At 37.5% G+C, this 144,179-nt stretch overlaps 1 long non-coding RNA gene across 1 annotated transcript; it reads left to right on the top strand.

Annotated features, from left to right (window-relative positions):
- Window positions 1-75,008: 75,008 nt before the first annotated feature.
- LOC118151460 (uncharacterized) lies at window positions 75,009-128,788 on the top strand. The gene is made up of 3 exons (XR_004739789.3): window positions 75,009-75,191; window positions 76,171-76,233; window positions 127,505-128,788. It is a non-coding gene; the product is annotated as an uncharacterized LOC118151460 (long non-coding RNA).
- Window positions 128,789-144,179: the final 15,391 nt, after the last annotated feature.

Below are 144,179 nucleotides of genomic sequence, written 5' to 3'. Positions count from 1 at the left end.
TGGAGTTCTTGCTTGGGACCTCTCATGTGGTGGTGGTCTGATGGTGGCTGGGGCTACGGTAATCTGAAGTTTTGGCTGGGGTGGATATCTAAAATGGCTTCCTGATGCACATCTTTGGCTCCTCTTCTGGAATGACTGGAAGAGCTAGAGGCTGGTATCTTTCTCTGTCCACATGGCCTTTTCACATGACTATCTTAAGATTCCTCACAATGTTACAGTGTAACTGTGGAGTAGAGTTTTTATGAGAGTGGTTTCCTCCAGAGTGAGGGTTGAAGAGACCCTGGCAGAAGCTACAAGACTTTCTATGACCTAGCTTAGAAGGCCATGCATCATCAGTTTTGTTGCATTCTATTTGTCGAAAAGCTAGTCATACACAGGAGCCAACTGGAAGAGCTCCAATGGCTAAAGCTGGAACAATTTCAGCAATGATAAAATAAAGTAGTGTTAGATTATAGCCCAAAGTATACTACAGGAATCTTTGCACAAATAATCAAATAAATGAATAAATAAATGGGTGAGAATAGGGAAACATTCCTTGAAGAATTTAAGTGATTTATGTAGATATTGCACCCTCAAGGAGGGGATGCATAAATACCCATTCTTTAAGTGTGGGTTGCTCATAGTGACTTCCTTCTTAAAAGTACAGTGTGGGCCAGGGCCAGTGGCTCACACCTGTAATCCCAGCACTTTGGGAGGCCGAGGCAGGTGGATCCCGAGGTCAAGAGATCGAGACCATCCTGGTCAACATGGTGAAACCCCGTCTCTACTAAAAATACAAAAAATTAGCTTGGGATGGTGGTGCATGCCTGTAATCCCAGCTACTCAGGAGGCTGAGGCAGAAGAATTACCTGAACCCAGGAGGCGGAGGTTGTGGTGAGCCAAGATCGCGCCATTGCACCCCAGCCTGGGTAACAAGAGCGAAACTCCGTCTCAAAAAAAAAAAAAAGTACAGTGTGGGGGTGGGGGTGGGGGTGGGGGTGGGGGCGGAAAAGAGCACTGTAGCCATGGATCAAGGCCATTATCAAAAGTGATATATCATGTTGACAGCATGTATCCTTGATTAGAGTCATAAAAATGACACTTTATTTCTGTGTCCCTCTTCTCCAAAACTCATAAGCCTAGTCTAATCATGAGAAAAACATTGGAGAAGTTCCGAAAGGGGACATCCAACAAATACTTGACCAGTACTCCTAAAAATTGTTAATGTTATCACAAACAAGGAAGGTCTGTCTGAGAATCTGTCATAGCCAAGAGAAGTCTAAAGAAACATGACAAGTGAATGTAATGTGATAAGATACAGGAACAAAAACAATATTAGGCAAAAAGCTACATAAATCTAAATAAACTTCTATGGTCTTTAGTTAATAATAATATACAAATATGAGTTCACTAATTATAACAAATGTACCACACACATATAAGATGATAGTTATAGGTGAAACTGAGTAAAGGGGCACATAGGATCTCTCTGTACTATGGCCTAATTATTTCTGTAAATCTAAAACTGTTATTTTTTTTTTAAGCCTGTTAAAAAGATAGTCATAGGGCTAGCCCTAATTTGAGGGCAAGGTGTGAATAGTAGAAGTTGTGGTTCACTGGGGAACTATCTACAATAGTACCCATTTTACTGATTTTCTTCTGAGAATATACCTTTCTACTCCTCCTCCCAGTTCATATGGCTGGAGCCTCACCCTCTGCCAGAGGCGAGCCGTGACTCCTCTCTTACCACATGGGGAATTTGCCTCTCCTTTGCCACAGGATAGTTTCGGAGGTGAGCAGTCAATCGAAGTAATTGTAGGTCTTCTAGATAAGTCCTTCTGACCTTGAACTTGAGTTCAAGAGAACTTGGAGGGGCCAGGGCCTACTACATAGAGTCTAAGAAAGAAGCTAACAAAATCAGGTGACTGGGTGGGATAGAGCCAAAAGTTGGGAAAAAGCTGTGGGATATTATAGAGCTTGGACTCCATCCCTGTTCGGCAGAGCTCTACCTCTAGAGATTTTCTGGTTACACAAGCCAATAGTCTTTTTGCGGGAGCTTAAGTTAGTTTGATTTGACATTTTTTCTTGGTCTCTTGCAACAGAAGAAGTTCCCAAATGATAGAACAAACAATGTATTGCCCTCCAGTTTATTTCTGTGTTACAATGATCAGAATATAAATTGATTTTCAGATTGCTACCCTCTGTATTTCAAAATAATTCACTATTTATCTAAAAATAAACTTGCAAAGAATAAATTGGTTGATAAGAGCTCTTCAATGGTTACATAGCAAATAGAAAGTACTCTATAAGTGTTTGATATGATTATTATTTCAGTTTACTTTAAGAAGTTAAACCTTTTTATGGAACCTTCCATTTAGCCTTAAATATGCCTATGATTATCATAGTAAAAAGTTGGAGGAGCTGTACGACAAAGTGGCTAAGAGTATGTGTTTTGTGATCTAATAGGTGTGGACTCAAATTGCAGCTCTGCTTCTCACTTGCTATGAAACCTAGAGTAAGTTACTTAACCTCTCTGAGCCTCAGTTGCATAATCTTAAAAATTAAATAAAACTACCTCCCAGAAGTATAATTAAATAATGCTTGCAGAGGTTCAAGCTCAGTGCCTAACACAGAATAGGTATTTTGTCAAATGTAATTATATTATTTTATACTGTGTGAAGATGAAATACTGAAATATTAGTCTAGAAAAGACTGGTCAAATAAATCAGAAACCCATGGAAGTGGCCATGCTAAGTATCTTGTATCAATTTATATATTGCCAACCCCAAAATTACAATTTAAAAAGTCTAAAAATCTAAAAAATATGTTTATTGTAGAAGACATGACTAATAGTATATCTGAGAATTTTGGCTTGCCGTACTTTTTATAAAATACAAGATTAAAAACACTAACTCAAAATGTATCATGATATCGTTGACTTGGCAGATCATGTGTTCAAAATCAATTATGTTCTGAAATTATGAATAAAAAAATTGCAGAATGCCAGCCATTATGTTGAAAGAAACATCCATTTGTTCGATGGTCTCAGTGTCATAAAATTAACCTCATAGTCAATAAAGGACATCAAATTGAAATTATTTAAAACAAAGTAGAGGGACTGAAAAATAGTCCTTTAAATATAAAATGCCTTTTATCAAACAAATAAATGCCAGTGGTTTCATTATTGTAATGGGATCCTTTTGGTTGTAAGAAAATCCAACTAAAACTATTTTCTCACCTAACAAGTCTTGTGGTACGATGGCTCTTGGCTTAGTATCACGAGAAACTCAAAGTTTTTTCATCTTTTACCTAACTGCCTCCCTGGTTACAAGATGGCTGCAGTAATTCCTGCTATCATGGTCTCCCATTAACGTCTGGAGGTAGGAACAGAGGATTTCTTTCTTGTGTTTCTGTAGAAGAATGAAGAAACCTTTTTCAGAAGCAACTTCACCATAGTCCCATTCTGTATAGACTTCCTTTCAAGTCTCACTGGCCAGAACAGTTTCATAAAAGAAATAAAAGTATCCTGATTGGCTTAGATGACTGAAGAGTCACCTTTGGGGGTTAAGGCTTGAACACTTGACTGTGCGGCTGAATTCAGGTAATTCAGTCAGAATGGGAGAAGAGAGGAATGCATGCAGGGAAGGCAGACAAAAGCACTACTTCACTGACAACCACCATCCAAAAACATTCACAAAAAGAGTTCAATGATGAAAGCCTACTATCAAATGCTATGCAATAGTTGGAAGGAATAAATGTACAGCAACGTATATAGATCTTAGAAACACAGTATTCAGTGAAAACAGTGGGAAAGAACAGAACCCGATACGATATTTATGTTGCTTAAACAAAAACATATATTGGTACTTTCACATGCTGCTGTTAGGAGTGAAAACTGGTGCAAGCACTTGGGAAAATCGTTTACCAGTGCTATGGTTTGAATGTTTGTGTCCCATTCTCTCCCTTAATTCATGTGTTGAAGCCTAACCCTTAAGGGATGGTATTAGAAGGCTGTGACTTTGGAAGGTGATTAGGTCATGAGAGTGAACCCTCATGAATGGTATTAATGTTTTTATAAGAGGTACTCTGGAACGTTGAAAGACTAAAAGTTGCCCCTTCCAACATATGAAGACACAGCTAGAAGTTCTATGAAAAACAGTCCTTCATCAGATACCAGTTCTGCCAGTGTCTGGATCTTGGACTGTCTAGCCTCCAGTACTACGAGAAATAAATTTCTGTTTATAAACCATCCATGGAATGGTGTTTTTGTTATAGAAGCCTGAACAGACTAAGACAAGCAGGATCTAGTAAAGTTCAACAAAAGTATGCGCTACTTCCCTACAATTCATCTTCTAAGTACATATACATGCTTACCTATGTGTTCCAAAGATATGGATGAGAATATTCATAGTGGCACCATTCATAGTAGTTCTAAACTGGGAACTACTCACTCAAGTGTCTATCAACTGCAAAATGGATAAATAAATGGTGATATAGTCACACACTGGAATACTGTACTGGAATACAGTATTTGCTGGAATACTATCCAGCAATGAGAATGAATGAATGACTGTTGTATGCTACACAGATGAACAAGTCAGTTACTAGAGTATATAATATATAAGTACTTATATAAATTTCAAAAATAGATAAAATTCATCTATAATCGTAGAAGTCAAGATAGTGGTTACCTTTGGGAAATGAGTTGGAGTTACTCGGACAGGCCTTCTAGAGCTTTAATAATGTTTTTATTTCTGAATATGGCTAGTGGTTTCATGAGTTGGTCTTTTATGAAAACCCATAGAGCTGGCCAGGCGCAGTGGCTCATGCCCGTAATCCCAGCACTTTGGGAGGCTGAGGTCAGGACTTCGAGACCAGCCTGGCCAACGTGGTGAAACCCTATCTCTACTAAAAAGACAAAAAATTTGCGGGGCATGGTGGCAGATGCCTGTAATCCCAGCTACTTGGGAGGCTGAGTCAGGAGAATTGCGTGAACCCAGGAGGCGGAGGTTGCAGTGAGCTGAGATGGCGCCATTGCACTCCAGCCTGGGCAACAAGTGAAATTTTGTCTCAAGAAAAAAAAAAGAAGAAAGAAAATTTCAGCTGTATAATTTTGACTTAGTGCATTTTTTAATGCATGTTTTACTTAATAAACTTAAAAAAAACATGCATTTGCAAACTAGCATTCACTTAATAAATATTAAGTGCTATTGCTAGGCACTATTCAGCCACTGGTAATACAAAGTAAATTTTGTTCTTGACTTCATGGAGCTTAATTCTAATAATAAAATAAATAAAATAATAACAACAGATAATACTTAAATTTTGTGGATTGCGTGCCAGGTAAAATTGCAACTCTGTGAGATAGATACTGTTATCATTTCCATCTTAGAGTTGAGAAAATGGAGACACAGAATTACCTGCTGAAGGTGACATAGTAAATAGTGGAGTGAAAATTCAAGTCTAGTAAGTCTAACTTTAGGGTTTTTAGGATTTAACCATGATGTCTTATTGCCTCTTATGTCAGTAGGAGGAGATAGACAAAAAAATATAGGTACAAAAAGTTTCTCCAGTGAGGCAGTAACTGCAACTATGAAAAATAAGTCACAATATGGAGACAGAAAGTGACAAAGGAGTGTATTACTTTTTAAAATAAGATAATTAGGGAAGTTTCCTCCCCCATTTTTAACAAAGAGCAATTTAAACAAATACATGGAGTGGGCCATGTGGATATCTGGGCCATGTGGATTTCAGGCAGAAAAAAACAGAGCAACTATAGAGTCCCTGAGGTACATTTTAGTAAGTTCAGGAAGTAGCTAGGAGACCAGTGTGCCTGGAGTAGAATGAGATAGAGGAGAAGGAGAGGATGAAGTAGGAGAGTAACCCAGTGCCAGGTCATGGACAGCAGTATAGGCCAATGTATTTTACAAGGATATACACATATCCAATAATATGTATAATATATATATTAGAGTTAGTAGGGAGGAGAATGGATGAGAATCTTGAATAAAAGAAAGAAATAGAACAAGGGAGAGATCTAGCACCAACCTACTAGGCTAGAGTGCCACGGATTGAGTATTACTAACTCAACCTGGCACCTAAGTTGTGCAGTAGGGATGGGTACAGTTCTGGCTTAGTCTTTAATTAAAATGCATTCCATATTTCATCATCACTTCACCATAAATTATCCAAAAAATGTAAAATAATTATAGCAAATCTTCACTTCGTGGAAGAAAGACATGCCCTATGTGTGTTAAGACTTCCCTATTTCTGATAATTCATTCCCATGTAGGCAGCAGTGTCTACAATGGTTGGTACTGGCTCTGACCTGCAATGTGGCAAGAAACTTCTTTACTTATTGACAAACTATTTTACAGAAGAGTAATAAGACCTGGTGTATTAGTCCGTTTTCATGCTGCTTATAAAAACATACCTGAGACTGAGAAGAAAAAGAGGTTTAATTGGACTTACCATTCCACATGGCTGGGGAGGCCTCAGAATCATGGCTGGAAGTGAAAGGCACTTATATGGCGGCAGCAAGAGAAAAATGAGGAATAAACAAAAGCGGAAACCCCTGATAAAACCATTAGATCTTGTGAGACTTATTCACTATCATGAGAATAGCACAGGAAAGACTGGCCCCCATGATTCAATTACCTCCCCCTGTGTCCCTCCCACAATATGTGGGAATTCTGGGAGATAAAATTCAAGTTGAGATTTGGGTGGGGACACAGCCAAACCATATCACATGGTTCCTAAAGAAGCACATTAGCATAAGACTTTTTAAAAATGTATAACCTTATAGTTTTACTTTTACCTGGGAATGTCAGACATATTGACAAACTACATGTGTTGATGCTTAAAACATTGCAAGTTCTTTAAAACAAACATCTTGCAAGCTGTGCCCCAAGAAGCATCATGTCTTATTATTCATATTTAAAAATTAAATAGGTTTTCATCCAGGGCAGGAGTAAGTATATGTACTTCATTGGCAGTAAGAGAGATTTTGCTTTAGGTTAGAGAAGTTTTGATATTTTGGGGTGAACTATGGCAAAATCTACTGCCCTCTGTTCTTCATTTTTGGGTTCTCAAAACCCAGAAAAGTGTTTGTTTTTAAAAAAGTTTCTGTAAGAACTCAAATGAAATATTAATATTTAAAAGCATTGTATCCTAGAAGCCCAAAAGTTGTACTTTAGACTTCAACAAGGACATTCAGAGAAAAAAGAAGAGCAGAAAGAGAATTGTCTTCTGTAATTTGTCTCTCAAATGAGTTTCTAGGTTTCAGAGCTACATTAAAATTGAATTTTAAAGGAGGTGGGCACTTTGAACATTAGTTTATAATGCATTCATTCATCTATTAACTATTTGTTGAGTGTCTACTGAATGTCAAACACTGTGCTAAGTACCTGGGATATATTGGTGAGGGAAAACAGACACAGTTTCTACTTTCATAGTGCTGCAAGCTAATAGAACAGTGTAGTGGACATCAGCAAAATAATCACATAAGCATGCGTAAAACTGCAAGTGTGACAAGCACTGTGGAGAAGACGCTCGTGATGTAGTGAGGGAAGGCTGCTCTGGAGACGCGATGATTAAAGTCTGATTTGAAGGAAGAAGGTATAGTTAACTTGCTGAAGCAGGAAAGGGAGAAGACATGAAAAAGAAGGAACAGCATGTGCAAAGCCAAGTGATTACAGGGAATATAGAGCTGAAGGGAGGTCAAGATGGCTGGAATTCTCAGTTAGAGAAAGCAGGAGTGTAGATGAAGAGCATATTCTTTCATTTGCTTAATCAATATTTGTTGAGCACCTATTATGCACTAAATATTGTTCTAAGTGCTGGGAATATTTAAGTGTTTAGTTATAAAAGTGAAGATACTGAAGAGTTTTAACCAGGCCAGGATGGGGACAGAGTGGTGATAGGATCATATGATCATAATTGTGTTTTATAACGATAACTAGCTCCACTATGGAGAATGGCTAAAAAAAGGCCAGAGTGAATTCTTTGGACAAGGTCAGAGGTTACTACAGTAATTCAGCTAAGAGACACTGACAGCTTTGATGAGGAGAGATAATTTCAGATGCAAAATAGGACGTTATGATAGATCGAGGAGTCAGAAAGGGAAATGTCAAGGATTTGTTTTTGTTTTCTAACTTGCATGGCTGAATACATTTACCTAAAATAATGGCAATAATAATAATCAACATTACCAGCAGCTTCACCTAAATTTCGGGGTGGTAAGGGGCTGTGGGTAGAAATTACTGAGCTTTAGTCTTCAGTCAAAGTAGAGTCCTTCCTCTAACTCACCATATGATCTAAACTGATTGCCTCAAATCTCTTCCTGATTTTTTTTCTTGGACGGAGTGGACATGTTCCCAAATGTGTCAGAACTTCCTCATTTCTGATGCTCCATGTGAACAGTGAAGCCTTTCATGAGCTTTGGCCATGCAATGCTGCCATGAGTCTTTTTCCCCCTTTAGACAAAGTATCTTCTGAAAAGAGCAGTAAGATGTAGTTCCCAAAGAGCAAATTAGGTATCCAGTGAAAGGAGTGAAGCAAAGGGTGGAGAAGAATATACACCACACTCTCAGCCAGGAGCTATGTAAGATCAAAGCCTGGAGCATGAAGATACAGCCTATGGGGCTGAAGCCAGGGTGGGTGAGAGGGCATGGCCAAGAAAGGCTCAGGAAGCAGGCTGAGCTGACATCCCAGAGGACCCTTTGTGCTCCGCTCAGGTTTGACTTTATCCTTAAAGACAATGGGGAGACTTTGATAAGGTTAGGAAAACATCAGGAGCAAGATTAGATTGGCATTTTAGAAAGATGACTTTATAATAATTTTTAAGCTATTCTTATTTTATGTATCTTTTCTGTATATGCATTATTTTTACAACAAAAGATTTTTTTTAAAAGGAGCTGATTTTGCCTGTAGTATAGATGGGGTTAGACTCAGAATATGAGACAAGCTGCAGTTATTTTCCTTTTTGGGTCTCATTTATTTATCTGCAAAAATGTGGGCCATAATACCTCCTGGCATTATGTATATTTCCAGCATAAAGTACTCAAGTAAATGAAGTTCTTTTATTAATTTTAATGATGAAAAGAGTCTGAATTAAGGCAAATGCAATGGGAATGGAGAAAGGGAAATAGATGGCAGTGATGTTAATGAGGTAAATTACACAAGCGTCAGGGGCTGATTGAAGGCCAAGAGGAGGCAGGGTGAGGGAGCTGCCACACTTCCTAGGGATCCTACTTGGGCAACTAGGCAAATGGTGATGTAATTTACTTAGAAAGAGAAACAGGAAGAGTCCAGGGTTATTGGTGGGAGCTCGGAGATGAGAGGAATTGTGAGCTCAGTGTAGGATTTGTTATACTTCGGATGCACATGGAGATGCCTGAAGACAGTTGGCTCTATGGGTCTTTAGTGCAGGGAAAATTAGGCTCCAGGATGGATACTGGAGAGGTGGTATTTTCTAAGGAAAACGTGCTCAGAGTAATGAACAGAGAATGGAGTTTAGAAGCATGGGGAGCATTTTAAGAGAGAAGCAAAAGAACAGGAGGCCAAAAAAAAAAAAAAAAAGAAGAAGGAGACAAGGAAAAAAAATAGTCCTATATATTAAGAATAGAAGAAGGAATTACAAGAGAGGAGAAAATCGTAAGAGGAAAGGAGTAGTTAATATTGTCAACTGCTACAGAGGGGTCAGCTAAGGTTTGCACTAGGAGGAAAATAGCAGTAGATTTATTAATGATGGGGAGGGAGAATATTAGAGTTTTGCCAGAAACCCTTGAGTCTGTAGTGGTATGGCTGGAGTCCAGATTGCAGTCTGTGGAAGAGTGACAGGAGGTAAGAAGTGGACATAAGGTTGAATTGCCCTCTGTTCTTTCAGGGAGTTTGGCTGTGAGGGGAAAAGAGAGACACAGGGATGGTGAAGTTTTGTTTGTTGGTTTTAAGAAGTGAACCATTTGGATGTGCAGAGAAGTAGCCAAGCTAGAGACAGAAAGAATTCTGAAGTATAGGGTAGGAACGGGTGCAATTTGCTAGCACAGGTGAAGGAATTATCCAGAAACCAGAAAAGGGAGGTCACTTCCTCTGTGATGAGAAGAAAACTGGCACTGATGAGTGAGGATAAAAATAGATAAAAATGTGGGTTGGGATGGGTGTGTATGGGGAGATGTTGAGGAAGTTCATGCTGATCATCTCAATAGTCTGCAAAGAGATCTCTGAGGAGAAAGGCATTGGCCATAGGGCAAAAGCATTAGGAAGAGAAGATGTGGTTTTATTAAGCTATTAGGGGAGCAGCTGCTCAGAAGTGAACTTAGACAGGAGTTGAGTGCTCCAGTCCCCGCTGGGATGGAAGCTGGCCAGTGGCTGGATTTCCTGCACTAGTGCTTCCTGTTGCAGTCTGGGACTGAGGAAGGGGATAGCTGATAGGAGCCAGTTGGAAGACAAGGGAGACCGATGGGCAAGAGCTGAATGTGCGGAGGAGCTGGATTAGAAATGTGGGTCCAGGAGCACTCCTGAACCCCCAGGATTTAGCAACTTTTAAAAACCTAATTAAAAATAAATGATTTACGTAATTTGAGGTCTTTGGACAATGGGAACACAGAATACATCTTAAAATATGGGTGAGACAAAGGCAGTATTTACACAGGCGTTACAAACACTTTGGGCCCTATTCTAATTAACTGTTAAAAAAATCATTGCAAGACTATGTATAGTTATCCTGTTTTTCCTCTTTTCCCAAATTTCCCTAAAGCATTTATGTCTGCTTGGTAAGGGGAAATAAAATGGGTTATAAGTTGTTATTGATGTTTGATTTTTTATTCAGGCTACGTGTGTGTGTGTGTGTGTGTGTGTGTGTGTGTGTGGTGTGTGTATCAAGAAGTCCCTCTACATTTTATGACATTAGATGTCAAGTGTGACTGCTAAACAAGAATATCTCTGGGAGTTAATATCGGTTTAGATCGATAGCTAAAATTCTCTTAGAGGATGATTTTTTTTTCTGATAGTAATAAAGTATTGAAGTCAAACTGCTCAAGAATTTGTCTTTGAAATAAAAATATCTTTAACATTCTGGCAGGAGGTAGGCAAGCTAAGCAGCTAGCTTGGGGGTAACTGCCAGGACAGTTCTGGAAGGAGCCAATTAAGTCAATAAATATTTGCTGCTGGGTGTTGCCTTTTAAAGGAGCGCTTGCCCCTTATAAATTTCCCCTCTAGGGTACTTTGAACTGGCCTGGATGGGCAGAGAAGGGGGAGAGAAATTAAGCCTTTTAGGGGAGACCATTAGTGATTCCTGTAGATGATGAGGTTAGTGTGATGGCAGCCAGATTTCCTGCCAGAAATCGACCACCCTCGTGTTATAAAAATATCAGGAAGGGTTTCATAGTACCACTGTTCTTAGTAGTTTCAAATTGGAAGCAAACTGTCAACTCTAGAAGAATGGTTAAATATATTATTGTTAATTCATTCTGTAATGAATGAAGAAAAACAGATACAATAGCAACCAGTAAATCCTTGTCACAAAAGGATTGAATAAAAATTGAAAATCCCAGAAAACTATTTATAGTACAATATCATTTTTGTAACATTCCTAAACAAGAGAAGGAATAATAGACACAAAATTTAGGATAGTGCTTACTCCTGAGGGGAGGAGGGATAGAGAAGACGGCCCAGGGGAGAGCATGTACGTAGATTAAGTTATTGCTGATATCATTGTTTGAGGTAGTACATTCGTGGGTGTTTATGTATTATTTAAAATATTAAATAAAGAGGGCCATGCATTGATTGATGGAGATAGTGCATTAGAAAGCAAAGAATTATGCTTTTCAAGCAGCATGACATTGTGGCCACTAAATGTGACCATCTCATGGGCCCCTTTGGCAAGCCCAGTTCTTACTTGGTGGGCCAGATTGGTCAGATTCTTCCTACAGGTTTCTCTTCTAGTGTTGAAGATTGACTAGAAACAACTGAAGAGTTGTGAAAGTAATGAGTACAAGACACAACCAAAACCCAATCTTTTTGAGTAAATATGTAGGTATATCTCTGGCTAGATGCCCAGGAATAGATTAGTTGGATGAAAGAATATGTACATTTAGATTTTTTTATAGATGCTGCCAAATTACTCTCCAAAAAGGTTGTACTAATTTGTAAAACCTTGTTTCCTTCCCTGCATCTCTGCCAACACTGGTGATTATCAGTCTTTTAAGTCTTTGCCTACTGGCAAAAAAATGTTATCTCATTGTTGCTTCAAATGGCCAATTTGTAGATGAGCTTTTGGTCTGGAAATAATTAGTGAATAGAGACTTTTGGTGTACATATTTCTGTTCCATTACTGATGAAAGAATGGCTGTAGTTGTACATGCCTAAATACTTTGGGAACAAGTGTGCCCTGTTATTAGATCTATTTATTATTCTCTGATCCTTTTGGTCAGGAAGTAGCTCTTGCTTAAAACAGGTGGGAGAATGGGAGAGGAGGAGAGGAATATTTCTCTGGTGCTTTTGTGTGCCCTGCAGACAGTGGGTTAGGTGCTTTTATTCTTTACAGCAGCCCTCTGAAGTGATATGGAGACTCAGAGAATTGAAGATCTTGCTCTAGTCCTGTAGTTAGAAGGTGATTCACTAGCATTCTGACTCCTGAAGCCCATATTCTCATTTCAGATGTTTATTTTTCCCTAAGCCTAGCAGAAGACAGCACCAGCTTTAAGGATTTGGTCTTTTAATTAATCTACTTCAGTTGTTCTCAGTCTTTGACATACATTGGAAACTCCTGAGGAGCCTGAAAAAATATGAATGCCTGTGTCCTACTCCCAGTGATTCTGATGTAATTAATCTGGGGTACACCCTGGACACTAGGATTTTGAAAACTCCCGGGGGATTCTAATGTTCAGTCATGGTTGAGAGCCACTAGTTTAATTCAGTGACCTCTAGATTTCTTTTTAGATTTTCATTACTTATAATTTGATTTTGTGACACTCTTTTGGCACCTTATCTCCTAAAAGTTTTGTGAGTTTTTTCCTTGGTTTATTTTGAGACTTTTGGAAAATTTCCATGATGGACTTTGGAATAATTACAGATATCCTGGTGCAAGATGAATAGAAAGACTGCATTACTAAATTCAGGCTGGGAATTGCTGAGCTAATTATTTATCAGATCTTTATTTTGCAGTTTTAAAAATCAGTAAACCGACTGCAGCATGACATAAGCAATCTTCTTGTAGGAGAGTATTAGCAAAATATCAGTATCACGACTTTTAACAAATACATTTCATCCGTTACTAAACATTAACTAGGGCAGGACAGAGAGCTCAAAAAAGAAAATACATCAGCTGTAGTAAATAACATTTATTCAAATATTACTCAGTTTTTCCGGGAATCGTTTACCTACTGTCCTATAAAAGTAAAATATTTTCTGGTTGTTGACCACATACATATGATGAGCTTAGTTGGTAAAAACATTTCTCCCACCTATGACATCAACATGCCTCCCGGATCTCCATTCCAGCTTTAGAAAAACTAGACAGTTGTTTTGGCAGCTCAAAGGGCATCATAATGTCTCTTACCTATGCAGTTGTTGTGGTTTATTCTCAATATGTATTGACCTCTGATATTCTATTTCTTGGTGGTGTGGGTGAGCTGTGTGGTAATTCTAACATACACCGTGTTGTTTCCTTTCCAAAGCACTTATTATTATTGTTTTATTATTGCTGTTACTATTTTTACTTGCAGTTTTTTTCCAAACCAGTTTAATATAGCTCTGATTATGAAGGCCTATTCCATTTCTGTGTGTCTTGGGAGCTTTTTGATTTTTAAAAAAGTTATTTATTATAAAGACATGTTTTTCTGTGTTACCCAGACTAAAGTGCAGTGGCTATTCACAGGCATGATCATAGCACACTGTAGCCTTGAACTCTTGAATTCAAGCAGTTCTCTAGCCTCAGCCTCAGCTTATAGTTGGGACTACAGGAGCAAACCACCATGCTTGGCTTGTCCTGGATGTTTTTCCCTTCTCCTTCTAGTTGTGTTTTTCTTAAGTCTTATTCATCACGGCCTAGCCCAGAGATCAGCTTTGCATGAACTGGGAAGGGACAGGAAAAACCACACTTGCTTGGTAGGTTTCACTTTTAATTCTATGTCCGTGATTTCCTGTGGAAATTCGGTTTATCCTGTGTCATAATTTTTTTATCTATAAAAATGGAGATAATAGTTCCCAATCTCCCCAATTAAAATGAGGAACATACAGTATTGCTGTATGTAAAAACACTTTGAAATATATAAAGTGTTGTATAGTTCAATACTATTTATTTTAAGTGAGTTCATTTTCCTTTCAATATCTACACAGTTGGTAAAGGAAACCCGAACAGTCATGGAAATGCACTGTGGTGTGTGAAGGGCATGTGAGACTGGAAGGCCTGTTGTGAATCAGGGCAAATCATCTCATCCCAGCCTTAGTTTTCATTTTAAAAATGAGGATGATAGAAAACATCTCAGAGGGTGGATGGATTAAATGCATATTTCATGAATATGAAAATACTTTGTAAACAGCAAAGTACCTCACAAATATTAGCTAGTCTTCATTCAAATTTGGGTGCATGACTCCCATCCTTGAAGCCATACAGATTTGCTCTTCAAGCCAGGCATCTTTCTCTTCAGCCCCTAAACCCAGAATCTTGGTATTATTGCCAGAATCCCCCTTTTTGCCCATTTTACTACTCTTTACCAGGTCCTCCCACATGGACATCGCCACCTCAGACCTTTCTCTCTCCTCTTCTTTACTCCCCCCACACCCCCCCACCCCCCGTAATCATATTGACATTTTCCTTCCCTGGGCTTTAATATCTAAATTATATAATTACAGTTCTATTAACAGAAATTAAGATGACATTGGCTTTTTAGCAGCTGATTAACAGCTACTGTGGCTAGCATTTTAGATGACCAATTTGTTGAATGAATCCAAAATAAATGTTACTAGATGCTATTGTTTCTTCAGAGAGTATGTTGTATTTTAGCAGTGACCCAGAGTACTAGAACCCAAAGGAATGACGAATGCAAATATTGTATTTCGGGTCTGTGTTCAATTTGAGGTGAATGTTTGAGGACAGGTGTGCCTTTTGTTACCATTCAAAGTATACCTTCTATTCAGCTCCTCACTCCGCTAAGCTATTATGCTGCTCTTAGATGACAAGGAAACAAATGAACCAAAACCGCATTTTTTTTCTTTTGTGAATTTAGATGAAAATTTATTTAGTAAGGCTTTGATAATATGTTCAGCAATTTAAATCATATTATATCATATAATATATACTTTAACTTTTGTGGACACAGGAAAAGCCTAGTAGGCTTTGCTTTTAATTCTTTATTGGTGATTTCCTATGGGAATTTGGATTATTCCATGTCATAATTTCCTTATCTTATCTATAAAAATGGAGATAATAGTTTGAACTTTGTTGAACTTTGATTCAAATGCAAGATGATGAACTTAAAATATCACACAAATCATCTGACACGTATATGTAACATGACATTCATGTCGTTACCAAAAAAAAGACCCAACCAGTTCTGTTCCTATTTTAATAGTGTTCTATGTTTTCTACCCCCAAAATACCATGGTATCCCCAGTATCCTGTTTTTGTTTCTTTTTGAAAACATCCTTTTAAAGGGATGTTCTTTTAAGCATAGTTTCTAAAATCAGCTTACCTTACCTCCCGCTAGTTATGTGAACCTAACATTGAGCAGTTAGTTTTTGAAATTTTTCTTTAAACTCACAGGGAAAAACGCTAAACAAATATCTCTGATTATCCTAGATATTCTTCTTCCTCGGAGTTAGGTTTTTCTTTCTTGCAGGTGTCTTACTAGGTCATAAATTTAAACAACAAATGTATCTTCCATAGCTACTTTGTACAACCACAAAAAAAAGATTGCTTCTTTTGGATAACTAACGTCTTTTAAGGCATTCTTAAAAACAATGCCTCCTTCCTTTGGGCTATAAGAATGTTTAGGCTGAAGAAACTCAAGGACTATTTAGCCCCAACTCCTGTATTTATTCCCAGATGCAGGAACTGGCTCCACGGAGCTGAGCTGACTTTGACTTAAATTCACCCAGATGGGTTGTTTTATTGGGGAGTTTTTGAGAAAGTATGAATTGGCATATCAAGATATAAGAGTAGAAACATATTAGTTGTATTGTTTTGTTAATGAGTATTGGTTTGTCATGTCATTGCATCTTTCAGATTTGTCCATGCATCTGTTTTCCTGGCAAGATGGAATGACAGTAGCAGAATTTCTGTCCTAATGCTGAGATGGGGAAAGTTTTATGTGTGTCATAGATATTCAAGAGAGAGAGAAAGGTAAAGCCAGCCTCTGTTTTGAAATTTAGTTCTTTTCTGGCCTGAGATGGTCTTAATTCTTCACTCTTAGCCTTACAAAAATAAGATTTTAAAGCATATGTGTGGGGAGACTCAGTATAATCTCTACCTAGTGAGGGATCCCCCTGCCATCCCCAAGGCTTAGATGCTATTGCAAAAAATTTTTAGACAAATTAAATTTAGCAGTGATTTAGCAAAGTATACTTCCCAGATTGAGCAGCCTCCAGAACGAGAATAGGTTCAGAGTGACTCTGGGGATGCCACATGGTTAGATATCTTTTACAGAGAGAAAAAGGAAAGTGATGTATGGAAGACGGAAGTGAGCTATAGCTGCATTGGTTTCAACTCAGCATTTGCCTTATTTGAACATGATTGAACATTTGGCTACCTGTGGTTGGCTGAAACTCTGTGATTGTTTTAAGAATAGGTTACAGTTTACAAAGTATGGAGAAACCTTTAGGCAAAACTTAAAATATGTGAGGAGGCAGCTTTAGGGTAAACTTAATTTAACACTTTTAGGCAGAGCCTTCTCTGCTGGCTTCATTGTTGACAGCTCTATTTGTTTGAAAATTTTTGACTATTTTGAGTTGAAATTTGTTCCCTGTAATTTTTGCCTACAATTTTAGTCCTTTCTGGAGGAACCCAGACCCAATATATTATCGATTGACTCCTTTCTTTCTCATGAAGTCCTTTCCTTTCTGGAGTAATCACTTCCATGCCCTTCAGCTTTTCTTCATAAGGCATTATTTTCAGATTTCTGATTGCTCTTCTTAGGACTCAGTCTTGTTTTTAAATTGTGTCTTTTAACATGTGAGGCTCGAAACTGAATACCTTTCCAGATGTGGTTGCCCATTATGGGATCTATGGCAAAACCATAATATCTACTACTGACACTCTATTTCTGTTAATGGAGAATAAAAATACATCTACTTCCTTGATAGTTGCCTTATACTCTTGACAAGTACTAAACTTGGAAACAACTAACCCTTCTGGATATTTTCTGCATGAAATGTTGTCACATCAGATCCCCTCTAGTCTGTGCAATTAAAATTTGAACCTACATTTATCTATGTTAGATGTTATATTTTTGACTTCATTGTGGCAAGAGCATTTAAATTCTTGACTCTGCCCTTGATTGAAATCATTTGCCTACTTTTCTTATGGTAGAAGAACAATCTTCAGATTTTGAGCAGTGGAGTGCCTTATTTGTCTTAGAAATATTGAGCAAAAGATCTATTGTTTCTTGGCCTTATTCAGGGTCTACTATTTAAAATGTGTGTGTGTATGTGTGTGTGTGGTAGGGGTATATGTGTGTAATGTGTATTTGTAGTCATTGCTGTGGTGCATTACCCAGATCTTCCCTTCAGAACCAAGTCACTAATTCTCTTTACTGATGGGGAAATTGGAGACTGAGGCTCCTACACTGAGTACCTCTCTGGGAATTGCCTTCAACCAAAGAGTTGTCTCACACAGGATCACAACATCTTCCCAGGGACCTCATTCATACAATGACTGACTGAGGCAAAGGAATGAAGGCCCAATCCCATTGCTTTGAGGAAGGGTCATCCCAGCCCTAGAGATTCCCAGTGTTACAGCTGAATCTTTTGTGTGTGTGGCTGCATCGAAATTTAATTTTTCTCTCTGGCCACACTTACTTCCTTCATTTCCCCACAGGTATGGAACCCAAAGGGCCTCCTCAATCAACTTAATGTATTAAAATCTCCTTCAGATTCACTTTTCCAGGGAACTTGACCTAAGAAATTTACCAGCAGTGCTCTAAGATGGCTGATTTTAAAGTGGGAGTTTGGAGCTTGGTCACTGCGGTTGGCTGGCAGTCTTGGATAATCTTTATCATGAAGTACCCATCCAGTGGTTAACACTTTCACTGGTGAACTGGGATGGGATACCCAAGAGGGGAATGACTTGGGTGGTGCAACATTTCAGATTTTTGAGAGGTATAAGTATTAATTGTAAGGGCAGTGGAATTGGATGGCTGTTGCTGAGTGCCATTAATGCATAGGAGAAAGACAAAAAAGCTAAAGTGTGAAAGTCTGGCAGACCTCCTCAACAGACATTAAAGTGACTGTTATTTCATATAGCCTGAAGGCAGAAATGCTGAAAACCACACCCAGGATTTAATTTTAAGAGTATCTCCAGACAAGCTTAAATTATCAGCCCCCACAAATTTGCTATGCCAAGGCCCAGGCTGAAAAGAAAAGAATGACTAAAATGTTAGCTGGAAACACGGGGCAATGTACCCAGCTCTCCCTAAGCCTCCTGAGTTTAGAGACATAGCCTCTTTTTTTTTTTTCTGCTAGAGATAAGAACCCCACCCCTTACCTGAAGGCAATGTAGAGACTTCTGCTTTGTAAAACGATACCGATCCCCCCTGGGGGATCTGCTTTCACCTCCTGACTGCCTAGCATCAAGAAAAATATAACCAGGATAGGGAAGTGTGAGCTTGCTAAGGAAGGAAAGGGACTAAGCCATGGAGCCGCAAAACCCAGTAGGATAGATTATCAGGAGGCTGAGAGCAACCACCCTAGTGAAAAACTACAATTCTCTGCCAAAGTTTTGGACCTGAGCCAGTTTTCAGACTTAGAAGTCATTAATTCAAAGTAAGTCTGGGTCTTCAGGAAGAAGTCTTCTGCAATAATAGCATGGCAGATGATACGGCAGTGTTTCTTCAAGTTATCCTCTAAAAGACCTAAGGCTATTTACTCAGGTAACTGTGTACTGGGAAAGAATACTCAGAATTTTGATGGCTGTTGAATACAGGGTCCAAATTGACCTCCATACCTTAAGACCTGTGGCTGCCTGTTAAGGAAGTGGTGGAATCCTGGCTCTGATCTGGCTCGTAATATGTCCAATGGGTCCAAAGTTTCACTCTGTGGTCACTGCACAGGGCTCTGAATGTATAATGGAATGGGCATATAGGTAGTCACTATGACCTCCGCATTGGGTCTTGGCCTGTGGGGTAAGAGGAATCATAGTAAGTAGGCCAAGTGGAAGCCTCTGAAAATACCCCTAACCCTACTCAAGAGAGTACATCAACAATAATATTATATTCTTGAGGCAATAGGTAGAGACTTGTGCTACCCTTAAAGACCTAAAGGACGCAGGTACTCCTTATCCCCATTTAATTTATCAGCCTACTCTGATAAAAAAACAAACAAACAAACAAAAAAACCATACAGATCCTGAAGGATTGGAGTAGAATACTGCAAAGTCCACCAAGTAATAGCGCAATTGTAGCAGCTGTGTCAGATGTGGTGACTTTTCTTTCTTTTCTTTTTCTTTTTATGGATCACAGTCATCAAGAAGCACAAACGCTCTGGCAGGGAAGAGGACAGGCACAGATGGAAATCAATAAACCCTGTTCCAACACTTCAGCCCCTTCTTTGGGTCAAAGAGTCTTGGCAACATCCAGTAACTCTACTCCACAGGCCTCCACCCTCTCCTGGTCCCTTCTGATCTGGGCTTTTCTATCCCTCCTGCATTGTGCCGGATGGGTGAGACAGAGCCAAGGGCTTTGACACATATTATTATTATTATTATTATTATTTTATTGCCCAGGCTAGAATGCAGTCTAAAAATGGGTATTGAACACCTCTTTTATGCCAATAATTGTGCTTAATAATGGAGACAGGAAAAAAAAGAGGGAAGAAAAAAACAAGTAGCCAACCAATATTTCATTTAAACCTGTGAGTAGGTGTGATGTGGTACTGATACGAGTGTATATTTTGTGTATTTAAAGTGGAGAGTTCTATAAATGTTTATTAAGTTTACTTGTTCCAGATCTGAATTCAAGTCCTGGATATCCTTGTTAATTTTCTGTCTCGTTGATCTATCTAATATTGATGTTGAAGTCTCCCACTATTATTGTGTGGGAGTCTAAGTGTCTTAATAAGTCTTATGTATCTGGGTGCTTCTGTATTGGGTGTGTATATATTTAGGATAGTTAGCTCTTCTTGTTGCATTGATCCTTTTACCATTATGTAATGACCTTCTTTGCCTCTTTTGATCTTTGTTGCTTTAAAATTTATTGTATTAGAGGAGAGAACTGCAACTCCTGCTTTTTATTTATTTATTTATTTTTGTTTTTCATTTGGTTGGTAAATCTTTCTCCATACCTTTGTTTTGAGTCTTCGTGTATCCTTGCATGTGAGATGGGTCTGGATGCAGCATACTTATGAGTTTTGGCTGTGTCTTTTGATTGGGGGATTTAGTCAATTTAAATTTAGGATTAATAATAATATATGTGAGTTTATTACATATATTAATATATAATACAGATGTGATATCTTTGCTAGAACAGATTAACACAGCTTCAGGTACATAGTATGTGAGCATTAATTTGGTGTCTGTGTTCTTTTCCATCTCTAACAGGAAGGAAGATCAGGAACAGTTTGCATTCACTAGAATGATAATAGTTCTAAAATTATGTTTACTCTTACACCCTCTAACATTAAATAGTCCAAAAGGACACATGCACCATCTGGATTTTCTGTAGTATGTTATGTTTGTCCTCTGTATTCATGACACCATGTTAATTGGACTGGATGAACAAGAAATGGCAAGAATGTTGGAAGCAGTGGTAAAGACCCACATGCTACAGATGATGGGAGATAAATCCTATGAAAATTCAGGTGCTTGTCAAAATGGTAGAGTTTTCTGGGGTCTATTGGTTTGGGGCATGCTGGAATTTGCCTCCAAAATAAAGAACAACTTATTGCATTTCAAGCCTCCTATCATCAAGAAAAGGTAAAATATCCACTAGGCCTCTTCAAGTTCTGGAAGCAGTATATTCCACACTTGGGAACATTTCTTCTACCTGTTTACTGAATGATATAAAAGGCACTCATTTATGAGTAGGGCCCATAGCAGGAAAGGGCACTGTAGTTGTTCTAGGCTGTGCTGCAGGTGGCTTTGCTTCTCAGGCCATATGACTAAGCTGCATATGATATGAGAGGTGTTGGTAGTAGAAAAAGATACCATGTGGAATTTGCGGAAAGCCCCCTGTGTTAATCTGCTGGGGATGTTACAACAAAATGCCATGGACTGGGTGGCTTAAACAAACAATAGAAAGTTTTTCTCTCTGTTTGGGTGGCTGAAAGTCCCAGGTCAAGGTCTAGCAGGGTAGGTTTCTGGTGAATGTGCTCTTCTTGGCTTGCAGATGGCAGCCTTCTCACTGTTTCCTCATACAGCCTTTTGTATGATATGTTTGTGGACAGAAAGAGAGTTGGAGCTCTCTGGTATCTTTTCTTATAAGGACACTAATCTTATCGGATTAAGGCCCAACCTTTAGGACTTTATTCAACTTTAATTACTTCCTTAGATGCCCCATCTCTGAATACAGCGACATGGAAGGTTAGGGCTTCAGCAATTTTTGGAGGGGACAAAAAATTTAGCTCCTAACACCCCTAAAAAAGAATCACAATGCAGATTCATAGGACATGCTTTCTGTAGCAGAGAATTATACACAATTCAATAAACAGCTCCTGGGCTGCTGCTGAGCACTGGATAGTGGGATACCAAATGACCCTGCAGCCAGAATTGCCTATCATGAACCAGATTGGGTCATACCACAAGTTAAAGTTTAGTGATACCAGCAGCAATCAAATGTGAATAAAAGTGGTCCATTCACAAAGCCCATGCCATCTATCATTGTTTCAAGGCAGTTCTCTCTCAGCTTACATATAGGACTGTAGGGACCCAGGGGTCCTTGTGACTAGGTAACAGAGAAGCAAAAAGCCCGAACTTGACTCACAGATGAATTGCTCTGGGTACAAGCCAAAAATAGACTTGGATGTACTATAGTCTTTTAGAGGCATTCCCTGAAAAACAGTGGTGTGGGAATATCCTCCCAGTATGTGGAGTTGTGGGTGTGTGCTTGTTATTTTGTGTGTGTGTGTGTGTGTGTAAAGAGAAGTAGCCAGAAGTAAGACTATTTATGAAGTTGTAGACTATGGAAAATGGCTTGTCTGGTTGGTTAGGGACATAGAAGGAGAATATGGAAAATAGAGGATAAGGAGGTCTGGAGAAAAGTATACAGAGGGACACATGGGAGTAAGCCCATAGGGTGGAGATATTTGTATTACATGTTAATCTCCACCAGAGAGCATCCGTTATGGAAGAGGCATCATGAGTGTCTAACTGAGTGTCTAACTTAGCTGATATCAGCTAATCTCTGTTCCCATTATTCAGTCTACTATATGTCTCTTATATGGCGCCATCCCTCAAGAAAACTGAACAGTGACAGCTTGATTACATTGGGCCCTTTTCACTTTGAATTCAGCATGTATTCTGGGTGTGGGTTTTCCTTACCTTCCCATCGGGAAGTTAGCACCACTATCCAGCAACTTAGAGAGTGCCTAATCCACCAGCTCAGGATTGGCATAACATTGTATCAGACCAAGGAGCCCTTTACAGCAAAAGAGGAGTGAAAGTAGACACATGACCATCAGACCCACCAGCCTTCTCAAAAGCCATACCACCTAGAAACTGCTTGTCTAGTAGAGTGATAGAATTACCTTGTGAAGACACAAATGAAGTATCAGCTTGGAGATGATAACTTGTGAGGATGGGTGTAAGTACAGCATATTCCTTAAATCAACCATTATTGTATAGTGCTATGTGTCCAAGAGACAGAATGAATGGATCCAGGGACCAAGGCTTGAAAGTTGGAGTAGTGCCATTTTTCATTTGACCCATTTGAAGAATTTTGACTTCTAGTCCCCACAACTTTGGAATCTATGGGTTTTGAGATCCTACTTCCCAGAAGAGGAACACTTCTATCAGGGGACAGTTTAACCATCCTATTAAACTTTAAGCTATTGCCACCCCAAAACTTCAGGTGTCTCAGGCCAAGAGACCAGCAGTGAAAAAGGAGTCACCATCCTGGCAGGGATAATTGGCCCTGAAAGAAAACAGTAAGGCTGCTACTACCCAATGTGGGTGTGGAAAAATCTGATTGGCACTTAGGTGGCCCACTAGGGAGTTTCTTAGTACTCTTTTGTCCAATTCTGAGAGTAAATGGAAAAGTACCGTAGTCATGGCCTAAGAACATTTCCATCAGTGATGAGGTCTGTGTCACCCCCCAAGTTAAGCTGCCTTGACCCGCAGAGACACTAGCTAGGGTTGCAGAGGGTCAAGAATGAGTGATACAGGAGGGAGTCAATGAGTATCAGTTGTGGTCTTGTCACCAGCTACCCCAATAACACCTCTCTGTCTCACCTGAACTGTTTCAGGAAGAGATGACCAATCAGAATCTTGGTAGATTTCCCCACAGAGGAAGCACACCAGATCAAGTACAGCCAAACCCACATGCCACTTGTATTTCTGTACAAGTGGACATAAATTTGGTGTGTGGTCCAGATCCTCCCTTTAGGACTGAGGGACTCATTCCCATAGCAGCCAGACTGCTGATGGCTGCTGGTTCTCAGCTGAATCCCTCCCTGGGCATTAGCTGACGGGAGCCATTCACCCAAGGTCATGACCCCTACTTGAGGGCAGCTCACAGCAAATGACTGGTTAATGTGGATTTATAAAGTCTCCATCCTTTGAGACTTGGGTGGTCCAAGTCAGAAGGACCAACCCAGTTCCCTGTGGGATTGGCTGAGTCTTTTGTTGCTGTTGTAATACAGTTCAACTCCTCCCAGTGCAATTCTTATATCTTGAGCTCCTCCATACTTGTTGATCCCAAGGACACTTTTCAAGAACTTTCCCTCATGGAAATATTCATCTCAGAATCTGTTTTCCAAGGAATGTATCTGAAGTCATACTGTTTCTTAGTCTGGTAAATCAGCAAAGAGCAGAGACCCCATTCAAGCTCTTTACACACAGACACCCAACGGTACTTCAGTATACGATTCTGGTATATAGTCCTATTTAGGAGAGGCTGTTGTAAGAACTTTACATGTCTCACTTTATTTAATCCTTTCAACAATTCTCAGAGGTTGCTACATGCCATTCCCAATTTATAGATGAGGAAACTGAGGCAGAGAAGTTAGGTGCCTTTCTGAATTAATAGAAGTAGTTACTGTCAAAGGTAGGATTTGGTGTTTATCATTCTGCCCCTACTATACTATGCTGTTGTAAAGCTTTTGGAATGCAGGAAGGCATGTGTGTGCTGGAGGCTCCTAAGCCATCCTTGGTGTGAGTATGTGAGACTGTGGGGTAAGAGCTTCCCAAGCATATGTGATCCATTCCTCAGTTTACCTGTGGGAAAGCTAATCTGGTAGTCATTGTGGTTTATCCTCAGGTGGAGACAGGGGAATAATTTAACTTAGTTACTTGTTAAAGATGCATTTAACTATTAGAAGATTTTAAGTAACCTATATTTGTGTGTTTTATTGGCCATGAGAACAAAGAGGTAAATGGTAGCAAAGAGGCAGTAGGTTTTTTTCTGCTTTGACTCCAGTATTTCTTGATGCTATTGACCAGGTGGGAGTTGAAAACCATGCTTGGTTCTCTTACCTCTTCTTACCATCTATAAGAGTGAAGGTTGAATAGAGATTATTTTAGCAAGTGAAAAAGTTAGAGACTCTCATAAACTACACTTTTAAGGCTTAATCTAAATTGTTTTTGCACAAAGCTAACTTTGATTATATAGTATTCTGTTGCAAATAAAGTTGGCATTAGAGTACTGCAGACAGCTGTTGAATGATGGGCAAAAGTATGTAATTGCAGTGCTCATAATAATTTCGTTTTTGTACTTTCACTTAAATTGATAATTAAATTTAAAGACATCAACCTTTATTAATTACAGAGTGTGCCCAAACCCTGACCGTGAGGTAGTTATTGTGGTAAAGTCTCTTGGTGCTGTCTGTCCATTTATGAAACTTTTCTTCATTCGCTGTGCCTGATTTTCACAAGTGATATTTATTGTCTGTAGTTTTTGCATGTGGCCTACAGGGGAGCAAAGCCACCTGTTTAACTATTTAAATAGTTATAAGTCCATAGTTTCCTGAAATAACCCAGTCTTTCACAGAAAGATATGAAATTCCCTTTTCTGGGAATTGTTTTTTGTTCCTGATTCTTGCCCTCGGTGACATTTATGCCTACATATTATTTCCACATTATGTGAGATAGCTAAAGAAGCATAAAAATTAACTGAAGACTTTATAAAAAATAGCCAGGCCAGCTGTCCCTTGCTTAACTCCTTTTATCCTCTTTCCACTGACCTCACATGTTGGTAATGGATATGTATTTGGGTATATTTCTGGATTAAACATTTTAAAAGCTAATTGTTGACTTCTGGTACTTGTTATTCCTGCTACCAATATTTCTTAGTATTGTTAAAAAGTCCCTGATGAGTCAATTCAGAAGGTTAGGGTTTAGTGAGAGGGATAGTACATTTCTTTTTGGTGTTAACCATGAACATAGATACATTTTTGGCTTTTTTTCTTCATCACTGTTTCTTAAACTTTGAAAGTATATTAATGAGTCAGATCAGCTTCCTTAAATATCAGTGGAATGTTGGATTAACAATTTTTAAATATTTATTTTAAAAAGCTTTAATGTGAAGAAAAGAATTACTGCGGGGAAGTACTCAAGAGAGCCTTTTGGAGTGCTGGAAATTCTTTATATCCTGTGGTGGTTAATGGTGTGTGTGTGTGTATTTTTATTTATATATGTAGAAATTAATTGAGCTATATGTTTAAAACTTATTCTCTATACTGTGTACACAGTAAGACAAATTAATATTTTCTAGTTTTGAAGGATCTTTTATTCTAAAGCATTTAGAACATTAGATAAGGTAAGTGAAAAGTTGCCTAGGCTGGAGTACAGTAGCGTGATCTTGGCTCACTGCAACCTCTGCCTCCTAGGTTTAAGCGATTCTCCCACCTCAGCCTCCCAAGTAGCTGGGATTACAAGCACACACCACTACACCTGGCTAATTTTTTTGTATTTTTATTAGAAATGGGGTTTCACCATGTTAGCCAGGCTGGTCTTGAACTCCTGACCTCAGGTGATACACCTGCCTAGGCCTTCCAAAGTGCTGGGATTATGGGCATGAGCCACTGCACCTGGCCCACGGAAGTATTTTTTTTATAAAACTGTAAAGCACTGTGCAACGAAAAGATACCACAATCTAGAAACACAAATAGCATATTTGGTATACAATGTGAGTTGTCCTTCACCCTCTAGACATGGATCTTTTAAACCCTGGTTTAGCCCCTCAGCCTGGTTCCACAGAGTCAATTATCTTTGTGCTATGATGACTCTTAGCTCTGCCCCTGCTGTGTGCCTTAAAGGTTTAATTCTAGGGCAGTTAACCTGCAGATCCTTTTCAAAGCCTGTCACCTTACTATGACTGTGAAAGAGCACATATTGTCCCTGGTATGATCATGAACAAAGTTTCCAACAATTGAAGGGAATTCAGTGGAGTCAGGGGCTGTATTAAGGAAATATGTTATGGGGACAGAAAGAGCACCTCTTAAGAGTGTAATGAGGAAGAGAACAGACTAGAACACTCTCATTCCTGTTAAAGCTTTGTTAAGCACTTTATGACAGAAAACTGCTAGTGCTGGCAGGTTCACGAAGAGAGATGAAAAACTGTTCTGTGAGTTTCAAACTAGGTCTATCATTAAAAGAGGTTTAAGTGTCACTTGCAAGCCAGTACTTTGGACACTGAAAAGTTGTAGTATATCCTTTTAGTGTGAATCTTGCTGACAGGGTCAGCCTGAACAATAGGGCTCTGATAGACAGCCTGCATCCCTTTTGCTATGTTAGAGTTTGATCTCTTATTTCTTATGATTTCTGATTCTCTTTCCCCCATTGACTCTGTACTGTTCCATTCATTCCCACTGCTTGCTATTTGATGATGGTTTCTCTAACAACTTCTGTTTTCTTTCTTTCTTTTTTTTTAATACCTCTGCACTTTCTGCCTTTTTCTTCCCATTTTAAGTCCTTTCTCTAGCTTGTTTTAAGCCAGTTTGGGTGCAAATTCTTGCCTGTCTTCCTCTCATCTGTTTCTCAGCTAGATCAGGTTTCATGTCTCTCACTACTTCAGCCCATATAGGTTTTCCCTTTCCTGTTGTAGTTACTCTCTGACTTTCAATTGTGGCACTTAATCATATAATTTCTGATCTTATTTCTTTTTTAAAATTTTTAAAAATTTAAAATTTTTTTAGAGACAAGATCTCACTGCGTTGCCTAGGTTGGAGTATGGTGGTGTGATCATACCTCACTGCAGTCTTGATTCCTGGGCTCAAGCAATCCTTCCTGCTCAGCCTTCCTAGTAGATAGGACTACAGGCATGCACTGCCATGCCTGACTAGTTAATAATTTTTCTTTTTCTTTTCTTTTTTTTTGTAGAGATGGGGGTCTTACTATGCTGACCAGGCTGGTTCCAAACTCCTGGCCTCACTTGATCCTCCAGCCTCAGCCTCCCAAAGTGCTGGAATTATAGGTGTGAAGTCACTTCACCCAGTCCTATTATTTCTTAAGTGATTCATATTTATGCTTTATTTCTCCAATTTAATTGGAGGGTAAGCATCACCTTCATTTTGTATCTACTTTAGGGGACAACACAATGCTTTAACTATAGTAAGCAATAAAACTACATCTGTGGAATAAACAAATTTATATTCAAGTTTTTATAATGTCAGATATTCAATCTTTTGTTTAAAGTTAATGCCATATAAAAATGGGCAATAGCAGTATTATATTTGAATTTTAAGCAATCTTGTTCTTAAGATTATATTCTTTATATTCTTTTTATTTTCCTTTTACAATTTAATCTGACAGTGGGTCCAATTTTATATGTGTAGGAAATCCTTTGCCCAATATAGTCTTCCAGTAAATACAGGTTTTAAATAATGCAGTGTGGATATGGCTCATTATAGTCTCTAAATAATTACCAGGGCCCTTCAGTAAGGGAAATACTTTTCTGATGGATCATTAGGAACACATTTGTGGCAGTCTTTGAAACCATTACTAATCATAGAGATGGTCTTAATTGGCTTCAAAGTGAAGAATTCTTTGAAATGTGAAGAATCACTTGCTAAACTATCTGACTTGCTAGACTACACTTTCCTAAATTGGCTTAGTTTAAAATGGGCATACCTGTGCTTAAAAAGATCCAGAGACCTTCCACTTATCTGCAAATACAAAATTAGCAGTAATAACTGACAGTGAGCCTCCTTTCTCCCTGTCAGTTATAGGGACTATTTAAGGCTATATCTTTTTCATGCTCTTGAAGTAATGTGAGGTTTTGATTTGACTCCCTTTAATCTGAAACACTGACTTAGCTCCAAACCACTTAACTGCCTGCCATTTTGCACTGGGAGGGGAAAAACAGCAATGTAATTTACTGTCCACATTTTGTAGTTTTCCCTTAAAAAAAATCTTGCTTACACAGTTCCTGTATTTGCACAGACTAGAGAATGAAATGGCTTTTAAATGCAGCCCTGGCTGGGCAATGCCAGGAACCCACAGCAGCTGACAGGCCACTCTAGCTGGGGAAAGGCAATCAGAGATAAGGAGCCTCTCTGGGAATAAAGGTGTCAGGAAGGGTGTGAGGGAAGATGTAGGCAGCACAGGTGGGAAGGGCAGAGGGTCATGGCTGGCCTACACTGCATAACTTATGTGCACATCTAGTCACATCTCAATAATGATTCTGTCATCAGTTTAGTCAGGCAGCAGCATTTCCTGGGCACTGACTCACTGCTTTAGAGTTTCTTCACCATTACCTTGTCTGAACCCTGGCTTCTTCGAGATCTAGCCAAAAGAACCTCTGGCCTTATGTATTATCTCTATTACTGAATGAACAAACAGTGTCTGTCTCGGGGCTTGTCTATGAAAACTGAGTAAGAGGTGGGATTCCTGGGATCTCACCTTCAGAATCATGCTCCATCCCCCAAGAATCTTCCCCCAACTCCTGGTTCCTGTGCCCCACTGCCTCACGTTTTGTCAGCATTTTTCAACTTCTTCTATCAATATTCTCTTCCAGCTCCATCCATTCATGGAGCAGTTACTGAGCATCTGCCAGGGGAACCCACACATTGGACCCACACTCTTTATTAGTCAGGGTTCTTCAGAGAAACAAAACCAACAGGATTGTGTGTGTGTGTGTGTGTGTGTGTGTGTGTAAAATATGCGTATATATGCACCACACCTGGCTAATCTTTTATTATGTGCGTGTATATAATCAAACATATATGTATATTTACATGTTTACATACATGTGTGTATATGAATATGCATATAAATACACATGTGCATATATTTAACTTAAATATATTCATATATACATATGTATGTATATGTATTATATATACATATTTTATATATACACACATTATATATGTGTATATATACACATACCTGTCTTCCTGTGTGTATATATACATATATACATGGGCCAATGTATACATATATACATACGGCTCTTGGCTTACATGTATACATACATGAAGACAGAATCAATAGGATATGGGTTTGTATGTATATATGCACACATACACATAGATACATCTGTATATACACATAGATACATCTGTATATACACATACACACAGCCTCTCTATCTTGATTTATTTTAAGAATTTGGCTCATATAGATGTGGAGATTGGCAAATCCTAATTATGCAAACCAGGCATGATGGTTCATACCTGCAATCTCAGCACTTTGGGCAGGCAATGTGAGAGGATTGCCAGGAGTTTTGAGACTAGCTTGGGCAACAAAGCAAAACCCTGTTTCTACAAAAAATAAAATATGAGAAAAAAATCTTGCAGATTAAAGAACCAAAGAAGTGTTGAGGTGGAAGCTTGTATCTGAAGAAAGTCTGGAGACATAATTCTCTCTTCCTTAGGGAAGGTCAGCCTTTATTCTATTAAAGCCCTCAAATCATTGGACGAGGCCCACCAACATTATAAAGAGTAATATGCTTCACTTAAAGTCTAGGTGATTTAAATGTTAATCTCACTATCCCTAGTCAAGTAATAATTCCTTCCTCTGGATTTCCAAAGCTCTTTGTTTATAGCTGCTATGGAACACACCACAAGGCTCATAAATTGATTTATAGTTATTTACTTATGCAAGCATCTTCCTATCTAGACATTTATTTGTTGCAGACAAGGGCCTATATTATTTTCCTTTGTAAGATTCACTACCTATGATGACTGATTTTTCTGCATTAATTTGGGTAGGCTATAGTATCCACATATTAGACAGAATTCACAGTATGAGAAATTCTTTAAACATAGAATGCACATCCGCAAGATGCTGGGTGGCCACAAACATGCCTATGTTAGTGAGTGAAGGAGAGGGAGGAATCAAAACTGATACCAAGTTTTCTCATTTAGCAACTGGGTGATTGGTGATGTTGTGACCAAGGCAAAAAAAAAGGAGGACTAGATCTGTGGGACGAAAAAAAAAAATAAAGTTTTTGTTTTTGAATACGTTGAATTTAAGACATCTGCAGCACATCAGTGTGGAGACAGTTGTACAATAGACAGAAATTTGTGTTCTAGGCTCAAAATAGCAAGTAGGACTAGAGATATAAATTTGGTAACCACTCTATAAATGTGGCAATAGACAGGCTAAACTGGAGATATGTAACCCTAGGAACATCTTCGCCTGAAGGGCAGATGGAAGAGGAAGAAGACTCGCCCAAGAACTAAGGAGAACAAGTTGGGGAGGTAGAAGGAGAATCCGAAGACTGTGAAATCTGCAGTGTCATGGAAATCAAAAGTGCAAAGGAAGGAGGTGGTGAGCAAGAAAGTGAAATGCTACAGAGAGATGAGTAGAGTGAGGACTAAGGAGCACTGGATTCCCCAGGCAGGAGGTCACTGGTGGTATGCACAGGTGCTTTTGCTTTAGGTCAAGATCACGACCCATTTAGGGTAGACAGTCACATGCTGTGGACCTCTCTTTAGCCCTGCCCAATATATAGCATTCATCCTTTTGTACCCACCCAGTCCCTTCTCTCCATCCTTTCAGTGTTCCTTCTCAAGCCCACCTAAACCTATATTTCCTAACGATAAACCTTCCCCAAACCAGCACCCCGTTTTCATTTCAGGCCCCAACTCTGTGCTTGCCCAGAGACACCATTCCCTCAGCTACCACCACTATCTGTATCCAGTCCCTTTCTGTTCTTTTTGGTATTTTTCTGATTGCCGAATCACTTGTCTAGCACTCCCATATCAGTCCCCAGGCCTGAACCAGTTCCTCTACTTCCCTCTTTTCCTTCCCTGTTCCTAGACATACTTCCCACCCACCAGTGGCACTGCCATTTCCCCCAAAGTCCTGCCAGCTCTCACCTGTACCCAGTTTTCCTGGCACCAGGCCTATTGTTCTCAATCTTTGGAGACTTTACTGGCCACCTACTTTTCTTTGCCTGTCTCTCACCTTTCTGGTTTCTCCTCTCACTTTGGAGGCTATTTTACTCTCTGGATTATGATCCTTTCTTAATTTTGTATCTATCCTTTTTCTTTATATACTAGTTTTTTTAAAAAAGAATGTTTTAAAAAGCCATTATCTTTCAGATATACATAATGCAATATTTATTGATGCAATGCTATGACTGAGACTTGATTCAAAATATTTGGAAGTGGGGACAAGTGAGTGGATATAAATGAAGAAACGATTGGTCATAAATTGAAGCTGGTCATGGGTCATTGTTGAAGCTGATTGGCACATGGGTACATAATTTATATTATTCTCTCTACTTTTATATATGTTTAAAAATTTCCAATACAAGGTTCTAATGCAGATTAAATTGATATAAAGCAAACTAATATATATATTAGAAAAGAAAACTTAAATTGATATAAAAATACTACAGATATGGCAAAAGTCATGAAGGTAATATTTGAATGCCTGGTGTTGGGAAGACACTAAAGCAATAGAGAAGGAGCTCAGAATGGGTGGAGGATGGAGCATTACAGCTTGAGAGGAAAGAAAGAAGCCTTGGTAATTATGCTGTTTAGGCCTAACCCTTGCGGTGAGGAGTTTGTAGACTCTTCAGGGAGTAAGGGGTTGAAGAACAGGTGGGACTTAAAAGAACACTTTTGAAACAGCCATTGTTGGGAAGAGGAAGGAAGCCAGAGGTTAGCAGCAGCTGCAGTTGGAGAACATGAATCTGCAGGAGAGTGACACACCAGTGTCTTCGCAAATTAAATGGTCTTCTAAGTGACTCTAGGAGGAGCCCTTACAGGTGCTTCAGCCTTTCTGCAAAAAATTAAGAAGCATTTTCCTTATATCAGCTGAGATGTAAACTGCCCATGGAACCCATTTGTCCCTTTAAAATCTGTTTTACATATTGAGTTTCAGGGAGGATTTCCATAGGAAAAAGTTCCACTGTTAAAATAATTAGACTAGATCAGCAATATCCCTGATATAGCTCTGTACTTTCTGTGTGTTATGCACTTGCTGCTACTTTTGTTGTGGGCGTTAAGTAGGACACACTGTAGGATGATGGATATTGAGTCAATCTCAAAGGAAAGAGAATGTTGAGAATGGCTCTTGCTCTTTGGAGTAGTTTATAGAGCTTTATCTGCTCTGTTTAGCTAAGGCAGTGGTTTTCAACGTGTGTGTGTGTGTGTGTGTGCCTGCACATATAATTTCAAGAGGTTCAAAGACGAGATTCTAGTCAAAATCCCAAATCCAAGCCCTGTGGCAGGAGGGCTTCATGGAAACATGTCCACTTGTCGTTAGCAAACAGAGGGCTTATTTGTGGCTCTCAGAAATGATGAGCAGTACTGTCATTGAGATTGTTTCTTTCACAGGCCTCTGATGTTCAAACTTGACTTTCCTATCTTAGTCCAGGAGCACTTACCAAAAGTTTTTCATTTAAGTCTGACTCAAAGTCTGTTATCTCTTTGATGCCAGATACTTGCTTTACATGCACTATACTTGTAACAGTATGATATGTCCACATAATACAAGTTGTGTTTTACTTTATATTTATAAAGATAATTCTGTGTGCACAGACATATGGTGGTTCAGTAGTCACTGTGTTATGTTTAAGAAGGAGAAGAGAGGTGACTGACATGTATTGAACACTTAGGATACAGTAGGTGCTCTGGAGCTTATTTAGTCAGCATAGAATTGCTATTAGATAGATAATCACTTTTTTATTTGAAAATGAAACAACCTTTGCAAATAGAAAATAATCGGAAATAGCCAGGCACAGTGGCGTGCACCTGTAGTCCCAGCTACTCAGGAGGCTGAGATAGGAGAATTGTTTGAACCCGGGAGGTGGAGGTTGCAGTGAGCCAAGATTGTGCCACTGCACTCCAGCCTGACGACAGAGTGCAACTCCATCTCAAAAATCAAAGCAAAACAAAAAACAACAACAAAAAGAAAATAATCCAAAAGTCTAATATGTTTGCCCAGGAGACCAGCTAATGAGTGGCAGAGTTGGCATTGAAAGCCAGGTAGATCAATCTAAAGCAGCAGTCCCCAACCTTTTTGGCACCAAGGACCAGTTTCCTGGAAGACAATTTTCTCATAGATGGATGGCAGTGGGGTGGGGATGGTTTCCACATGAAACTGTTCCACCTCATCTCATCAGGCATTAGTTAGATTCTCATAAGGAGCCCGCAACCTAGATCCCTCGCATGCACAGTTCACGAAAGGGTTTCTTCTCCTGTGAGAATATCATGCCACCACTGATCTGACAGGAGGTGGGGCTCAGGCGGTGATAATGCTCATTTGCCTACTGCTCACCTCGTGCTGTGTGGCCCGGTTCCTAACAGGCCATGGACTACTATGGGTCCTTGGCTGAGGGGACCCCTGTTCTAAAGTTTTGGCTTGATAGAGAACACTGGGCATTTACTGGGTTTTGGCCACCTTGTATCCATGTCTCTGTTCTTTAGAGAAGTATTATTTCATTATCCTCCCATCCCTGCCCCCATTCTGTGGTGTGCCCCGAAACTATTCATCAAGGTTCTTGGCTGCATTACACAAGCTAGGCTAATTACATTCTCTGTGAGTTGTTTGAATTTTCCATTGAGAGACTCACAGACGGAAGATTTTCTGGAACTCATTCTTTCTAGTGAACACCATGGAAGAGCTAAATGTTGGCATCTGCTACCTTGACTCCCTGAACTACCCTATTGCTTCTCTAGACTTCTCTTTGTTTCTGTAAGTGATTCAATATCCTTTAACAAGCCCATTTCTTTTGTAGGTTAGGTGATGTTATGGACTGGATAATGTTCCTTCAAAATACATATGTTGAAGCTCTAACCCCCCAGTTTAGTGGTATTTAGAGTTAGGGACCTTGGGAGGTAATTAGGTTTAGATGAGGTCACAAGGTTGGACCTTCATGATGGAATTAGTGCCTTTATAAGAAGAGACACCTGAGAAACTGTTGCTATCTCTGCCATGCAAGGACACAGTGAGACGGTGGCCACTACAACCTGAAGAGAGCCCTCACCAGAAACCAATTACTCTGGTATGCTTATCTTAGACTTCCAGCCTCCAGAACAATGATAAAATAAACTGCTGTTGTTTAAGACACCCAGTCTTTGGTATTTTGTGATGGGAACCTGAGCTGATTAGTATAGATAGGTAGTTTCCATTGCTTCCCACGAAAGAATCTAACTACTATACAAAATGACAAATGAGAAGGCATATTTTACCTTGTAGTACTTTGGCTCTGAGATGGGGAAGAAAGAAGGACAATGGTTAAACCAGCAAATTTAGTGACTGGCTATCATTTCTAGATAGAAAAAGTTTGGTGAATTAGGAAGAGGTTGAAACTATTTCATAGTGTGTGATTTTGGAATTATTTCTGGGTTATACTTATTCTTACTCTCATGTATCTTGCCTGCATAATCCTCATTCCTAACTTAATCATAATTTAGCTGTTACATGGTAGAGACTTAGAATATTAATTGGCCCAGGATACCTTTTTCTTTAGGCTGCAGAACTGGTGAAATGAAAGCGTAAACCTAGGAAGTGGTCTGCTAGGAAGGAAAGCTGTACTGAAATGGGCATCTAAAGTTTTTCTTTCTACTTGTTTGCTTTGGTCTTAAAGAATGTTAGAAATTCCTACTGCAGGAATTTCTTCATTGGCTCACAGTCACCTCTTCTAATATAGGTTCGTCTTTTATCTTTCAAGCTTTGTTTTAATCTAGATGTCTCTTAGTTATTATAGAAATGCATTCCCATGAAATGATTCAGTTCTGAGAAATCAAGCCAGGTAAAGATGAAATATAAGGTTTCATCAACTCTAATATTTTTCATCTGCTTTTAAAGATATACACCCTCCTATCAGGATTTCTTGGAATCATCTACTTGTTTTCCTATTAGTTACAGACATTATGAGCTTTCATGGTATCCTAGCAATCATGTAGTTCACCGCTCTTGTCTTACAGATGATGAAATAGATGCCTACAGAGGTAACTGGCTCGTCAATAATTATGTAGTTAATTTGTGGCTAAGTAGGAACTTGAAACCAGTTTTTCAGATTTCCAGTTCAGCTTTCATTCTACTTCTACAAACTGCCAACTAATTGACCAAGCCAAAAGAATAAAAGCAATTCTCATTCAACCCAAACTAAAGAAAAATATGGAAAAGAAGAAACAGAGTTTTCAAAGTATTGAGTTTCATTGAGCAAAAGGGGAAGATTTGGAGCCATGTGGAAGAAAGAGGCAGAGAGGTAATGCTTTTTGGAAGGATTGTTTTTAAGCTTACTGCCTGATTGCTTTATTTTCCAGGCATGTGCCTGCATGTTTATTTCATGGGTTAAATGATCCCTTTAAGGTGAATGAAACAGTGTCTCTCATTTCCTTGCAAACCAAAATTTAAATAATTTTTTTCCCTTGGGAGTTTGTCACATTAAATCTGCTCGGTTTAAGCATCTATGTTGAAAACAGGCTAAGGGGAACTGGAACTTCATCATTTCTCTAATTGGTGTCTGTGCCTTCGTGCCTTTGGAGAAGTGAATGTTGTGTGGGCATCCTGCTCGTGTTCCAGCTCGAGTGACTATCCAGGGTCTGCTTGATAATTATTTTATTCCTGGACAACCACGCCCTAGGTCAGGATAGTCTGTTTTCACTATGGGCCAGCTGTTCCAGGATTATTTTTTCAGGGTTGGAAACCACAATTTTGGACTCTGAGGCAATAGCCTGAGAATAAAAGTGTAAAGGAAAAGGTCAAATAACATTCTGTGGGATTATTTGCTTTCTATTTGAAAACTAAGGAAGTCTGTCTTCAGTGTTTTTTAGTAGCCCTACTCTAAACATATTGCTCTAAACAACATATGATGAAAAGTCATAAATATTAAGTGAAAACACACATTTCTCTTCTTTCCTCTAGGCAACAAAAGCAAATATCAAAAAGGAGTAAAACAGTTGGAATTTATAATCTTCCTTCTGAACTAAGAGGTACTTTTTCATAACACTAAGGGGCTTGGGTTCTGGGCCTGGGCTTCCAAATCCCTCTGTGTGTAAATAAAGAACAAAGCTTAAAGCAAATATTTTAGTGAGGAAAACAACTTTGGAGCAATCCTTACCATAATGGGCTGCTGGAGTTGAGTAATTAGTAGCTATAGCATTTAGGGCAGGGTTTTAGGAAGTCAGTCTCTGTAGTTGAAAGCATTTGCCATGTCATAAGGATTTGTGTCATAAGAAAATTTAGTGAAGTTTTTGAAACAAACAAAAGGAAAGTAATAACCATCAAGTTCAATGATTGAAATTGGCTGTATTTTGTCAGGTTGTTCATTTTTTCTTCTTATATTTATATTTACAAAGCTTTGAGTCCTAAATTCCCATGATTTTTAATAAAGATCAACAATAATAAAAGCAAACATTTAAAAATTAGTAATTGTATCTCCCCAATATGATACATATTTTATCTTAATAGTTTCTAATTCTTTTCATGCATATAGAGTTTATAATATTTACAATCCGGATATTTTATATTATGCTTTTTTATGTAACATTCTATCTTGACATTAAAATTATCCATGTTTTTAGTCTTATAAACAATTGCCTCTTTAAATGACTGATTAATATTTCATAGTATCTATCCCAATTTGCTGACTACTGTTAGTAACTTAGCCTTCAACTTATTAAAATATATTATAGAAATGTAAATGATGTAATAAAGAACATTGTATTGACCTCTTAACATATGTACCTTTTTATTTTATTATTCAGTTGAATTTTTATGAATAAATTCTCAGAAATGTTATAATAGTTAAGATTGTGAACATCTTTATGGTTCTTGCTATTTATGGACATGTGCTTTCTAAAGTGTTTATATAGTATGACTGTATAACATTCTCTGCAATTTTATGTATATTTGTTATTATCATTTATTTGCTTTAATTTGCATTTCCTTGATCATTAGGGGGATACGCATTTTCTTTGTGGATTTTGTTATTGTTTTTGCTGTTATATTTATTTGTATGTGAATTCTGTGCTATCATTTGGGTATTTGATTCACCCAAACTTCATGTTGAAATTGTGGGGGTGTTTGGGCCTTGAGGGGAGATCCCTCATGAATAGATTAATGTCCTTCCTGATGTGGGGAGGCAGTTTGTGAGTTCTTCCTCTATTACTTCCTGAGAGAACTGGTTGTTGAAGAGTCTGACGCCTTCCTTCTACCTTTCTTGCTTCCTTCTTGCCATGCAATCTGCACACACTGGCTCCCCTTCTCCTTCCACCATGAGTGGAAGCAGCCTGATGCCCTCACCAGAAGCAGATGCTGGTGTCATGCTTCCTGAACAGTCTACAGAACCATGAGCCAAATAACTTTTTTTCTTTATAAATTAGCCAGCCTCAACATAAGCTGAGCTAACTTACTTAATCTGTTTTATCATTTCTCTAAGGAACAGTACACTTTGACTACTGGATACTTGACTACCTATGCTATAGTAATCTTCAGACCAGGAGCATTAGAACATTTTTTTCTTAGGTGAGATTTATCTGAAACCATATCACTGCATTTTACATTTAGCTGATGTAACTATTAAATTTGTGTAATAAAGAAATTATCTTGTTTCTTGCTGTGTCCTCACATGGCAGAAGGAGAGAGAGCACAAGCTCTCTTGCTCTTCTTATTATAAAGATACTAATTCTGTCATGACAGCCCAACCCTCATGCCCTTATCTAAACCTAACTACCTTCCAGAGGCCCCGTCTCTAGACACCATGACACTGGGGCATCAACATATGAATTTTGGGAGGGACACAAACATTTAGTCCTTAACACTCCTCTTCTTTCTCAGGCCACTCCAGTCTACCTAAATACACAGCATCCTAATTTATTTATTCTTTATTATTATTATTTTTTGAGATGGAGTCTTGCTCTGTTGCCCAGGCTGGAGTACAGTGGTGCAGTCTTGGCTCACCACAACCTCTGCCTCCCAGGTTCAAGCAATTCTACTCTCTCAGTTTCCCGAGTAAATGGGACTATAGGCACGTGCCACCATGCCCAGCTAATATTTGTATTTTTAGTAAAGGCATGTTTTAACTATGTTTGCCAGGTTGGTCTTAAACCCTTGACATTGTGATACACCTGCCTTGGCCTCCCAAAGTGCTGGGATTACAGGTGTGAGCCATCGCGCCCAGCCTACAGCTTCCTAATTAATTAAAGGGAGCTTGTTGACTCTTAAAGACGGGTAAATTCTCATGAATATCTGATTAAGTTTTTTTTTTTTTTTTTTTGAGACCAAGTCTTGCTCTTATTGCCCAGGCTAGAGTGCAGTGATACAATCTCGGCTCACTGCAGCCTCCGTCTCTCAGGTTCAAGTGATTCTCCTGCCTCAGCCTCCCAAGTAGCTGGGATTACAGGCATATGCCACCATGCCTGGTTTTTTCATACTTTTAGTAGTGACAGGGTTTCACCGTGTTGACTAAACTTTAAAAATTGAATTAATAGTTATAGAACACAATGAAACAAACCAAGAAAGAACAAGTGGAAAGAAAGTAGCTAGAGCACTTAATGTCAAGTTAATTCAGTCACTTAGCATAATTTGTCTTGTGGGTATTGAGGATGGCTTGTGGTGTGTGGAGATTTAAGAATGTATTTCATAGTGACATGGATGGAAATGGAAACCAGTATCCTTAGCAAACTAACACAGGAACCGAAAACCAATTATCACTTGTTCTCACTTATAAGTGGGAGCTAAATGATGAGAACATATGGACACATAGAGGGGAATAACACATACCGGGGCCTTTTGGAGGGTGCTGGGTGGGAGGTGGGAGAGGATCAGGAAAAATAACTAATGGGTTCTAGATTTAATACCTGAGTGAGAAAATAATCTGTACAACAAAACCCCCTTACACAAGTTTACCTATATAACAAACCTGTATATGTACCCCTGCACTTAAAGTTTAAAAAAAAAACAAATCCTATTTCAGTGATAGGACGGCTGTTTTTTACATCTTACAACTCATATATTCTGAATTTTGAGCCCCCATCTTGAACAACAGGGATGGAGCTTCCTACCAAAGAGGTAGGTCCCAGAACTGCAGGGAACTTAGCAGTACTCGGACCTACCTCTTTGGTACTTTGCCCTGGGCCCCTTCATTTCACTTCCCACCCACACTCCTTGTCCTGAGCTCCCACTTATCAAATGGCATCAGGCTTGTTACTAATTTGACTATTTCTTTTTTTCTCTTGTGAGTCAGAAATGATTCAATATCCTGGCAAGGGTTAGGAAGGCCAGTATTTTTAAAGAGCTATCTTATAGGTAAATACAAACATAATAATTTGTGTGTTTGAAAATGCTTTTAAGTATGTTCTTTACTAATTCTTAAGCTTGAAGAGATACATAGGATAAAAAACTATATTAGTTGATAAAAAATGTAGTTTGTAGAGTCTGGATAACTCTTATTTGTACATGGTAAAAAGTGTAAATTACAATAAAGGAAAAATGAATTTCCTTCTCATTTCACATCCCTAGTTCTCTCTGTCTCCCTTCAGAGGCAACCGCTACTAAGCACTTGCTAGTACCCTTCCAGAAACACTCTCTACATAATCAAACTTAAATATTGTTACATAGCAACCTTTAAGAAAACTCAGTTAGAAGCATACTGTATACATCTTGGTTATTATTATTTTTAACTTAACCATGTTTTGTTTCTTAGAAATTGTTCTCCATCAACACAAGTAGCTTTATCCTGTTCTTTTGTGGCCCTATGAAGAGGATATGCCTTAATTTATTAAAGTAGTCCTCTAATAATAGGTATTTAGGTTATTCCAGTCTTTTTTTTTTTTTTCTTTTGAGACAGAGTGTTGTTCTGTCACTCAGGCTGGAGTACAATGGTACAATCTCAGCTCACTGCAACCTCTGCCTCCCAAGTTCAAGCAGTTCTCCTGCCTCAGACTCCCAAGTAGCTGGGATTACAGGTGGCTGCCACGACACCTGGATGAATTTTTTTTTGTATTTTTAGTAGAGAGGGGGTTTCACCATGTTGGCCAGGCTGGTCTCAATCTCCTGACCTCAGGTGATCCACCCAGTTTGGCCTCCCAAAGGGCTGGGATTACAGGTGTGAGCCACTGTGCCCGGCCTATTCCTAGTCTTTTAAAAAGCAAACCCTACTGCATGAAGAGCCTTATATGTACACATTTGTGCATTTGTGTGGTTCTGTAAGTGTATTTGTAGTATATCTATAGGTTGAATAACAGCATGAAGAGAAATATGATGTTGTGGTGGTTAAAAGCATGATTATTAATAGGTTTGACTACCTACTACCAGCCTACCACGTATTAGCTATATAACCTAGGACAGGTTACTTAACTTTCTGTGCCTCAGTTTTCTCATCTGTAAAATGGGTATAAATAGTAGTATATACCTTGAAGAGATGTTATGGGCATTAAAAGAGCTAATACAAGTACAGCATTCTGATATCCATATATAATATATTCTGCATAAATTATCTTACTCGTATACTTTCCTGGAAAACAGAAGCTTCTCTTTTACAAACATTAATGCAATTATTGGACAATAACTGTTTTTATTCTTGAACCTTGACAAAGATCTCACTACTAAGCTTATTACAAGTATTGATATAATTCATGCTCATTATGGCTCAAAGGAGATGGTTTGGCAGGGCAAATTGAGAGTAAAGCTCCTGACCATAGATATAAGAGTCTGAATTTAGTCTTCCTTTTTTTGAATATTAGATTAAAGGTCATCATTTTGGACCTCAATGTCCTTATCTGTTACATGCAGGGATTAGATTAGATGATCCCAAAGTACCTTCCAGATCCAACAATTATGTCTGTGCTTCTTCCATTCTCAAAATGAGATATGATTTATGTGGCTTAGACAATTGTGGGAGATAAGTTTAAATCCTGACTCATCTAACTGTGACTTTGCACATGTTGTTCCCTCAGTGTGGAGTGACCTCCCCCAGTTTTCCGATTGTTGACTTGAGCTCTAATTCACCCTAGGAGACTCAGCTCTGGCTGGGCCCTCTCTTTAAAGCCTTGCCCAAGTCCCCCAGCTGAGCTAGGCACAATTTCCCCTTGAACTATCTTAGCCCCTGTGTTTTGTGGTAGGATAAGAGCTGAAGACTTAACTGATAACTTTTATATGTTATCAGCTTTGGTATTGTATTTTCGATGGACAAAGAAGAGATGACACTTTCTCTTTTTGGATTGTAAGTTTCAAAAATCTGTGTCCTGTAGGGAAGCAAAAGGCCCACGTGCTCAGATAAAATGATGACTGGGATAAATCATGCCCAGTAAAGGTTACACGCTCCAGAGGACAGAATGTTCTCTGGACAGAGTAAGCAAAGGTTGAGTTGACACCGTGGGTCTCTGACAAAGGAGTGAGATTCTCTGCCTTTTCCTTTCCCCAAGCTCAGCCCAGGGAGAAGGAGAGTAACAGAGCTTGCCAAGAGGTATATGGAATCTGAGTACAGAGGGAAATCCAGGTTTTCTTTCTTGTGTAGGGCCAAGGGAGGTAAGAACAACTAAGAGTAGAAATGGCTGCACATGGTGTCCAGGTGCACAGGCCTGAGGGAGCTTGTGAAGTCTCATAGGGCCCAGCATGGCATGGGATCAGAGAACAATATTCTTGTGGTCAGGTGGAGCACAGAAGTGGGAAAAAGAAGAGGATAATCTTGTTGAGTTTCCTGAGGCTTATGTGGTGTGAGAGAACAGAATGATCCCATGTACCTTAAAGGGGCAAGGGAGTCTGTTTGTAGAGAGTTGGGCTCCAGTGTACTTTTGATAGGGAACATAAACAGAATCAGCAGTGACCTGCATAGACTGACTACTGAAGACCAGGTGGAGGACAACTCGGCAAATAAACAGATGTTCACCCACTCCCAGCCTGATTCAGAGAGACAGAGAGATCCCAGATCAGCAGATGAAGTTTCTACAGCCTGGAGAAATGGAACTGCATCATTAAAGTTAAGATACTTTGTTAGAATTCTTAAAAATTTAAGTAAAGATATCTAGTCCTTCTAAAACTTTTCCATTGTAAATGATTTCTTGTCTGAGTCTGTATTGCAAGCTCTTTGAGGGAAGGCACAGAGTCTTTCTTTTTTATTTGTTTCTGTATCTTGCAAGTGCTGACACAGAGGAGGCCTATGGTAAGCTTTTTAAATGAGTAAATGGACATTTATTGGTTGGCTATTGTGTGCCACAACCTAACCTAGGTACTTTCACAGCCCTATGGACTAGGCATAACTTTTTCCATTTTGCAACTAAGAAAAAGCATGGCACAAGGAACTCACAGATCCCATTCATGAGCTGCAGAAGGCAGATCTGTCATACATTCCACTTTAGGTCCTCTGACATCAGACTGCCTTCCCAGGTGAATGTGAAGAGTTTTCTCTTACTTTCCAAACTATGGAATAAGAAGGAAAATTCATTTTTACTTATTTTTGTAAATTTATGCATGTAACTTGCTTTACTGCTTCCAAAATGAAAAGCAAAGTATTCTCTGTTCCTTTTACTTTTATTGTTAGTTATACATTTTTTAAAGTACCTAGTACAGTATGACCATGATCCCACAAGTATAATAAAGCTTCTTTATAATGCTGCCTGGCGTATTGATAACAGAAATATATTCTCCTTAGGAGGGAGGAAGAGCTTTTTAAAAAAGAAATATATGTTCTTTGTAGAAAAAATTTAAAATCAGAAAAGGGCAAGAAAGAAATTAGAATTTAAAAATTAGAATTTCACCCCCTATAGATATCCACAATTAACTTTCGGTTATCATTCACCCTAACTTTAGAAACATTAAAATTCACCTTGATTTTAGGAACACTATATTAAAAATATTTAGAAACGATTGATATCAATACTCTGTCTTATTATTTCACTCAATGTTCTCTATAGCATAGGATATTTGGCTTTCATGAAACTAAGAGCCATCTGTTTAGATTGTAGCACTTAGTGGGAGAAGAAATTATTGGAGTTAGGTCTAAACAGGTAAATTGAGATACTCAATATGCAAATTATTGCTTTATTTGCTCTTCCAGAAAACTTGTAAAGATTTAAGGAAAGTAAAAATGTTCATATAATGCAGCAAGACTGTTAGAACTACAATAAACTTTAATTGCCATTTGAAATACCAAAAAGACAATAAAAATACCCTGAAGCAGGGTTTATGATGGTTTAACAATTCTAGAGAGAGGAGAGACATTGTGTCCCGGAGAGATCTGACCACCTGGTATGGGTTTCATCCATACCCATAGTCAGGGTTTGATCACTTCCTCTGTGGTCTTGAACCAAAGAGAGAGATGTTAGCAAGTCAGCCATGGGGTACAGCTCGAACTGTGCCAGTGCAGCAGCATCCTCCCTCCCTTTTCCAGAAGTGGTGACCCACTGGGCTAAAACAAGGGGTAAAAGTTTACTGCTGGATTTACATTTCAAGCTTTCTAGAAAATTAACATGTCTATTCTAGGTCAATTAAAGAAGAAAAGCACCTACCACCAGGGCATTAGAATTTTCTCAATGTGAATGGAAACCACTGTAGAATTGTTTTGGCTTGTTTCCATGGTGTTTACAAAGTAGGAGGTCTGGAGGGCACCATAAATTGACTTGATATTTTTAGATTTTTGACATATGGGGACTAATCTCATTTCCCTGTCAGCTGCTGCAGATGAAAATACGATTAGCCCTTCCCTTTAATTGGCCATGCAATAAACCCATCATCTCAAAACCATGGTGTGGTGATTCGGAGCACAGACTTGGAGTTAGACTACTTGCATTTGAATCCTGATTCTGCTGTTTAGGAGGCTTTTGGCAAGCTTCTAAAGATGTTGCCAAGCTTCTAAAGATGTTTCTACTTTATGGGGTTTTAAAAATAAGGATTAAATGAGTTAAAATGTGTAAAGCACATCAGAACAATGCCTGGTACATAGTAAAAACCATATAATTGTTAAATGAAACATTATAATTAGGCTTCCTATGATTGCTGGTGAACCAGAGGTAAAACAACTGGTTAGCAGTGGGCTAATGACATATGGCTGACTTGGAAATCTTATAATAATAATAATAATAATAAAAAGTTCCAATATTGTTATGGCAGAGTGGGTGGGTAGTTACAAGAGAAACAGGAAGGTTAGGGCTGATCACTGCAGGGATCTTGAAACCTGTGGGTTGCTTTAGTAGGCAAGGTATGTTGGGGCTGGCCAGTGGGATGAATGTGGGAAACTGGGTTATTTTAAGAACAGGATGAATATTCAAAGAGGGATTGGAATTCTTCAGCTTACTTACCTAGATTGTGGAAGGAGTTAGTAGAGATAAAAAGATCCAGGGGAATAGATTGGAGATGTCCAGAGTTACTTCTTCTTCTTAGGCTTTTGGATAAATCAGATTGTATTTTAATTTTCAATTCACTGATTCTATCAGTTACCATTTGTTGGTTGCAGGCACCAGAATCCACATCTGGCTAATTGAATCAGAGAAATATTTTATTGGAAGTGGGGAAACTTAACCAGAAGAAAGGCAAAGAAGGAGACTTAGACTAGGAAGTAAAGGCCGCTGTGAGGCTGGGAAGCAAGGACAGCACAATGGTCACTTCAGGGCCAGTAATCCCCTGTTCCTCTGCTCAAAGTTCATATTTCAGGGAGAAGAGTCTGAATGGCCTAGCCCAGGTCAGGTCTCCAGCCCTTGGCTAGGAGAGGGCAAGGTACACCTGAATGTACCTCAAGTGGGCCCTAAAATCTTTGATTTTGAATTTTTCTATCCCATTCCAGCTACCTTCTCCTCTGACATTGAAGCTAGAGACTGCTGAGCCTGTACTTAACCAGGAGTAATCCCACAGCTCCGAGAAGTCATCTCCTGATCCTAACACAGTCCACTGAAAGAAAACAGCTTAAAACACTGTGCACTTTTATCAAAATGACATTTATTCTTCCATTAGGTACTTACTGACTGTCTACTGTCTATCAATTAAAAAAACAAAAACAAAACCCTATCCTCTTCCTGTCAGAAATTCTACCAGTCAGGGAAGCAACACAGACATATAAGCAAATAAATTACATGATGACAACACAGTGCGAAGATTAGTATAATAGAGAAACAAAAACAAACTGCCTGAGGACTCAGTGGAGGTGACACCTGAACTAGTTCCTGAGAAATGAGCCCGTATAATTTTAAATTGAGACATTTATTATAAAAGCAAATTTGTGACCCCAAATTATAAACATTATTTGCACTGCTGTCAGCAGCAATGATTTCATCCATTGGCAGCATACATATTGTTCAGTCTTAGCAGGCTAAGAGCTGAGGTTGTAAATAATACCTTGAAAGTCAAATAGTGAGGAACATATAAACTGTCACATTCCTAAATTACAACAATTTTTAAACAATGCCCTGTTTGCAATCATTGTGGTTTCATGACCTTAACTAGATGTGAAATGTGCCAGGATCCTTCAGGACTTCTCAAGCCCATCAGCAGCTGTTACTCATGGGCTTGGGCAGCTTGAAGGTCAGAGATGCTGCTGGATCAGGCAGGGGTCTTGGGTCAGCTACTGACTTTTTAGTGTAGTGGCTACTTACATAATTAACATTCATATCTTGTCCAGAACTCATTTTTTTAATAGTATGTCTTTGTGTTGGCGATGTCTCTGGATTTCAAACTTTTCTAGAAATTGTAAAATGAGAGTAAGGAATATAGTGGTACCCACCGTCCCTCTGTATCCACAAGGGATTCGTTCCAGGACCTCCCCTCAGATACTAAAATAAATGAATGCTCAAGGCTGTAATACAAAACATTGTAGTGTTTATATATGACCTATGTACATTTTCCCGTATATTTTAAATCATCTCTAGATTACTTATAATATCTAATACAATAGAAATACTATTTAAATATTTGTCATCCTGTGTTTTTTAACTTGCATTTTTCTGTTGTACTGTTGGTTTTGATTTTATTTTATTTTTTAATCTTTTAGATCTGTAGCTGGATGAATCCTAGAATGCAGAACCTGCAAATGGAGGGCCGATTTTAATAAATAACTCAAAATTAGTTTGAATAAGAAGTAGCTCATCATAAAGTAGGATGGTGAAGCCTCAACCATTAGCAGATTATTCTCAATTTGTAAAAACATTGTCAGAATTTCTTGTAATAAGAGTATGTTTTCCTGTGGCAAATGGATATTTCTAAAGCGTTGGGAAATATTTTTTTCTCTTGATATAAATCTTTACCACGTTGCACTACCTCAGATCACTTTTTAGACCAAAGTAGGAAAGCAAAGAGGAAATGGATGAATTTTTAAAAGCTCTAAAAATCTGTTTAAACATCATTAAGTCTGAGTTAATACTGTCCAGAGTCCTAAAAAATGATTCCTTTGGCGCCATTCTTTTGCTCCAGGTAGACTGAGAGTTAGATGTCCTGAGCTTTGTCTCAGCTCTGTTTGTACCTGCCTGTTTAAACGTGTAAAATACTGGGATAAGCAAGATGAATTAGTTGACTTTTGGGGTAACTTCTACATGAGATGGTTACCCCTACCTTTCTAATATGCCTTCAAATTTACTTCAAGTAGTATCAAGTTACTGCTACTTAAATTAATGAAATACATATCTGTGAGATATTAGTGTAGACATGTTTGGTTGAGGTCTACTTTTTATTTTAGTAAACATTCCTACTACCTGTCCTGGTTAAAACCTCTCCGAAACAAAATATAGTTTAAAGAGCATGCAGGCAAAAGTAGCAGCTCTAAAAGCTGTTGATAGACAGGGATAGATTCTAGGTTACCCAGAGATTTCCCACTTGTAGGAACTTAGAACAACTTGCTCAATAGTTACATGATTTGCTTTCATGTAACTCTGATATTAGATAGCATTCCGTAAGTGTTGGTGGAGAGAAACCCTGTAGCATAACATTTTGATAGATTCAGTTTCATCATCAGAAGTTTCATTTACATTTTTTCCCAGAGTGTATAATGGAGTATATAACATAAGAGAGCTAAGAGTGTGTGTGCATTTATTTTTTTACACATTTCACCTAAAACTTGAAAAATCAATCTTCTTAAAATTCAAACTTCAGTTTAATTTTTCCATTTTTTTAAGATTCTAACTTTTTTCATCTTTCTACTCTTCATAGATTGTTGTTTATTCTTGCTTATGAAATCTTTCCCTATACCAGAAGTTCATAATAGAAAAAACACAGTGTCAGTGGAATGGAGGGAGACAGATAAATCATGGAAATCTACATTGAGCTAAATGACCCCTGGAATACCATATGAAAATGAGTGTTCCAATTTATTTTTTTCTCTGTCTGGTTGACAGACTAATAAGAAATCAGTCAGTCACTCAATCAAACTCAATCAATGAGGATGAGGCAAAGCTCATCTGAGTGGTAATGGATGGTACTTGAGAATGAATTAGTGACTGATTTGGTGGGATTTCAGAGGAGTAGAGCTAACGATGGCAAATCAGGTTAACTTTTATATATAGCTGACAGGATGCAGGCTGGGCAACAGCAACCTCTACCCAGCAGGCTCCAACTGTGAAGCTGACCCAGATGCTGCTTCAGATCAGATGGATTGAAACAAGTTCATCTGAAATCATTCCTTCAGCCCTGTAATTTTTATAATAACATGTATCAAGCCAGGAAACCTACACTTAAGTATCAGAATGCATCTGTAAAGAGGCAAACAACTTCCAACAATGCCTCCATGACAATATGCTGTTGGTTGCTAATTGGGAAAAACACAAGTAATAATTACAAGCCATTCTGCTGCTTGCTGGAGGGCGCCTAAGTGGTTAAAATACTCTGCTCTATACAGCAACCACCTGGTTTAAAAATCTTTGACAGGTGGTGTTAGTAATGCGTATTTACTTGTTTTAGTTGTGTAATATTTGTACACATACTCAAAAATAAAGCCAGGCTACAAACGATCCATTAATATGACTGCAAGTGGGACCTCATCACTCCCTCCAGAGACAAATTACCTCTCATGTCAGTTAACCCTTGATGCCCATCTAAGCCACGGCTATTTCTCTATGTCCTTTCCAGGGCATGGCTGCCAGTATATTCTTTTTCCCAGATCTTGACAATCAACACCTCAGCAAGTTGGTTGCCAAATAGAAGGGGAACATTTTATATTTGCAACCTGAAATGATGGCAGCCAGGCTTCTAGCAGACTCAAGTAAGGAAAGCTAAGACCAAGAGAGAATGTGTGGTTCACAATTCTCTCAGCCTCTGAAGCCCAGGATTCCTGCCTGGATCCTACAGTTTGGACTAGACTACCCCACTGGATGAAGATCTTAGTGTTGCAAATCCATAAGGAATGTATTCATTCTAGAAAGCTTCTGTATTGGAAAATATAATGTAGGGAGTTTCATTTTTCCAGAATATCCATTTTCCTTTTGTTTCAGTACATCAGGAAGCACTGCCCAGTACTTGTCTCTCTTTAGTCTTAGGTTTCTGATGTATCGTCCCTCCCTATGATCTTTTTTCCCAACAATCAGGGACAGACACTGGATTTTGAATGCTCTTGCTTGGGGCAGGCATCCCTTCCTGGATCACAGCCTGGCCTGGCCTTGTTGTGCGGCAGGCTGGTAGGGTTGCTGGGATACCCAGGGGTGACTCTAACAGTGCTCTGGTGGATTGAGGTGATTAGTTACAGCCAACTGCTTGTTTTCAGGGATTTATTCTATTTTCCTACTATGCTAACATCATCTAATTGGGGATCAGATGCTTTCAGTCTGCATCCTCTGCAGTGCAAGGAGCTCCAAAAATCTTTTGTTCTTTTAACTCCAGGAATATAATGCCCAGTCCTGAATAAATAGGTTTCCCCTCTTTGCTCTGAAGGAAGTATATGACTTTTAAAGGAGTAGAACACATAGGTGCTTTTTTTTAAAACGCCGAATGCGACACTGTTTTGTAACAGTGGAGGAAGCAGATATGAATATGTATATTAAGGATTATAAACCAGTGAATACCCTTCTGGAGGCAATTTTGTTATATTTATCAAGATTTAAAATGCACATACTTTTGAGGGAGGAATTTTACTTCTAAGAATGTATCCCGAAAGTATACTAGCATATGTGTTCAAGGAAGAATCTATACGGATATTTATATAGTATTAACTACAAAGCAAAAGACTGAAAACAATTTAACAAAAGGCCCACTGATAGAGGATTAGTTAAATAAATTCTCATATATCCATGTAATAGATTATTTTAATAATTGTTAAAAGAATAAGGTGGGTCTAAATATTCCAATATGGAAAATTTCTAAAATATACTAGGTATCTCCTCTGAAATCTAGGTGGAAATATAAAAAAGAAGAAAAAAAAAAAAAATATATATATATATACTAGGTATCAAAGAAGGGGAAGACCAATACTGCCATCTCTGTTTTAAAAGAGCTGTACGCACACATGTGTGTATTATTGTTTGTATATGTGTAGCCTTTCTTGACATACTATTACCGACAGTTGCCTCTGATGAAAGGAATTGGGAAATTAAGACAGAAGTGTTGAAGGAGTCTTACTTTTCACTGTATGCTTTTTTATAAAACTTAAAATTTTTCTCTTGTCCATATATTCTTCTTCAGATAAACAGGTAAATAAACAATAAGTAAATAGAAGATGTTGATTTTTCATCTTCTCATTCGTATTTCTTCTTATTGCTTGCTTTCCACAGAAAGGATTTTCTGATTGGGCTTTGGAGTCAGACTTTAGTTCCTCCCCTACTGATTAGCTGTGTGACACTCAGCAAATTATTTGGTGGTAACCCAGTGTGCTAATCTTACTTTTTTTCTTCCCCCCCATAACAGAGGTTAATAATATCTCAAGAGTTATTGTGAAGGTTAAGTAAGTAAGGTCCCTGGGACAATGCCTATGCCATAATCCTTAATCAAGCCTTGATGAAAGCTAATTCCCTTCTCCTTGCAAGTCTTCAGGATGTCATGCTGGTGGGATACTCTCTAGTACCTTATGGCAGCCGAAACTTGTTCCTTTGTCTTTCTTGAGAGCATGTCTTCCTCTTGCAGCTGACTGAAGGTTATATGGCTTACTAAGTTAAACAAACAAAAAGAGACAAAAAGGTACCACAAAGCAAATAAACAAAACGCTTCACCAGTGTTATGATTTAAAACAGTCTCTGAGCATTAGAGCAGGTGGGGCCATTAGATCCCACTGAGCTGGCAGCATCCTCTCCAAAGCTCCCCAAGCTAACTTCACACTTCTTAATGGCTGTGACCCTTAGGTCTCTCTGGGGTCCTCTTAGTTCTGGCAGCTGTTTAGCTAAGGGGGACCAAACAGCCATGCAGCTACCTAGAATCTTTTTCCCCAAGGTCTCCTGGGGCCTTTACTTTCTGGGAGAGGTTAAACAAAACACTGTTTTAAAGATTTTTTAATGTTTTGTTTTTATAAATATATAAAAAATAATGTCTGTGTTGGTGAGAAAAAGAGGGTATTTTTAAAATAAAGTACCTTCTGAGGGAAATTCTGTGGAATGGTGTGTGTGTGTGCGTATGTGTGTGTGTGCGCGCGCGTGTGTGTGTATGTGCGTGTGTGTGTGTGTGTGTGTGTGTGCGTGTGTGTGTTTTTTTTGGGAGATCAGCAGAGAACGGGAAGCAACTGAAGTGTTTTGCTTTGGTCTCCCTGTGGCCTCCACCTTGTTGCTGTATACCACATGCTGGATAGTTGTACCACCAACTTCAGAAGCTGCTGAAGCTTGAGGCCATGGCCTCAAGTTCACAGAGGAGGACTGAGTTCTTCTGAGCTCCAGTGATAGACCTGATGCCCATCCATTCTTCCCAGCTTTCAGAATTTGTTCCTGTGTGCAGGTTTCCAGGTACATCTTGGTGAGGAGAGAGATGCCTGGGGACACAGTACATTATGGTACATTGCACCTGTCTCCATTACTACTTACTGCACCACGCCATCTGTTTGTAGTGTAGCACTGAGGTGGAGGCTGCTGGCTCTGGAGACAGACCTGGATTTGAAAGCCAGCATTGCTCATTTTTAGCTGGGTGACCTCAGGCAAGTTACTGAATTTTTTTTTTTTTAAAGACAGAGCCTTGCTCTGTCACCCAGGCTAGAATGCAGTGGCACAAGCTCAGCTCACTTCAAACGCTGCCTCCCAGGTTCAAGCAATTCTCCTGCCTCAGCCTCCCAAGTAGCGGGGATTACAGGGGCTAATTTTTTTGTATTTTTAGTAAAGACGGGATTTCGCCATGTTGGCCAGGTCGGTCCCAAACTCCTGACCTCAAGTGATCCACCTGTCTTGGCCTCCCAAAGTGCTGGGATTACAGGTGTCAGTCATCGTGCCTGGTCTTTTTTTTTTTTTTTTTTCTTTTTTGAGATAGGATCTCACTCTGTCTGTCACCCAGGCTGGAGTGCAGTGGCATGATCAGAGCTCACTGCAGCTTCCCCCTCCCAAGCGCAAGTAATCCTTCTACCTCAGCCCCCTAAGTAGCTGGGACTATAGGTGTGCACCACCACACCCAGCTATTTTTGTATTTTTAATAGAGACAGGGTTTTACTATGTTGAGCAGGCTAGTCTCAAGCTCCTGGACTCAAGTGATCCTCCTGCCTTGGCCTCCCAAAGTGCTGGGATTACAGTCATGAGCCATTGTACCTGTCCCTGAATCTCTTAACGCTGTGATTTCTTCTTGTTATACAGGAATAACGATGGCACCTGCCCCATGGGACTGATGTGCTCAGTACCTGGCACACAATGAGCACTCAGTCAGGGGCAGTACTGACTTAGACCTTGGTTGTGTTTATTTGATGGTGAGTTCTTGCAGGGAAAGTCGTTCCCTTTATCATTACCTAAGTGCCTAGCACATGACCTAAGCACTTGATGAATAAATGAATGACGAATGAATGAATGAAATTCCCAAAGCAGAATTACACGGTGACTAATTTCATGACACACTTACCATTCTCATTTGACTGGCATCTTTTGAATATACCCCTTTAACATCGTTTCCTGCTTGTCTATCCTTCTCTCCCATAGAAAACTGTCCTGCATCTGTGTATTGCTTTATAAATTATCTTTCACAGGTACCTTATTATAACTTGAATTCTGTTTTTAATTCTTTCAAAGAGATGCTCTTATCCTCAAGACCACTGGAAAATGAAAAGAAAGAAAAAAATTGTCAGGAATTTATGGCAGATTTGTTAGCATTTCTTACTGCTTAAAATACACATTTGACTAGAAAGTAGGAAAAACATTTGCTCTTTCAGGATTTATGTATAAAATTATCTTAGGTCTCCAACACAGCATTCAATTTGCATCCTTCAACTCTTCCCCTTCCAAACTTGAGTTAGGCTTATTTTAAGTTTTCATGTAGCTGCATCATGTAGCTTCATGACACCCAAATTTATGATAAGCCATTACTAAGTTGGTTTAAAATATACATGTTAACTTTCAGAGAGTGAAAATTAACGCTTTGTCTCTTTTGTATTTGACCTAGAAAATTACTATAACCGTGTCTCATAAAGGAGAATAATTTGAGGCCAACTTTCCTAACTAATATTGTGATTATAATGGGAAGGCCCTGGAGCTTTTCTATTTCCTGAAGAAAAACCTCTTAAATTCTACCTTTCAGAGATGATCAAACCAGGCTTTAATGCCACATTGACAACTTTACAGTCATAGAAAGAGCTAGAAGAGACCATTGTCTCACCCATTCCAACCCCTTCATTTTGGAGAGACACTGTGTAGCTTAACTAGGATCACAGAGCTATTTAGTGGCAGGGTGGGGCCTAGAAGCCAGATCTCCTTAATCATTGTTCAGCGATTTCTCCAATTCTCTGAATGCCTTTCTTCCTACAGTCAAGATTTACAGGTTTTACTGACACATATTGTGATATTGTTATTCTTAATTTAAATAATTTAAAGATTGATGGCTGAAGATTTATTTCATTGAGGAAATTCTATAGGCAGTGCTGGGGGTTGTGTCACATTTATCAAATTAAAAGAAAAAAATTGAGGGACAAACTAGGTGTGTTTGGGATCATATTTGGCCTGAGGATCAGCATTCAGTGACCCAATTCATTATTTAGTTATGGAGACAAGTCTAGGGCGTATGTGAAATGAGCGAACAATATACAGCGGTTTTGTTAAGTGATAGAGTACATGGTACAGAGAAAATGTTTATTGAGCAGTGCAGGAGGAAGACAGGAAGACAAGGTTAAATCTAGGTCCTGAAGAATGAGTATGGCTTTATATGTGCATTTGGAGAAGCAGGGCATTCCACTAAGAGCCAGCAGCAGCTGTGAAGCAGTGAAGGGACAATGCTCAGGGCGGAGTGTGTCTTGCATGTTCATGGGTGCCTGGCGAGGAAGCCAGTCTGACTGGAAAGTAAGCCCAGTTGGTAGGGTGTGGTAAGATTATACAGGACCTTAAAAGTGAGGTAGATTGGTCAGACTTAGAGACCACAGGGAGCTGCACCTTGCATTCTGAGCTACAGCATGTCTTACCAGGGGCCTGTTTGATACTGTCACTTGGGCAATGTTTGACAGTACGCATTTGAAGGGTCTGGAAAACGACTTATGAAGCCTTTGAGTATCTAGGCAGGAGTTGGTAAAATGACAAAGATAAATAGAGATAAAAAAGAAGAAGAAACTATAAATATATTTCAAAGGCAAAAATCACTAGGGTAATTGTTTAGATTTGGTAGATTCAGAGAAGAAAGTATTCGAAGCTGGGTCATAGGATTTTTGCCTGGGTGACCAAGCTTCGAGAAATTGGTGTCTTGAACTCCATTCCCTGCGAAGATTAGAGTTTGAGCTGATTGCTCTACTAGAACCTATTCCTGGTTGGCAATCTTCCTCTCCTCCTGTTTCAGATTAGAGAGTTATTGTCTTAAAGGCATGCCTTATTTCCCTTATAGAAAAACTATTTGTAAAGAAGTTAGTTGGTTCCTTGCACCTGCTGTCTGGTTATTGACCTTGCCACTTAGTTATCTCATTGTTAAATACATAGAAAAAGATCCCAGGAGCCCATTAGTCTCCACAGGTGGGAACGTATTTAATCTTTGGGAGAAAACCAAATTACTTACTGAGAATGTTTGTTCTCTGACTAATAATGTAGTCATGTTGATTCACCCCTTATGCCCAGTGAATTTCCAAAGATTTGGCATTGAGAGAGGGGCATTAAAAATTATTTAAGTCTTATATATGACTGAGGGAACCAGTTGGAGGATCTTGGTAATACTCACTAGGAGACTGATGAAATTTAAGAAGATTTTAAGGCACAGAGGCCTGCAAATTTTTTACAGTAGAGTGACCTTTTTTTCCTGGTCCAAGAGATATTTGATTCCATTACGCCTTATCTTCTTCTTCTGATACAGGCTGACAATAAGATACAGTTAGAAGAGAGCTGTGCTGCAAATCTTCCTAATGCCAGCAAACATTTATGTAGTAAAATATTTAATGCTCTCAGTAATCCTAGGTAGATATAATTATCATTCCCATTTTACAGATAAAGATATGGAGAAAAGTTGAGAGAAGTGAAGTTAGCTGGGTGTTGAACCCTAGCTATGTGACTTTAAATCCTGATTTTTCTTCACTCTACTGTGGAGAGCTTGGGCAAGAAGTCAGGCTCAGCAAACCTGCCGACTTGTTTACATGTTTTATTTTTAAATTATGTGACATTGCTTCTTTATGGTTTGGATTTGTGGATTACAACACGCAATTCAGAGGGTTGTATATCACTCTCCATTGGCTGTTAGCTCTTGTGAAGTAATTAGGCTACGGAAGTCTTTCTTACAGTTATTTAAGTGATCTAACAAACCCAAATTCTTGTTTTGCTTCCTATAATGTCCTGCTTGCCTTGAAAATAAAATGAGTATCCCATTTCTCTTACTATATTTAGCTGCCTGGAATGGTAACTTCTTGCTTTTTGGGACTTTGGCTCAAAGCCAAGTTCATTGTGCAAGAGAAGGGTGAAGTGGCTGGATTTAGGCTGTATCTTGTGTCAGCCATTTTTCCAAAGACAGCATTTTGAGCAAAATGCAACCACATGGCTCTAGGAAATGCTGATTTGCAAACACACTTGGTAGTGGTTTGCTGTTTTGTTTTTTTCTCCCCCCAATTAAGTTTTCTTGGTCAGCTTGTCTTTATAACACGTGTACAAGTGTTCTAAAGTAGAATTCTGGCCAGGTGTAGTGGCTCACCTAAAATCCCAACACTTTAGGAGGCCCAGGTGGGAGGATAGCTGGAGGCCAGCCTGGGTGACATAGAGACATCCCTGTTTCTATAAAAAATAAAACCAATTAGCCATGTGTCTGTATTCCCAGCTACTTGGGAGGCTGAGGCAAGAGGATTATTTGCACTCAAGAGTTCGAGGCTGCAGTGAGCTGTTATTGTGCCATTGCACTCCAGCCTGGGCAGCAGAGACTCTGTCTGAAGAAAAAGAAAAAGAGTCCTATGACATGAAAGTGTGATACATTCTCTACTTTAACCTGTGGCAAATCATCAACATTGCTCCTCATTTTAAATTTGACGAAGATATGCTAGGCACCAAAAAGAAATTGCTGTTTCTTCTGAATGTGATAGAATCACCAAGAAGACACCTTGGTTCTTTCTTCCTTGCCCCTATCTTCTTGACAAAGGCCCTTTTAAAACATCTCCAGAAAAGGCATCACATTCTGGAAACCATCATTCTCAGCAAAATGACACAAGAACAGAAAATCAAACACCACATGTTCTCACTCATAGGTGGGTGTTGAACAATGAGAACACATGGACACAGGGAGGGGAGCATCATACACTGGTGTCTGTAGGGGGGAAATAGGGGAGGGACAGTAGGGGTGGGGAGTTGGGGAGAGATAGCATGGGGAGAAATGCCAGATATAGGTGATGGGGAGGAAGGCAGCACATCACACTGCCATGTGTGTACCTATGCAACAATCTTGCATGTTCTTCACATATACCCCAAAACCTAAAATGCAACAAAAAAAATCCTTAGAGTCCAACTTCTCCTTATTATTAATTCCAGTGTTTAGCAACTTAGATTGTATTTAAATAACAGAAAAAAGCAGTTGATGGCAAGGTTGATCCAATTTTGTAACCATCTTCCTGTTTGTTTTGGCCAAAATATAGCCAGTTGAATTGATTTTGTAGACATCAGCTATTCAGATGGAAGAAGATACCAAATGGGTTCTGTGACACTCAGGTCACAGTGAAAGACCTATCCTTATTATCAGAAACTTCAACCTTTACCTAATCTAAACCCTGGAAGGTGATTCAAGTAAATTTCCTCTGAAGCTGCCCTAAAAGGAGGTGAAAATAGCTTTTGCCACTTACTCCAGCCTGGGCTGGAGTAAATAATAATAGCTTTTTGCCATTTACTGTGCAGGGAACCTCCATATATACTGGAAGATAAGGATAAGAAACTTTGGATCTTTAGAATAAATCATCAGAGACTCCTTCGCAGCTCAAGTCATTCAAATGACCTAAAGTTGTTCATTAAATGAAATAATGTTTGTAAACAATTGAGGACAAAACCCAGCAGTCCCAAGGGCTTAGTAAAATTTAACTATTATCCTTTAAATAATAATCATGAGACTCTGGTCCTAGAGCTTTAAAATCGGCCCTCCACTGTCTCAATCCCTGCCACACAGGAAAGGACAAAGGAAGGTGATAGTTCTAAGACCCAGGTAATGGGAGGAGAACAAAGCCATTGGCCTAACCATTGCTGCTGAACAACTGCCATTATTTTAGTGAAGAGGAGTTCTTAGTCACTGTCCAAACCTCTCTGCGTCATAGCTGCAATCTTGTTTCCATTTTGTTTAACCATTTAGTAAGCTATTTCCTACCTATCCACAGTTGACTGCATCATTCTCAAATCCTCTAGGCCCAGTTTAAGACCCCATTCCATTACTATCTGCAGTAGAGGTATCTGACTCCAGATGGCCTCTACAATCTCAATGAAGGGCTAGTTTTGGTTGGGTCCAGCAGATACCTAAAGTACTTGATCACATGAAATTAAGTGACAACCCCACACTAGTGATTTAAACAGGGCAGTGGCATTGTCTCTGTCAGAGCTGGTGAAAGGGTGCAACTCTTGGAAAAAATTCTCACTGATGGACTCTTGTTGGCAGTCTTTTGCATTTATTCATGCATATGAGTCACAAAGATCATCAGAATTCTCCAAGATCCTTTTAAAAAAATATAATTTCCTTTGCACTGCCACCTGATATTCTGATTCGGTAAGTTTGATGTGGGACTCAGGAATATATTTTATATTTTAAATATATTTTAAAAGCTTTGTAGGTGATTCTAGGAGGCTTTAATCTAAATAATTGAGCCTTTCCAAAGAAATTATTTATCCTCAGTGAATGGAGAAGCTGTTTGAGCTTTCACAGTTTGCTCACCTATCTGAAATTGTAATATTGTAGTATTTTATGGAGCTTTGGAAGGCTCTGATTTAGTTCCAGTATTAGCCTTTTTGAATTAGTTATGTCTGCTGTGAAGTTCATAAGCCACACCCAGTTCTTAATTGGAATTTCAAGATAGGACAGGCTCGGGCTCTTTTTTTTTTTTTTTTTTTTAACTTTTACTGTAAGTTCAGGGGTACAAGTGCAGGTTTGTTATACAGGTAAACTTGTGTTATGGGAGTTTGTTGTACAGATTATTCCATCACCCAGGTATTAAGCCTAGTTCCCATTAGTTATTCTCCCTCTTTTCCTGCCTACTCTGAAGGCCACAGTGTGTGTTTTTCCCCTTTATATATCCATGCATCCTCATCATTTAGCTCCTACTTATAAGTGACAACATGTGATATTTGTTTTTCTGTTACTGTGTTAGTTTGCTAAGGATAATGGCCTCCAGCTCTATCCCTCTCCCTGCAAAGGGCATGGTCTCTTTTTTTATGGCTGCATAATATTCCATGGTGTATATATACCACATTTTGTTTATCCAGTCTGTCACTGATGGGCATTTAGGTTGATTCCATGTTCTTGCCATTGCAAATAGTGTTGCAATGAACATATGCACCTATGTGTCTTTATAATAGAATGATTTCTATTCCTTTGGGTGTATATCCAGTAATGGGATTGCTGGGCCAAATGTTATTTCCATCTTTAGGTCTTTCAGGAATCATCACACTGTCTTCCATAATGGTTGAACTAATTTACACTCCCACCAACAGTGTATAAATGTTCCTTTTTCTCTAAACCTCACCAGCATCTATTTTTTGACTTTTTAATAATAGCCATTCTGACTGGTGTGAGATAGTATCTCCTTGTGGTTTTGATTTGCATTTCTCTCATGATCAGTAATTTGATATTTTCTCATAAGCCTGTTAACCATATATATGTCTTCTTTTGAGAAGTATCTGTTCATGTCCTTTGCCTACTTCTTAATGTTTTTTTTTCCCCTTGTAAATTTGTTTAAGTTTCTTATAGATGCTGGATATTAGACCTTTGTCAGATGCATGGTTTGCAAGTATTTTCTCCCATTCTGTAGGTTTTCTTTTTACTCTGTTGATAGTTTGTTTCGCTAGGCAGAAGCTCTTTAATTTAATTGGATCCCATTTTTAAATTTATGTTTTTGTTGCAATTGCTTTTGGCATCTTCATCATGAAATCTTTGCTCATGCCTGTGTCCTGAATGGTATTGCCTAGGTTGTATTCTGGGATTTTCATAGTTTTGCATTTTACATTGAAGTCTTCAATCCATCTTGAGTTAATTTTTGTATGTGGTGTAAGATATTTTGTCCAGGTTCAATCTTTTGCATATGGCTAGTCAGTTTTCATAGCACCATTTGTTGAATAGGGAATCCTTTCACCACTGCTTGTTTCTGTCAGGTTTGCCAAAGATCAGATGGTTGTAGGTGTGTGGTCTTATTTATGGGTTCTCTATTCTGCTTCATTGGTTTATGTATCTGTCTTTGTACCAGTACCATGTTTTTTGGTTACTGTAGCCCTGTAGCATACTTTGAAGTTGGGTAGTGTGATGCCTCCAGTTTTGTTCTTTTTGCTTAGGATTGCCTTGGCTATTCCAGCTCTTTTCTGGTTCCATATGAATTTTAAATTTTTTTTTTTTTTTTTCTGAGTTCTGTGAAGAATGTCAATGGTAGTTTAATAGGAATAGTGTTGGATCTATAAATTGCTTTGGGTGGTATGGCCATTTTCACGATATTGATTCTTCCTATCCATGAACATGGAATGTTTTGGCATTTGTTTCTTTCATCTCTGATTTATTTGATCAGTGGTTTGTAGTACTCCTTGTAGAGATCTTTCACCTCTCTAACGAACTGTATTCCTAGATATTTTGTTCTTTTTGTGGCAATTGTGAATGGGACTTATTTCCTGATTTGGCTCTTGTTGGTGCATAGGAATGCTAGTGATTTTTGCACATTAATTTTGTATTCTGAGACTTTTTGAGTTGTTTATCAGTTTAAGAAGCTTTTGGGCTGAAACAATGGTGTTTTCTAGATACAGGATCATGTCTTCAAACAAAGAGAGCTTGACTTCCTCTCTTCCTGTTTGGATGCCCTTTATTTCTTTCTCTTGCCTGATTCCTCTGGCCAGGACTTCCAATACTAGGTTGAATAACAGTGGAGAGAGAGGGCATCTTTGTCTTGTGTCGGTTTTCAAGGGGAATGCTTCCAGATTTTGCCTGTTTATTATGATATTGGTTGTGGGTTTGTCATATATGAATCTTATTATTTGAGGTATGTTCCTTCAATACCTATTTATTGAGAGTTTTTAACATGAATGGATGTTGAATTTTATGAATAGTTTTTTCCACATCTATTAAGATAATTATGTAGTTTTTGCCTTTAGTTCTGTTTCTATGATGAATCACATTTATTGATTTGCTTGTGTTAGGACAAACTTGCATCCCACAGATGAAGCCTACTTGATCATAGTTGGTAAGCTTTTTGATGTGCTGCTACATTTGGTTTGGCAGTATTTTGTTGAGGATTTTTGCATCGATGTTCATCAAGGATATTGGCCTGAAGTTTCCTTTTTTTGTTGTATCTCTGCCAGGTTTTGGAATCAGGATGATAATGCTGGCCTCATAGAATGAGTTAGGAAGGAGTCTCTTCTTCTCAATTATTTGGAATAGTTTCAATAGGAATGCTACCAGCTCTTCTTTGTATATCAGGTAGAATTCAGCTGTGACTCCTTCTGGTCCTGGCCTGTTTTTGGTTTGTTAGGCATTTATGACTGTCTCAATTTCAGAACTCATTATTGATATGTTCAGGGATTCAGTTTCTTCCTGGTTCAGGGTTGGGAGGGTGCTCGGCTCTTCTTAAGTCATCTTCAGTTTCTGAGCCCTGGGCTGGTGGAATGTGTGAGGGCTAGCAATGCCTGAATTGCTAGCTGATCTTCCCAGGTACGTTGCTGCAGGTTTAGCCTCTTTCTTGCTACAGTACTGCACAGGCCTGGAGAACATCAGTGGTCTTAGTCTTATTTTCCCACATCAGGCTTGAGTCCTACCACACACAGGTTGTATTTGGTGTACTAGGTGTGAGTGCTATGTGACTCTGTTGGAGCCTCTCTTTCCTTCCCCTGGAATGCTGGCTTCTGCCTCAGTTTACCAGTATAATGTTCCAGTTTTTCACTGGATCTGCTGCCTATCTTGAGCCTTATCCCACTACTCTTAGCCCACTGACTCACTGCCTGGCTCTTGCCTCTTCTTGCCTGTGGCCTGCTCTCTGGACTCTCTACCACTGACTGCTCCTATAGCACCTGGAGTGGAGTGTACTGTGTGGCCAACATCCAACTCTGGATTTAAACTGCCTAGGTTGGAAGCTGGCTTATATGCTTTCTAGCTGGGTCAACTTGGGCAAGTGACCTAACCACTCCATCATTTTCTCATCTTATTTTCTTCATCTTTCTTACCTCAGTTTCTTCATCTGTAAGATAAAGAACCTTTTGCACCCTCAGTATCTGTGGTGAGTTGGTTCCAGGATCCTGCTTAGATACCAAAGTCTGAGGATGCTCAAGTCTCTTATATAAAATGGTGTTGTATTTGCATACAACCTACACTTGTCCTATATACTTTAATCTCTAAATTGCTATGTAAATAGTTGTTACACTATATATATATGCATTATATTGCATGTATATATGGCATATATACATGCAATATATTTATTTTATAAATATACTATATATATATACACTATATTGCATATATAGTATATATATATGCAATATATTTATTTTTTTATTATATATTATGCACTATACATACATAGTGCATAATATATATAAAATATATCTCTCACATATATATATAGTGTAACAATATATTTTTTATATATATTTATATATGTTAACAAAGTGCATATATATAGTATACATAGGCAATATATTTATTTTTTATTATAAATATGCACTATATACAGTGCATACATATAAAATATATATCTGTCTCACATATATAGTATAACACTACATATATAGTGCATATATATCATGCATATATATAGTTCATATATATATATAGTGTACCTATATATATGTGCTGTATATAAATATATAGTAACACATATATAGCATTACTATTTAGTGCATATATATATAGTGTAACACATATATATAATGCCTATATATAGTGTAACACTATATATATGTGCCATGTATACATATATATAGGCACTATATATAGTGTTATATATAGACAGCACATATATATATCATATATATAGTGTTACATATACATATAGTGTTACACTATATATACATAATAGTGTTACATAGATATAATGTTACATACATATATATATATACAGCACATATATATATAGCGTAACACTATATATATATGAGAGAGAGAGAGATATACTTTTTTTAAGAGACAGGGTCTCGCTGTTGCCAGGCATGCAGTGATGTGATCACAGCTCACTGTAACCCCAAACTCCCGGGCTCAAGCAGTTCTCCCACCTCAGCTGTTGGGACTGCAGGCACACATCACACCTGGCTAATTTTTAAAAATTTTGTAGAGATGGAATCTTGCTTTGTTCCCCAGGATGGTCTTGAACTCCTGGCCTCAAGTGATCCTTCCACCTTGGCCAAAGCGCTGAGATTACAGGCCTCAAATTTGTTTTATTTGTGTTTTGTTTATTATTATATTTATTTATTTATTTTTGAATATTTTCCAGGTTGGTTGAATCTGAGGATGAGGAACCCCTGAATATGGAAGGCTGACTATAATAGTATTTACCTCACAGAATTGTAAGAATTAAATGAGACAACACATGTAAGCTATGTAGAAAGTGTTCAATAAGTATAAGGCTCTCTCATTGTACTTATTACTGGCTTGCTATCAGTCTTGAAACCATTGCCTGCTTGCCTACAAGTTTTACGTATGTTATCTGCCACATTGAGTTGAGTTCACCACATTCTTTGGACATCGTCTATTGTGCTGCCCAATACATCAGTTCCTAGCTGCCTGTCTTCCTGATTCTCCCACCGCCTGTACTATTGATGCAGGACTTTTTCTTGACTGTTTTGTTAGACTTGTGATGGAAATGACCATTTATTTGGCCCACTGCACAGGCAGATGGCCAGGCCTGGTGGCTCATGCCTGTAATCCTAGTGCTTTGGCCAAGGTGGAAGCATCACTTAAGGCCAGAAGTGACTCCATCGCTACAAAAGTGAGACTCGATCTCTACAAAAAATTTTAACCTCTTGTGGGAGTGAGCATGTGAGCAAGTGAGTGTGGGATCTGTCCAGATGCTTTGGGCACCAGCAGGAGCAGACTTCATGCCGTCCACATGGCCAGACCAGGTGTGAGCAAGTGAGTGTGGAATCTGGCTGGCTGCTTTGGGCAATGGCAGGAGCAGGCTCCATATGGGCCCTGTGGTGCCCAGATTGGGGTGCCTGCAATCCGGGAAGCCTGAGGGGGAGTATTGCAATGCTCTCTTAGCTCTGCTGTCTGTGGACAGCAGTGTGTTATCACCTCACTGGGTGGGGCAGCTGCCCTCCTCCATCGAGGGTAAAGGGCCAGTGTGACAGCCTTTTTTGGGTACCCCCACTTGGTGGATCCTGAGCTCTTGTCTGGAGTCCAAGAAGAATGAGGTCACTTGAAGGATGCTGGAGGCAGAGAAGTTTATTTAGCAATGGAAGTGGCTCTCAGTGTAGAAGGGAGCTGGAGAGGGGGGGACAGGAGGGGCAGATAATCTTTACCTGAAGTCTGGCTGTCTCTGGCCAGCTCTCCATAGTTCAGCCCTCTCTCCTCCAAAGTCCAGCCGTCCTTCTTCTCTCCAGTCAAGCCACTTCTCTCCCTTACTGACTGAACCTAGGGTCTTAATAGACACAGGATAAGGGCAATATTCGTTTGGTAAGAAGACAATATTCAGAAAGAACCAATCAGGAGAGAACAGGCAAATAGGGATAGAAATTTTCACTTTTGGCCATGGGTTACAGGCTTTTTGGCTTGAAGGTGGGGTTTTGCTGTGGACCTCCCCCTGTCTGCCTAGCATTCTCTGCCTCCTGCCTCTATTACTGTTTTTCTGCTATTTTCTGATGAACTTCTTGTGTAACCAGCATTGTTTATGACTATTTGTTCTCTCTAGTTTTCTTATTTTTTGTGTGTTTGTTTTGTTTTTTGACTAAATTTTTTGTCTAAGTTCCTTCAACTTTATGAGCTTATTTTCCATTCCTTCAACATGTTATTGCCTCCAGTTTAAACCTTTTCCTAATCCTTTTCTCATTTAGTTGCTTCATAACATAAATAAGATCTCAAGAAACTAGTAATCTATTATGGGAAGCTTAGTGAGCGGCTGCTGTTTTTGCAGTGTTGAAGATAAGGAAATAACTATGGGATAAGAACAGAAAGAGTATTCCTAGTTAGTACCTATTAATATTTTGTGCCAGGCACTGATCTAAGGGCTTAGGAGAATATGAGTGAATAAAATATATAAAGATTCATGTCATATAAATTCTGTCAAAGGTGTACACAAAATCAATTGTTTTTTAATAAAAAATATTTTTGTTAAAATTTGGAGAGCAGAAATATTTTAAGATTTTAGATGTGTTAACAATTAAACATAATATCAGGGATGGGAATAACATTTTAAACATGCTTGGCAAAAATACAGATGTTATTAGTGACATTTGCATTAGGAAATAATAACTATAATAAATAATTGTTATCAGTTTTACCTTGATGTAAATTTTACATTTTCCAAAACCAAATTGTATAAAGAAAGCCATTACAATTTTTTCTTTGTAATCTGGAATCTTCTTGAAAATATTGATGAGGCTGGAGGCTCAAAGATAAATTGTGTGTTGTGGAATTTACAAATGCTTTTTGACAGTGATCAGTTGTCCTCTAAGAGTGTTTGGCAATCTTTTGGATTCAAAATGTTGGATCTTCATTTGCTAATATTCCTGAGCAGGAGTGGGGGTGATGTTCCTGTCTGTGAAGAGTGAAGAGAGGTGGATAGGAAGTGTGCTGGCTTGAAGATTGTATTTTCTGCACACTTATGTGGCCAAGTTGTCTGGTGGGAGGAGGGTTTATTTGATGATGGGGCAGCAAAATTGAAAGAGGATGCATAAGGGGCAGAGTAGTTTTGCCTAGGCTTTAAAAATACAAATTATTCAGGGAAGAGTCCACATCTTAATTCTTTATAAACTAACATCTTAGTATCATAGGACATAAACCACATAAAACTGTTTTTAAAATGGTTCTATTTTAACATATTTAAAGTGCCTGTTAAAATACAGAAAGAAAAAAAATAAAGCACAGCGCTTATAAGAAGTTGAGTGGAAATTTAGAAATCCAGAGTGAATGCAAGAAACTGTTATTGAAAATCCAGTATGTGCTAGCACTTTGCCAAAGCCCCTAGAATAAAAAAAGTTGACTGAGATACATCTTCAGTTCCCCAAAAACTTGCCATACATTATTAGAGAATGGGGTGACATACAACACCAAATAAATACTATTCAGGAGTGCAGATGGTCTATCATGATAGATTTCCACAAATTACGTGGGAGTAACTGGTTCTGGGAAGTTTTATCATCAGGTTTTCTCTCTTTCTTGTTTTATCCTTGTGCTTTTCTTGATCTTACAGTTTAATTGTATGTGTGGCTTTTTGTTTAGGCTATCAAATTATTTTGAGAAATAAGAAATGTAGTTTAAAAATCAATAAAGATAATCCTCTGATAAAGTAAGATCTGAATATATAAATCATAGTTACAGTAATCTTACCATTATATATAAATTACCTCTCAAACAAATGGGCCATTCAGAAAAAGACTCAGAGTGAATAGCTGGAAGGTTGTCAAAGGTCATAGTTTTTACTGCTTTGAAGAGATTATCACTGGATGAGTTCCTCACATTTATATAACTTCAGTCTCCTCTACTCTGGCTGAGGTACAAAGAATCAGGAAAGAGAGGGCAACCATGAAGAAGGAGCATTCTCCAGGTGGGAAGGGTAGTGAAATTAACCTTACAGTTACAAAATGGGGAAAATCAGTCCTGCCTAGGTGACTAGGGAAGGAGATGGTTAAAAATTTGGAATATGTCTAATCGCAGTAAGCAGCTCAAAGAGGTCAGCTTTCACTTAATAGCTTCAGAGAACAATCAGATGAGTGTAGTCTAAATGTTTCCAATTCTAAAAAAATCAAGTCAGGGAGAAGTTTTGTTTGGGCCTAATGAAAAACAGTTTCTCTACTCACAACATTTCAACCACGAAGTATGTGGATTTTCTACACCAAGACATTCTCGAGTACTCTTCAGAGACCAACTGGGGATCAACAATTCAATTTAATTCTGATATTAACTACCCAAGGTTAGTGCAGACCCTACAGGTTAAGGGTTCAGTTCCACAAGACTGCCCCCCACTTCAGATAACAATCACAAGTAGTGGGTCCCCAGGTTACCTATACTTCTGACCTGGCTACATGGACACCTCCTCAAGTCTGATAATTTGCTATAACCATTCACAGAACTCAGAGAAACACTTCATATTACTGGTTTATTATGAAGGATTTTTTAAAGAATACAAATGAACAGTCAGATGAGTAGGTTCATAGGGCAAAGTCCAGAATGGTCCCAGATACAGGATGTATCCATGGAGTTTGGGATGTATCACCTTCCTGGCAAGTGGACACATTCACCAACCTGGATACTTTCCCAACACCTTTGCTTATGAAGGCTCTATTATATAGGAATGATTGATTAAATCACTGGCCTTTGGTGATTAACTCAATCTCCAGTTCCTCTTACCTCCCTAGATGGGGCTAAAAGTTTTAATCCTCTGAACACATAATTGGTTCCTCTGTTAACCATCCTCCATCCTCCAAGACTCACCTCATTACCATAAACTCAGGTGTGGTGGGAAGTGGCTAATTATGAACAATGAAAGATGCTGCTTTCCCTTCCATTACACAGGAAATTACTAGTGTTTTAGAAGCTCTGGGCCAGGAACTGGAGACAAAGACCAAATGTTTATTTCTTATTATATCACAACATCACAGTATCTAAGAAGCAAAGCTATATTAAACAAGTACTGATGGGAGTCAAGTTTATATGTTGGAAGGGACCAATTTATTTGTATGGATTTGCTTTATTTATTTTTGAGAATAAATAAATTTGTCTAGTTGTGTTCCCCAGATTGGTCAGAAACTCCTGACCTCAAGCAATCCCCCCAACCTTGGCCTCCCAAAATGCTGGGGTTACAGGCATGAGCCACGGCACCCAGCCATGCATTTTTTTAACCTAATTTTATGTAGTTTTAAAACTATACTTTATATATTTTATATTTTTTGTATAATTAATAATGTCAATGAGTAGTTTTCTATTTATATTATTAGTTTAGTAAAGCCTTCTTTTATACAATAAGAAAAATGGACTCAATTATTAATATATTCTTCATTATTAATATTCAATTATATTCTAAATTATTCTCAATTATTAATATTCTGAGAGATATGTCTGGCGAAAGCCAGTGGGAATATATTACCTAATTCAGGACTCCATTTTGTTCTCTAGTAACAACTACACAAATTGTAGGCATAGTGATCCTGCCTGGGAAGAAATAACCAATCTTGTAAATTTGAACCTACTGAGTGAAAGTAAATATCAAATCATGGCCGGGATTGGTTGGCAATTACTGTAAATAAAAAATATAACATGTTATATTATGATTGCTTGCCCCCATCTCCTCTATTAGGAGGATAAATTTTGTGAGAGCAGGGACTGTATTTGACTTATTTAAAGTCACATATATAGATCCTATGTATGTATAATACAAAGTTGCTATTAAAGAAAAAATACTAAATGAATGAGTAACTGCAGTAAATCACTAAGAGGGAAGCAGAAAGAGAGGAAAGCAAAAACAGGAGAAAACTGAACTATATTTAGAGATGCTCCTTCACTTACAAATGGGTTATGTCCCGGTAAACCCATTGTTAAGTTGAAAATATTGTATAAATTGAAAATGCGTTTAATACACCTCAGCTACCGAATATCATAGCTTGTCCTAGTTATGATGAACTGAAATGTGCTTAGAACATTTATGTTAGCCAACAGTTGGGCAAGGTCATGTGACAACATAGTATGATGTAGAGTGTAGGTGGTTTACTCTCATGATTGTGCGGCTGACTGGGAACTGTGGCTCAGTGCTGCAGTCCAGCATGGAGAGAGAGGGAGAAAGAGAATATCATATATCTTTCTATTGAATGCACATCACTTGTGCACCATGGTGAAGTTAAAAAATTATGTCAGGGACCATCTGTATTTCCCAAATTTGTTTAGGATCCTCGTTGGTTTCTCCCATAAATGATTGACCCCATCTAGAAGGGCTTATTAAGTACCAAAGAAAGTCTTAATTTTGTTTTCAAAGTACAGATTTATCTTTACATTGACAGCATGCTTCTTCACAGCAGGCTAGAAATTGGATTGGTGGTTTCTTTTAGTTTGAGAACTAAGACTTTGGGGCAAAGAGGTGGAATTTCAGACCAAACTATTTCCTTCACCTAAAATGCACCAAATTAAATAAATTGCCTCTAGGTAACCCTCAGCATGCAGGCCTATTTTATAGAGAGTGGGTAATGCAACCCCTTCCTGAAAGTGCCTGTTTAATTCATCTGAATTAAGTGGGAACAATGAACAGAAGCGCTTTAACCACAAGATAAAGTAACTGAATTGCAAAGCCAGGAATGAGTCCAAGTTAGTACACATTAGGAAATGCCCTGCAAAATATAAAATGGAAGTCTTGCACCTTTGTAAGGATTAATGCTTTGAAAATATGATAGCACAGAGAAAAAAACGTAGTAGGAACTTAGTGCCATTAGGAACTTAAGGCCATTTTCTAAAGCAGCCATTCTCACCCAGAGGGCAAAAGACGCCTTTCAGCTGGAGTGGCTTTTGCCATTGCCTGGTGCCAGGGAGCTGAAGCCTTGGCAGCTGGTTGCACATAGCTCTTTCCCTGCAGGAGTGCCAGTAAGGAGAGGCTTCCAGAGCATGTCTGCACAGGAGACCAGAGAGCTCAGGTTCTTAAGTTCTAAATAAGGAGATTTATTCTAAGACTCCTCCTTAGTCAATCCTTGATGACTCCAGAGACGGCAGCGCTGTTAGTTTCATCATATTATTTAAAAGAGTGTGTTGAAGAAAAAGTTAATAGGGCCAGATGAGTATGTGCATTACATTACAAAAGAAAGTTCATTTTTCACACTTTTGTCATCATCAGTCCCTCTATTTTATATACCACTATCCTGACCTCTTAGGCTTTTCTAGAATCTCAGTGAGCAATTCCAGAGAGCCAAGAAATATTTTTTTAAAAGTACCATTTTTCAACAATAGGTGTATGAAAATAAAAACAGTTTGATCATCTCCTCTCACCAAAGGTTCAGCATTTTTAGACGGTAAGTAAATAGAAGGTAGTTTTAAGGTGTACTAAAGCTGGGCAAGAAGAAGTAGTCTGGAGATAAACAAGAGCTGGAGAGATGGGTGGGATAGTCTACAGCCCTGTGACCCCTAGCGTGGTCTGTAGAACAGCGATGGCTGCAACATCTGGCAGAATTCAGTCCCTTTATCCCTCCAACCTACTGAATCAGAGAATCTGATTTTTTAAAGGATTCCCAGGGGATTTGTATGTACATTGAAGTTTCAGAGCTCAGCTCTTGGAGCCCTGAGAGGCAGAGTTCTGAGTAAATCTGCCCCGACTGAGGCTCTCAAATGTTGGTATACATAGGAAACAAGCTCCGCACTACCACCATGAAGTTGTGCATACATTTGTACTCTCACAGTACTTAAACATTTTTCTTTTTGTGTCTCTTGTGGTATGTTATTAGTTCCCTTTCTCTCTGCTCAACTGTGAGCTCATCAAAACAAACAACAAAAACAAACCCTCTGTGTAGTGTTAGCACCACAACATAATGACAAAGGCAAGGTGATTGTTTATGTGCTAGGCCCTGTTCTAAGAACTTTTAATGAATTAGCTCATTGAGTCATCAGAACAGCCCTATTGGGTAGGCATGGTTGTTACCTCCATTTTACAGACGGGGAAGCTGAAGCACAGATAAATAACTTGTCCAAGGTGATACTATTCAGTGGTAGACCTGTAATTAGAATCAGTTTAATAGCAGTCTGATTCCAGAGTTCAAGGCAGCAGACACTCGCTCCATGAAGGCTTGTGAATTGCATTCCACTGTAAGTACACCAACTTTAGATGCTGTCTTCCCACTTTAAGAAATAGGCCACAGTAATCAAAACAGCATAGTACTGGTACCAAAACAGAGATATAGGCCAATGGAACAGAATAGAGGTCTCAGAGGCAAGGCCAGACATCTACAACCATCTGATCTTTGACAAGCCTAACAAAAACAAGAAATGGGGAAAGGATTCCCTGTTTAATAAATGTTGTTGGGATGACTGGCTAGCCATGTGCAGAAGACAGAAACTGGACCCCTTCCTGACACCTTACACTAAAATTAACTCCAGATGGATTAAAGACTTAAACTTAAGACATAACACCATAAAAACCCTGGAAGAAAACCTAGGCAAAACCATTCAAGACATAGGCATAGGCAAGGACTTCATGACTAAAACACCAAAAGCATTGGCAACAAAAGCCAAAATAGACAAATGGAATCTAATTAAACTCCAGAGCTTCTGTACAGCAAAAGAAACAATCATTACAGTGAACTGGCAACCAACAGAATGGGAAAACATTTTTGCAATCTACCCATCTGACAAAGGGTAACATACAGAATCTACAAAGAACTAAAACAGATTTACAAGAAAAAAACAAACAAACCCATTCAAAAGTGGGCAAAGGACATGAATAGACACTTTACAAAAGAAGACATATATGAGGCCAACAAACATATGAAAAAATGCTCATCAACACTGGTCATTAGAGAAATGCAAATCAAAACCACATTGAGATACCATCTCACGCCAGTTAGAATGGCGATCATTAAAAAATCTGGAGAAACAGATAGTGGAGAGGATGTGGAGAAATAGGATCACTTTTACGCTGTTGGTGGGAGTGTAAACTAGTTCAACCATTGTGGAAGACAGTGTGGTGATTTCTCAAGGACCTAGAAATAGAAATTCCATTTGACCCAGCAATCTCATTACTGGGTATATAACCAAGGGATTATAAATCATTCTATTATAAAGACACATGCACACATATGTTCATAGTGGCACTGTTTACAATAGCAAAGACCTGGAACCAACCCAAATGCCCATCAATGATAGACTGGACAAGGAAAATGTGGCACATATACCCCATGGAATATTATGCAGCCATAAAAAACGATGAGTTTGTGTCCTTTGTAGGGACCTGGATGAATCTGGAAACCATCAACCTCAGCAAACTGACATAAGAACAGAAAATCAAATACCACATGTTCTCACTCACAGGCAGGTTTTAAACAATGAGAAGGCATGGACACAGGGAGGGAAGCATCACAAACTGGGGTCTGTTGGGTGGGGAATAGGGGAGGGACAGTGGGGGGCAGGGAGTTGGGGAGGGATAACATGGGAAGAAATGCCAGATATAAGTGATGGGGGGATGGAGGCAGCAAACCACATTGCCATGTATGTACCTATCCAACAATCCTGCATGATCTGCACAGATGCCCCAGAGCCTTAAGTACAATAAAAAAAATAAAATAAAGAAAGAAATGGCATTCTGAAGGTGACTAAGGAGAAAGTCAAATCATTGATATTGCTTTAGGTCAATAAGACAGTTTTCTGATGTGTTCTGATATTGTCAATATCAGAACACATCACAGATGCATAATGTTTAATGGGTTCATTCTGAAAGGACACCTCAAATCTGTTATGAAATTGTGAAGTACCCAGACTATTTCAAAGAGCAAGATTTTGTAGAACAACAAGAGTAAATGAAGACTTCCTGACATGGTGATTTATTTCTTTTTTTAATCTTTATTGAAGTATGATTTACATAGAATAAATTTCACTTTGACATACAAGTTTTAATGAATTTTGGTAATTGTATATAGCTATTATAATCTTTGCCATATAAATATATAGATAAATTCTTTTACTCCAGAAAGTAGCCTTTGCGTCCCTTTGCATTTTATCATTCCTCCTGACCTCTGGCTCCAGGTAATCATTTATTTTACTTTCTGTCAATGTAGTTTTACCTTTTCCAGATTGTCATACACATAGAATCATACAATATGATAGTCGTTTCAGTCTGGATTGTTTTGCTTAATATACAGGGCTTTTGAGATCCATCTGTATTGTTGTTTTGATCAGTAGTTTTTTTCTTTCTTATTGATAAGTAGTATTTCATATCATAGATATACTCTGATTTGTTTACCAGCTCGCCAGTTGATGGGCATCTGGGTTATTTCCAGTATTTGGCAATTATCAATAATGCTGCTATGAGTACTCATATAAATTTATTTGTGTGGAAATATGTTTTCATTTATCTTGGGTAAATATCTAGAAGTGGGTTTGCTGGGTCTGCCATACTGTTTTCCAAAGTGGCTATACTGTGTTGCACTTCCAGCAATATATTAGAGTCTGGTTGTTCTTATCCTTGGCAACACTTGATATAGTCAGTCTTTTTAACTTTAGCTATTCTAGTAGATGTTTAGTGATCATTCTTGCTTTAGTTCTAATGTGCCTTTTCTTGATGGGTAATGATGTTGAGCATCTTTCTTAGGCCTATTGTTCATTTGCATATCTTCTGTCATAGCCTGTGCAAATCTTTAGCTTACTTTTAAAAAAAAATAGGCTTTGTATCCTTTTTCTATTGAAAATTATGTATTTTCAAAAACAGTCTGGATTCAAGCCCTTTGTCAAATATATGGTTTTCAAATATTTTCTCAGAGTCTATAGCTTGCATTTTTATTTTATTTTAAATTATGGGGTTTTATGATACATAGAAGGCTCATTCCTTTGTGGCTGCTTTCTACATGACAGCTTGAACTATGTATGCTTAGTTGGGTGGCAGTGGTGGCTGTACCCTGGCTTGCTCATGTTGTTGGTCACCCTGAAGTCCTTGTTAAGGCCCTCAGCCTTGGAGGTGAGCAGCCCTGGCTGCTGCTATCCAATGGCTTCATTTCCTTAATTGTGTCTTTGGAGAGCAAAAATGTTAAATTTTTTATTAACTTCATTTTACCTATTTTTTTCCTTGGTTGTGCTAATTGTGTCATGTTTAAGAAATTTTTACATAATCCAATGTCATAGAGATTTTTTTCTAGAAGTTTAATAGTTTTTTACATTTAGGTCTACCATTTCATTTCTAATTAATTTTGAATCCGACATAGAAATTTAAACCCTGCTTTCACAAGAGTCCTCTCTTTTTGCTGATGTACCACAGAGCTCATCACATAACTCTGTCAGGTTAACCATGGTCATGTAGAAACTAGAATAAAAGAGTGTGTGTGTGAGACACTCAGGCAAATGTTTTAAAGCTGGTAGCTGTTCAGTTCCCAAGTTCTATAATAAATGGTATTGTTTAAATTAGGCTTGTGGGTTGTTGTGTGTGCTGGATGTGCAGAAAGAATGTGAGGGAAATAACTTATGGTAGATATGGACTTCAGGTAATTTTTTAAAGTCATTAAACTCTTGGCAGATATATTTGAAGCAAAGTTAACTGGATAGAATAAGGAATGACTGTAGTGCCCATTTATGCCTCCAAGTTTTGTTGAATCTTAAATATTAGACCAAACGATATTGTTTTGCTTGGTTTTTACTTCTCTGCCTATTTCCATGAAGCACAAACTCTTTATTTGAAGAGAATAAGCTATTTTTAAATTTCTGCAAATCAATTTGAAAAAGGGAAGAACCAATGGGAGAAAATTTCAGTCTGATGTTCTTTTTCCTAGCATGCCTTTTACGGTTACCACTCCCACATCCCCTGTTTCTAAGATAGTCTGAAACTTCAAAATGCCTACAAAAAGATCTCTGTCTTTAGGTTGTTTGGAATTGTTAATTATTGGTGGCAATGGATGAGTGTTCAGCACCTTGGAACTTTTGCAAAAGAAACTTAGTAAGGATACATTTGCTGTAGTTGGAAAAGTATTTGATGAACAGCTGACCTTTCAAATGTTTACATGAGTTCAATCTCTGAACTGCTAACGTTAGGAAGGTCCAAGTTCCAATTCAGACTCAGACACTGAATCCCTTTGTAGAGAAAGCTTTGAAATATCTTCAGCTGCAGTTTTTTCTCTCTCTCTCTTTAAGGCTAACTTCACCTACCAATTAATTGGTTAATGTTTGTAAATGTTTTGAAAAGGTGAAAAGCACTTTCTCAGGGAAGTGCCCTATTGTTCCCTCTCCTGATTGTGGTTTGCCATTCACCTGAGTAAGTGGATAAGCCACGGGCCAAGTTTGCATTGTAGAAAGGAAATGATTCTACATATACTTAGCCACGGGATGGAAAAATATGTTTCTTTCACATAGACTTTGTGAATAAAGCTTCCACTGTTCTGAGCAAAAAATGCAGAAGGAAGCCTTGTTGTCTGGATTAGGTCACTTATAAATACCTTTAAAAATATTTACATAAATGTCTACTGACTAACCAATTCTCTGAGCACATTCCATAAAAATTTCTTCTCCATTGCTTTTAGAAATTTGCTTTTTTTGGTCCATTGTGTTGTATATGAAGTCTCTTGTTCATGGTGCACAGTTAACTTAAAGAAGCCAATCCATCTAAAAGAACTGGGAAGGCTGGCTGGGGAAATTAACGAGAGCCTCCTTTCTAATTGTGGCTTTTTCCCCTGAGGTCCTGTTTCAACATACATTTTTTTTCTTTCCTAGCGTCAGTGACTTCATTGCTTAAGTGACTCTTTTAGATAAGTTCATGTGTCTCTCATGGGCTGCTCCAATCAGCAAGGCAGTCTCACCCCAACTAGTGTCACAACACTCCCTTTGTGGTTCTGGACATTATACAGAGAGCAGCAAGCCACGATATTTCCGTATCTTCGCTGGAAAATGGCATTTTTAAATTGCTCTAAATGCATGCATCATTTTGTGCTTGCAGTTGGAGTATAATGGGAATTATCAGAGAATTGCGTGTCTTTGCCATAGACTTCATCTGGTTCCCATGAAGGTAAGAAAGGACTGTGTTGTTATTACTGGAAATAGGCAAAAGAAGTCTAGGGATCTCTATTGAAGTTTGATCACACTTCGAAGGTGTGTGGAGACCAGAGAGGTCACACTTAGGTGTTTTATTTGACCTATTTAGAGTAGAAAAAATTTAAAAAAAAATTTTTTTTAAGTTCTCTAAAGTTTAAAATTTAGAAGTAAAAACAAAGCAACCCAAAACTCCAAAGTTTCCAGCACTCTAGAGGTTTCACATTTAAAAAATCTGGAATTCCAGCTTCTTTTTAAAAATGAGAAGATCTGGCATCTCAAGATGTGCATTCCTAAGGGGCAAAATTGACTAGATCAGAGCAGCAGCTGATTGTTTGGAAGGCTCACATCACCAGCTTGTAGCCTGGAGATATCAGCTGGAGGGTCTGCATACTCTGTTACTAAAAGAAAGAGTGACTATCATGCTTTGCATATCTATTTTCGGTTCAAAGGAAAGAAACTAAAGAAAATAAAAATAATGATGTAAGATGACGTATTTGAACCTTTATTCGGCTGTTTATAGTCACAATGTCACAAGGTTATTCAACTATGAACAAGTTAAAATATACTTCCTTTGATTCTTCTGAGAGGAAGGTGTAGTAGATATCTGTTCTATATTATGCAGGCCTAAAAAGCAAATTAAATATTTTTCAAAATGGCATATCTAGAGGTTTAAGGCCTTTCAAGCAAAAACTTGACCACTCAGCAGCAAAATAATCGCCACGGCAGTCTGTTAAGAACCAGGATTATATTTATATCTAGAGAGGGTAAAATGACAACTGGACATCACCAGTATCTTTTTACTGAAAAGGATGGATCAATTTGTGAAACAGATTTTATTCTGGGATATCTTTCATTGATAATTCTGCCTGTATCCACTAGATAGCAAATAGTATCTAATGGACATAAATGGCTTTCTAGTCTAGCTTCTTGGCATTAATTCTTCTTCTTATTAGCATCCAGGTTTCCTACTGGGGTGTTTATCTCTCTCCCACTGAGAGCAGTCCTGAGGAACTGGGGTGAGTGTATCAAACTGCCTTGGAATCCTAAAATAGAAGCCCTTGGATCTTACCTTCTGCTTCTGGGTGTAAGCCAAGAAATGGGCATGTGACCTAAGCTTGGAAAGTTGAATTTTCCTGGTTAATTTAATCTTGAGTGGAATGGTGCAAAGTTGGAAGCAACAGTTGGAGCTCATGCGTTCAAGGGATATTGCCCTGATGGTTAAGTAATCCCTAGCCTTGCTCCTATCCTGTTCTCAAGTCTGGTTTCCTATATCCCCTGTCAATTTCATGAGATTCACCAATATTCTGTGGGGTTTTTTTTCTTTAGTTTTCCTTTTGGCAGAGTGGTTCTCTGTTGCGTACAGAGAGCTCTAACTTACATGTTCAGGCTCTGACCCTGTCTCCCTGCTACCAGCCTTGTCCCCTCCCCACCATCTCTTGCCTGGAATATCATAATAGCCTTCTCAATGATCAAAGTATATATATGTGTGTGTGTGTGTGTTTATATATATATATATATATAAAACCTTTGTGACCTTATCTCTTTCTCCCTCCTTGCTATACTGATCTTCTTACTGGTCCTCTCCTGCCAGGCATAATCCTGCCCTAAGCCATTTTCACTGGCTCTTCCTTCTGCCTCAATTACTTTTTCTCCAGATAGCCACTTTGGCTTACTCCCTCACCTCCACCTTCATCAAAGGTAATATTCTCATGTTTAAATATCAGGTACTTGGTGAGGCCTTCCCTGACCACCCTGTTTAAAAAGCCAAGACTCTCCCACTATAGGCATTATCTACCCATTTCCAAGCTTATTTTAAATTTTATTTTACAGAATTTTATCACCATCTAAAATACAATATTATTTTTCTTATTGATTTTTTAAAGATTGTCTGTTTATGCCTACCAGAATGTAAGTTTCAAAAGGGCATAGTGTTCACTGCTGTTAACCCCAGCATATAAAATAGTGCTTGGCACATTAATTTGTTGAATAAATGATGTGGCTTTGGGGGAGCACTTTTGTTTTATTTGACTTATATTGTTAAGATCAAGCACAGTGCATGGCACAGCATAGGTACATAATAAATTTTGTTTTTGTTGTTGTCCCTGACTGCTAGGACTATTAAAGCAGACAGTCTTCAGGATCTAATCCTGTCACAGTTTCACTGGTTGATAAGTGGTTTGTAATAATCATAGGGGCTAACTCCACCCAGTATTTGAGCTTGCATTTATTTTGATGGAAAAAAAAAAAGCAACCTGATCAGGATAGAACTTGCTTAAAGAAAGGCTCAGATTAGTTTCAGTGAGTTTACACAGTCAGCGTTTTGGTGGTGAGGCTCTGAAGTTGAATCAAGCCAAGAAATACAATTGATCATCCTAGTCTGCAAATTTCATTTGCAAGTTCAATTGAAGTGTAAGTGTAATGGGATCATGTTATTAGTTCTCGTAGAGGCAAAGATTTCCAGGATAGGAAAATCTGTGTGTGCTTGCTGGGTCAGTGAGAAATGGGCTGGCAATGCAGTGTTCCTGGGGGCACTCCTGGGATGGAGAGACACAGGAAGGGACTATTACTAAGCAAGGTGTTTTGATCCCTCTCTCCTTTCTCTACCCTCCCCCTGCCCACCCAGCCTTCTGATTGAAACAAACGATTGTGGTATTGTGACAAAAAGATAAATATAATTTTAATCCAAATTTAGTTCATTCTTTCAGTCAGAATATTTCTTTTCTTCCTTCTGCAATTAAACATTCTATTTTCTTTTTCCACTGCAAAATTGTGTCTTTTAGGTTGGCAGGGCTTCAAGTGGTATTAATTGTAATTTCTAATTATTTAAACTATTTCAGTGATTAGTGAGAACTACTTCTATGATTATAGGATAGTGTTGAACAATGGAGTTCTTTCAAAGTTTCATTGGTCACTTTCAATTTAGTTAGAAAAAAAATCGCAAAGGCAAAAATATAAGTTTTGAGAAACTACCCTTTTTAGTATCAAACACTCATTTGTGTTCTTCTTTTCAGAAGTAGAGTAAAAATTTTGCTGTGCACTTGAGAGAATAGTTCTTGTGTTAATTTCTTCATAATGCAAAGAGAACTTCTCCCTTCTAAGCAATTTTTGAAATGCTGAGATACTTTTTTTCCTTTATAACTCAGCTCTGGAACCAAAACTTTCTTCCTTGGATTTGTGAATTCCCAACCCCCAAGAGTATATAGTCCAAGTTTATTTTGAGCCTTTTTTTCTTTTCAATGAAAGTAGTAAATGGCACTGGCAATATTTGAGTTAGATAAATTCCAGTTAAGGTAAAGTCCAACTTGTTTGAGACCGGCTATTCAAATCAAAACCACCTAGGGCAGGAGGTGGTTCTGTTCCATCCATGTGTCCGAGGGAATAAGAGAAGAGCTCTGTTAATGGGGGTAGAGAGTTGGCTCTCAAACTTCCTGTGCACATATCTGTTGAAGAAATAAGATAATTATCTAAGAACTCTAAGCAAGAGTTTACTGTTTTGTTTGGGGTTTGCTTTTTGTTTTATTCAAGCTCACATATTTACGAAAGTCAAATGTGTTATGTGGATGTTTAATGGATATTCAGATGGCAGCGTCAGTGTCCTGTTTTTATTTTATGTCTGCTTTATGAGGTCAAATAAAGTAACTGTCCAACTCATACAGTGTGATCCTTTTCATTATTTATCAGATAATATGCATTTATAGTCAGTGGAACAACAGTAAGCTCCAGATAGTGAGTACCATTCTTACTAAGTTTTCTATCCCGAGACCACAGGAAATATGTCTCCAATGTTCAGGATGTAGTAGGCACTATATACATGCTTAATGTAAATTAACTGAATTATGGGATGGTGGTTGTTGTTTTATTGTGATCTAGTTTTTCGACTTATAGAAATGCATCAATGATCTCTTTGATATGTTCTATTCTCATTAGTATGCCTTTGAGAGTTTCTTAGGATACACATATTAGGCTTATAAGAATAGTTCCTTGAATTTGAATGACTTTATGAGAAACATTTATATTGATTATTTTATCATGTTTTCACCACATCACTGTGAAATTAGAAGGCATGGAGACCAAAAGTTTAAGTGATTGTTTTTCATCATTATTTACTCTGACACCTAGGCCAGTTCTCCATTTTTTACTAACCATGTAGTGGGTATAATGAAAACAATTGATTGCCTAATAAAAAATTGTCTTCCTAAAGGCTTGTTGATTGACAGGGTTAAAACAAAATCATGATGTGGAACTCAGAAATAAAGCTCCTGACACCTTTACATTATTGGCATGTGTTTTAAGGCTTTAATTGAAGTAGCTGTTTTCAAAATTCAAGTTCAGCCTGATGGAAAAATCAACTCAGGGCTATCTATGGAGGATTGTTTACTTGATAGGTTAGCACAACACTTGCTGGTTCATTCCAAGTTTGGCTTTTTACTGGGTACACCTGAAGGTTGGTATGTACCCACATTGCAAAATAGTTTTAACAGCAAATTCAACAAGATGGAAATGCCTTCTCAATTATTATACTAATACACCTAGTGTTCAACTCCCATGTGGGAGCATTGAGAGCTGATTTGAAATGAAAACCTTTACAGTAAAACACTTATTTAAGGTCTGCAAACATATTAGAAAGACATAGCCTATCCTTCCTTAAAATTGCTTAGAATTTTTTTTCCCTTTGCTTTGCCTACCTTTTATGGTCTTTCTCATTCTCTTAGCATCACAAGGCCTGAGGTTCTATTCAGTTACCTCTTATTTCCATACACAGTTTTTGCCGTTGGTTCTGTCAAAAAGATGATCAATATTTCATTGACTGATGTTTCAGATTTTAGATCTGGAAATGTCCTGTTTTTTTTTTTCACCAAAATTTAATCATCCCAATCATTAAGGTTGTCTTACGTTTGCTCAGATCAAACTTTCATTTCCTAAATTTTATTGCAGAGATAGAGTCTGGATTTTTGTTTGTTTTATTTTATCTTCTTTCAGTGATGGGGTCTGGCTATGTTGCCCAGGCTGGAGCACAGTGGCTATTTATAGGTGAGATCATGGTGCACTGCAGCCCCAAACTCCTGGGCTCAAGGAATCCTCCCACTTCAGCCTCCTGAATAGCTGAGACTGCAGGTCCGTGCCAACATGCCCAGCTCTAAGACAGAGTTTATTAATGCCTCCAGAAACTTTTATTAAGACAGTTGAATTCTATTATACTTATTTTTCTCTAACTGAGCTCATCTAAAAGTTTCAAACATTTTTATTTTCTTTTTATACTCTCGGATTTTAAAAATCTTGAAATACATCCAACTATATGTTTGACTCAGATTTAATTGTAATTCATTATAACTTCCAATTTTTTTTTCATCTTAATATATGAACAGGGACCTTACTCTGTTCCATTTTCCTTTTGTTAATTCTTATCCTTTAGGATGTGCCTGTTATAGTCATAGGATAAGCTTCATACATTGTTATTTACTTAATGAGTAAATTCATAGTAGCCTATACCTGTATTTCTTAATAGTGACAACAACATTTTGAACATTGTTCTTATATAAATGCTAGATAAGCAAGAGTGGTAACAAAACAATGAATTTTTTTTTAACAGAACTGAGGGTTATTGCAACTATTAATGCATAATAATGTGTTGAAGAAAATGGTAAATTTATATCAATATCTTTTTATGTCCACCTTGTTCACCCTGTCTTTTGATATTTGAATAGGACAGCAACAGACTTTAATGACTAATCTTACATGGTTATCTTCTTCTATCACTTGATTAAAGTTTTAAAAGAGTACCCCAATTCTTAGAACAAAATATTATCACTTGGTTGGGGCAGAGATAGCTTAACCCACAAGAACAACTTATGCATAGCATAACTGCCCATACCTTACCAAAAATGAGACTCTGATTCTATATATATTATTCTAAGCTTGTTAGCCTTTGAGAGCAAAGCAGTCACGGGATGTATTCTTTAAGTTGGTGATAGGTTTTTGTTTAACAAATGTTAAGCAAATGGGGTCTAAAGTCCCTGTAAATTTAAAGAGTGAACGTTGGGTTGCTAGCCCAGTGATTAAGAACTCCATAGATGTCATATTTCATGGGTAGATATAAATAACTGAAACTTCTTATCTACAGTGACCTCAGTAATTTTTCTCAGTGATGGAGCAGGCATCTAAAGGTTAGCTCTTTAAAGTTCAAAGGTAATTCAGACAGTGAGACATTGGATCAGATGTGTGAGTGGATTTTTCATCTAATGTGCATCAATGTGAAAGGGCTTTGGAGTTTGCCTGCCTGACTGAATCCTGGCTCTCGTATTTGCAAGCCCTGTGGAAACGCTAGTAAATGATTTAAGATTTTTGTGATTGTTTTCCTAATGCATAAAGGGTGTAATTATAGTACTATCCTCATAAGGTTGTTGTAAACTTGAAATGATACACTCAGCTTAAAGTGCTCAGCAGTCAGTAAGAGTCAGATATTATTATTCCTCCCTTTCTATGAGGTATTTCTAGATCTTTTTGTTGCCATCTGCTCAACTTTTCCAGGACATACCTGACCCAGGGACTACTTCAGTCTGCTCTCACAGACTTCCCCTCTCTTCCCTTGTTCCTTTCCAAACTGACAATGGTGTGGAATGCAATCTTTCTAATTTGTTGTCCCTTTCATTTTCAGAGTTTTAACATTGTTTACTAAGAGAAAACAGAGTTTAACAAGCGTGAGGTGTTAAAACTTAAGTTCTACAGAGTCCTTACAGTTATGATCTCTGATATGATTCTTGCTTTCTTTGCAGAAATGTTCTTCATTCATTCATAAAGTACCCACTTTCTCCTTTCTCCAAGAAGACCCTCTTTTAGAAGTACAGAGTGTGTGTGCTTGTTTGATGGGATAACAATTACAGATTTCTGCTCCATGCAGGAAAGGTTCCTTTGGGAATTCTTTTACAAACTCAGCACAAAGTATGTTATATTAATAATTTCTCAGATTCAAAAAGTGCTTGTGGTTGCTCAGTATGGGACTTCTGAAAAAATGTGTAGCTGCAATTTGTGGGGAAACTATATTGAGAAATACGTTGTGAAATTTATCTTTTATAAGGGTATTGTTGATGTTTTTGTTCCATTTGTTGTCCTCTTTTGAATAACTCTTAGGAAAAATTCCTGTCTTGCTTTAGTATCAGTTGATTATTAATTTATTTTCCTAAGTCATTGTTCCATCTTGGAATTCATAGTATATATAAGTGATAAAGCTCATCTTTTCTAATATTTTGCCTTTTTTTAACCTCATCTTTTTTCCCCCTTTTTCTTTTTAGTATTTACATTTTAACTTAGTGACTTTATATTTTAAATATCTTTGTAAGCTACCTTAAATATTTCCTAAAACCAAGGTAGCTGTTTTATTTGTAGGTCTTCAAACTATGGCATCCTAAAATCCATAATTTCTTCACAATAGTTATAGATATTATTTGTCTATCTCCATGTACCACGAACTTTACAAAAACATTTTATAAATTATCTTCTTGAATCTTCATAATAGCACTATGCAGAAGATATTATTTCCCTTTTTAGGTGAGAAAACGAAGGTATAAAGAGGTTAAGATCATAAAATTAGTGTATTAGAAAGTCATGTTTTGAATTCAGTGGGACCCAGAACTTGGGCTCTGTCCTCTACCATTTCTAATTACTTGAAAAAGGATAAAGTAAATAGGACCTCTGTGTTTTGAAGGCTTATTGACTTACGACTTTTGTATGTTAGGGGCATAAGTATGTTAGCAATCCAAATCTTTGTTGGCAATGGTATTTGAACAGTTCAATGTCCAAGGACTTTAAAATATGTTGTGATAACTTAGCATTATTGTTAAAAGTCAAATTACAGATTAAAGAGAGCATAATAGGCACCTTTATTTGCAATCATCTCTAAGATAATTTTACCTGAATTTATTTAAAATGTGTAGAGTGGCCAGAGAAGACTATAAGGTGCATCATTACAAATTACAATTTTTGTGAAATTATGAAATTCAATAATTGGTTGTGTGAAGAAAGATACTCTTAGGGATCAACTTTCATTGTTATTGTTGTTCGTTTTTTTTATTTTATTTTAAAAATCTACCTGACAGTTCAGAGAGGTGTTGTTCATTTTAAAAATGAATTGTAAATTCATCTGAAAATGAGCTAATATCCTTGCGTGTTTCTATTTGCTGTGTCTAAAAGCCAGAGTGCTTCATTCCAGCCACACCTCCGGCTGTACTGATGAATCGTGAAGGAGAGAGGAGTGAAGAGCAGCCTGTTTTCTTCTGCCCTTGACTGAGAAGTCCAAATATATTTTCTTTAGAGTATGCTTTATTGTCTTTCTACAGAATATTAACTTATAAGAGAAAAAAATTTTCTTCTCTTTTTGTTCCCAATTTCCTTTAAAAAATTATTTTCCTTACAGTTTTGGAAAGCATTCTCCTTCCAAGCATTTAAAAGCTTTTTTGGCTTCAAGTGCCACCAGTGTTAACACTGGCAATTGGTGCAACTTACAATAGTGCATTAAATATAAACCTAATTTTTACATCACTTGCTGAAAGCAATTTGTGATAAACCCTGTTGGTAATGATATGAATTATATGGCATTATGAATTATAATTCATATGTGATATGAATTATATGGTATTATTAATTATTGCATGTGTGGCTCATGCAATGGAACTATATGGATGGAGGCATTTACATGTTAACTTCACTATTAATGAGTCTCTACAGATTAATTTTTGTTGTGTCTTTGTCAGCTTTGAATAAGGCCATGATCAGTTTCTGTGTCCTTGAGTTAGGTAATTTCCTGTCTGGGAAAGAGACACTGAGTAATTAAAATAAATGATTTTAAGTACTTTTTGGAATTTCAAATTAACTTCTGACATAAACCTTTCTCATCTGGATAACTTCTCCGTCTTGAGATTTTTAGCGGCATCCCCTGTTCCCTTCATGTAGTTAGAACATTGTAGGGTATTTGACCATTTAGCAGGTTGTATCAAGTATTTTGAAGCCTCCTGACGAGTACACAGAAGCATCATTTTCTAAACTTTTCTAGTCTGTCTCTTTTTGTGAACGGGGGCATTTGTTTTGGTTTTAACTGCCCCGTATTTGATTTTAGTCTGATTGATGTTTCCTCGGCCCTGGACTCTGCACAGTTATGTTTTGCTTAGAGCACTCACCTTCAGTGAGTCTAACTTTCCTCTTTGCTTCCTTAGTTCTCTAGAGACCTTTTGGCTTCGTGTTTATTTTTTTATTGTTGTTCTAAGGTCTGTGCCTTTACAAAATTAGATTTTCCCCTCAATTTAACCTTGCTTTTTAAAATAGAAGGTGAAAGCAACACTATCCTCCACCCTTTCTCAGCTTCAGCTGAGGTTCGCATGAGAGAAGCAAGCACTACTGAAAATGACTTCAGTGGTTGTTTTCTTGTCCCCTGAGAGTGGTACATAGGTAGTGCCCTTCTGGATGCATAGAAGAGAATTAATTCACTCCGTTAACTGATGCCTTTGGGCATTAGAGCTTATCTGACACAACCCGAGTTTAGAAGGACAGTGAAACTTGGTTAAAATGGATCCCCCAAAAACCAGTGGGATGAATGCTGCTCCCTCACTGCGTTCATTACACAAGGTCTTGTATAGGACACCCTAAGGTGGATTATTTCATTTAATATGAAACTTCACTTGAAAAGCTGTGAAAATAGGGCCACTGATAGAGCTTCAATTCGAACTTTCATTATCTTTTATTTATTTTTAAAAGGCTTGCAGGAGACCCAGGCTAATTCAAGTAGGTTGGTTTCTCTTGCAGCTGGAATGACAAATCAAAGACCTTGAGACCCTTGACTACCTCATGATAGGGACCATGTCCGTTTTGCACTCTTCTCTATCCTTAGCGAATAGAATTTCTGGCCTATTACAGGCATACGATAAATATTTTTGTTAAAAGTCAGATGTAATCTAGACCAGATATACTGTGCATGTTGATTCTTAATATCCTCCAAGATAGTTTTATGTGCTTTCATTTAAAATATCTACAGATTATAAATAGAATGTGAATCTGGTTATGGTCTTGCTGAGCCCCCAGATCTTCATTAAAGTGGGTGGATAAAAATTCAGAGAAGGCTAGGCTTGAGTGGATTTGTTTGATAAACCTGGTGAGTGAGAGAGGCAAGCTTCAACAAGAGAGTGTGTTTTACTCTGGAAGTCTGTCACAAGAAGCTGGGATTCTCTTGTTCCTGGGTGTCTGGCTAATGCTGCACCAGGTGAATAAAGAAGGAATTACAATAGGACATGCTTCCCATCAGGAACTGTCGTGAATCTCTGCTTTACTGGGAAGAAATTGTTCACTTTTGACATAAGAGTAATCATCAGTGACACAGTAATGCATGAAATAAAGTACTCACTACTATTTCCTGATCCATTTAAAAATAATTTAGGCTTAAACCGACATCAGAGATATTTTTTTATATTATACATATTAAGAACAATATGAATTTGGTGAAAAAGACTCTAAGAAAAACATGAAATCATTTATAAAATGATACAAGGCTTTGACAAATAGAAAACTTTATATGCTTTCAAATACTATGAAGCTATTTCTAAAAAGTATTAATTATAATAGCATTGTCTTGATTATCTTTGGTTTTTTACCCAGAGATTGGTATTTTGAGGCATCCCTTATAACTAATTGTGCTTTGTTAAAATCAGTTCGCCAACTGTGTGAGATTACATACAATTCTATGTGAATAAATGCACCAAGTAAGAAAACACACACATTTTTAAAATCAAGAAAAGAAAAACGAAATAGGTGAAAGGCTGAGAGGGATGAGTGGTGGTTGGAGGTGAGGACACAGAAGGCAGAAACACAAGACAATGGTGAGATCCTAATCCCTTAGGAAAAAAAAAAATCTTGGAATTAGTCTACTCCTCCCCAGTCTATAGATCTGAAATCTCAAGGTTGTCTTACTTGGGTCTTAAGAGTTAGTCTTAACCTCCAGCTAAGGTTTGGGTAACATTAGCCAACATCTCATGTTATTCTCCTAAGATTGTGCCAACTTCTCCCTTACTCCTTACCTAAACCACCACCATACAGCCAATTACTTAAGCTAAAACCTAGGAGTCATTCTTGATTTTTCTTTTTCCGTTACCTCCCATAACCAACCCATCAGCAATTGTGTAGCCCTATTTCCAAAATAAACTTTGAACCTATTTACTTGTCTCATTCTCACTGTCACCCCTGGTCCCAGACACCATCATTTTCTTCCTGGCTGACTGCAAGATAATTCTATTTTCCCTTTACACATTCTTGCTTTGTATACTTCATCCTTTCACAGCAGAGTGATATTTTAAAGCAGTAAGTAAAATAAATTATTTGTTTAACATCATCCAGTGGGTTCCCATCACTCTGAGGATTGAATGCAAACATTTGTGGCACGGGAGGGAACCTGGCCTGTCCTGTTATAACACCCACTCTCAACAGGCTCCCACCACACTGCTGGCCTTCTGGCCCCCACAGGGGCCAAGCTTTCTCCTGCCATAGGACTTGGGTTCTTGCTATTTCCTGGATGTGTTTGTCTTTCTCCTTCTCACTCCATTTTCTCATCTTTCCTTGTTAGCTCCCATGTCCCTCCTTGCAGAGGTCTTCCCTTTATATTTTATTCAAAGTTGTCCCCACTTAACCACACACTTTCTTTATTTCCTTCATAGCACTTGTTATGATTTACAACTTATTTATATACTATTCTCCTACCTCTCAGAGGCAGAAAACCATGGCTCTTTCACTGCTCTATTGCCACTGCCTAGAACAATCCATGGAATGTATAGTAAGCACTCCATAAATGTGGTTGAGTGAGAGACTCCTTTATTTAGATGTTCTCCTGTGCCTCTAGGAAACACTGGCCTACCAACTCTCTCTCCCTATGGCTTAGAGAAATCCACAGGCCTTGCTACTCCATATTTTGACTTTCACATAGCCCTTTCTTGCTTCCCCACCAGACTTCCTACAAATTGACTCATGCAAGCAGGCCTCAGGTGGGCTGTGGGTGGGAGCAAGCAATCCCTTGCTCCCTAAAGGCCCAAGAGCAGCTGAATCCCAGGAGAGGCACAGATTGGGCTGAAGCTGAGATTCTTTATGTATTCATTATTAAAGTCTGTGCCAGTAATTCAGTAAAATGACTTTTCAAAGATGTAATATATATCTTAGAGACTTCTGAGAAAGAAAATGGAGATTGCATTGCCCTTTCTGAAATCAGTTTTAATCAAAAAGGGGTTAGAGGAGCTCTGTGGAGTGAAAAGCATATTCTTACGGGTCTGCATTTCTTACATGGTTTTGGTTTTATGTTTATGTTTTCATTTTGATAGTTCTCTAAACAAAAAATTCATATGAGCACATTTTGGGTGACCTGGAGAACTGTAACAAAGCACTGTAGCAGCCTTTTCAGTCCTGCATATGCATTTGTGATTAATTGTTACCAACTGAAGGCCAAATGGTGTTAGTCCCCCCATTGTAGAAATGGAGGTTTTGCAGTGGTTTAAACAGAGTTGTGTTCCTCTACCTTTGTTGCCAAATGTATGTCCCCACATCACTTGTTTGTGGTAACTTCTCATTGATCTTGACTTTCACTGTTAATTTTAGGAGTCTTAGGGCTTCAGTAGCAGCCCACAGGGGCCTCTCCAAACACACCGTGGGGAAGTTGAGGGAGCAGAACTTGATCTTTTGTAGCCCTTGTTCCTGTTCTCCATACCCCAGCTTCTCTTATCTTCACTAACACAGCCCCTGCTTTTCTATTTTGTACATCAGTCTTCTGTGTAACTAACCTATTGATCAAAGTGCATTGTAAAACAAGCTTATAAACACTTGCCTAGACCATTGCAGTTTCAGGTGAGAATTTAAAATATTCGTAATAAAGATTTTGTAATGCAGATTTTATTTTTAATAAAGATTTTAGAATTTGTAATGAAGATTTTATTATAGCCTTATTTTCAGAAGCAAAATATGGGAAACTGGCTCAAACTCAGAACCATAAGCACAAGCAAATTTCCATTTAAAGCAAAATGAAATACATTTCAGTTATAGCACTTAAAGTATTGGAATGGGATACTTCATCCCTGTCATGTTGTAGAGAATGTTCTAGAAGACTCCAGGGTGCCACAGTGAATCAGGGACAAAGCCAAAATTATAGAACCTAAGGTTTGTCACTTTTGCTCCAGCACTCCATCCATTATTTTGCCTTGTCCCCACATCTTTTTCTCTCAAAATTATCTGATTGAGGGAGACTTAGTTTCTAGGGAAAAGTTCATGTTTTGGTTTTGTTGTTGTTGTTGCTTTTTTTTTTCAAAGCATTTTGAGGGGTCTATGACAAGAACCAAAAGTGGTCTTTAAATCAGAGATGGATACATTTGCTAATAATCTCTTAATGTTAATTTTTGTTTTGTCTGGTCACAGTATATTATTCTTTTGCTTCAGAAAATGCCTTGAGTGTAAGTAAGCCTTTTAAAATAGTTTCTGTTTCTTCCTGAGATCTTTGGAGTTAATATGTACCCTTCATGTGACAGGCATGGTTACAAAAGGCGCTGTAATTTTGCCACTTCTGAGGCCTGACTTTTGCCTGTCATCTTAATATTTCTGTAGCTCTATTCTTAAATACACTGATATCCTTATCTGGCATGTGTGTGCCTTTGTACCTGTTCATTTTAGCATCTTGCCTTATAGTCATACTTCTAGAGAACTTACTATGAAGTCCAGTGGATATGCTTTAAGCTTGCTCATAAAACTCTCACTCTGTAGGTTTACTACAACTAGGACATCTTTTCCTGCAGTTTGCAAGATCTGTGCTAACTAGGTTGGCTATAAAAATTTATATTACTTTCCTTCTGTTTTTTCGGTCCATGAAGACTCAAGAAAGGCTGCCTTTCTATATTCACAGTCTTTCAAATGAAAGATGAGCTATTTCTTATCACACTTTCTCACTCATATGTGAGAGCCAAAACAGTAGATCTCATAGAGGTAGAGTGTAGAATTGTGATTATCAGAGGTTGGGAAAAGTTGGGGGTGAGAATGAAGAGAGGTTGGTTAGTGGGTACAAAAGTATAGTTAGATAGGAGGTATAAGCTGGAGTGTTTGAGAGCACAGTAAGGCCACTATAGTTATCAGTAATTTATTGTATTTCTGAAAACAGCTAGAGGAAAAGATTTGAAATGTTGTCAAGACAAAGAAATGACAAATGTTTGAGGTGATGGATACCTCAGTTACCCTAATTTGATGATTATACATTGTATGAATGTATGACAGTACCACATGTACCCCATAAATACATGCCATTGCTATGTAACAATAAGATTTTTTAAAAGAGAAAATGACTATTTCTCTATTGCAGACTTTCAACATTCTCTTTTGTAATTTTACTTTTAATTGCCTCCCTCTTTCCCCGCTTCCCTTCTGTGAAAACATACTCACTGACACTCCTTGTGTCAAACAGTGTTTGATTATAAGTATAACCATACGTTTAAGATTGGATTGGGTAGCTTCAGATTCCATCTTTCCTTTGTGTGGCTGAATAAAGCGTTGACTGTGTTGGGCGTAGAAGAAATTGAATGGCTTTAACATGTTCTGCTACATTTTCTTTTTTCTGACTTTTTCTTCCTAGACTTACCCAGTTGGGTTTGTGTCTTTTCATTGTACCTTGCTAGTCTTGCTGATTGAACTGGTTTCAGACATGTCTCATGGTTGCCAACATCACCTGAATTGTTTTGGGTTCTCCTATGTATGATTTGGTGCATATATGTGTGGGACTTCATTTTATTTTCTAAAATGCTATTTTGCTGAATTAATACAAGTTCATGTGAACTCTTGCCAACTTCTAGGAAGTTAGCAGTCTCACCTATATGAGAGCAAATACAGACTTCCTGGGCTCATTTCTCTCATGTAGGTCACTGATAAAAATACACACCTTGGTTCTTTTTCTCTTAACGTAAAAAGTAGGTTACTGTGATCTCAAGGAGATTATCTTCTCATTTTACTGTGTTACAGAGATGCTGCCAGACAGTGATCATGTAAGTCAGTTGCTGTAGCTCTGCCATTCATTTTTCCTGAACATCCCACAGCTAAATGTAACATATGGCAATCATGCTTGAGGTTTTATTTTAGTGTGTGTGTGTGTGTGTGTGTGTGTGTGTGTGTGAGAGAGAGAGAGAGAGAGAGAGAGAGAGAGAGTAATAATAAAGATATTAAATTTATAGCTGCATCCCATTCTACTGTGATAACAGATGTTAACAGCCCGGTCTGCAGGCTTCCAAAAATATTTAAACTTACAGGCACATAGAGGGCGTTTTAAAATACAATTACACTATAGATATTACTCTGCAATTTTCTTTTATCCCTTAAAATAACTTCATAGAATCTCTCTAGGTTAATAGGCATATATCATACTTTTTAATGAATAATATTTTACAGCCTATATGTACCATAATTTATTTAACCATTACCCTATTGATGGACATTAAGTTTGTTTCTAACTTTTCACCACCAAAAATGTTGTTTTACAATATTGCAATGTAACAATGCATGTGTCTTTTCGTTGTGGTGCTTTTACTGCCTTAGGATAGATTGGGAAAGTACAACTGTGAGATAAAGGTGTATGTATGTTTCTTATTGTGATAGATATTATTCATACTATGTAAAAGATAATAGCAATCACACTTCGGTCAATGACATAGGAGCATGTACATTTTTCTGCATCTTAGTAAACACTGGACATTTTTACTCTTTTAATTGTAGGCTAAACCTATGGTTATAAAAGAGTATCATGTTTTAATTTTTATTAAATGATGTCAGTATCTTCTTTTAGTTTGTTTGTTAAATTTTATGGTCATACGGATTTTCTGTCTTGCAGATATCCTGCTAATAGCCTTTCCCTCTCTTTGAGTTGTTTTTTTCTTTTCAATTTGTAATATTTTATATTTTAGAATTAGTAATCTTTTATGTGTAATTTAAAAAATAAATGTGTAATTTTAACACAATTTTAAATTTATAGAACAATACACTCCATACAGTTTCCCCTATTTTTAACATCTCATAATTATTCAGTATACTTGTCATCATTAATGAACCAATATGGTACATTATTGTTTACTAAAGCCCATATTTTATTCAGATAATATACTTAGTTTTTTTTTTTCCTAATGTCCTTTTTCTGTTCCCAAATACCATCCAGGAGACCATGTTACATCTTCTGTTTCTTTAGGCTCCTTCATGCTGTGACAATTTCTTAGACTTTCTTTGTTTTTGATGGCCTTGGTAGTTTTGAGGAGGACTTACCAGGTATTTTTAGAATATCCCTAAATTGGGATTTGTCTCACTTTTTCACATATTGGACTGGGGTTATGGAAAGTGCTATTTTAATTGTATCAAATTGAAGATACAGTCCATCAACATGACTTAGCATTGTTGGTGATGATCTTAATCACTTGGCTGAGGTAGTGTCTGTTATGTTTCTCCATTGTAAGTAACCATTCCCCACTAACCCTTTTCCACACTGTACTCTGGAAGGAAGTTACTGTGTGTAGCCCAAACACTTAAAGAATGGAGAGTTATGCTCAACCTCTTTTGAGGGTGCAATGTCTAAGTAACTTATTTGTAATTCTTCTGTCAGCGAGATTGTTTAGTCTCTTCTTCCCAATGTATGTATTTCTTCAATCACTTATTTTTTTCAATAAGTACTGTAGACCAGTGAATGTTAATTTGGTATTTTTGGTTGTAATTTGATATTACTTTATTTATTTTGTTGCTCAAGTACTCCCCCTTTACCCCACTTATTCACCAGAAGAAATTCTTTCAGTTGGCTCATGTCTTCTGTGCCCATTTGACATCATTGCACTTCCTTAGTTTACTGGGAATATAAGATACTCCAGGCTCAACTTGCATATTTTCTGTCCCAGTTCTAAAATAAACCACTTTTCCAGGGATCCCTGGTTCCTCTTATTGGATACTGTGTTAGAAAACAAACAAACAAATATCTGGACACTAGATATGCTTGCTGCTATGGGAGTGTCATTGCCTCAAGGCCCCCTCAACTGACAGAACAAGGAAATGTATCCATATATACATATATAAATACATTTTTCTATATGTAATCATCTGTCTATATTATGCTAAACATGAGTTTATACTAACGTCCACAACGCTAATTTATTACTGCCTGAATAATTCTAGCCTATTCCTCTTGCTCATCTGTAATCTCCAATTCCAACAATGAGAAAAAATAACTTTCCTCAGCTGGCATTCATTTTTCAATTGGTTGCATTAAATATGTGATTTCAGAATTGTTAACCCATACTCGCAGGGGAGAAAACTTTATCAACAAGAGTTCGATATTTATGACAGTTTTTTTTTTTTGCTTTTAGTTTTACAGATTCCACTCACTTCCAAAGTTATTTGGGTTAGTACCGTTTGTCCCCACTCCTTGCTATGAAGTTGTTTCATACATTTTGAATACAGTTAGACTGCTTTGTCACATTCTGCAGGCTATCCTAATATACCTTGACTTCCTAAATTATATTTTTAAAATTTTCATACCTTAATGTTTACCCTTTGTGCTGTAAAGGTTTGGACCCACTCTTAGTATCATGTATCTGCTATTTCAGTAATACCTAGAATAGTTTCAATGATCTGGAATACCTCTGGTGCTTCACTTGTATAAGCCTCCTAGCCACTGATTTTTTTATCTTCTCACTAGTTTTGTCTATTACAGAATGTGGCATAATTGGAATCATAGAGTAAGTAGTCTCAGACTGGTATCTTTCACTTAGCAATGTGTATATAAAATTAACACATGTCTTTTCATGGGTTTATAGCTCATGGTTTTAAATTGTTCAATCATATTTCATTATATGGATGTATTGCCATTTGCTTATCCATTCATTTATTGAAGGATTTCTTACCATCTTCCAGATTTTGCTGATTATAAATACAAATTCTGAAAACATTCATGCTCAGGTTTTTACATGGACATAAGTTTTCCATTAAGTAGATGCCTAGGAATGCAATTATCAGATCATATGGTAAGACCATATTTAACTTTGTAAAAAGCTGCCAAAATGTCTTCCAAATTGGTCGTACCCATCAGCAGTAAATGAGAGTTCATATTGTTTTGCATCCTTGCTAGCAATAGGCATCATAAGTTTTTGGATTTTAACTATTCTAGTAGATATATAGTGGTATCTTATTGTTTTAATTTACAATTTTCTAATGACAAGTTATGTTGAGCAGTTTTTCACATATTTATTTGCCATCTGTATATAATCTTTGGTGAGGTCTCTGTTAAGGTCTTTTGTCCTTTTTTTAGTTGGTCTGTTTTCCTATTGTTGATTTTTAAGTGTTCTTTCTATATTTTGAATTTAAATCCTTTATCAAATACATATTTGCAATTATTTTTTTCTCCCAGTAGTGGCTTGTCTTTTCATTTTCTTAACGGTGTCTTTCTAAGAGCACACATTTTTAATTTTAATAAACTTCAGCTTGAGAATTTCTCCTTTCATAGTTGTGCTTTTGGTGTTATAAATGACATTCATCATTAAACCCAAGAACACAGATATTTGCCTATGTTTTCTTCTGGAAGTGTTTTAATTTTGAACATTACATTTAAATCTGTGATGCAGTTGAATTACTTTTATGAAACATATAATGTCTGAATTTAGGTTCTTTTTTTTTTTTCTAACATATGGACATCAAATTGTTCCAGCACCATTTATTGAAAAGACAATCCCTTTTCTCAGTGAATTGCCTTTACTTCTTCATTAAAGATAAAATGATCATGTTTATCTGGGTCTATTTCTGTACTCTCTTTTCTGTTGCATTGTCTATTATTTTTCCAATAATACATTGTCTTGATCTCTATAGCTTTATATTAAGGCTTTATATTAAATCTTCCAACATTGTTCTTCTTTAGTTATTGTGTTGGCAGTTCTGGTCTTTTGTCGTTCCATAAACACTTTAGAATCAGTTTTTCAACGAAGATGAAATAGCTTGCTGGGATTTTGGTTGGAGTTGCATTAAAGCTACAGCCAAGCTGGGAAGAACTGATGTCTTAACAATGTGTGTTTTAATTCATAAACAAATACTTCCTCATTTATTTAGGTAGTTTTTATTTCTCTCATCAGAATTTCATATTTTTCCATATATGGATTTTGTATAAATATTTTATTTTGGGGGTGCTATTTTAAATAGCATTTTTTTAAAGCTTCAGATTCCAATTGTTCATTGCTTTTATACAGAAAAAAAATTAGACTTGCTTATTAGTTCCAGAAATTTTGCTGTTATTGTTGTTTCTTTGGGATTTTCTACATAGACAATCATGACATTTGTAAATTACAGTTTTATTTCCTAATTTATAATTTGTTTCTCTTTTATTTCCTCTTTTTGTCTTATTGTACAAACTGGACTCCTGGTACAATGTTGAATAGGAGTGGTGAGAGGAGGCATCCTCACCTTGCACCTAATTTAAAGGAGAAACTGTCCAGATTTTCACCTATACGTATGAAGTGAGCTGTGGGACTTCCGTAGATGTTCTTTATCATTTTTAGAAAGCTTCCCTCTATTCCTGGTTTGCTGTCTGTCATCTATTTTGCAAATGTCATTCCCATTCTATAATTTATATTTTATTTCTTGCCATATCTACATTTTGTACTTATTTATTTTAATAATCTCCATTCCCCAAGATTCTTCCTATGTAAAGTCTCATATAAACTTCAAGCTCCTTTTATCACTCCTTTTTGCATTTTCCCTTTATTTCTCTCTCCTGCCTAAGACTTCCTAGTGTTTTAAGGCTTAGTTTTGCATGGACTTAGGAGTCAGATTTTTCTGGGTTCAATTCCTAGATCTCCACTTATTATTTCTAATCTTGGAAAAACTAACCTTTCTGAGTTTTAATTTTCTCCTCTGAAAAAGTTGGGGTAGTATAGCTTTCTCAGAGGGTCCTTGTAACATATATAGAAGTACTCAGCAAGTGGTTGCTGTTATCTTTATTTTTCATGAAGAAAGTTACTGTATTTTTTTCATTCTGGAAAGCATTAAGATGACACAATCAGTTTTGTGGCTTATCTGGGGGACAAAAGTAGTCAGAATATAGCTCCATTTATGCAACTTTTCTTCTGCAAGTAAATAACAATCTTTGTCATAATCTAGGTCCAACCATATTATATCACTGTTATAAATGATAATCCCCCTCTAATTATTAATTTTGACCTGAACAATACAAGTGGTATTAAATTTTTATTGCAGTGAAACTTTAAGAGGGTGGGAGGGCAAACTCATCAGACGTGATTAAAATGTGGCTAGAACCTAGAAAGTTGATTGCCTAAATGCTTTACATCCATTGTAAGGAATAAAAAGGGTTACTAGTACACAAAAGAAAAGTCTTAGTGTACCATTATTTTACATTGACATTCAAATGGAGTTTGTAGCTCAGCACACACAGTTGGCTGTGAAGAAGTTGATAATGGCTGCTGCCAACTTCAGTAGTCATTTTGTATTTCTCAGATTGACATCACAAATTAAAAACAACTTGGCTAGAAATAGCTAGGGTCCTATAGGGAGAGGATTTAATTGGTTATATGCTCTTGGAACTTCTGAATTTGAAGAAGTGTGGTTGTTGAAAGCACATCATGTATTTGAAAAGTAATATCTGCCAACCATGTAAAAACAGCATGAGTCCTGGACTAGAGATTGAGCTACTTGGGTGCTAGGAGCCCATTGTTTCTCTTGCTTTAAATTGCTTAACCTTTCTTGATTTCTTCATATACAAAAGTTATAATACTTTTTGTTATTTAGATTACAGAATCTTGAGAGAACAGAATAGAATAATACAGGGCTAAGATTCTTCATTTGTTTTCATTACTTATAGGCTGAAATCTCAATTCTTTTAGCAAACTCATGGTGGCTAAAAGCACAGGTTTTGGAGTCAGATAAATGCTGTGAGCCCAGATTCTGAGTCTGCCACACACAGTGGTGACCTTGGACAGTTTACTTGACCTCTCCAATCTTCAGATTTCTTACTTATAAAATGGAGATAATGATAGTCTCTTTCTGAGTTGGTGTGTGCGAGAGTTACATAGGGCAACGTATTTACAGTGTAAGCACAGCACTTCATGCATTATCTGTGATCAGTAACGGTAGCTGCGGGTATCCTTATCACCATGACACATAGGACTGGTCTGGTCTTTTCAATTTCATCTGGCATCACTACTCCTATAAATTTACCCTTGTTCATTCTAAATATTTTTCTCTATTGTAACACTCCTCACGTACCTCCTAACTTTTATTTATCATTGCACTGTGTCTTTTTGATGTTAGAAATATTACCTTATTCTTTAGTTAACATGTAGTGGCATTGTAGCCAGTTAACTCAAGAAAATGATGTCTAGAATTAAACTAATAGAGAGATAATCATAAATATGTAGGAAACTTGTCAGATACATGTATATTCATTATACATTAATGATTCGCTGCATTAATGATTCAGTGAATAATAATTCCTATGTATGTAAGACATCTTAAACTGGTGGCCAATGGGCAAAATTAAGTATATTGACCTGTTTTGTTTGGATTTTTGATGTTGAAGTAAATCAGGAGACTTTACAACAAACATCTGAATTTCTGGCTTCTCTTGAGCAGGTTAGTGAGCTAGCAACACTACACTCCCATTGCTGCATAGAAATGGTTTGCTTTCTCCAGTTAGATTCATTTTCTACTCAAATGATAAGCAACATAGACACCTCACACTAGTGGCTTTTCATGTGGCCACCAGCTAAAAGTTGATCCCTTCTCCCAGAAAAAGACAATTTATTAAATGCGGAATAGGGAATTGTACTCCCCTTTACTCATTCCCAGATGAGTAAAGTGGGGTGTATAACTGGTCTACCTGAAGGAGCAAAGGCAGACACTCACATCACACTCAGTTGGCCTAACCAATGTTCTTAAACAGGTGTGATCTTAATAAAGCCTGCATCTCTATTGCTATCTATAGCCTTGCTATTGAAAATCCTATTCAAAGCTGGTAGTGTTGATTTTGTCCTGTGCTCTTCTGAGTAGTTCTATGGTTTGTGAAGATAAATTTGAGTTGTTTATGGAGATGGCAGTTTGTGTTGGATGACCTCTGTTCTCTTACAACTCTATGACCCATGGGCACATAGTGACAGAGTGATGCCAGCCACATAGTGACAGAGTGGAGGGGCAGCACGCGCTAATGTTAGGAAGGTGTGTAGAAGAGCATTTGACATTGGTATCAGGCCAGCTCACAGGTTTTTCTTTTCAAGTGTACACATAAATGTTGACCATTTGAGGAATTAAAGATTTGTTACAAGTTCATTCCATAAATGCCCATGCTTAGCAGAATGCCCAGAAAGAACAAAGGAAAATGATTTAGCAATACTCTTATTAATTTGGTAAATGTAGACACTCCAGTTGCACTTTTTATTGTTTACATTGACTAAATTGCCAGATCACTGTATTCTGTGTTTTATAGACACAGCGTAAAAGGCAGATTAAGCGAAGAGATAGTATTTTTCTCTGGGCAGAGTGTGGGAATTTGAAGCTCTTATCAGACTTTGATACCATAAATGTTAAATTATACTAGATTGGCACTTCATGTTTTTCCTTGTCATTGAATATATGTTCTTCTTCTGAAGCCCCAAGTGAACTTTCAACAATGTATCTTTAATGAACTCACATGAGAAGAGGTATGGTGGAGGTGCGGTTTGGAGAATACCTTAAAATGTTCTAAAAATTGTGTATAATTCACCTTAAATGCAGGAATAAACATGATTTGTGTGAGGTTTGGCAGCTTCCCATTCCTCTTTCAAAACAAAGCACATCTGAAACACCTTCATGGGGCATGTACTAATTGGCTCTTGGTGTTTGCTAGTTATTGTGTTATTACCTAATCTTATCCAGTCAAGACATTCAAAAGGTGGCCCTTTTCCAAGAGGCAGTATGATTTAGTAGATTAGGAACAGACCCTGGAGTTTGACACTCCGGTGCAGCTGACTTACCAGACTCTTGGGAAAATGAGTCTATATTGCAATGTCTGAGTTTCAATAAGGAAGAATGGTTTTCTTTCTCCTTCCTTCAACATAATATTATAATGACTTAAAAGTAAATCGCTATAAAAGACAATTCAATGAGCATGATAAGAAGTAACTGGATGTGTATATAAACAATATTTATAAGAGAATGTAGTTTAACAGTGATGCAATTTTCCTTCCTACATGACTCCATTACAGGAATGATTTCTCTTATATAAACAGGAACTCTCACACCGTCTTTACTTTTTGTCTGACTTGTGAAATGGACTTGCTGGGTTAACTGAAACTTCACTGAGGTGGGGATAGTGTGCCACCTGTATGCATTTTTATTCTGTAGCTTAAATATCCTTCTATGTGAAGCCTTCTCCAGCATCTTCCCCCATCTAATCCCCTGACCCAGTTGAATTTGCTCTCTTTCTTGTGATGCCACTTAACTTTTCTTACAGAAGCCGTGACCCAGTATTGAATTATCATTTTCATGTGGGCCAATTCCTAAACTGAGTGCCTTGAGGGCAGGACCAAGGCTGGTAGGGTACCTGGTCCTCAGCTGCCTGCTAGATATATGCTTACTGAATGGATGAGTCTACCCATTACAAATGGTGCTTGGGTAAACATTTACTTTAATGAGGCTAAGTTATTTCAACTCTATAAACCTCAGATTTTCCGTCTGTGAATGAGGATTTGGACATGCTAGTAAAAAAAGTTCCCTTATAAGTTCAAAATTTGACTATGATTTTGAATATTGTAAAACACAACAAATATGTATAACCTAATGCATTTATAGAACTTTATTTTGGGTGATGTGAAAAAGATTTTGAGTTTGACCTATTAAAATATTATTGTTTAATTTTTATTAGTGTCTGTACTCATTTTTATTTCAGAAAGTATTGCTAAATAATGAGAATTTCTTAGGCAATTAGACATTTGGGGGCTATTTGTTTATATACACATACTTGGTAGGATGGCCTCTGAAAATTATAGCAAGACAATGAACAATTAATATATTTATATAAAGTTAAATCATGAAAAACTGAAGCAGTAAAATTGAATTAGTAAACATAATTAGGTGTCTTGATGGAAAGAACATATCATTTATGACTATCACCAATGATTGTTGTCCTAAGTGAAAATCCTTCCCTTTTGGTGAAAATGTTAATATTTGAAAATTATCATTAAGAATTTTGATATATTAAAAAGTTTCAGGTAGACAGAGGCTTCTACATACGTATACAATTGACTTTCTCTTAGTACCAGATGACCCTCTTGTTATAATATGACTACTGAGTCCATTCTTTCAAAGACTGAAAGACGGGCCAAAAAGGAATATGAGACTTGCCTTTCCTTAAGGTGCTGAAAGCCTTGTTTTTCCTCTTCCCAGACCTGACTTGCTTTGGAAAGCTCAAAGCTGCAGGGCCTGTTTAGCTGCTGCTATTTACATTGCCAAGGTTTATATCCCAATTGCTTTTAGTTGAGAAAGTAACCTTTAAAACATTTAGTAATGCCTGTTCTTGGAGGTATTTATATTTGAAATTCGTCTTTATCACTTCTTTACTTCAACTTTGGCCTCTTTTGCTTCTTTCTTTGCTATGACTCCCATTCATTTGTTCTTTGATAAACATATACCAGATGGACACTTTTTATATACCAAGCACTTTGCTAGATTCTGGAGATAGATAAGATCTATCTCACCCTCTGAAATGTTTTCTAAAATATCTCACCCTCTGAAATGTTTTACTGCCCATATAATTTTTCTGGGTTAGAAGTCTTTGCAAGTTGGTCTTTTGCTAGTTGTAGCCTCTAGGCATGTACTTATACTTTGAATGCTTAGCTTTTGACTCTTAGCTTTAAATAATTGATTCCTAAGTTCTGTTACATATTTGTGAACATCAACCTACTGAAGCTGTCTTTAGCCATCGGTTAATAGTTATGATTGCTTAATATTAGTTTATCTTTCATTTTGCAAGTATCTGTTTTCCCAAAGAAACTCACAACTAGGATAATGCTTTTGCAGCTGTATGCTTTCTGGTAATCATGTTCTTGATCCTGTTTGGTTACTACATTTGGGGTTAATATGGAAAGGAGAATTTTTATTTAGGTTGCAAAGTCTGACTCCTCCCTAATTCTGTCTTAATTCTCTGATGAGATTATGAACTTCTTGCTTCCATTTCTTTTTATTGCCCCTTGACAGTTATTTTGACATCCATGGGGTAGTTAGGTTGTAAAATTATTCCAAGCTTCCAGAGTCAAGGATGGAGAAACAACTTATTTTTTTTTTTTTAATGTAAGCCAAAGGAGAGGGAAATATTAGAAAAAGGTCATTGCAAGGAGCCACAGAAGTTAGTTTGTTTAGGCCAGAGAGAAATTTTTGGTAAGTAGAACCTATTAAAATTTGACTTTAATAGCACTTTTCAAAAACAATAAAAGTGAATATTTTGTTTCTCTATTGTTTCATATCTTATCTCTTTCCCTCAAACTTGGTGTTTTAAAACAATAGCCATTTTATTATATCTCCTAAATCTCTGGGCTGACTGGATTCAACTGGGAGGTTCTTCTGCTCCACATGAAGTCATCTGGGGCTGCAGCAATCTCAGAGTTCAGCTGGCTCAGGGCATCTAAGATGGCATACTTACATGGTGGATAGTTGATGCTGGCTGATAGCTGGTAGCTCAGTTGGGGCTTTCAGATGGGTGTCTTAATTCTCCTTGAGGCTGCTTTGGCCACCTCATAGCATGGTAGCTGAATTGCAAGAGGCAGGATGTAAAAGCTGCCAATCCTCTTAAAGGATAGGCTTACTGACAGCTTCACTTCCGCCACATCTCAATAACCAAAGCAGTAACTACAGGTCCAACTTATATTCAAGGGATGGAGAAACAGACTCCACCTTTCAGTGGTAGCAGTGACAAAGAATTTGCAGTTATCTCGAATCTATAGCAAGTCTATGTGCAATTAAATCATGTAAAAGCTGACGTTTGAAAAAAAGTGAGGGGCATGAAAAGACTAGGAATTTGAACATAAGTTGCCTACTGACTGCATGTGTTATAAAGGGAGAAATTAGCTGCATTAGAATCACATTCAGGTGGGCTCAAGGAAAGGTTGCCTTAGACTATTTCCACCAGAATTACCAGGAAGATGTGTTAAAATGCAGATTGCTAGGACCCACTGCCAGAGTTTCTGATTCAGCAAGCCTCAGGCAGGGCCTGGGAATTTGTGTTTCTAACAAGTCTTCAGATAATGCTGATGCTGTTGGTCTTGGGAGCTACAAGTTGAGAACCATTGCTTTAGACTGTGCAGGACCAGGGAAATTGAGAAAATTTAAATAGAGATAAAAAAGGAACATTAGTTTTCCTCTAATGGTATTTTTAGAAGCCTAGTGTCAGTAGCTTAAATTTAAATTCCAGGCCACAGCAAGCACAGCAAACTTAGAGCCTTTTTGTTTGTCAAGGTAACTAACCCTAGTACTGCAACATCAACCCCTGGCATCTTGTTAGCTTAACACAGCAAAGGTTTCTTCTCACTTATGTAAAGTTCAGTGTGACTCAGCAGCTTCCCTGTCTGTGGCAAAACACCATCTGGAACATGTGGCTTTCAGTGTTGCTGAGGCAGGGGAAGGAAAGGAAAGAGAGTGTTGAATGAAGCACACTGGCTCTTAACTGCTTCAGCCAGGAAGTGACATAGGTTACCTTGTGTAAGAGTCCATTGGCCAGAACTAGTCACATGACCTCAATCTTAAGTGCAAAGGATGCTGGGAAATGAAGGACATGGATAGTTAGCGAGCCCTACCTGCCTCTACCACAGTACCAGATAAGGTTAATGACCCATATTCTGTGATTATGCACTGCTGGAAGTGGAAAGAGTTTCATGAGCTCTCAATTGTAGGTACATTTGCAATTTTCCAACATTATTGTTATTACTTTTAAAATATTTTTTATCATCTGTGAGTAATTTATGGTTTTATTCCTAATTTTCTATGTGGCATTAAACAGAATGCCTAATGACATCACTGTTTGAAAAGAAGATCTGTCGTAAAAACTTTTTCTCTTGTTACAAATAATTTGGTAAGGCTTTGTTATCACATCATTTTAGCTGTCCTATTGAAGACTGATTAAAGAAGCCACCATCTCTTTTTCTTTCTTATTTTGCCAACCACAAAATTCTTTATGTAATTGTCAAAGTGATTACTTATGCTGCTGTAGTCTAGAGAGCCTGTGCTGATTAGCAACAGGACATTATCAGGACTTTAAAACCATCTTATGGTCATTTATTAAAGTTAAAAAAAAAAAGAAATTAATTTTTATCCCATCCACATGAATCCCACTGTTAGCTTGGTATTAGAAAATGTGGTACAGGATATTGTCCGTGAGAAACAAAGCAGAAGTTTGGTTTAATTTTTTCATCAGACTCATTGCTATTGCCTGTCTTTTGTCTGGAATTCCTTTCTTATGGTGATTTCACAAAATTGACACTGTGAGTGGGACTATTGGCTACATACAGACTCTTTGGTCATGAGAAAATAGTTCCTAGTTTTCTTCTGCTGATGGGAAGATTTATTTGGCAGATAAAACCTCAGGAACATGCTATGCACCCAATCTCAGCAGGTTTGAGGCAAATTTCCATTTTAATTTTGTCTCTCAAATTCTGCAGGCTTAATCAACACCTCTGATATGTTGAAACAGTATGATAATAAGTTTTATTTGTGTGGAAATATGCTTGACTGGTAGCAGTCACCTGTGTGTTTGGCAAACTAAAATACTGTAATGATTATTAGAAAGCTTCTGAGTTATGTATTTTGATGCCTTCGTTATATGGCTTTAGTCTATACTTAGTATCTTCATAGGCTTTTTCACTATAATTATTCAATAGTTTCTAGGCAGGCAGTTTCTTTAAATGAATAAGTGACAGATCAGCATTACTCTCCCCACTGAACAGATGAAGAAACTGAGACAATTTTATGCCTAGCCCAACATGTCCTGGTGAGTCATAGGTAGCGTTAGGATAAAATTTCAGTTTATATGCTTAGGCCAATGCACCTTGTGTAACTTTGAAGTTAAATTTCTGGAATCGGGACACTCTTTTGGTTTAATATGCTAGAGCAATAGAATGATGTGTAATTATAAAAACTGGAGACTATTAAAGTATCTGATCCATTTTGGAGGTATGACTGCAATGCCCTACCTGAAGCAGATGAAGAAATGCTTAACTATACATGGAAGATTGAATAAAATAGTGGAAAGAGCGAGAGGCTAGAGTTGGAAGAAGCAGACTCCAGTGAAAGGAGCTGTGTGACCTTAGTCACATCACTTAGCCTCTTAAGAATCTAGTGTCTTTACCTGTAAAGCTTGAGGTATGCAAAGACACGTTCCCTAAAGTCTGAATTTCTATTGCACAATTTTAAAACTGTTATATTTGTATTGGGAAGATCCTTCTTAGGTAAATCTTAGTTCAACCAAAATTACTATTCTCTTAAAGATTTATTTTTAAGTGGAAATTATTATGAGAGACAGTTTCCTTGGCTCTGGCCTGGCATATGGAATCTTATTTCTGTCATCAGTTCCACTGAAGAACACAGAGGGGAATTGGGGAATGAGACTTGTCAGTGAGGAGGCTGTGTGTACAGAGCAGGCACAAACTTGTAAGGTAAGGCTGTCTCCATAACTTTGCTTCCCATTCTTCCTGGGGCTGGAGGCTGAACTCTAAACCACCTCCTCCTACCCCACAGTGCCTTATTGATGGATAGAAGAAATTTTCACATGGGGAGGTGAAAATTGTTATCTATTGCCATCTCTATGCACTTGGTCTGTTTGTCATGGAATGAGTCTGGGGGAATTTGCTTTTTCAGCTTCTTTCTTTCTTCCCACACTTTTGCCAAGTGAGAAGAACATGGCATCAGCCTCATTGAAATTCAATGGTGCCTCCCTATGTTTCCAAGTCTGCCCCTTTGAAAAAGGAGCTTGATGAGACTCATTAAGGGCAAAGCATGGGGGTTAGGGTTCCTTTGAAGGGTTTTCTCTGCAGAGGTCCAGATTTATTTTTGAATATCACTGACCCAGAGGCCAGTTTCACATCTTGAAAAAAAAAAAAAAAAAAAAAACGCTCAAGAGAATGTGTCAGCAGAACTGCATTGCATGTCTAGACAAAGAATTGACATTAGCATCATCAGCCAGCATCCAATCTGTTAACTCTTGTGTAAGCATTCACTCTCTGAGCCTCAGGCATTTTTGGGCTTTAAACAAAAGCTTTAGCTCTAAGATTTAGACTTAGGTCTTTCAGGAGCTTCTTTCAGGGGAGGGAATCACAAGATAACTTATTTCAAGAGCAGATATTTTACTGATAAACATAAAAGTCCCCTCATATTTTTTTTCCTTTTTTGTTAAAATGGTGACTGTGTCATCACCATCTTCATCCTATTGTATATGTGTTATCTCAAGAAATATTTGTTAAATACCCATTGGGAGCGTATGCAGGGCATTCTGCTGATACATTGGTGAATAAAACAGCCAAGGTCCCTACCTCCTGGACTTTATAGCTTAATGGGGGATACTGACCATAAACAAGTGTAACAGGATCTCTCTGTCTCAGTTTCGGCTGAGGCACCAAAGAACAAAGCAGTAGGTGTCAAGTCCCTTGGCTTTCTAAACTGAGGTGCTAGATTACCTGTGCAGGACTTGCAGAAAAGATTCTGGTTCTGCCAGTCTGAACCCATCACCTAGCTCCAGGGCTCCAGGGGTGACAAGGCTTAGCGTTCTTGAAGGTCTTAGTGTTGGTAGAGGGGATTTCTTGAGGAGAGTTGTCATTGTGCAATGAGGTTCCCCTCACTGCAGGGAGAGGCTGTGTATCCCCCACTCTCAAAACTGGTAGGGAAGAGGCTCCTAGGGAACCACTCAGAGAGAGCACTGTCCTGTGTTCCCTGAATCTGGAGGACTTGGGGACTGATAGATGAGGCATCTCAAGGCAGAGGCAGGGGCAGTGGAGAGGAGGAGCTGCATCGAGAATGGCCAGCCCTTCCTTAGTTGACTGGGCAAGAACTGACTCTGAGGAAGGAGCAAACTGTGTCATCCTGGCAGCAACTTGAGAGGGAGAAACTATGGAGTGAGGTGACTCTGGAAAGAGAAAGGTCTGTAGAATGGAGTGGCAGAGTGGGATGGCAGGGAAAATTACTAAGGGGCCAACCAGAAAGAGTATTGCCTGGCAAAGCAGCTGAATGGGGGAGGGTCTCTGAAAACCCCCTAAAGAGCACAACTGGGAAGGTTGGTTATCTGCCAGGTGCAGATGTCCCAACCCCAGATTACAGCGGCTCTGACAAGACAGACCTATGTTCCCCTCTTCTCTGTCTGCTGCCCTGATCTTGAAGAGCCAGAATCCACAGCTAAAAAGATGGGAAGATGGGAGGAGGTGGAGTTTGGAGAAAGCTGACAAGGCTGTCTTTCTCATGAGTTTCCTTGCCTGGAGCAGAAACAGATCTGAGCTGGGAGAGGGGAGGTATCATTGGTTAAAGTAGGTTTGGAGTTTTGATATTAACATCACCGGAGAAAAACAGACTATTTGTTTAAGACTTGGAAATGACTGGGATAGCTATGGGAATGACTGGGATAGCTATGTGACTAGTGGGGAGATTTTCATCTAGAGACAGGAAAGAATGTATGAAGACAGGAAAGAATGTATGAAAGGGCAGAGGAAGGAGAGGACAAATTGCTTTCTGTCTGCACATACTGATTCCAGTTTCTTCAGTATTCTAACTTGATTATGCTAGTAAATAAATAAAATGTAAAATTATAAAACCGTGACACCAGGTGTGGTGGTGTGTGCCTGTAGTCCTAGCTTCTCAAGAGGTTGTGGCAGGAAGGATCACTTGAGTCCAGGAGTTCAAGTCCAGCCTGGACAGCATAGTGAGACCCCCATCTTTAAAAAATCAGCAAATTAAATAGAATTATAAAATTGCTCTTAAAGGATAGTGCAGAGGGTGGCAGTGGGGGAGACCTATTTAGAGAGGGCAGCAAGGATGACCTCTCAAGAAACAACATGTAATGACTGAGTAGGAGTCGGCTGTGCTAAGTGCTTGGGGAGAATTAGGGATGGGGGTTCCTCCCTGATCCAGGCAGTGTGACTAGTATGTATAAGGTTTATGTGAACAGCATCCAATAAATATTTGAGTGGCTTGAACCAAGAATATTTTTATTCTTTGTATAGGGCACTGAGTTAAAATCTGTCTTACAAACAGGATAAATGCCTTCTTCCCTGAAAATTGAGGCTTAGTTGATCAATCTTGGAAAAAACCCTTTGGATAATAGGTAATATTATCTAAAGGCTATAAAGAGCAAAGAGACTCCTGCTCTCTACTTGAAGCTCCCAGTGACCCTAGAGAACATTCTTTACTGAGTATTGCCATGACCGGCGGCCTCTCCTATGGCACTGGTTCCCTTTTATGGAGTGTAGGGGCTTCTGGGTGAAGAAACACAGAGTTTTCCTGACAGTCTCAGAAAGAAGGAGGGAGGGAGGGAAACCCCTTGCCTCATTCTAGGGCTCTATCTATATGTAAGAGATAGAAAAGACTATTTGTTGAAAGTATGCCACACAAAGTTATAGAGGTAAGATGTCAATGACTCCATCAATAGGGGCAATCCTTTGCATTGATACACTGATTGGAAAAATGACTCACCTTTGCTGATATACATTTGCTTACTCAGGAAGAAAAAGAGAAAAAAAAAAAACAAAAAAACTGGTAGACTAGTGAGTGTCTGCAGGAATGTGGACTCATCCGTATAAAGCTTATATCCTGGGCAGACAGTGACCTCAGTGAGCCAGCTTCCCAGGTTTCTCTGGGTTTCCAGCTGGCTCTCAGTCTCTACCAGGGAATGGAGCATCTCCAGGCAGGGAGTAGTTCATCAAGGCCTGTGGGGGGTCCTAGCAGAGGAAGACGGACTGACAGCCCCTGATTTCAGGGAACTCTGTCTGCTGGGAGACTGAACCGGTATCACCAACACATATCACGATCACATATGCACAACCAACCCAAGGAAGCAAAGAGAGAGGCAAAATGTACTTCTGGTGAACACTAGGAAAAACCGTGCAATCTAAACTACCAGAGATTTCCACATCTCTAGCTTTTAATTATATCTATTTGTTTTCCCAGTAACACATGCTCAACAAAGAAACTGTCAAATACAGTTTAAAAAAATGAACTATTTTCATTTAAAAGATAATGTAAATAGAGAAGGAAGGAGTCTGTGTTAGGGCTTTCCTTTTCCCCATTGGTGCAAAGCAGTAGCTTGCCCTGTTAGAACCTGCACCACTTAGACGGGAACCAGTCTCCAAAAAGGCTGCCTGATACACAGCAACTTCCTGTTACATGTATTTAAAAATCAAGTCAAGGAATTTAGAAATCTAAGCATTTTAAATTTTAAAAAAATTATTTAGGGTGCTTTGTAACTAGATGGCTTTGCCAGTATCATATCTGAATATCAGACCTTAAGATAAGCTTTTTGGTACTCAATTAAAAATACAAATAAAACGTTTGGGAACATTTCAAAAATCAGCCTTCAAATTGATATTGTGGTCCTTGGGTGTATTTTTTTTCCCTTGGTAGCATATTAGAGTGGAAAGAGCATGAGCATTTGTGTCAGGCAAACCTGTATTTGAACACCAGCACTGTAGTCCTTAGACCTGGAGTCTGGGGCCGTGCCCTAGATTCCCACCTTGGCTGGTTCACTCTGACTCTAAAAGATACAGCCCGCCTCACAAAGAGAGAAACATCAGGAGAGCTACGAACCCATGCTGACTTGAGACCTCTGTCCCAATGCACTCAGGACTCTGGAATTCCTTGAGCCAGGAAGCTGGAAGCATAATTCCAGGGTCTGTCTAGGCCCAGGACAGGCTGGCTGCCCTGTCCACTCTTCTGGTGCAGGATGGAGCCTGACATGAGAGGGAGGAAAAGCGGGGTGGAGCAGCAGGCTGGGGGATCGCCATTTGTATTCTTGCATTGGGCCCCAAAACTTAAGGGGAAGGTCCCTTGGATCTGACTCTGGGTCATGCTGCTTGCAAGTGACTTCACCATTCTGAAGCTCATTTTCCTCCTTTAGAAAATGTGCATAAGAATCTCTATCTTACAGATTTTAAGGATCCAATTAGATTATTATATAAGCATAATTATACTGATTATAGTATACAATAAATACTTATCACTGCTATCAATCTAGAATTTCAGGCTAGACTGTAAATGTCTGTTAAAACCACCACATAACTAAAATGCATTACTAATTATATTACTAGCACTAATAGTATTTCAGGTATATAGTCTCTAATCTGAAGTCTTTGGGACCAGATGTGTTCAGAATTCACAAGTTTTTGGATTTTAGAAATCCAAATGTTTCTAAATATATGCACAAGACATATATTGCATTATACCTCAAATACTTGAGGCGGGGTCTCAATATATATTATTGGAAGTCATCAGTAAATTAATATTTCCACAGCAGAACTTACTGAATGAATGCATGTGATATGCAAAGACCATAAGCAGCCCTATTCAGGTCAGTTTTTTAAAAAATAACTTTTAAAATTTTAGAATTGTTTTACAAAAACATTTACAAAAAAATTTGCTAAGATAGTACAGAGAGTTTCCATATGTCCAATATGCAGTTTTCCCTGTTGGTAACATCTGATATTACTATAGCACATTTAATGTAAAGTCACAAGTAATAAATCAATACTGACACATTAACTACAGTCTATGCTATATTCAAATTTGCTTAATTTTTACTTAATGTCCTTTTTTTTCTGCTCCAGGATCCCATCCAGGACATCCCATTATATTTAGTTGCCATATCTCCCATAGTTTCCTATTGGCTGTTATGATTTCTCAGACTTTTCTTGTTTTTGATGACCTTGACAGTTTGAGCAGTACTGCTCCAGTATTTGTATAATGCACCTCAATTGGGATTTGTCTGCTCTTTTTCTCATGAATAGACTGGGTTTATAGGTTCTTAGGGTTGAAGACCACAGAGGTAAAGTGCTGTTCTTATTACATAGTAAGGGGACACTCTAACAACGAGAGTTGTCACTGTTGATGATGACCTTGTCAGGTTTCCCCACTATGAATACACTCTTTCCTCTTCCCATTTGATCCTGTTTGGAAGGAAGCCAGTTCACACACTTAAGCAGTGGGGAGCTATATCCACCTCCTGGAAGGCAGAATATCTCTGTAAGTTATTCCAAATTCTTCTGCATGGGAGATTGGTCTCTTCTCCCTCATGGGTCAGGTTTTGCTTCCAATGGGTTAGGAAATCTTTTCTTTTTCCTTTTTAAATTTTGGTGTTGTGAATAAGGGATTATGGGCCAGAGCCAGCACTATATCTAAATTTTCAAAGTCTTATGATGTGCTTCTACCCACTGTATCACACTGATGACAGAAGAGACCGATGATTCCTTCTAATAAGAGTGAATGACGGGGACTAGTAGGAAGGGATAATGGCAGCCTGCAGAGCACTCCTCTTTCTCAGAGCCCTGGATGGTCTCCGTCCATTATGCATGGCTTGGCCAGTCATTCCTACACAAGAAGCATGTTTGGCTTCCACACCTTCATGACAAGTTTAGCCTGAAGGGAAATACTGGGAAACATGGTGATGGCCAAGTTACAAGTGTACATTTTAAAATATAGAACCAAATTTCCCTTTTATGCATTTGTCAGGCCTTTTTAAACATACATTTTCATGGAAACTCTTAAATTGATATTAGGACTGGGGGATATGTTCAGATGGAAATCTAGGTGGTTCATGCCTGGGGCTCATACTGAATCATCGGGGGACCCACTGCATTTTCCTACATTCTCACCTTCCTCTGAGATGCTCCATACCCACTCCTAGGTAGCTCTACTTCCCACACAGTCTCAGACTGCGTCCCGTTCTCCTCACCTCTCCTCTCCTTCCTCCTCTCCCAGCTGTGTGAGACCGTTTTAGGATTTTTATTTTTATTGTTCAATTCTTGCTCTTCTGTGGTCTCTCTATGGCTTCTGCAACTTGCTTCTACCCAGGGGAAATAGTCCAAAAACTCGAAGTCTATTCCCTAGAGCTGCAGCTGGGTCTCGTGCCAGGCCCTACCCTTTAGGTAGAGAGGGGTCCTAAGAGGAGGGGGCCTCACTGAAGGATGGGGAGGGGCCCTGCAATAGCAGAGGACAGTAGCTATTCACCAGCCTTCAGGAAGCTTTTTGTTACTTTAACACATTTGGAAAGGAAATTATTTTCAAGTGTAGTTTGTATCATACTGAACATGGGAGCCTTCCAGAAGTAAGCCCTGGCCTTCGTTACTGTGAAGTCATTAATATTGAATATTAATTACACACTCTCAGGGTTGACTTTTCAACTTGTGGAGTCACTTGCTGAGACCCTAAGAGGACATTCATTTAATTAGGGCAACAGTGACCTGATTGGTTTGTTGCTGTTCAGACTTAGCCATGAATCCTAAGAACCTATGCCCTTATGGGCCTGGGGGTAACTCACAATACGGTATGAGCCCCTGGGCAGCACAGTGTTTTCAAGAACTGACTGATTGGAATGTATCTGCAGTGGAGTTTTTCCTACTTCAGTCTTCAAAGGAGACCAGTAGAAAGCTTCTGTTCTATAAATTTCATTTGGTCCTTCTCCAGCCTAAGACATCGTTGCCTAAAATTACATGCATCTCTTTAGAATAAGATGGGTGATCCTATTTCTTCCCCCTAGTTTAGAAGAGGAATATGAATGTTTAGAAAATGGTACAAACTTCTGAGAAAAAAAAGTTGTATATAATTTAGAAGATGAGTAATCTTCAAATAACTCCCTGAATTTGAGCTCCAATTAGGGAGAAATAATTAAGGATGTTGGCATTGAAGAAATAAAATGTTTCAACTCACTCTCTGATCTTGGTTGTGTCTCTTTTCAAAGTCCAAAAATTAAACATAATGATGGACTAGATAAATAAGTTTATTAGCCACCATATGGTTGTGCCATTTGATGAATTGATTAAAGTTTCTCAGAGATCTTTTCAAAGTTCCCCCTGGGGGGCAAAATCCCTGCAGACACAGTTTTTAGGGTACCTTTGAACTGTGTACAGCAAAAGTCTATAAACTTTTTTGGTCAAACTATATCCATAAAAAATATTTGACTCTTAAGTCTTATGTTTTATACATTCTCTATTAAAATAATACATATGTTATAAAACTTTATAAAATTCATTTTGAAAATTCTTGTGTATTACCTTGTGACAAATCTATTGTATTTTAAATTGTTTTTTAAATAATTAATTGTGCTTTACGCTTTCATAGGTTTTGTTTTTCCTTCTCTGAACAGATTTATAAAACTGTTAAGGTCAAGAATTTAAAATAATTTATTATTTAATGGAGCCTTCTGACTAATGGATTTTTTTGGACCAGAAAGACATGGAGTTTTGTCTGGTTTTGCCCCACCTGTGTGTGATTGCTAGCAAGCCAGTCAACATTTATGGGCCTGGCGATCTCATCTGTAAAGGAAGTGGCTGGACTGGATGATTTCTAAGATCCCTCCAGCTTTATAATTTGAATAATAGGATTTAATTTGGCAAATCTCCCAAAAGGATGATCTCTAAGTTGGAGAAAACTGACCTAATTTTGACCACAGATGTTGTGGATTTGCAAAAAACCTTTTTGTTAGAAAACTCCTCAAAGACAGAAGTATACTCACTGACAATAAAGGTGTGGTGTCCTTAACATCTTTCTTAGCATAGCTCCCCCTTACAGCATGTCTAGGTGCACTGTGGAATGCCACACCCACAGCATCCCTGAAGCAAGGGGCTGGTTACACATTAGAATCATGAAACTGTTAGCAATGGCATTTTTCATAAAAGAAACCTCAGCTGAGAGCTGAGTTCAATAATTTTAGCCAAATTAGTCAGCAATTGGCCTTCTCACTTTCCTTGCTTGCATTATGTTAAAAATCTTTGTTTTATTTTTTGAAACTGTGTGTCCAAGCTGTGGTGTTTAGAGTACTAGATGCATAAAAAATACAAATCAAAATGTCACTCCTGCAACCATACCATAAGCTGATTAGTTAAATGTTTTCTTTATTCAAGCAGGTAGATTTAGGACTTAGCAGTAGTAACAAACTCATCTGAAGAAGAGATTTTGATCAAGGAAGTCTCCCATTGGTTTCGTGTATGATCTTTATTCTGTTGGTTTTCCCAGGGTGAAAATCACACGTAAGAAACAAACTACAGCTCTTGAAATATAATTCCAGTAACCCAACACACACACAAACCAGAAAACAAACAAACACACACAAAAAACCCCAACACGAAAACTGGCCTAACAATGCAAACTGCAATGTAATAAGATCCTACCACACCTAGGCAGCTACCCATATCCAATCTGTATCCTGGAAAGACTTATGACTAAGCAGAGAGGAGAGACCATGAAAAGAGTCAGTCATGGATTTTTAATGTGTAAGCACAGACTAATCCAGGGAAGACTTACAGCAAATTTTCTTCTGATGCCTTTTATTCTTTTTTATCATGCAATCTGTGTCTGTCAGCAACAGCTTTTGACTGCTTCTTTAGCCAATCTGAAATGCTAGGAGGATCCTTGTTTAACGAGTTTTTAATAACTGCATCTTTATGCCACCCTCACCATCATTTCATTTGCTTTCAGAACAAGAGTTTTTTTTACTCAGTAGGTAATATATTTAAAGATCTATAATAATATGATTAAAGTCGGGGGAGGACAGCAATTATAAAGAAAATGAAAACTCAAGAACCTTCTGTTTATTTCTGTCCCGGGCAAGTATCAGTTCTGCACAGCAGTCTTCTTTCCCATGGAGATATTGTATGATGACATTGGTGACAACACATTTGACACTTTTTTTTTTTTGTAAAAGGTGCTTTATGTTTGTCATCTAGAAAATGCTAGTATGCAGTAAGCATTGGCATCAGATGTGGATGCTGTGGCTAAACACAAGGGGAGATTTCCCATGAAAAATTGATAAATGTGTATTTCATGAAAATGATTGCCAGCACTATCTTAAGCAGATAATGCTGGCCTTAGAAGCATATAGAATAAATGCCAGTTTTTATTTATTTTATGCCACAGCTTGTATGTTAAAAGTTAGGTTAATTACCCCGTTATATGATTAACGCTGAAATTGACATAGCAACACTAATGATACTGCATTTTGTGACCCTCTGTTGTTCAAGCCAATTGTTTTGCTTACCAGGTGTGCTCAAATTGGAAAAAGACAAAAGTCTAGGAGCCAGCTGGAATCTGATTCCTTTAGGCTTAAAAAGAAAATATTTAAATCATAAAATTCCACTGTATGAAGTGTACTGTCCTTTTTAAAATGCTAATGAAATGCTCACAGGACTAAACGGAGAGGATACAGATATGGTTAAGGCATTTCCATCCTTAACTCTTTACAGTCTGAGTATTTGGGAGGCTATTTGAGTCAGCACCCTCTCCTGGACACCCCTCCTTCCTCATGCTGGGGTGGTGCCAGTGTGGGCAGGACTAGCCTTATCTGTGAGGACAGTAGGTGACTCTCCTTAAAATGCTCTATTCTCCCTATTGTCTATATTAGAATTTTTAAATTACAAAAGTGATTTTTTAATAGGCCAAACATGCAAAGTTGTATAAAGCAAAACAATGGAAAGATGTACAAAGAAAAAGCTAGCAACTTCCCTTCACTCCACCTTGAGGAAAGCAGTGTCCTATTCTGCTCTTTGTTCAGCCCTTCCCCATACTCATACAAACATATACAGGCAGATTAAGTTTACATATTGCAGATTTTTGTTTTATACTTTATAGAAATAGGATAAAATACACATTACTCTATAAGCTTGGTTTTTTGACTCAGCATAACTTTCTTTAGTCCAGTATATAAAGATATACTTTACCATTTTTATGTATTACCATTTAGTCCACTATTTTATGTCTATTTTTATTTTTTGCTTTTTGCATAGAGAAGCTGTTTGTTTTAAAAATAACAGGCTTATCGAGCTATAATTCATAGCGTATAATTCACCCTTGTAAAGTGTAAATGGGCCAGGCATGGTGGCTCATGCCTATAATCTCAGCACTTTGCGAGGCCGAGGTGGGCAGGATCACTTGAGGTCAGGAGTTTGAGACCTGCCTGGCCAACATGGTGAAAATCATCTCTACTAAAAAAAAAAAAAAACAAAATACAATAATTAGCAGGGCATGGTGGCGTGTGCCTGTAATCCCAGCTACTCGGGAGGCTGAGGTACAAGTATCATAACACTTTGTCTATTCATTTATAATTTTCCTGTCCTTTACTTGCCTTTTTATCATGGAATTTTTAGAGCCTTTTATGTATTCTGGGTATAAGTCCTTTAGCAGATATATGATTTGCAAGTATTGTTTACCTGAGTGTTGTTTTTTTCACTTTCTTGATGATGTCCTTTGAAGCTCAAAATTTTCAAAATTTGTGAAGACTAATTTATTTTTTCTTTTACCTCTTGGGCTGTCTCTTGATAGACATACCTAAGAAACCACTGCCTAAACTAAGATCATGAAGATTTCCTCTGTTTTCTTTTAAGAGTTTTATAGTTTTAGCCTTTATTGTTAGGTCAGTTTTCTATTCTGATTTAAATTTTGTATATAACATGTGGTATGTGGTCCAAATTCCTTCTTTTGCATGTGGATATTGTTGAGTTGTAAAAGTTCTTTATATATTGTTCCAGAACCATTTGTTGAAAATATTATTCTTTCTTTACTAAATGATCTCGGTGCCTCTGTTGAAAACTAATTGACCATAAACAAAATGATTTATATCTGAATTCTCAATTCTGTTCTGTTAATCTGTAGTCTGCTCTTATGCCAGTACCACACGGTTTTGCTTACTGTAACATTACAGTAAATTTTAAAAGCAGAAGGTGTGAGTCCTGCTTTGTTCATTTTCAAGATTATTTTGGCTGTTCTTGCATTTCCATATGAATTTAGGATCAGCTTGCCAATTTCTACAAGAAGACAGCTGATGTTTTGATAGAAATTGTATTGATTCTATAGATCCACTTGTGGAATGTTGCTATCCTAATAATATTAAGTTTTCTGATCTATGAACATAGGATATCTTTTCCCTTATGACTTTAATTTCTTTCAACAATGTGTTACAGTGTTTGAAGTGCAAATCTTGCTCTTCTTTTGTGAAACTTATTCCTACAGATTTTAATCTTTTGGCAGTTATTGTAAATAGAATTGTTTTCTTAATTTTATTTTCCAATTGTTTATTGCTAGTATATAGAAATACAATTGATTTTTGTGTATTGATATTATATCCTGCAATCTACTAAACTTATTTATTAGTTCCAATGCTTTTCTTATGGATGACCTTGAGTTTTCTGTATACAAGATCATATTATCTGCAAACAGAGAACTTGTACTTCTTCTTTTCCAATATAGATGATTTTTGTTTTATTTTTCTGCCTGATTTTTCTGGCTAGAACCTCTAGTAAAATGTTGAATAGAAGTGGTAGAAGCCAACATCCATACCTTGTTTCCGCTCTTAGGAGTATTCAATCTTGTATCATAAATTTTGATATTAGCTACAAGTTTTTTCTAGGTGCCATTTATCATTTTGAGAAAGTCTCATTACTGCATTGAATGTTTTTTATCGTGAAAGATTTTGAATTTTTATAGTATGCTTTTGCTACATTTATTGAGATGATTATGTGATTTTTATACTTCATTCTACTGGCATGGGGTGACATATTGTTTGATTTTTATTTATTTATTTATTTATTTTGAGACAGTCTTGCTCTGTTGCCCAGGCTGGAGTGCAGTGGGGCAATCTTGGCTGGCTGAAACCTCCGCCTCCTGCGTTCAAGCATTTCTTCTGCCTCAGCCTTCTGAGTAGCTGGGATTACAGGTGCGTGCCACCACACCTGGCTAATTTTTCTATTTTTTAGTAGAGATGTGGTTTTGCCATGTTGGTCAGGCTGGACTTGAACTCCTGACCTCAGGTGATCCACCAGCCTTGACCTCCCAAAGTGCTGGGATTACAGGCATGAGCCACCACGCCCAGCCTGATTTTCACTTTAAATCATCTTTCTATTCTTGGGAGAGTTGATCGTGTATAACCCTTTTTAATAAATTGCTCTGATTTGGTTTCTCAGCATTTGTTGGTGATTTTTGTGTCTATATTCATAAGGGATATTGGTTTATAGTTTTCAGGTCTTATGATGTTTGGTCTGGTTTTATTATTAGTTAATATTGGTTACTTGTAATGAATTAGGAAATGTTTCTTTTTCTTCTGTTTTTCAGAAGAGTTTGCAAGTTTCAGTTCTAATGTTTCACTGTTTAGTAGAATTCAACAGTGAAGGCATCTGGGCCTGGGCTTTTCCTTGAGGTTAGCTTTTAAATTACTGATTCAACATCTTTCCTTTTTATAGGTTTATTCAGATTTTCTACTGCATCGTGAGTCCATTTTGTTAGTTTCTCTCTTTCTAGGAATTTGTCCATTTAATATAGGGTATCTCATTTGTTGGCATTCAATTGTACATTGTCTTCTCTTATAATCCTTTTTATTTCTAGAGGATTGGTGGTGATATTTCTGCTTTCATTCCTGATTTTAATAATTCACATCTTCTCTTTTTTTTTCTGTCAGTCTAGCTAAAGTTTTGCAAATTTCATTGACCTTTTAAAAGAACCAACTTTTGATTTTGTTGATCTTCTTTATTCTTTTTCTATTCCGTAATTACTATTTAACTATTGATGTACATTCAGGCTGTTTCCAATTTATTGGTATTGCAGTCAATACCATGATGAATATCTTTGTATATTGTTATGTTTTGATACTTAAATTCTTCAGTCCAGATTTATGAAGTGGGATTGTTCTACATTTTTAATTTTAATATATATTGCTAGATTACTTTCTGAATAATGCCACTGGAAATGTAAAAGGATATTGTTTTTAACAATATATTTCCACTGCCCAGCACTGGGCCTGAAATCCAATCAGGTATTAAGACTTAGGACATCATTCGTACTGAATTTGAGGTCATAGTGTTCATGGTCATTACCGGGATTGTTCCCTACCTAAAATGCAATCTTGGGAAAGTTACTTAATTTTTCTAGTCCCCATTTTCTTTTTCTTTGGCAAATGGCTTTTGCCTACCCCATAAAACTGTTGTGAGGATCAGATATAACATGAACAACGTGGTCACCATGTAGAGTCACTGCCAACTCTGTGGGTTTGAATTGCAGCTTTGCTGCTTGTAAGCTGTTTAACCATGGGCAAATTACAAATATCTCTGTTTCCTCATCTGTAAAATGGGCATGATGACATTACATTAACTTATAGGATTGTTTTAAGGATTAGATGAATTAGTACATAAAAATACCCACTTAGACTAGTGCCTGACTTCAATAGTAAGCACTTAAGTATCACTGGCCAAAAGATACTAATATGTATTTTTTACTGTCTCCTCTCTTTCTCACATACATATGTTTTGGGGAGGAAAAAGATATGCACAATGTGTGTATTTATGTACAAGTACATTTATGTGTAAGGTATGTTGTACATAAAGAAAGAATAATAGAAGAAAAGTAAATGTCAATCTCTTTGTTCACAGAAATGTATGAGAGATGAGACATATTCACTTATAAATGTAACATAAAGTAGAAAGTGTCAACTGAAATCAAAGGGACAGAGCTAAAGTATTCTTTCCTTTGGGTTAAAGAGAAGCTATATTCTGGGTGCAGCCTCGTTTTGGCTTCAGTTTGGATAATTGGTCTGGCTAGCTTGTCATTGGCAGAATCTGAAATAATGGAACCCATAAGGAGTAAGGTTTGCTGGAGGAGGCACTGTAAAGTAAGATCAGAAAGAAAGTTGAGTGATGGTCAGCAATCGGTTTGCAAACATTTATTGAGTTCCCACTCTGTGCCAGGCAACAGGGATATAGAAGAGAACAAGACAGATGTCATCTCTGCCCTATAATAACCTGGAAGTTGTGTTAGTAAGATGCACAAGCAGCCAGAGTGCAGAAGGAAAGCATGCAGAGAGAAAGAAAAAGTCTAACTTCGGGAGGTTACAGTTACACCCTGGGTTGGCCCAGAATGTGAATAAATGCCATAAGCCTAGATCTAATTTTTTTCTTTTCTTCTTTCACTTTTTAGACTGGTTCAGTGTGTTAAGTGGAAGTACTGAGAGTGGTACTGGCAATCATTCTGGGATGGTCCAGAGCCTGGCATGGGAAAGGTGAGGGAAGGGAAGGGGAAGGCAGCCTTGGTAGTGGGGTGAGACATGAAGAACAGGAATTCTGGGAAAAGATGGGTATATATACTATTCTAGACTGAAGAGACTGTCATTTGATGGTTATATTTGTAAATATTTTGATTTTGAGAAGATGAGATGTGGCTGAGAAGGAAGTGAGGGCTCTGAGAGGCATCAGAGAAGTAGGGGACAGGAGGGGAGAAGGCAGCAGTGGAATCTGACACCTCAGCAGATTCCTCAGTCCTTTTTCCCACTAGCTAAAAAGACAGTGTCATTGAGTTGTTAAAAAGAGAAGACAAATGGAATAAGAAGGGGAAAGAGCAGGAGCTTTAGCCACAGCTGAGCCGAGTGCCTCTTTTATTAGGGAGGATATATGTGTGAAGAGGGGTAGAGGATAGACTAAGGATGGAGTTTAAACCAAAAAAGTCCGTGTGGAATAGTATTAGGAACTTTAAAGAGTTACGAAATGTAAGAATCCACTGTATTTGTGCTTTTAAAAAGTACTAGGACATAATTTCTTCTTTTCTTCTGCTGAATAACTTCCCAGGAGTATGTTGGTAAAGAAAAAAATACATTTATATTTATGTATACACACATAACTTTATTATAAACTTTTCTGATAGAATATATCACACCATTTACAAATAACAAAATATGCAATATTCTTTATTGGAAATTTCTTATAATCAATTGATTCTCACAGGCTGCTTTTACTGATTTTTGCCAAACTTCTATATTCATAGCTAACCTGTGGTTGCATTTGATGTAAGTGTTCTAACATGAACATCACCTGTATTTTTTTATGTTAACAAATAAAATAAAAGTGAATCAAGAAAGACATCTGTCAGAACTTCATTCGTTTATCAGTGATGTGAATGACTTCTTTGCTGAACCAGGTAATCATTTTTGAAAAGTGGAGGAATATTTACTAAGGTTTCTTTTCAAAGTTATTCACAATGTAGCAGCAACAAATAGGTCACACTTTCGAATTTAATCTACATTAACATTTTCTCATTTTCATTATCCATTATTAACATTTCATCACTTTCTTAGTCTAGACAGTGAACAAAACAGTGAATCAAATCCTGCTTGGTAGCTTTTGCCAGTTTCTGTGAGATGAGTTCTTCCACATGGCGCTCCTGAGTCTTCAGCTGGTAAGCGGTCAGTAGCATGCCAGTCCACAGCATTTCCCTCCTGCAGATAAAATAGATGTAAATAAACTCAATAGCACAGACCACAGTAAATGTAGTAAAATAATTAGGAAATGATAAGTTTTAAGTAGGTAGTACCTTTATTTTAATTTTTTAATAATGTACTATCTTCATTTTAAATATAATGAATAGTTGTAAGTTTATATAATTTAATTTTTAATAACGGAAGTATTTAACAAAAGGTTTGCAAAATTCCCAAAAATTTAACAATCAGCCCTCATGGGCTAGCATGAGCCTACTTCGGCACACCAATGCGTATGTAGGGACAGTAGTATATGCCCTTCAGGTCACATCTTGGTTTCTGTGTCCCAGGATACAGAAAGATCATCCAGGGGCCATCACAGCAAATGACTTATTTAAGCACACCAGGTGCTTTTCTTTTCTTATTGAAGAAAGCTTCCCAGTTATAATCGTATTTAATGACTGAATTTATAATTTTTATTTTGAAAAAAATTTAGAGAAAAATGTCTAATGAATCTATAAATCTAGATAATCAACTGAAGAGTAGCCTTGGCAATCATGAGGTTTGTTTGAATAGTATACCCAAGAAGCATGATCATATAAGACCTAAACTTCTTGTCCTCATTCATAAATGCAGATTTCCAAGAAATTAATAGACATAATTTTGGATATTACATAAGTAGTCTAGACATTGGGATTAATGAATATAACATTCTAGATTATTCAGTAGTGATTTCAAATACACATGGTATATGGTAATATGCAATTGTGATAATAAGCAATTTGTCTAAAGTGTGAATAACTTTCTACTAAAGAAGGCCAGCTGCTATTTCTAGTGTTGGAGGTATGTAGAAATGTTCCAGGACTAAGAAAGAAATGGCTTTGTGCATGTCTTAAATATTCAAAATAAATTAAAAGACAGGGAGAACGATAATTCTTAGATATATGAGTCAGTGTTCTGAGTTGCAAACAACAGATCCCTCTCTAGTTAGTTTAAACAGAAAAGAAATTTATTGTAGCATATCATGTAGTTTATAGATCCTCTGGGAGAGCCAGAACATCAAGCTTAGAGACCAGGCCTCCAGGAACAATGCTTAAATGAAGCTACTGATTGCTCCAGCAAAAGCCCCACTCCTGCCATTTCTGGACACAGATACCATAACTTCCACTGCTGAGTCTGGTCAACGGATGCCGAAGTTTCACCCATGGCTGCCCCCAGATTTTGGGCACATATGGCACTATGCTCATGAGACAACAAATTTTAGGTGGTTCCTGCTAAGGAAGCCACAGTGTTCTCTTACAAGTCCATGTTGCATGTGGGTAATTTCTTATTGGTAGATCGACATCCTACCTCTGGTATAGATATCGACTGGCTGGGAAGGTGAATTTCCAACTTCTGCTTTGTGGAGGCATGACTACAAAGGCTGGGAATCCCCAAACACAAGCAAGATGTTCAAAAGATTCAAGCAACAAGGATCTACTGCACTGGAACTAGGAAAAAATGAGATATTAAATTGGATATAATGCTGCATGTAAAGGAATAGGAGCTGTATGCCATCATATTATTTGTAGTTGTGAGATTTTGCAAGGGTCTAGGGTATAGTCTTTATAACTGTCAAATGTTTTTGTACTCTGACATATAATGTAAACAATTTGCAAAAAGTACACAAAGAACTGCCACCAGAATAATTGTACTTATAAGGAATTTAATTGAAAATGGAAAGTTTAACATTTGCAGCAAAACACATAATATAGTAACCTAATTTCAATGCCCTCAAGTAGTAATACCAGAAATTCTGAAAGATGTAAATAATCAGATAGATGTTTTGACAGTATCTAGAAGATGTTGGTAACTATTTGGTACATGTGGTAGTAATTTACATTACATGGAGGTTTTTATATAACTCGTTCTTTGGAACATAAAAAAATCTGTTTGATATTTGGGGCATTATTTTTATCATGATATTAGCTTATGAATCTGAATCTCAGAGAGGTGAACTTCTTTTTTAAGTCATCTACTTACTAAGTGACACATGAGTCTGGAACCCAGAGTTTTCACTTTAAATTTCATGAAGATAGAGAATCTGATGAAAGGTCCTCCTATAAAGTACAACACAGCAGAAACTGCGCAGAGAGATGTTGAGATTCCCAGGGGCCTCTTTGGGCTGCCCAAACTTGTCAGTTTCCTTCTCTCTGGGCATCCTGTCCATTTCCATTAAGGGAATTCTTATTCTGATTCTTGGTGGGCCACACTTCTAGTTAAGTTACTGCTATGAAGGACATTCTCCAATTTTCACAATTAGTCAGTGAAACAATAATTAGACAGATATTTGCTGAGTACTTGTGAACACAGTCCTGTGCTGGATGCTGCAATCATTCTTCCACTCCTCTGCAGAAAGGTCGTGCTTTCTCTTGCTTATGTGGGGATGGAAAGCCCAGTCAGAATCCTCTGTATGACAAGTCTATCACTATTTGGATGATAAAGGTTTAATGTGCAGACACAGGTTACAGTTTTAGTTTTATGGTATAGAGTTTTCTTATTTTTATCATGGGTATTCTTATAATATAGTAAGAAAATGTAATATAAGCTGATTATAAAATAGTACACGCAATTAAATGATGTCAGTATGCCACACTACAATAGTTTTGTCATTTTGGACAGAACTTATCAGTTGCCCAATTAGTACATATTAATTTTGAATGAAGTACAAGGGACTTTCAGTTCTGGGCAGCCAGTGCCAGTGAAAGTACCCTTCTGGTCAAGATGGAAATTACTTTGGTTTTAAGGTTCCTTGTTTCACATGCGTTAAAACAAAATTGTTGAGTGTCTACTGAATGCCAGGGACTCATTTAGGCTCTAGAGATATAAAAAACTGAACAAGACAAACAAGATCCCTGCTGTCATGGAAACTATTATTTAATATGGAGAATTGAACATAAACTAGTTAACATAAATGATTGAGACCATCTCAAATAGATAGACATGTAATAGATAGGTAAACAGTACAATAAACTAGAAATTAATTGGGGTAACTTTACATGGCATTGGTCAGTGATATCCTTTCTAAAAGGGTGACGTTGCTGTGACCTGAATGACATGAAGCAACTCTCTACGGAACAATCTGTGTTAGCATTTCACATGGAAGCTATGCTTGTTTTTGTTTTAATGGTTAGACTAGAGCAATGCTTCCATTCAATGAGATAGAGAAGTATATTTAGACATGTGTTAGTTTGCTCACACTTTTGTGATTCTTTTCTAATACATCCTGGTTATTTTTTCATAAATATTCTTACTCCAGTGCTAAGAGTACAGAGTTAATTCCTTTATGAGGTCCTGTTTGAAGTGCAAATGCTGATGTATAATTTTGCAAACATCATTTTGCCTCTAGTAATGTTATTTCCTTGTGACAATAGTAGTCCAAGTGGGTAAGTGCTACCATAGCGGAAATTACAGGGAGCTAAGGGCCTGTCTAGCTCTATTTTGGAGGCTAGGCAAGGCTTTCTGAAATAAGAGATTTCTAAACTATGATCTAAAGGACAAAGAGTATTTTCCCAGGCCCAGGGAAGAAGAGGACAAGGCAGAAAAGTCTTCTACACAGAGGAACATGTACAAAAGCCTCCAGAGAGGGAGAACATGGGTACATTTGGGGAACGGCCAATAATTTGCATTGTATAGCGTAAGAGGAAAAGTGATGCAAGACAGGGCAGTCTAGATAAAAGAGCAGGAGCTGATTACAGATAAACCTGATTAAAGACTTTAGGCTGAGAAAAAGGACAATTTTATTCATTAATTCAGCACAATTTTGTGAAGTGCCTTATATGCTATGCACTGTTTTGGGCACTGGGAATACATCAGTTAACAGACAGAAGTCCCCACACTCATTCTGTCTGCACTCTAAGGGGCAAGGCAGATAGCAAACACATTCTTAGTAAGATGCCAAGTTTTTGAGGATTTTTGAGCTTGTTGCAATATGGAAGCAATTTTTCAACTGGTAACACTCAAGTCACAAGTTAACACCAAAGAATGTGTATATTTTTGACAATGCCACTTGAGATTTTGGCATACTTTCACTTTTCTGAGTGAAACTAAACTAAAAGATTATCAGTCACAGGGACTGGCTTTTCTTTCTTCCTGAGCCCCTTCTGATAAGGGCATTTTCATAACCTGTATTGCATGAGTTTTCAATGGTGTTAGTTAATTAAACTGGTAGAGCAGTAAATTGGTAGCGAGAGTATGATTGCTTTATTAAATAATTTGGAGCTCAATGGAAGTACATTGTTTTGCAGAGATTCTTTAATAATGTGCCTTTAAGCTTAGGACTGCAACATCTAAATTTCTCTATCATAGAACTTTTTGGAAACTGTACCAAACCGGGGGTATACCTATTATAATTCTTAAGAATTCAAAGAACTTTTCATTTCTTAATGCATTTGCCCTAAAGTAATTAAGAGTTGGTCACACATGTGAGTTGAATCTAAGAAGTTTAGTTTTGTGGTTGAGCAAATTTATTATTACGATTATTATTATTAGTTTTAGACATGGTGAAATTATGCCTCGCTAAAAAATCTACTCTGCACTTTACCAACAGAGTAGATTTTGCTGAAGTGCTAACAGATTGCTCTAAAGATAAATTCCAGATTACCACCAACTTCCTATTTGGGGGAAAATAAAAAGGAATACAGTTTTAAGCCTCTGTCTCTTTAAAACAAAATGTGAGGTGGTGAACTATGTGGCATGGCACTTTTGATTATATGCTGAAACCACACTAAGTCCCTGAAATCCAAGAGAATATTGTACTCTGGTCCTTTGTGCAGAATGCTCACATGAGTGCTTACAGGAACCAATCCAGAAGCAAATTGCTGCTGATAGTAACTGACAGCATGAATTACTGCATTTTCAGAGACTCTGCCAGGATCAACCCGCATGATCTCACTTTTGCTCATATGGCAAGCTGAATATGTGCATGTGCTAGAACAAGCCTCCCAAGTTCAGGGAATGACAGAGTCTCTCAGCAGTTTGAAAATAGCCAGCACCTTTGAAATGAATCACCGTGGCATCTAGTCAGCTCATACTTATAAAACCAGTTTTTCTTTGGTTAATTTCTGACCTTAAGCATGTAGAGTCTCTTAGAAAAAGGAAGAACTGACTCATCTGTTTGTCATATGAAAACCAGACAAGTCAATGAATACTGAGGACAACATCAATTTCTCCTCAGCAAGTTGAGCTGCCTCTAGGTCTGCAAGTCACTCTGGTCCATTTGGAGATGTTCTCCAGCTGGTGATTGCCCTGTTGATGTTTAACAGGTTTCAGAAATCTTCCTCTAATTTCAAATAAATAAGAACATCAAAGGAAGAACTATACTCATCGCTAGAAATACTCCATTGACATAAAATATGTATGATGGAAAATGCTTTAAAAATGAATTAATATTTGTGTACACCGACACCACCAAGATTATGAAAATATAATTCAAACATGAGAACAACTCATCTCAAGTATACACGTCTGGAAAGAAAAGCAGGAACTGGAAACATTTGTCCAAAAGATGAAATCATAGATCCAATATCTACAACCCAAGACCAGTCTCAAGATTTCTTCCATTATTTCAGGCCATTATGAAACTCACCTAAATAGTAATAAAATTGCAGGGGAATCGGAATGATTTAATGCCTTTGCCCATCAATAGCAATGTAATCTACTATTTCTGGGAAAACAGACCTTCTGAGGTCTTGAACTCTGTTCTTGGCAGACAGAAAGCCTTCCAGGTCATCTTTAAAGACATATTTATTTTTAATTCTTAGGTCTACATGTTTTCTGTTAATAAGTTGGAATCTTAAGATTGTATTAGCTTCTTTATTTATTTAAAAAAAATACTCAGTTCTGAAACCATGGTGCCTTTGCAAATGTGGGGATGGGGCTATTAGAATAGAAGGAAAATAGCCTTTTCTTCTTTGGTCCATGTTTTGCTTTCTCTAGAAGTGGTGATGGACTCTAGTCCTTGCAGGGTACTTCTCAGTGAGTTAGCACTCCTCTAATGGTGACCTCTGAGAGAAAGAGGAAAAGTGGGAGAGCCTTGTTTGTCATGGGGGAATATTGGCTGGTTGAGGACAGTCTGAAGGGGAAGTTTTTTATCTTGGAGAGCCCTTCCTGGAAAAAGTTAGAGGTGGAGATAGATAATCTCAGCATGGTACATGGGATAATATGATGGAGTATTGGGTGCATAGATGAGAGAGCACTTACCTCTCAACTTGCACATTCTACAGGCCTCTTCCTTATTCATTCAGCAGGTTCAAAGTCAAATGATTACTTCTTGCTCCTCCTTCTGTGTTCCTGATCTCAATGATGTCCTCTTCCACCACAGCAAGAAGAGAGAGAAACTTAGTGGTTCCCACTTGACTCCCTTTTGCCCTTGTATACCAATCAATCACTAAGACCTGTCAGTTATAACTCATTTATCTCTCTCAAATTCTCAAACTTTATTCCATCTTCTTCTCATATTAAATACATATATATCATCCCCTTTACAAATAAGCCTGCCAACTGCCCCGTCCTTGTTCTCTCCAATCTGATCTCTACACTTGACCATCTCATTCTTTTACTTAAAAGGCTCTCTGTTGCCTTCAGGAAAAAAATAAAATCTAAATTTTCTTCAATGGAATATTTGCCTCTCAATGAATATTTCCTGTCCCACTCTTCATCACAGGCTTTGTCTTGAATGGCCTCTCCCTGTCCTTGCTTCTTCTGGACAATTCCTGCTTATCTTTCACATTTGGATTCAGCAATTATCTCCTTCTGGAAGACTTCCCCAAACCTCTTCCTGACCTTCATCACAAAAGGTTCCCAGTGTTCCTTGTTTTGACCACTGCATCATGTATCTTGAGGGCAAGTACAGGGTTTTCATTTTATCCAACTCAACAGCTAGCATAGTGCTTGGCACATTGCAGATGAATGAATATGGAGATTGATCAGACAAAGTGACACAGAGAAGGTGGAGTTGTTCTGACTCACACTTGAGGGAGGAATAGGACAAGGCAGAGAAGGGTATTGAGGCAGAAGGAGCATGTGCAGGAGCATGAGAGCATTGTCATGTTGAGAAAATGTTACACGGTTTAGAACTGCTAAAGCATAAAAGGGAAGATACAGACTTCTGTGGCATGAGACCTGTTTAGGAGTTGCACATTTATTGTAATATGAGGCCAGCTTTCCTCAAAGGTCAGAGAAGCTTCCTGAGGCTCTCAGTATAGTTATAAATGATGAAATGTACAAGCAGGATTATACAATGTATGATAGTCTTATACACTTACGTTGAACAAATTAGCCCCTTTGACACAAAAGTTACAATGCATTTTAATTTTATTTGTGGGAAATTATAGGATTTACATAGAATATTTGTTCATAGTACACCAGGGGAGGTGTGATCAGAAAGTGTGAAACAAATTTAAAGTTGCGAGATAAATGTATTCTTAAAATATTGTTAGCATATCACTGGGACCATATGTAGAGCCTCCTTGGGAGGTAATATAAAAAGTTTAGCTTGAGAAAGAAGCTGAGAGCCAAATGGTCCTTCACATTCTCAGTCCCTTGTTTTCCCCAACAGTCATATGAAAAAATATTTTTTATTTTAACTGTTTAGAAAATGGCCAAAGAAATAAAATGCTAAAATAAGAAAAGGGAACATTTGAAAAATAAGACTAGAAAGGGAGATACACATGGAAAATGTTTAGAAAAATGATTAAAATTAGGGTGGTAAAGAATTTTTTTAAATAAAATAAGGTATATTTACAATTTCAAGTAAAAGAGGTCAGTAACTCAATGGAAATATTTATTTATTATAGGTGAGGAAAATTGTCTAGCTGTGATTTCTTCATGCAAACAGTGGATGCAAGAACAAGCAAGCCAAGCTTGGAGCAACTCATTGAGGAAATACACCTCCCTGATCTGCTGGAAGGTTCAGCAGGGTTCAATTCATCCTCCAGAGTGCTGTAAAAGTGTAAACTGCATCCAGAACCAAGTCCCCAAACAAAATGATCAATTTATTTAATTGATCATTTTGCTACATGCTAATATATAGATCCCCATACAAAGCTATTATTGAATACTTTGCTTTCCTTTTCCTTTTTCTTATTTTTTTAGATCATTTTGTTGCAGATATTTTTCCTTCTGGCTATCAGAAAGGAAGGCATGGGGTGTCTCAGAATATTCACAGCAGGAAACATGCTTACATTTATAAAGTGAGCAAGTTGTTATTGCTCCAGTCCCTGATTGAATGACTTCAGCTCTTCATTTGGACTAAAATTTTCCAGATTACTTTTAGTTCCTGATTCAATTTTGTTAGAAAAGTACAAAATTTATATATCAGAGTTTCTCACCCCCGGGAGTCTATGCAATCTTCTTTCCTGGGGTGTGGCCAAATCCTTTGCCTCATTTTCTGCATCCTTCCTGGGGCTACTGTCACTTTCTGAGGTGGACTTGGGACACAGAGCATCAAATGGTCTTGAAGAGCCACAGTTAACCTTCCAAACAGGCTAGCAAAATTTGCAAATCACCGTTGGCCATTTTTTCTCTCCATTGCATGGCTGCAACTCAGGTGTTTGCTTCTCAGAAGGAGACAAAGGAGGTGCAGACAGATGGTGCGTCACAGTAACTCAGGGATAGAAACAGATTTAGGAAGAACAAACTTCTTAACTTTTAACTTTTTAAGCTTCTTAACTTTTGCTTCTGTGTTTTGGTTTTCATTTTTCACAATATTTGTTTTATGGTTATTCATTTGAGGAACTAAGAGACATACCATTTTATACTTTAAGTGTACTTTATGTACAAATAACTGGAAAAAAATGGCCAAGCTTGTAATATTTTATTTCTAGTTAGATGCATAAATATGCAGACATTAAAATAGAGGAGTTAGAGATTATTACAACATCACTTTTGTTATACAAACATACCAAGGAAGATTAGAAGTAGTTGTTTTGTTTATTACTTTTTAATCAACTGATAAGCCTCAGTGGCAGCGGTTTTCAAAACACAGCATTTTTCTCATTTCTATAAAATGGATGAGGACAATAAGAGCTATATTAAATACTTATGCATAACAGTTAAATAAAATATTCATGATTTAAAAATGCCTTTCATATTGGGTATGTATCTTTAACTTCTTCAGTAAGGGCTTAATATTTATCTTGAAACACTTTGTAAGTTTCTGTCTCTTTTCTCTTCCTGTTGTGTACTTCCATGTTTTAGGTCCCTGCAAATATCCCTCTGGGTTAGAAGTTGCTTCCAGAATTCCTGGGGTGTCTGCCAGTTAACCCGTTTGATGTCTGCAGAGCATTGTTGGGAAGGCATTTGGCATTTTGAACTTGAGATCCTTGGCTGGTAAAGAAGTCCTTATTCGGTCTTGGAAGTAGGGTCTGGAGTAAGACATCAGTTTCCCCTTTAGAACCCTCCCATGAGTTGGGGTAAAGAAAGAGGGAAAAGAAATATTCTATTCTGAACAGGTTTTTGCTATCGGCCAGGATTTAATTACGGTACAAGGTGCGTGTAAAGAAACACCTTTAATCATGGAGTCCACTTTGAGGAAAGATTTATTGATTTTAAGTCAAGTGTAGGTAAAAGTTTGTATCCATCCAAATAATGGTATTATATGTCAAATTTGCCATATAAATATTGGATGTAATGTGTGATATACAACAGTTGATGCAGAATTCCATTACAATATAGTATTAATTCATTTATTTATTCAACAAATATGTATTGGGGATATCCTATAAGCCAGATACTGTGATAGATGATGAAGAACTCGTAAGCAGACACAATAGTCTACTTTTTCCATTTCTAATTTTAAAAATTATTTTACTTTTTGTAGGTACTTATTGCAAGACTTTATAATACAGTGTACTTTAATAATACAATGTTTCTGAATGTGCAATGTCAAGGGAAAGCAAGATAGTACATATTTTAAAAAATATTTCTTATGGTCGCTTCAATGAAACAAACATTATACATTGGTACATAATTTGCTATTTACCATTTTCCTGTCTGCTTTATCTGACAGATTAAAAAATTAATAAGAAGATTATTTAAAAGTTTAAATAATACAATAATTAAAATTGTTAGAAGAGAAATATTTTGTATTTTGTGAGCCAATATAGTTTGTCCAAATAGAAAAGATCTTAAGAAAAAGAGATCCCTTAAAACCTATTCAGAATTTTTTTCAGAAACACTAATAATTCTAGATCTATTGCCAATATTGTGAAGCATTGCTTCTTTTATGTTTGTTTTTTTTCCTCATATTTCTTTTAGCATAGTATTATCCAGAAGAAAGAGCTTCAGGACCTGCATTCAAAAACTTGGTTTAAGTCCAGAGTTTGCTCTTTGTGGTTGTGTAATTTTGGGAAGTCATATTTACCCTCTTTTGGCCTTGTTTCTTCATCTGTAAAAATGATACAATGGGACATCTTGAATAATTGTCAAAGTCCCTTCCAATTTTAACATTCTCTGGTTCTTTAATCTTCTGGATTTGAGGGTAGAATGTAGGCACATGGACATGAACATATGTTGAAATATGCTATTAAAAATATAAACAACCCAGAATTTTTGATTCAGCTGGAGTTATGAATTAGTTTTGGTTTGCTAATACCACAATATAGACTTCTGTACACTGCTAGATTTATACTTTACCGATTCATATTTTCCAAAGAAAAATGCATATGGATAAGTGAGGCATTTAAAATAAAGGTAGCATTTAATCACAGAAATTCAGGGCCATCCGAAACTATACATTCTGACATTGTCTTTGGCCAGAATAGGTACAGCCTAGACAATAAGCCTCTCAGATTAAGTCCCAAATCACCACTGTATCACAGCATCGCAGGCATCCTGTTGACTCAAGGCCCAGGATCCCAGCCTGCTCATTTAGTCTTTCCTGATCTCTTCCTAAGTTGAAAGCACTCTCTTACTTCTTTATGCTCCAGTTCACTTATTCAGTCTGGTATTAAAATTAACTACATACAACTCTTTCTTCTTTTTTCTTCAACTTTATGTTCAGGGCTACGTGTGCAGGATGTGGTTTTATTATACAGGTAAATGTGTGCCATGGTGGTTTCCTGCACACATCATCCCATCACCTAGGTATTAAGCCCAGCATCCATTAGCTATTCTTCCTGAAGCTCTCCTGACCCCACCCAGCAGGCCCCAGTGTGTTATGTTCCTGCATATGTGTCCATGTGTTCTCATCATTCAGCTCCCACTTATAAGTGAGAACATGTGGTGTTTAGTTTTCTCTTCCTGTGTTAGTTTGCTGAGGATAATGGCTTCCAACTCCATCCATGTCCCTGCAAAGGAATGATCTCATTCTTTTTTATGGCTGCATAGTATTCTATGGTGTATATGTACCACATTTTCTTTATTCAGTATATCATTGATGGGCATTTAGGTTGATTCTATGCCTTTGCTATTGGGAATAGTGCTGCAGTGAAGGTACGATCCATGTATCTTTATAATAGAATTATTTATATTTTGGATTTATCCTAGTAATGGGATTGCTAGGTCAAATGGTATTTCTGCCTCTAGGTTTTTGAGGAATCGCCACACGGTCTTCCACAATAGCTGAACTAACTTACACTTCTGCCAACAATGTAAAAACATTCCTTTTTCTCTGCAACCTTACCAGCATCTGTTGTTTTTTGACTTTTTTAATAATTGCCATTCTGACTGATGTGAGATGGTATCTCATTGCGGTTTTGATTTGTATTTCTCTATAAGTGATGTTGAGCTTTTTCTCATATGTTTATTGGCCACATTTGTGTCTTCTTTTGAGAAGTGTCTGTTCATGTCCTTTGCACACGTTTTAATGGGGTTATTTTTTCTTGTACATTTGTTTAAGTTTCTTGTAGACTCTGGATATTAGACCTTTGTTAGATGAATACACTGCAAAAGTTTTCTTCCATCCTGTAGGTTGTCTGTTCACTCAGAAGATAGTTTATTTTGCTGTACAGCTCTTTAGTTTAGTCATATCCCATTTGTCAATTTTTGCTTTTGTTGCAATTGCTTTTGGTGTTTTTGTCATGAAATCTTTGCCCATGCCTATATCCTAACTGGTATTACCTAGATTATCTTCAAGGGTTTTTATATTTTCAGTGTTACTTTGAAGTCTTTAATTCGTTTGAGTTAATTTTTGTATGTAGCATAAGGAAGGGGTCCTGTTTCAGTTTTCTGCATATGGCTAGCCAGCACTCCCAGCACCATTTATTAAATAGGGAGTCCTTTCTCCATTGCTTGTTTTTGTCAAGTTTGTTGAAGATCACAAGGTTGTAGGTGTGTGTTGTTATTTCTGAATTCTCTATTCTGTTTCACTGGTCTATGTATATGTTCTTGTACCAATGCCATGCTGTTTTGGTTACTGCACCCTTGTGGTATAGTTTGAAGTTGGGTAGCATGATTCTTCCAGGTTTGTTCTTTTTGCTTAGGATTTTCTTGGCTTTTGGGCTCTCTTTTGGTTTCATATGAATTTTAAAATGTTTTTTTCTCTAGATCTGTGAAGTATGCTAATGGTAGTTTAAATGGAAATTAATTGAATATATAAATTACTTGAAGCAGGATGGCCATTTTCAACATATTGATTCTTCCTATTCATGAGCATGGAATGTTTCTTCATTTGTTTATGTCCTCTCTGATTTCTTTGAGCAGTGGTTTATAGTTATCCTTGAAAAGGTCCTTCATTTACCATGTTAGCTGTATTCATAGATATTTTATTCTTTTTGGTAGCAATTGTAAATGGTAGTTTATTCATGATTTGGCTTTCTGCTTGCCTGTTGTTAGTATAAAGGAATGTTAATGATATTTGCATATTGATTTTATATTTTGAGACTTTGAAGTTGTTTATCTGCTTTTGGGCTGAAGACAATTGGGTTTTCTAGATACAGGATCATGTCATTTGCAAACAAAGATAATTTGACTTCCTCTCTTCCTGTATGAATGCCCCTTATTTCTTTCTCTTGCTTGATTGCCCTGGCCAGAACTTCCAATACTACATTGAATAGGAGTGATGAAAGAGGGCATCTTTGTCTTGTGTCAGTTTTCAAGAGGAATGCTTCCAGTTTTTGAACATTCAGTATGATATTGGCTGTGGGTTTGTCATGTATGACTCTTATTATTTTGAGGTATATTCTTTCAATACCTAGTTTATTGAGAGTTTTTAACATGAAGAGATACTGAATTTTATCAAAAGCTTTTTCTGCATCTATTGAGATAATTATGTGGTTTTTGTCTTTAGCTCTGTTTATATAATGAGTCACATTTATTGATTGTGTTCGTTGAACCAATCTTGCATCTGAGGATGAAGCCTACTTGATGGTGGTTGATAAGCTTTTTGATGTGCTGCTACATTTGGTTTGCCAGTATTTTGCTGAGGATTTTTGCACTGATCTTCATCAAGGATATTGGCCTGAAGCTTTATTTTTTTGTTGTATCTCTGCCATGTTTTGTTATCAGGATGGTGCTGACTTCATAGAATGAGTTAGGGAGGAGTCCCCTTTTTTTTTAAATTATTTGGAATAGTTTCAGTAGAAATGGTACCAGCGCTTATTTGTATATCTAGTAGAATTCAGCTGTGAATCTCTCTGGTCCTGGGCTTCATTTTGTTGGTAGGAGATTTATTACTGCCTCGATTTCAGAACTTGTTATTGGCCTGTTCAGGGATTCAATTGCTTCCTGTTTCAGTTCAGGAAGGTGTCTGTGTCCAGGAATTTATCCATTTTATCTAGATTTTCTAGTTTATGTGCATAGAGTTGTTTATTGATAGTTGTTTGTATTTCTGTGAGATCAGAGGTGACATCCCCCTTATCATTTCTGGTTGTGTTTATTTGATTCTTCTCTCTTTTCTTCTTTATTAGTCTAGCTAGAAGTCAATTTTATGAATTTTTTAAAAAATGGGTCCTGATTTGTTGATTTTTGAAGGGTTCTTCATGTCTCCTTCAGTTCAGCTCTCATCTTGGTTATTTCTTGTCTTCTACAGCTTTGGGGTTTGTTTTCTCTTGGTTCTCTAGTTCTTTTAGCTGTGATGTTAGGCTGTTAACTTGAGACCTTTCTAGCTTTTTGATGTGGGCATTTATTGCTATAAATTTTCCTCTTAACACGCTTTCCTTGTATCCCAGAAATTCTGGTACATTGTCTCTTTGTTCTCATTAGTTTCAAAGAACTTTGTGTTTTCTGCCTTAATTCCATTGTTTACCCAGGAGTCATTCAGTAGCAGGAACAACTCCCTCTTGCTCAATGGTTTGTAGGCTCCCTGAGAAAAGGACTGTGACTTGTTAATCTTTGTATTTCCCCAAGTGCCTTGCACAAAGTGGTCACTCAGTAATTTTTGTTGAAGTAAATAATTGAGTACCCAAGGCTACTGAACTTAAAAACAACTACCTAAGTATTGTGTTTTAGCTCTTCAAGTCCTAGTGCAAGAATAGAACTTTCAGGGCATACTGAAAACTGACTGCAGTGATGGTAGAATGACTACCTGTGAGCAGTTCCATCTCTACTGAGCTGTGGGAATCTTAGCAGCTTAGTTAAGCTGAAAATAAATATTTGCCTGGTATTCTGGGGAGGGGACTTCACATGCCTTTGTAGTTACCCAAGGGATGGCATCACCTTTGGTCAGCCCACTCAGTGAGCAATGACCCCACCTGTGACTACCATATTCTCCCACAGTGCCTGGCTACGGGTCCTATTATTTTATTACATCATTAACTACTTGCTGTCTATATAGGTCTAAGCCTTTATATTACACAAAATGTTGCTCACCTGAAGAGACACTAGATACAAAAGCATCTATAGAAATATTACATTATAGGAAGATTATACAAAGATTATCAATAAAAATATTTAGTAGTAAAATATACTGTTTTCTGTCTTTTTTGCAATCCCGTTCTTCTGAGTTAAAATTATTTTTAATTTTTTCAAATAGATCTTTCCATAAATCTGATAATATGTTTATATTGTTATTTCTTGATTAGTCAACTTTAAATGTGATTTATTTTCTTCTCTAAATGTTGTGGATTTAACCTATTGAAACACTACTAAACTTTTCTCCCATTCTTTCTCCCAATGTTTGATGTTATATTATTAATTTTAGTTTTCCTTTGTTTTTGGTTGTGACTTTTTCTATATCTGTGATAACTGTATATCTGATTTCTTGTTTCCTCAACTTTAGGTCTATCTGTTGAGTGAATACTGTGTACGATGGTAATAATAAAACCTGTATCATTCCCTCCCCGCTTTAATATCCATCAGCTATACCTTTTCTTTCACATTTAACATTTTGTTCTGAAAATGTTATTAAATTTTCTATAATTTATTTTTAAAGCCTATGAAGTTTGTTTTTTACCCCCAAAAGTGTATAAGTATTAAGTACTGTGGAATTGAATAAGTTGCTAGATTATACTTTTTTTCATGGTTTTCATGTTATAACACTGATAGTGTTTTTATAATCAGTCAAATAAATTATCTATTTTTATACTTTTTAAAAGGTATATCACATTTTGATTGCTTCATATTTAGAATTTTTGTTTTTGTATACTAAATTTTAATTGTGGGTTTTAATTGCCATTTCTTTTTCTTGTTGAATGAAGAAACATAGCTTCTTCACTCTATCACTGAAATGTTTCAGATTTGTGCTCATTTTCTCAGTTAAAGACACAGTATGTTTTATCAACAATCTTCTCAGAGCCTGTTGATTTTCTATTTTAATTTGAATGTTGCTTCTATGTCTGCTATGAACCATCACTCTGGGATTTCTTTTTATTTTCTTTTTGGTTTTATTCCACAGTTTCCTATATCCCATATCTTCATCTTTCTTGGTTTTTGCCTTCACTCTGTTGAAGTATGTTTGCAAGTAATTTCATCAGAGAAGATTTGGTGAGAAGGAGGGCTAGGTGGATAATGGTCCTTTTTCTTTGTACCTGAAAATGATTTTGCTTGTTCTCACATTTGATTGTTATTTGGCTGGGAATATGCTTCCTGGTTCAAAATACTTTCCCCTCAGACCACTGATGACATTGCTCCAGTGGACTTTTGTCTTTATTCATCAATATATGTCTAAATACCAATTCCTTTAAATTCATCCTGCTGAGCAAATATTCAGTGGCCTTTTCAGTTTGATAGCTTCTGTCTTCCTTCAGCTTTGAGACATTTTCTTCCTTACTTCAAAAAAAGTGATTTACTTTCCTCTATTTTCTCTATTTGCTTTCTAGAACCCCAATTGATTGAGCATTGAACTTTGTAGATTGATACTTTAAGACTCTTATCTTCTCTGTCATCTGTTTCATCTTTTTGTGTTTCCATTCCATGTTCGAAGGCACTTTTTATTTCACCACTTTTCTATAAATTTTTGATTTTTGCATTGGAAAAAAACTTTTAACACCTGGTTTTTATGCTCTGTCACATTTTTATAGATTCATGTTTTTGTTTATAAGGTTACAACATTATTTAAAAACTCATACAGAGTCAAGTTAGAATTTTTTGAAAAGTCGTTTCCTGTTCTTGCATGTCTACTGTATTCTCCTGGGTCAACTGCTCTGGTTTTTATCTTTATCTTTCTCTTTAATGCCATTGGTGTTTCTCATATGTCTGGTAGTCCTTGCTTATCAGTTGTTGTTTTAGAATAAATGTTTAGATTGATTATTTCAAGTTGGGGGTATTGGTTTTCTTGGCTGCTTGATCAGTACTTTCTTTCTCCTGGTTGCTCTGCCCTGAATTGAAGATTCTTTGTATGCAGGAAGGGCTTAGTATGCAGGATTTGCATTAGAGGATTGAGGGGTGGCCAGGGTGGGCTGGGGAACCAGGGCTCTCTCTAGTAGCCTGTACTTTTTTCAGGCAGCTCACTCAGTATCTTTAGGTGCCTGTGCTGGTTTTGTCCTGCAAGGTGAATGCTGGGCTTCCTTTTATTCTGCATCCAAAGTCCTGGGGTGTGCTGAGTGTGTGTGGGTGGGGGAGGGGGGTCAGAAAGTGGAGGTTCTTTACTGAAGGACATTCAATGACACCCTGTCTTCACTGTCCTCTACTCTGCCTGCTCACTCCATGCCATGAACCTTCCATAGAGTTCCCACTGGAGAATTAGGTGCATCTTTGCAGTGGCCCCTTCTGCTGTCTTTGCTGCAGCCTCCCATACTCCATTTCACATGTCCACAGGATTCTATCTGCATTCTGTCCCTTGGTATTTGTTGATTCATCTTTCTTCTTTTTGCTGTTAAGGCCTCATTCCCCTTTGAATTTCTTTATTGTCTTTTTGCGGCAACCTGTGTCCTCAGCTCACTGTCTTTTAAAATTTATTTTTGGCAGTGTGATCCTTCATAAGTTTATTTTTTTATTCTTAATTTTTAAATAATTTCAGCCTTTTTTTAGATTCAGGGGTTACATGTGCAGGTTTGTTACCTGAGTATATTGCATGATGCCGAGGTTCAGGGTACAGATGATCCTGTCATCCAGGTACTGAGCAGGATACCTAATAGTTTTTCAACCCTGTCCCTTCCTTCCTCTCTCCTCTAGTAGTCCCCAGTGTCTATTGTTGCTATCTTTATGTCAACGAGTACCCAACAGTGAGCTCCCACTTTTAAATGACAATATGCGGTATTTGGTTTTCTGTTCCTATATTAATTTGCTTAGGATTATGGCCTCCAGCTGCAACCATGTTGTTACAAAGGAAATGATTTCATTCATTTTTATGGCTGCACAATATTTCATGGAGCTCACCATGTTGAACTGGAACTCCTTTTCCATCCTTGTGCTGTGGGATGCTGGCTCCCAGTTTGCTGAGTACTTTCAGCAAATGCTAAAGGAAATGATTCTTGGCAAAGAGGAATGGTACTCTACAAGTCTGTAAGAAATTGTACCCTCTGTATCTCAGCATAAGCAGAAAAACTATGGCCTGAGGCGGTTTTGACTATATGTCCCAATATTAACAGACATTTGAGGCTACTTATATGCCAGGCACTGTTCTAAGTACTTTACGTAAATTAATTCATTCAGTCCTAACAACAGTAAAAAGAAAGTGCTGTAATTGTCCCCATTTTACAGATGAGTAAAAAGATGATGAATGACTTGTCTAAAATGTTAAATGACTCATAAGTAAAATAGCCAAGATTGAAATTGCATCTCCAGAGACTGAACTTTTAGCCTTTCTGCCACATTGCCTCCCAAAATTGTGTCGTTAGAAAATAAACTGTGAGGATATAATAAAGATGGAGCATCAAATAATAGCTGATAGAATTTTTAAACAATAAAGAGATTTTAAGAAGAGTCAAAAATGAATATAATTTTATGGTGATAAGAACAGCTGAATTATGAAATTCTGAATACATGATTAAAAATATTTTCAATGGGACAATAAATGGGAAAGTTGGTAAAGAACCCAGCATATTTTTGCTACAAGTTGTCTGATAAGGCTGGAGGGCCTTTAGGTAAATTATAGATGAGAAAACATGTAACTAAGGAGAACATGAGGGAATAGAGTGAGACTTTCAAGAGAGTTGAGGCCAAGGATTAGCTGAGGCTCACAAAAACCACTAGAGACAGCAGCAGCAATTTTTATAGCTATTTTCAGAACAATAGATAGATGAAAATTATAGGTCCAATGCTTGAGAATGATGGTATCATGTTAAAAGAAAACATTGCACTTCTGCTTTTCCTCTGTCTATACCAAGAATAATGATTGTTAAGCTGACAACATGGAAAGATTAATGCATTAAGATGTCTTTACAGCCATGATAAGAGAAGGTTAACAATAACTTAAATATTTTAGATGAATTCAAATCCCTAGGCCCAGACAAATCACATTTTAGGAATAAACAATTTCATTAGGATAAATGTAAAGCAATCATATCCTTTTGAGAAATTTTGTAGAACAGAGGGAAAATTCAAAAGAATGGAGAAAGGTACATATGACCCCAATTTTCAAAAGGAAGGATGTGATAGATTGCATTAACTGCTTAAAGTATTCGCTACTTTTTTCTGCAGGCACCTTTTAGTGGGGCCTCTTTGTACAGGAAGATTATACTTCCTACTCCATCAATGTCAGACTTGGCCATGTGTCTTGCTACAGCCAATGGAATGTGAGGAGTGACATTCCAAGCAAGAGCTACTTCCAAACAAAGCCCTTAAGAACCACTGTATTTCTGCCATCTCTCTTCTTCCTCTGCCACAAGACCAGTGACATATTCCACATAGGGGCTGCTTCTTCAGCCTGGGTTCTGGAATGAATGTGGCATTGATTAGAGCCAATGCACAATGGATACACGTCACAATGAGAGATACATGTTTGTCATAAGCCACTGAGATTTTTAGGGTTGTTTATTAACAGCACATTGTAGCCTACTGTAACTCTTATAGGACGTAAATAGTAGATTCTGAAAATTACTAACTAATAATCTTAATGTTGATTTCTAGTAAATAAAAAGTAGTACATGTTTAATCAGAAAATCTGAGAGCTTATGGAAAAATTGTTATTGTCAATATAGACTAAGCATAGGTCAAACTACTGTTATTCCTTTCTCCTTTTTTTTTTTTTTTTTTTGGTAACATTCTTAGAGGTCTGTGGAATGTTATAGATGCAGTGAAGTGTGTTTTAAATGATGTATTTGAAAAAAAATGCTTCAAATTATCTTTTAATGTAAATTAATGTAGATTTAGTATGACATTTATTGTGACCATTTGTATCATGTCCTGATGGGAACTGTAGAGATTTTAAATGTAATATATATGAGACTCTAGGTAGGTGATTTCATAACTGAATAAACAAGGTACTGGAAGGAAACCTGTAGGAAATAATCCTTTTGTTTTAACCTGCTCAAAAATATGTTATCAATTATTTGAATGGCAACATTGATGTTATATTTATCAAGTTTATATATGATCCATTACATAAGATAGTCTTTGGAGAAGAGATTCAATGTGTTAATTGGCAATATTCAAAATGATTATGATCTCTCGAGAAGATACCAAAATAAATCTGATGTAATTTGTAACTTGAGGTTGCATAGCTTGAATAAATGTGTGACGTGAAGTTGTATTTTTAAATAACAGCGGGATTGGAAGAAGTAGATCTGCTTGTTGGAATTCAGGTAAAGCCAGATCATTGCATTGGTTCTAACATCAAAATAACATCAACGTGATGTTGCTTCTTTAAAAGTGAAAGTGATTTTTAGCTATATTAATAGATGTTTGCATCTGGATGAAGGATTATTATGTATTAGTATTATGTCCAGTTCTGGGTACTACTTTTTAACAGAAATATTGATAAAACCCAAGGGTGTTGGAGTCAATTTATTGGATTAATTATTTTTTTAGGAAGAAAGAGGAAAAGTAGAGTTAAGCAGGTTGATCAAGCATGTCTAAACCTAAAGCAAAGGACACTGGCCCAAGACGAGAAAAAGAGGGGCAGAGGATAAGAATTGCAGATGTGCTCATACCTAAACGAAAGACCATGCTAAGCATTAATAGATTGAGATCTCCCTGGCTGCTTTAACACACCTGACTAGACTCCTGCTCTTTTAACCCCGTTCCCTGATATTAAGTTATACATACATAGAAGAGACACACTGAGTAAATGCACATCAGGAAAGTACTTTCTAAACCTGAATAATCATTGAAATCATTTGAGGAGCTTTTAAAAATGCAGATTCGGAGACTCACCTTCGACCTACCAAACCATAATTTCTGGTGATGGACCCTGGGAATCTGCATTTTTTTAAAAAACAGGTGATTTTAATGATTTAAGATTCTAATAATTTGTGAACCACAGTATCTTATGACATGATGGGTGTTCAAGAGGCAGAGGTAAAATTAGAGAACATTGGTATATCAGAGAAGGAAACACAACTAGGGCACTGGTTCCCAGATTTTGGTCTTCAAGGATGAGTACAATTCTAAAAGAAATAGAAGCTCATCAGATAGGATTTCTGATGTTTTATTATGAAAAACAAACTAGCAAACTATCTTTTATCCTTATAGGTTTTTCTTTCTTTTTTTTTTTTTTTTTGAGATGGAGTTTCACCCTGTCACCCAGGTTGGAGTGCAATGGCACAATCTCAGCTCACTGCAATCTCTGCCTCCTGGGTTCAAGCAATTATCCTGCTTCAGCCTCCTGAGTTGCTAGGATTACAGGCATGCGCCACCACAGCTGGCTAATTTTTTGTATTTTAGTAGATACAGGGTTTCAGCATGTTGGCCAGGCTGGTCTCAAACTTCTGACCTTGTGATTAGCTTACCTTGGCCTCCCAAAGCACTGGGATTACAGGCATGAGCCACCACAGCTGGCCCCTATGGTTTCATTTTTTAAAAAAAAGAAATTAAATTTAAAAAGAGACTGGAGCAGGACATGACATAGGAAGTACAATCTTTTAGATTGAATAAACTTAGTCATATTCTTATTTTTCTCATTTCACCATGAACTGGTGACAATTTCTTCACATTGTGGCATCATTTGGCATTCAGCATTTGAGGACCATAGTGTAGGGTGCATGCCAGTCCATTGCTGTGCAGGGCCAAGTGGCCCATGAACTGGTTAAGGAACCTAGTTCTGGCAGTGCTGGAGAGGAAAGCCTGGGAGAGAATGCATGGGTAGTGCAGTAATATGCAGACATACCTTGGATGATAAAAGATTTGTGAGCAATTGTGGAAACCAGCTGTTTAGCTGTAGAGAGAAAGACTTGTGGGGAACCTGAAAGCTGTATTAAAACATGAAAGGCTTTCATACATACTAATTCTTGTTATTCAAGAGGGCAGAACTAGACTCATTCGAAGAAGTTGCTGGCAGACCCATTTCAGTTTAATATAAACAAAAGCTTTTGACAATCAGACTTTTTCAATAAAGGTTAACAAAGTAGATAGAGATGTGATTACCCTCCTCTGGAAGAGCCCCACACACTTCTGAGTCACAATTCATTAGAAATGTGGATGAAGGAATTCTTGACTGAGTTGGAGGTTGGAATTAAATCACTGTTTCCTAACCCTGGCAAGGCTTATTAAGACTTTGGAAGCCTTTTAAACAAATACTGATTCCCGAACCTCAACTTAGATCTGCAGGAGCAGCATCTCCATGGACAGGACTCAGGAATCTGTATGTCCAATGAGTCTTAGGAAATTCTGTTAAATTGTCTGTAGCCTTGGAAAACAAACAGAGGGAACTGCAAAATCTTGAATTATCTGTAAAGACAGATTCTACAAAATTCATAAAGAGATAGCAACTTGTTATGGCATCAATATTTGAATATCTACTCAATATAGCATTTTATTATTGGTTACTTAAAAGCCATATTTGAAACAACCAGTTACTGAACATAACACAAACTGAAAGCATTTGATTGTCGTAAAGCAAGGTTTACTTTGAGCTTGATAGAGGACTTAGCCCCACATGATGAAAAGGAGTCATGACCTAATTATGAAATGTGGATGTGCAAATTGCTAAACAGCTGACATGTTCATGCCAAAATTTTTTATTTACAAAATCAGTAACTCATTCTTTCCAGTCTCAAATCACATATTGTTTAATATGGCATTATATATAGGTTTCTTCTTATGAAAGATAATTTTTATTGGGTCCTTTGTTATTTTGAAATAATTTTTCATTTTCATATATTTTCATTCTGTTACATTCAGTAGTTAGAGTGACTTTCCTAGTAATTGAATTAATAGGGCAGAATGGAAGCATAGCTCAGTGTTCCTCTGATAGACTAGTTTTCAGAGTCTGCAGTTTTGAACTGGACAGTTGTCTTCATTAAGTTTCTATTCCAAACTCTGTGTAGATTGTCCGAAAGGTTTTCAACCATTAATGGAAGGCTGGGATCTGAATTACGGGAATAAGAAACTAGACAGAAGCCATCAATCAATTGAATATCCAGATCATTGCTTAACATTTTTTGAATTTCTAACCACAGAGAAAAATTGTCCTAATACCTTTTCAGCCATTCAACCCTTTTGAAGTATAGTCTCATAAACACATTTTTCTTTTCTTCTTTTTGCAACTGGGTTCTGTTTGCTTATTATTTATTTACTTATTCAACAGATACCTAATAGGAGCTTACTTTATGCCAGGCACAAAATGCTAAGTGCTGAGTAAATAAGATCCGTGATTTCATGTATGTTCTAATAAGGGGAAAATGATACTAAACTTGCAAATAATACATAAGAATTTTAGTTAGTGACAGATAATTATTAGGGGAGTCTTTTTTAGATGGGATAATTTGAAAAAGGTAGTAATATTGAGCCAGGACTTGAGCACTGGGACCAGTTGTGAGGAATAAAGAGCCAGTGCAAAGGCCCTGAGGCAGGAACCAGCTGAGGATTGAAAGGCCAGTGTAGCACCATTACAATAAAAAAGTGGAGGTACAAGATGAGGTCAAAAAGAAGGTAAGGGTCAGATAATGCAGGGTCCTACAGGTCATGGTAGAAATTTGAATTTCTTCTAAATGTGATATGTTCTAATCAGGGAGTGATATACCTTTTTATCTTATGAAAATAACTCAGGCTCTGTGTAGAGAAGGGAGCACGATCAGGGAAGAGTGGAATGCCAAAGAGCAGCTGGCAGGCTGTTGCATTAGTTCAGTCTAGGGATGATGATGACTGCTTGTTAGAGTAATGCTTTTGACTTAAGGGATGAGATGAAAATCGTGAATATGCCTCTTTTAACAGACATTCTCAATTAAGAAGGCCACAAATATGACTCTTACAAAATGATTCTTGAACTTGTATTTTTTGGCCTTTATGTGCACATGTTCAGCACTTTCATTAGTTTCATTTCTCCCTGCTGTTAGGCCACTGCCTCCTTCAGCTGAGAACCACAGGGTTAGGTACTAGGTCAGGGCAACTTGGTCTATATCAGGCTAGAGGCATCTGTCCCAGTTCAAGTCCAGAGAGCTACCCTTGCTTGTTTCTGCCATTCCTTTCTTTTTTTTCCACAGCCTTCTCTTTCCCAGTTTCTCCTGCTTAATTTTCTGTCCTGAGTGGAACACAGACTCCCAACTTCTCCCCTACTCAGCTGTCTACTCTGAAAAACACCCAGATGCCAGTTTTCATGCTGCTTTTCCAAGGGGTTTATTTTTGTTCATAGAGGAATACAGAGATGAATACAAATTTTAAAAAATATAGAAGACTCCTCAATTTATTTCACCTGATGAAGGCAAAGTGGGGAAGTCACCTCTTTTTTTCATTAAACCTTAAGTACAGCTGCAAGGGGTTGGACAGATTTTTAATACTTCTTTTTTAAAGTAAGTCATATGTTGACATGACTGTTGACAAGAATATAATAAAACCTAACATTTACTGAGCGATTGCTATGTGCCAAGCACTATTGTAGATGTCTTCAAACTGAGGCATGTCCTATTGCTACCCCTTCACAGATGAGAAAACTGAGGCACACGGATATTAAGTAATTGTCTCCAGGTGAGGGGCCAACCTGGACAGTTTTTGATGTGTATGTGACAGAGTCTTGCTTTGTCACCCAGGCTGGAGTACAATGGCAGGATCACAGCTCAC

Source organism: Callithrix jacchus, chromosome 2, assembly GCF_049354715.1.
Source record: "Callithrix jacchus isolate 240 chromosome 2, calJac240_pri, whole genome shotgun sequence".
Classification (NCBI taxonomy): Eukaryota; Metazoa; Chordata; class Mammalia; order Primates; family Cebidae; genus Callithrix; species Callithrix jacchus.
Note: the sequence above shows the minus strand (reverse complement) of the source record. Positions and strands in the feature narration are given on the sequence as shown.